The following is a 120,454-nucleotide window of genomic DNA, read 5'->3' as shown; positions in this document are numbered from 1 at the left end:
TTGCAAGCAGGCAGTCGTGAGTTCGATCCCCGGTACCGCTAAAAATGAAAAAAAAAGACAAAAAAAAAAAAAAAAGAATTAAGTATGACCAGGCACGGTGGCACACACTTGTGAGGCTGAGGGAGGAGGATGAGGCTGAGGAAGGAGGATCCCTGTGAATTGAAGGGCACCCTAGGCTACAAAGCAAGCCCTCTTCTCAAAAAAAAAAGAAAAGATTAATTACATTTGTATGTTGGGTGCCAACATCATGGAGAAAACAGAACAAAGTAAAGAAGTTGAAGAATTGAAGAGGGGTGGTCCAGGTTTCAGTGTAATACTCAAGAACAACCTCATTTGGTTTTGGTGTTTTGTTTGACAGGGAATTGAACTCAGGACTTTGCACATGCCAGGAAGGAGTTTATAGTGCTGAGCTACATCCCAGCCCTGACAATCTCATTTGAACAGAGACCTAAAGGAGGGAACGAACCATAGGGACATCAGAGGACTGTTTCAGGCAGAGGGAAAGCCAGTGAAAAGGCTCTGTCGCTGAAGCAAGCCAGATATATTGGTGCAGGACCTACAAAGCCAGTGTGACTTGAGCAGAGTGAGCATGGGAAGAGGAGGACACGGGAGCCAGGCTGTGTGGCCGGGACTTACCCGTACGACTTTGATCTGTGATCAGACTCTGGTGTCCTAACCAGACTTCCCTTGGTAGCCTTTTGGGGAGCGGGAAAAGTGGGAAAAAAGTGAGAAAAGGAGCCCTTGTAGAAACTAGGGAGAGGCTGCCTTGAAGGGTCAGTTGGGAAATGACATGCGTGGGTCCTCAGTGGGGGGTCATGGCGCAGTTGGAAAGTGGGTCGTAGAAATACATGTGTGTAGCTCTGTTTTAAAGGTGATCAGACAGGACAGCTCTTGTGCTGGGCTGTGGGCTTGAGGGAGGAAAAAAAGGCCTCCCAGGTCTTACATGTCAGCCCTGAACCCTAGCAGCTGGTGGCAGGTGTCATTTTCTTAGATAAGGTGGTTTTTGTTTTGTTTTGATGCTGGGGATGGAACCTAGCATTTTGCACACACTAAACTGTGCTTTCCCACGGAGCTACACCTCCAGCCAGTGTTTTTGTTGATGTTTTATTCTTGGGTCAAGAGAATCTGTTCTCGCTAAAGAAACCCCTGGCAATGTCTACTTCTGTTTATTTCAGAGTCCCGATCTGTTTCTGTAGATGTCTGGGCACTGCTTGCTCTCTGCCTTTGAGTCTCTAGGTTTGGTTCCCTCTTTTTCTCCTAACGCTCTTCTGTGTACCGGGACCTGAGCCTTTTCCCAAAGAAAGGCAGCTTCCGGGAAGAGGAGGCCGAAGGTCAGAGTGGGCCACGAAGAGGAATCAGGAAGGCCAGAGGAGAGGGGAGAGAAGAGGGGAGAAGGGGCAGGAGGCTCACAGGGGGCTGCAGCTCGGGGCGACCCATCGGAGGAGGGGGATGGGTTGGCAGGGAAGGTAAAGAGAAAAGGAGAAGGGGAGGGGAGGGGATAAAGGACACGAGGGTGGGGAGGCTGGCAGAGAAGCGGGTGCGGCGTAATGGGGAAGGGAAAGGCGGGGAGCGAGGGACAGGGTGAAGAAGGAAGTGAGGGCGGGAGGAGGAGACACGGAGGCGGGAGGGGAAGTGGGAGGAGGAGGGACGCGAGGGTCGAGGGCGGGGCGGGGCGCGAGGCTGACGCGGGCGGCTTCCGGCCGGCCCCTCTGCCCGCGGCCCCGCTCCGCTTGCCTTCTATGGTCCGAGCGCTCGGCGCTGCCCCGCCCCGAGGCGCGGCCCGACCTACGTACGTGCGGGGTCCCAAACTCCCCGGCCCGGGAAAAGCCCGGCTCCCGTCATTGCAGCTCCCTGATCCCGACCGGCTGCGGGGCTCAGGGTGACACCGCGAGCGTCCAGATTCGAAGTCACCACGGGCACAGCCCGAGTTCAGACAACTCAGGTTCTAGACTCTTTGAAACTTTAAAAACTTCTACCCCACAATCCCAGAACTCTGGGAGGCTGAAACAGGAAAACCTGAAATTCAAACCGTGGCAGTTTAGTGACTGAGACTGCGTATAAAAAAATGTGCTGGCAGCGTCGCTCAGTGCGAAGGCCCTGGGGTCAGTCCTCAGTACCGGAAAATAAAAGCTCCTCTTCTTCTGAAAGCCTGTCCCCCTAACTCGGAAGTCGGAAGATTCAGGGTGCTCACACACACACCCCGCCTCATCCCTGCAGCCTGGCCGCCTCCGCCCGCACTGGGCTCGCGTTCCGGCACATTCCGTCCTCCCCACGCCGTCCAGCCCGCCTGCTAGCCTTGGCCTCGGCCTCGGGGAGACGGAAACATCCTGTCCCCGCTCGCCCGAGCTGGCTCAAGGAGCCGCGGGGCCGCGGAAGGAACCGCCCCGGGAACTGGCTTTCCCGGTTCCTACCGGGTGACCCTACCTGGCCCCGCCCTCTCAGGTGAATGGGCCGGACCGGTGACGTCACTTCCTGCCAGGTAAGCTCAGCTGGAGACAGCTTCAGCTCTGTAAAGGTTTGGCGGTCGGGCCTCTCCCTGGCTTCTAAAAATGTCAGTTTTTCGCTTTTTTCACTGCCCATAGGCCTTGGAAAAACTCAGAAAGCCATTTTTACATGCGTATTGTTTATTTAAAAATTTTAAAAACAAAAATAATTTTCGAGGTAACAATATATATTAATATATTATAGTAACTTACAATAATTATACCATTGTTTCTAATATTACAAAAAAGAAGAAGAAAAATTACAAGGGAAGCAGACGACCTAATATAAATACTATAAAATCTTATTAGAATAAATAAAGTCGTCATAAATAAAGGGCCCACTGTTTGCGGGTTGGGACTTGGCAATGGCTTTGGCTACTTGCTTGTGGAGGGAAATTTGAGCACCAGGATTCTCCCTCAGGGGAGGCTCCAATCACCAGACACTGGAAATGCAGGTCTAGGAAAAAGTGGGATGGGGTCTACTATTCACAGCACATAAGATTCCAGGAGACAGAATTGGACAGGGGAGAGAGCTCACTGGCCCCTCAAACATGCTACATCTTAAAATATTGGCAAACACTCCACCCCAACACCAACGTGAACACTGACTGGACATGCACACTGGGGGCCTGCCCCGGTGTGACATCAGGCAAGTGGGTTAATGCATTTTGGAATGTGGGGAGGTAGGGCTACCTAATTACACTGGGAGTCTCCCAGTTCTCCACAAGTGCCTCCCTCTGGAGATCCAGCTGATCTGCACTGGGGTCACCTGTCACTCTGAAACAGAGATGCGGTTGAAGATGGGGAGCCGCCGTGGGGCTGAAGGGGGCTGGGGTGTAAACACCCCAGCTTCAAAGACAGGTGAGTCAGAGCCCCCCAGGCTGCTGCCACTGCTGGCATATTCATCAGGATCAGATCCAAGGGAATGTGCAGAAGGGCTCCGAGCCAGACCCCAGATGTTCCCAGGGGTGGCCCTTCGGCAAGAAGGGCAGCAGTTTGGGGTGGGTTCTTTCCGGGCCACAGGGGTTCCAGGGGCAGCTGAGAAGGCAGAGGGTGAAAGTAGAAAGTCAGGTGGGGGTGGGGAGCTGGAGGGCGAAAAGGAACAAGAGGACAGGGAAGGGCCCGTCAGACCCGGTGGTGGTGGCGAGGTGCGGCGGCCTGAGGGCAGGCCTGAGAAGCTGATGCTCTGGCGTAGCACGTGTGGAGAGTGACCAGGGACAGCCAGGTCCTCACTGGGGTTGTGGATGAAGTGACAGCGTGAGCCATAGGGGCAGCGGCCCTGGAGGTAGAACTTGTGGCAGAGTTCAGTCTTGTACTTGGGGTGGCGATTGGCTTGGCGCAGCTCACCCAAGCCATGGGCAAACTGGCACTTCGCCCCGTAGCGGCAGCGCCCACTCTCCGAGAAGGTTCGACAGAGCTCAGTCTTGTATCGAGAAGAGGTGGTGGAGGTCGTAGTTGGTGAGGTGGGTGAGGGCGACAGCTCAGGGCCAGGGCGGGGAACCAGGGGCGCAAAACCAGGGGGTGGGGGTACCCAGCCACAGCTTCGGCCCTCCACCAGGCTGGTGGAGCGGCCAGGCAGGCGGGAGGTGACCCCAGAAGAGCCAGAGTCAGGTGAGTTCAGGCTCCAGATTCCCGAAGACTCAGTTCCTCCGTGGTCGGATGACAAGTCGGGACTCAGCGACAGCAGGCTCTGTGGGAAAAGGTTTGGTAAGGACACCAGAAACGCCCTACCCCAGCTGCAGGGCACTTCAGGAGCCTGCCAGTCCGGTTTGTGGGCTCCAGACCTGAGCCCCACCCGCTCCCTGAAACCTGTGGGTTCTCCAGGGATCCGGATATGAAAGTCTCAGTTTTCCACAATTGAAGTCAATCCACAGGAACCCTGAAATCCTAGCTTGCACGGATTAACGCCAGAGCCCCAACTCTTTCCCAATTCTGACCTTCCGGGCCTTCCCGGACACAACTGGGAACCAGGTTGGACAGTTTCACAACTGACCCGAGCGCTCGGATCGCCTCCGTTTTCGACTTCCCACAGAACTGGGGCCAGGGAGTGGGGGCAAAAACTCGCCTGCCCAAACTCAGACTTCAACCCCAGAAACGCCTCCGCGCAAAACCGCGGCCTCAGCAACTTGGGGTGAGGCAGGTGTGGGGCCATTTCCGGCTCCCAAAAACCCTACTTTGAGCAAAGTGCGCCAGCTTTCCCCTCTCCAGGGACCGCCCCACCCGTGTTCAGGCCGAGACCCAGAAGTTGCAGGCTCCATTTTCACCCTGAGAAAAATAAATATGACCTGAGGAGGAAGGTGGGCGTCTCAGGCTAAAGAATCTCGGAGCTAAGCATAGTTGGTGGAGACCTACCTCGTAAATGGCAGTGAGATCCATGGCGGCGCGACTGGCCAAGAACAGTAGACCGAAAGTGGGAGCGCTAAAGTCGGCTGCGGCCGGTCCGGGGAGTCTGCCTCTTATAAGGCCACGGGGGGGCGGGGCAGGGCCCACGGGGGCGGGGCCAAGGGGCGGGGCCAGGGCGCTTCCCGGACGCGCCGGCGGCAGAGCCCGGCCACTCTCCAGCCAGTCCCCTTCCGCCCGCCCCCGGCGAGGATGCGGCTGGGCGGGTATGGAGTAGGATAAGGGGCATTTGCCCAGTTTTCAAGGTTAGACGTTGAGTGGCTGAGGGAACTGGGGCAGAGGTGGGGGCAGGTTGCAGGGGCAATTAACTAGGGCAGAGGCTGAGAGGGCACGCTGCGAAATGGATGAGGGCGGGAGAGATGAACTGGAAGAACTCTAGATATGGGCGAGAGGCAGAGAGAAAACTACAGACATAGCCAAGAGACAGACAGAGAGGAAGGGTCAAAGTGAGAAGAGGAGGGGGTGGGGAGACAGGTAACAGTCCAAGAGAGAGACAAATTTCCGGGGTACGGAGCTAGAAGATTACAGTGGAGGAAACACTTGTGGACAAACACCTGTAGACACGGAAATTCGCAAGAACAGAAGGCTAGAGGAGACCACTAGGCCCAGAAGGGAATTCTCTTCGGAGACCTCACCTGGACCTGGTCAAGATGTCCTCCCTGTCCCCATTTTAGGGGTTTATGTGGGGTTAAGTATCTGGCAAGGCTTTCCCAAAGTGGGCCACCATAGCTCTGTGCACTTCTAATTTCTTTGGGGTGGGCACTGTTCTCAATACCCAATATCAAATTACCCAGATACTCTCCTAGTTTCAGAGAGTGAATGGCAGCAGTATTATACCATGGCCTTTTTTAGAGGAGGGAGTGATTAAGAGAGTTTCTCTGTGTAGTGTAAGCTGGCCTGGAATTTTGAGATCCTCCTGCCTCAGCCTCCTGAAAGCTAGTATTACAGTTGTGTGCCACCCCCAGCTATATCAGGATTTTAAGAGGTTTAATCTCAAAAAAAAAAAAAAAAAAAAAAAAAAAAACCTTCAAGATTTGAAAGGTAGAGGTCTTCTGGGGAACTGTCTGGATCAAAAAGTATTTTGAGGTAAAATTAGTCCATCTTTATCTGTTGGATGGTTTCTTACAATGGGAATGTGCCTTGCCCAAGCTCAATTTTAGAGGGTCATTCCCCACATTGGCAGGTCGTTTAGGTGCTTTGAGCAAAAGCTCTTAATATCTTGGTAGAAGGTGGGTGTGGTAATGCATCCCTATAATTCCAGCATTTCTCTGTAATCACAACATTTGAGAGGCTGAGACAGGACTATCACTCGAGTTTGAGGCCATCCTGGAATATTTAGCGAGACCCTATCTCAAAAAGCCAAGAATGCTGGGCATGGTGGTGCACGCCTGTGATCCCAGTATTGGGCAGGCTGAGGCTGGAGGATCACTGTGAGCTCAATGCCAGCATGAACTACATAGCAAAATGATTTTCTTAGGGTTTTGGTGGGCTGGCTGCCATCACTGAAAGGATGAGTTAGAAACCATTGCCACGAAGCGGTTACAATGATGGGAAGTTCATTCTTGCACGCTGCGCTGCGGGCTTGTATTGAAGTGGGGCGATCCTGCCAGGCTCAAAGGCCAACCTGCCTTGTTCCAGCACCAGGAGTGAGGGGAATCCCTGGTGTGGCGCTCTCTGGGCCAAGGGGCCTTCCTGGGCAGTCCCGTGAGCTGGGCGGGCCGCGGCGGCTTGGCACGGTTGTGGCCTCCCGCTTGCCCGTGACTCACTCGCAAGGGGCGGGGGAAGGGGGCTTCCTGGAAGCCGTGACGAGGAGACTCAGCCCGGACGCCCGGGTTCCTCTCCTGTAACCCGGGGCTCCTGTCTACTGTAAACAAAGCCCCGACGACAGCAGGGAAAGCGGGGAGGGGCCCTGGGATCCGCCTCCCGCCGGACACCCCGAGTCTTTCTTAGGACTGAGCGGGAGAGGGGGGCAGCGGGGAGCTGGGTAGGCTCCCGGAGGAGAGTCCAGTTTCGATTCCCTGGGGACGCAGCCTTTCCCACCCCTGAGTCAGCCCGGCCCGCCCCCCTCTCCCATCTGCTGACTCATCGGGACGTGAGTGCCTGGACGCCCGGGGCCGGCTCACTCCCGAGGGGCGGACGAGCCCCTCTCCGGCACCCCGCAGCCGGAGGGGTGGCACTCGGGGATGGCCTCGGCCCGGCCCCCTGGGACACCGGAGCCTGCCCGGACTCTGGGCTTGGACCCCCGCCCCTCTTCCCTACCCCAGACCACGGCCCCTCCCCCGCCTCAGGCACCCCGCGGAGGAAGTTCGCGGCGGGACTCCTCCCCGTCCTCCACGTTGCCAGCGGGAAAATCCGCGGCTCCAGTGGGCCGGGAATCCCCTCTGGAATGACGGTGGGGAGAGTCTGGCCGGGGTCCCCAGCAGGGCGCGCACCAGCCGGGTCCCCCGCGGGCGGGGTGGGGTGGGGGAGGGAAAGGGGCGGAAACCAGAGAAGCTAAAAATACCGCCGGTGCTTCCGGCCTGGGGGGGAGGACGGAGAGCAGAGTTTCCAGAAAAACAAGCGGGGACGGGAAACGGGGGTGTGAGAGCCGGTGCTGCGTGGGCGAGCGGGGGCCGTGCGCTCGCTGCACGTGTGCCTGGCGTGTGCGCACCTAGCGCGATCGCCTGGGCGGCCGCGGGTGTGACTAAGGGACAGGCTGGGCGCCCAGCGTAGGCGACTCTACTTGTGTGAAGTGTGCCCCCGCATTTGGGGTGGCAGCCTCGGGGTCCTGGGTGTGCAGCTGGGGAAGTAAGCGTGGAACACGAGTGTACCTGCACCTCTTTCCTGTATGAGGGCACGCGCCTGCCATCCCACGGGACAGGGCCGTGCCGTGTGAATACATACGTGAAGCCATACGTGTGGCTCTGTCACCTGCACTTGATGTGGGGGGACCCTCAACTCGGCCGCAGCTGTCCCTGAGGGAGCATCCGTGGATCCTGTGACATACCCGCTGCCTACCCCGGGCATAGTCCTGACCCACAGTGGCATCAGGGTTGACCCAGAGAGTGTGACTGCACACAACTACCCGGGCAGGGGATTGACTGCCCGTGTGACTGAGAATGGCACACACAAGACCTGGTGCCTGAGTGTCAGAACCCAGGCGACTGCGGCTGTGGCTCCCTTTATCTTGGTCATGGGTGACTCCGACACTGCATGTGCATGAGAAACAGCGGTGTCTGGATGCGGTTCCTCTGTGCCCCAGCTACAAGGCAGTGAAACTGGTGAACTTTGGTGCCTGACGTCGGCAGCGCTTGTGACATGGTGTCGGGAGGGCCGCTGGCGTACTCCTTGCTCCATGTCAAGATCAAATGTCTGCCTCTGCGGGCAGCGAGGGTGTATGCACACTGCACCTGAGGGGCCCAGCCAGCATCTAAGCCATTCGTATCTGTTCCCAGCCCATAATTCTGCACTGAGGGCAGGGCTGAGTCAGCCCCTGATGGGCAAAGTGCAATGGGGTGAGAGATAGTGGGGTTACGTGCTAGTTGGAGGGCTGTTTTCGAAAGGTTTGGTTGCTCCCTTTGGTGGTCCACAGAATGGGGTCCTTGGGGACCCATGTAGTAGGACAGTCCCTGCAGGGGTGGGAGTGGTGTGGTCCCTTGGTCTGTTTGTCTACAGGGGTGGCAGCAGGGCATCTCATACATAACCCTTCCCTAGAGTGTTTGCATACAACCTCCCCTGAGACTAACAGTCCGGTGGAAGCCAAGATCCTTACCAAGTCCCTCTGTGACCTGTCTGGGATTCCTTTCCTATTCCTGCACCCTCTGTGGTCTAAGCCTCCTGTTAGAGCAGCTCACCAGTACACCTGCCTCAGGGCCTTTGCACTGTAGTTCCCTTTCTCCAGAAAGCTCTTGCTTTGGCTGTCTATAGATTTATGCCTCATCTTTTTGAAGTCTGCTCTGTCACCTCAGTGTCACCTTCCCTGACCTGTCCACTATTTTTTTTTTTTTTTGCAACAGTTTCAGCAGGTTGGCCAGGCTGGTCTCAAGTTCTTGGGCTCAAACCATCCTTCCTCCTCCAGGTTGGCTAGACCTTCAGGTGGGCAACTGCACCCAGATCTTAATTGTTCTGTATGTGCTGTAACTCAATCTCATGCTAAGTGCACACTTCACCGCTGAATTATATCCTAGCCTCTGACATTTTTAAAATCACCGCATCATCAGTTTAACAAATAACACAAGTAACATCTACAGTATGTAACATGTAATATTTAGTTACAGGCCATAAGGAATGCTCATGAAACCACTATCCAATGAAAGTTCTTTTTTTGTGTGTGTATGTGTGTTTTCTTATTTATCGGTATTGGGGATCAAACTCACGACCACACACTTGCAAGGCAAGCGCCTATGCCACTGAGCTAAATCCCCAGCCCCAAGTTCTCTAACTTTTAATGTTGTTCAATGAACAATTCTCGGCATGCTCATCTTTGTGTATTTGTGTTTTGGTAGTGCTAGGAATTGAACACAGGGCCTCACACATGCCAGCCTGTGCTCTACTGCTAAACCACCTGAATGTCTCCTGTTAGATTTATTCCCAGATACCATCGTGTGTATTATAAATCTCTCCCACTTCTGATTTCACTTCTCTGCTGCTTCTGGGAACTTCTGTCTTGTCTACTGGGTGTTACTTTTTTTATACTGTGATGGGGTACAGTTTCAAGAGTGCAGGGCCTGCCGGTGTTGAATGAATATAGCTTCCTGGTGCCCATCTTTTACTTTTTTTATTTAGTTAGTACCAGGGATCGAACTCACAAACTCATGCTTGCCAGGCAGGCACTTATGCCACTGAGCTAACTCCCCGGCCCCATCTTTTACCATGTCGCCGCTGGATGCATATTCATCATTCTGCTGCTCACTGTGTCTCCCTGGGTGTGGTTTTAAGGGGTTAGGCCTTGTGCCCTGAGTGCTTGCACTTGTGTACGACGTCATCAGACTGACCCCACCCCACAGGGCCAGCTGTAGGTCTTCTTGCATATGTGCCCATGGACTGACAGGTCTGTCAGTACATGTGATATGTCCCTGCCCTGGAAGCTGGTGGGCTTTGCTGGTGAGAGCATTTTCAGTCATATACAAATCCTGTATCTTGCTAGGCACTACTGTGACTCTGTTATTGGAGACATATCTTATTAAGGAGATGTGTGCAGAAGCCCGGGTGGCAAAGTTATATGTATCAATTTGGCAGGGTCACAATCTTTTTTTTTTTTAAATCTTTTTATCGATACCAGGGATTGAACTCATGACCGCCTGCTTGCAAGGCAGGCACTTATGCAGCTGAGCTAAATCCCCAGCCCCAGGGTCACAATCTTAGTTATTCAATCAAACACTAATCTAGGTGTTGCTGCAAAGGCATTTTTAGATGTGATCAAAGTCCGTAATTAGTTAACTTTAGGTTAAGAAAGGTTGTCCTAGGTAATCTGGGGGCTGGGTAGGGAACTGACTCACCCAGAGAAAGTGAACAGACTACAGTGCCCCTTAAGACATCCCACCAGGGGCCAGTGTGCCTGCAGCACTTCCCTATGCCCTGGTGCTTCAAGGGTGGGGATTTCTGGGATGGACACAGACACACACAAAGACATGCACACAGCTAGCTGTTTCCCAGTTTCCCAAGGAAGAGACTTGGGCTCCAGATGAATCACACAAATCTCCATGGTTCAAGGGTTTCCTTGCAGATATGGGGACCAGGACAGAAGCCCCCTGAGTGGTTAACATGGAAACCAGGGCACTGAAGGTGTTGGGTGGGGCAGCTCCCCCGACCAGGCTGAGTCATTCGGGTTGTTCACACCCTAACCAACAGCTGGGCCTGGGCTGGTCCCTCTGTTCCGGCCAGCACTTGCCCAGGCCTGAAGGCTACGCTGAGCTGCTCAGGCTCTTAGGGAAGCATTGGGGAGCTTGGGGGGCACCCCATCCCTGAAGCCCCCTGCCCAGGGCCTGCTTCCCGGAGCTGCGTCCTTCCCCAGGACTGATGATTCACCTCTGCCTGGGCCTTTTCACTTCTCCTTTGGGGCTAAAAATATAGGGACCCAGGCGTCCAGCTGGGCCAGGCTGCCCACAGATTGCACAATGCCCTGCACTGGAGTTCCGCTGACGCAGGGCCTGGGGATGGGTGGGGGCTGGTTGCTCCCCAGTCAGGGAGGCTGAGGTCAGGACCAAGACCCCTTGACTTCTTTCTACACCCAGGACCCTGGAGGCTGGGCTGACATGGAGTTGCTGGGGGATTCTGGGCTTAGCTATGACCTCTGAAAATGAAACCCCTGACTCTAGCCCCTGTAACTCAGGGGTTGGGGCTCTTTTCATAGGCAGAGTCCCATTTAGAGTGGGGAGACAGAAGACAACAGATGACAGACAGGGAGCCACAGGACCAGAAAGGGAGCAGAGACAGGGACAAAAGAGCCAACACCAAGAGCCCTGTACAGTAGTGCATGCCTGTAATCCCAGCACTTGGGGAGGAGGAGGAGGAATGGGAAATTCAAGACCAGCCTGAGTGCCTTAGCAAGATTATCTTAAAATGAAAAAAAAAAAGTTAATGAAAGTGCTGTAACTCAACATGAAGGCTCTGGGTTTAATTACCAATAACACACACATTTGAGGCTGTCTAGGTTATATATCACAGGGTTTTTTTTTTGGTTTTGTTTTGTTTTCTGGTACCAGCAATCAAACTCAGGCTATCCTCCTTGTGTTGCTGAGCTACATCCCAGGCCAGGCCCCTTTTTGTCTTTTTTTTTTTTCTTTTTGAGACAGAGTTTCACTATGAAGTTCAGGTTGGCCTTGAACTCATGGCTATCCTCTTGCCTCAGCTTCCCAAGTGCTGGGATTACAGATGTGTGCCACCACACGTGGCAATATGTCACTGTTCAAAACACAACAACAAAAAAAGAGAAAGAAGAGATAGAAGAGCTAGGAAAAGCAGACTATCCCCCCTGGGACAGTGCAAAAGGACTGGGGAGAAGTGGCAGGCAGGCTGCTGCACCGAGACCAGGGAGGGGTAGGGCCCCTAGAACAAAGGTTGTCAGGGGGCAAAGTTCGAAAGTCTACCTTAGGCTAGAGAAGCAAGGCGGGGGCGGAGAGAAGCCCAGAGGGGCAGTGGCACAGAAGGTCCCACCCAACAGGCTCCCCGCCGCCTCTGCTGCCCCCTGCTGGCGGCAGATGCATTCAGTGTTCACATGAGAATATAAATGAGATCACAGTGCTTTGGTTTAAATCACTCTTCATTCCCTCTAACCCCACCCACATTGTCAGGCTCCCAAGGCACCCAGCCTTGCCACCTCAGAGGGTGCCCCCAGGGCCAGTAGGTGGCGTGGGCGTCTTGCCTGTGACTTTGTTGGCACACTCCAGCAGGGCGGTGTGAATGTCCTTGGCACAAGCTATCTGGGCTTTGATGACGGCCAGGTACTGTGGGTATGGCAGGCTGTCAGGCTGCACAGCGTCGGGCTTGGTGGCTGTGGGCACTAACGTCGGAGAATGCTTGGCACTGTCACAGCTCTGTGACAGGCACTCATGTGCCAGGCGCTGTAGACAGACAGGCAAGGGTGCGGCATCAGCATCACTCCAGGGGCATACAGTGCCCCCATAACCTCCCTGGGAGAGCCTGTATGGCCTGGTGACCCCCAAAGTCTTGGGGTTAGTGCCCAGCTCTGCTAGTCCTGGGTTGGGTGACCTGGGGCATGTGGCTGTTCCTAAGCATCAGTTTCCTTGTTTGGAAAATGGGTTTAGTAACTTCCTCTCCCTGCCTAAAAGGTATAAGATACAGGTCAGGTCCTGGCAATGTGATTTTTTTTTTTTCCTGGTACTGAGGATGGAACTCACAACCTCTCTTGCCAGGCAGGTGCTAAGCTATATTCCCAGCCCCTGATGAATGTTAGCTGCTATGAACTCGCCTCACCTGAGGCTTGGCAGTGGCCTCCCTGGTGGCATCTATCTCACGTTTCTTTCTACTCCTTCTCATGGGCCTTCTTCTCAGGAAGATCCTACCATTTTAATTACAGTCCTAGGTCTCAACCTGGAAACTCCTCCCTAAATAGCCCATCAGTCCCGAAGCCCTTAGAGGGCTCCAAAGTCCCATCTGTTCTTCCCCTCTTCTACATAGCCCTTCCCTGGCTACCTCTTGGGTTCCCACCTGCAGTTTCAACCCTTCTTATACATTCCTCCTCTGCCAATGAGAGGTGTATTATGAGAAGCAAACAGATTCATTATTTCTCTTGCTTAAAATTCTCTGTGGCTCCCTAGTGTCTTCAGAATTATATTCAAAATCTAACAAAAAAGGGGCTGGGGAGATAGCTCAGCAGCACAGTGCCTGCCTAGCAAGCATGAGTTCCTGAGTTTGATCTTCGCTACCAAAAAAAAAAAAAAAAAAAATTCCAACAAGCCCCACATAGTGAGTTCCAGGCCAGCCTGGAAAACACAGTAAGACTCTTTCTCAAAGCAAAACAAGCCAGGCAAGGTGGTGCATGCCTGTAATCCCAGCACTTGGAAGGCCGAGGCAGGAGTGTTGCTGGAAGTTCAAGGCCAGGCTGAACTACACAAGCAGACCCTGTCTCAAAACAAAACAAAATCCAACATATCCCATTTTTACCACATCTCGGTCAGACTGAATTTCCTGATACTGCTTTTTTTTTTTTGAGACAGGGTCTTGCTATGTAGCTCAGGCTGGCTTCAAACTCAAGGCAATCCTCCCAGAGGCCTCAGCCTCCCAAGTGCTACAATTAGAGATGTGTACCACCACACTGGGCAATCTGCTGATATTCCTATAGAGATTTTAAAGCAGAAGCTGTTCCCTATGGAGAAACACTTTTCTCACACTAACAGCTTCTCAAACTGGTTTTTTTCAACACCCAGTCCAGAAACACTTCTTTTGTGCCTTAGATGATCGTATGTGTTTTCCATACAGTTTTTCCCTGAAACTCCATTTTCCAAAGGAGGAATTCAAGGTAGTCTGTCTGATTTGAGGCTCTGAGTCATTCTTACACCTGCCTCTCTACTCTTGCCTCTCTTTGTTCTTTTTTTGGTACCTGGCTCAAACTCACAACCTCATCCTTGCTAAGCAGGCGCTTATGCCACTGAGCTTAACTCCTGGCCCTTCTCTTCTGTTCTTTGTTCTAGTCTTCCTCAATGTGCTCTCTCCCGACCTGGGCTCCCCTCACCCACACTCTGAACTTCCCCCATCCTAGCTCTAATCCCCTGCCTGTGTTCAACCTTTACAGTCCTCTTCTGACCTGAACTTCTCCCGGCAGCCTTGACCCACTCTGAACTGCCCCTGTTTGGGGTTATATTTGAAATGGAAGCTCTGTGAGAGAAACCATCAAATAACACTGTGTGCCTGACATTAGTTGCATAGATCTGGCTCAGAAGAGGATCAGTGAGTGTACCAAGTGAGAGTTCTTGAAGATCTTGGTGACTAAGGCAGGGGCTGTGGTCACCCAAAGTCCAGAATACTCCTTACCAGGCAGAGCTCCAGCTGATCACAGAGTGCGTAGAACTCCTCCAGGCATTTGTCAAAGCGCTGTATGGGTCCATCACTGCTCTTTCTACAACCCAGGAGAAAAGGGTAATAGAGAAATGGATTCCTAAACTCTGGGTCACCATTGTCTACTCAACTAACTGTTCATCAGGAAACCACGCCCAAGGGTCCAGATCAGAGGCAGGGCTTGAAAACAGGAGGGATGGGGTGCCAAGGGAGGAGTTTCTTTTTTTTTTTTTTTTTTTTTTTTTGTCTTTTTCCTTTTTATCGGTACCAGGGATCGAACTCACGACTGCCTGCTTGCAAGGCAGGCACTTATGCCGCTGAGCTAAATCCCCAGCCCCAAGGGAGGAGTTTCTAAGGCTGGATGTTAGGATATCCTGGGAAAAGGGGGCTGTACTTACTGTCCGTTATCAATGTTAGTGTTCTGAATCAAGTTCTGGGCTGCAACCTTCATCAAGGTCTAGTTAAAAAAAAAAAAGAATGAATAGAAGGAAATAGAGTACCTTTGGTGGATCTTGAAATCCACCTCAGAACACCTCTTCGCTTAGCACCTCTCGTGACAGCCCATAGTGACACTCACTTTGATGGCCTTCCTTCATTTATTTATTTTTGACACAGGATCTCGATGTGCAGTTCAAACTGACCTCAAACTTACGGTGATCTTCGTCTCCGTCTTCCGAGTGCTGGGATTATGGGAGTGCACCACTATGCCCGGCTCATTTCTATTTCTACAGAAATCTCTCCTTTATTTTCCCAGAGACCTGCCCTCACCCGGGGTTCCCACCACTAATTTCCTAGACACAACCCCCATCTCTAATTGCGCGCAGAATCTTCCTACAGGCCAGTCCTTTCTCCAGGTTTTGACGACCGAAGCCTGGTTTCCCCCTTAAACTGCCTTCCATTAGTCCCATCTCAAAGAGCTTCACTTTAGCCTCACAAAAAAGAACACCTTTTACTCTTCCGTCCTTGCTTACGATCTCTCCTTAACTAAATAGTCCCACAGCAGGCCACCTTGGAGTCAGACCACTAAATCGCGCTTGCTTCTTGAAGCTCCGGGCCAATCACCTGCAGACTCTCTTTCAGCTGCGGGATGAGCATCTTATAGCGTTGTACAGGGTCGAAGTCCTGTTGCTGCTGTTGCAGGAGACCGCTCTGGGCAGGTCCCACCAACTGTGTTGGCGGTTGCTGCTGCTGTTGGGGACCCGGGCCACCAGCTGAACCCGGACCTGATACACCAGCAGCTGAGGAAGCCGCAGAAGCCTGCTGCTGGGGCGCAGCCATTTTCCTCTCTTACAGGACCGGAAGTGCGTCACAAGTGCGTCTTTCTGCGCTTCTTTGCTTCTTCAGCCGTAGGGTCTGTTTGTTAGCTCGGCCTCCCAGACGATTCAATCAGCTTTACCTTCCATCAGTCTCAAATGCGATGTCCAGACCGCAACATCTTCCCACCAATCATGAGGTCTTTTCTCTCTCGCCCCGCCTTTTACTAAACAGCTGACCAATCCGTGTGTAATTTTGCTCCGGACTCTATTTCCCAGAAAGCGTCGCGTTGCGAAACCACAGGTCCAGGTCCTCAACCGGGTCCTCAGCTTCTGGGCGGCAGTTGGTAGAGGTGGAATTGAGAGTCCGTCCTCGGCGTTGCCTGCACGTTTACGTGAGTCGTTCCCGGAGCTCTTCCAGCCACCTCATCTTGTCCCAGCCCCCACTAAGAGCAGCACCGACCCGCACCCTGCCCCAGAGGCGGTGTCCATCGAGGTAGGCACGCCCTTCGGCGTCTGTCCGCGGCGCAGCCAGGACTCCGTCCGCGCCGCGGTGGCCTCATCGCTATGGCGCCAACCATCCAGACCCAGGCCCAGCGAGAGGATGGCCACAGGTAGGTACCATGCCACCTGGCTTTACTGCTTTCCCTGGTGTCTGTCTGGGTTTCAGCAGGTGGGCAGGGTAGAGGATGAGGGTTCTGCTTACAGAGCTACGGGGCCCCCCAGGTGTGCTGGTGACGTCACGGAGCGCTAACCTTTGACAGAGGAGGCGTGTTTTTCTGGGATGGGGTGTTGCCCCTTCCTCCCTTGCTATCGAGTTCAAGTATGGCACAGTTGGAAACTTCAAAAATGATCTTGCACTTAGGTTTTCCCAGGCAAGCTTTTGGAGCGCCCTGTCCCCCAAACATTTGAATACGTGGTTCTTTATTAAAGCGCTAGACAACATTCCTTCCCAGAAGGCTTGAGCGCTTGGACTCGTTCATTAAAGCATTTGGGCACTCTTCCTCCAAAAGGAATAGAATATTAGGTCCCTCCGTCCAGCTTTTAGCAATGTGGAAGCCTCTCTCACTTTGTCAGTCCTATTCTTCCCATCAAGCTATAAGTTATCTCTCTTCCCCTCCAGGCCCAATTCCCACCGGACGCTGCCTGAAAGGTGAGCTCCATTGTTTGCGCTGGGACGGGGAATGGGGTCCGGGAGTAGAGGTGGGGGCAGGAAGGGCCATTTTGACCTATTTTACTAGGTCTGGAGTGGTCTGCCGTGTCAAGTACTGCAATAGTCTGCCTGACATCCCCTTCGACCCTAAGTTCATCACCTACCCCTTCGATCAGAACAGGTAAGACCAAGATTAGGGGAGGGGAAATGACTTAGAAATAAGAGTTTCTTGGAGCCTAGACAGTACCTTCCCAGGACATAACAGGAAGTGCTCAATAAATACTAATGAATGAGGACAGTGGTGCACACTTGCAATCCCACTACTCAAAAGGTGGAGGCACAAGGATTGCAAGTTCTAGGTCAGTATGTGCAATTTAGCTATCCTGTCTCCAGAATAAAACACGAAAGCAGTGAGCATGTAGTTCAGTGGTGGGGTGTTTGCCAAACACATGTGAGGCCAGTACCACAAAAACAAATTAAAAAACTCGTGATCTGAATGTAGTGTCACATACTTGTAATCCTAACACTCTGGGAGGCTGAAACAGGAGGATCAAAAGCTGAAGCCCAGCCTGGGTAACTTAGTGAGTTAGCAAGACCTTGTCTCAAAATAAAATGGGTAGGGTGGGAGGTGGGGATGTAGCTCAGTGCAAAGTCCCTAGGCTTAATCTCCTATACCTCAGCATCCTCGCCCCTAAACTTAAATGAGTACAGCAGGCAGTACCCACATGCCCTCCCTCTGAAGAGCCAGCCTGACTTCAACATGGGAACACTCCACACTCAAGTTCCTCCCCAGAGAAGCATATCTTCTGGGAAGCAGGGATATGAGAGATGAAGCTGGAATCTAGAAACCAAAACTGGCTTATTTCCTCACCCAGGTTTGTCCAGTACAAAGCAACTTCCTTGGAGAAACAGCACAAACATGACCTCCTGACTGAGCCAGACCTGGGAGTCACTATCGACCTCATCAACCCTGACACCTACCGCATTGACCCTAATGGTGTGTGGAGAGACAGGGAGGAGAAGGAGGGGGAGGCTCTGTGCTAGGGCAGCAAAGGCCAGGCCTGGGTCTTACTTATGGTCCTCCTGCCCCCTTGCTCTCTAGTTCTCCTGGATCCAGCTGATGAGAAGCTTTTGGAAGAGGAGATTCAGGCCCCCACCAGCTCTAAAAGGTGAGAAGGTGCCAAGTGGGTAAAAGACTCTGCAAGAGGGAGGGGATCTTTTGTGGAATCTTGAGGTGCCTGATCTCCTACCTTAGGTCCCAGCAGCATGCAAAGGTGGTGCCATGGATGCGTAAGACTGAGTACATCTCCACTGAGTTCAATCGTTACGGCATCTCTAATGAGAAGCCTGAGGTCAAGTAAGTTGCAAATGGGAAAGGAGGGAAGGTGATTTCAGGTTCTGTCCAGTGGCCCCTAAAAAAAAGCCTTTCTTTTCATCTCCAGGATTGGAGTTTCTGTGAAGCAGCAATTCACTGAGGAGGAAATATATAAAGATAGAGACAGCCAGATCACAGCCATTGAGAAGACTTTTGAAGATGCCCAGAAATCGGTAATTGACAGCCTGGGATAGACAGAAGCAAACGCAAAGGGGTAGGTCCAGCTCTTCCTCCCTCTTCCCTCATCTTGTATCTTCCCCACTCCCCAGATCTCCCAGCACTACAGCAAACCCCGTGTGACACCAGTGGAGGTCATGCCTGTCTTCCCAGACTTTAAGGTCAGGCCTAGGGTGGGAGGTAGAGGGCCAGCCTCCCATGGCTGCCTGTTGCAGACTAACCCCAGTGCCCTCTGTCTTGCCAGATGTGGATCAACCCCTGCGCTCAGGTCATCTTTGACTCAGACCCAGCACCCAAGGACACAAGTGGTGCGGCTGCCCTGGAGATGATGTCTCAGGCCATGATCAGGTCAGGGGCCCTGCTGCCTATGCTGGTCTGTTCTTTGTTGTCTCTTTGCCTTCACTCATTAGTCTCTCTTCACCTAACCAGGGGCATGATGGATGAGGAAGGGAACCAGTTTGTGGCCTATTTCCTGCCTGTGGAAGAGACACTGAAAAAACGAAAGCGAGACCAAGAGGAGGAGATGGACTATGCACCAGATGATGTGTTCGTGGGTTGGGTTAGATTTGAGGGATTGAGAAGTGTTCCCCCGCTTCTCCTCAGGGATAAAATGGGGTGACCCCATGTCCTTATCCTCAGGTATGACTACAAGATTGCTCGGGAATACAACTGGAATGTGAAGAACAAGGCCAGCAAGGGCTATGAGGAGAACTACTTCTTCATTTTCCGAGAGGGTGATGGGGTGTACTACAATGAGTTGGAGACCAGGTACTCAGCACGCCTGATTAGCCTGCCTCTCTGCTTTAGACCCTGGGGCAAGGCAGGTAGATCGAGGACTGTGAGTTCAAGGCTAGCCTATGCAACTTCAGTGGGACCCTGTCTCAAAAAGGTGGAGGTAGTGGTGTTTGGGATGTATAGTAGTAGTGTAAGGCTCTGAGTTTAATCCCTGGCACTATAAAAAAAAGGTCATCAGATAATGCTGGAGGCAGTAGGAGCTCTTATGTAGGATGTAGGACAGCCAACTTTTTCAGATATTTGCATATATGTCTATTTATGTGTACATACACACACAATTGCAGTGTGGGGGGCAATACTGGAGACTGAACCAACCACCTCACTAAGCAACATCCTCAGCCCTTTTTTTGTTTTTTGTCTTTTTCCTTTTTTCGGTACTGGGGATCGAACTCACGAATGCCTGCTTGCAAGGCAGGCGCTTATGCCGCTGAGCTAAATCTCCAGCCCCAGTTCAGCCCTTTTGAGAGAGGATCGACTTAAAACTTTTCTGTCCTGCCTCACCTTCCTAGTGCTTACTACAGGTGTGAGCCACCATGCATAATTTAAAAACATCTGGCATCTAAGTTTAAAAACATGGCCCTGAGATGGGCATGGTGATATATACCTGTAGTGCTGCACCTTGGGGGGGTTGAGGCAGGAGGATTCCCTTGAGTTTAAGGCCAGCCTGAACTACATAGTGAGACCATGATTCAAAAACCAAAACCAAAAACATGACCCTAAAATTCTGTGCAGCCTGAAAGTTAACTGCTTAACTATCTGGGGGTAAGAGTTAGCACAGAGATCCGAAATTCTCATCCCATAGCCAGACAGGAAATGTGAGAGGCAGCAGAGAACTGGTTGACTCTGGGTGACCTGGAGCTCTTGGTGAACTTCCAAGGAGCACCACACCCCTATTTTAGCCCTCTGTTATGTTAGGGCCAGAAAGGTTCTGTTTCCACAGGGATGTAAGTTCCTATTTCTCAAAAGCAAGAAACCACATTTGGTGTCTCCTAAGTGCTGGTTAATAATTAATTCATATACACATCTCTTAACACATTTATGTACATGGTACACATGTAATGTTTCCTCTTGTGTGCCCTGAACCAAGCATTGATGGCGAATCAAGTCAGACCAGAACTTTCTCTGGAGTTAGATTGCATCTTCCACCCTTCTTTTGCAACTTGTCCTCTACAGGGTCCGTCTTAGTAAGCGCCGGGCCAAGGCTGGGGTTCAGTCAGGTACCAATGCTCTCCTTGTGGTCAAACACCGAGACATGAATGAGAAGGAATTAGAAGCCCAGGTAACAAGCGGCATTCCTGGCCCAGGGCCCCAACAGGAGGGTGGAGGTGGATGAGGACAGAGACCTGCCATCATACCCTCCTGCTTCCAATCCTACTTCTGCTTCTAGGAGGCACGGAAGGCTCAGTTGGAAAACCACGAACCCGAAGAGGAAGAGGAGGAGGAGATGGAGGCAGAAGAGAAAGAAACTGGGGGCTCAGGTAAAGGGAGAGAGGCCAGACCCTGGGAGCCCCAGGAGGGTGAGAAACTGACTCTGACCTCTCTCTCCCTGCTCCCTCACAGATGAGGAACATGAGAAGGGCAGCAGCAGTGAGAAGGAGGGCAGTGAGGATGAGCGCTCTGGCAGTGAGAGTGAACAGGAGGAGGGCGACAGGGATGAGGCGAGTGACAAGAGCGGCAGTGGTGAAGATGAGAGCAGTGAGGATGAGGCCCGAGCTGCCCGAGACAAAGAGGAGATCTTTGGTAGTGATGCTGACTCGGAGGATGATGCTGACTCTGATGATGAGGACAGAGGACAGGCCCGTGGTGGCAGTGACAATGATTCGGACAGTGGCAGTGATAGGGGTGGCCAGCGGAGCCGCAGCCAGAGCCGAAGTCGCAGCCGCAGTGCCAGCCCCTTCCCCAGTGGCAGTGAGCACTCAGCCCAAGAGGATGGCAGTGAAGCCGCAGCTTCTGAGTCCAGTGAGGCTGACAGCGACAGCGACTGAGCCCTGGGGCTTCAGAAGAGGGCCGGAGTGACAAGGTCTTTAGAGCAGAGAGGTACTCTTCTAGTGGTCTCTTTGTGAGCCCTCCACTTTGTTGATTCCCCCACCCTTTAACCTTTGCTGTTAATAAAGCCAACTCTTGACTTCCCTTCCCAGTGCCTCTAGTCTTATTCACCCAGCACCCCAACTCCCAGCCCCCAACCCAGGCGCTTGAGCACCCCAGCCTGAGGTATAGAAGCAAAGTTAGTTTCCCAAAAAGTAGAACATAACAAAGGTCAGAATCTTTTTTTTTTTTTTTTTCTCCAAAATAAGCCCAGACCATTAAACAAGTGAAACTCCAACAAGTCAGTCTTCTCCAACAGCGAGAAAAACTGTACAGTTACTCAAAGCTGATTCTGCCAGTGGGGCTGGGGACAGAAGTAGGTGGGGAGGGTAAAATCATGGAAAAGGGCCTGGGGGCACAGTGGGAGGGTTGGGTCCTGCTCATCAGAGTGCGGCGGCCTGCGTCCTGCACACTCTGCTGTCAGGAGGGGGCAAAACTCTTGCCTCCCTTTGTGTAGGGGGAGGATGTCCCCCACTACCTCCCAGTGCCAGGTAGGGTCAGCCCACCCTGATGGGGAGTGACAAAGGGACCAATCGGCTGAGGAGAGGTGAGGGTTCCATGAAGACACCCTGCTGATTCCAAAGGAGGTGGCCCCTCCATCCCACTTCCTGTAGTTAGTGGGAGGGGGCTAGAGAAGTCCTGGGAGGTTGAGGGGAATGAGCAAAGGCACAGAAACATGGAGGGGCCGGGGTGGGGACTTGCATAGGTTGATGAGTGTGCAAGAGGTACATAAATAAACCTGACACCCCACCCAGCCCGGCACTGGGAGAGGAGGTGGGGATCCAATGGCAGGTCCCCAGGGCCACTCTCCCCCCTGGCTCCCTCCTTCCCCTGGGCTCAGAGTGGAGGGAGGTCCACAGACCAGGAGGGCAAGGGCAAGAAGGTCCAGGGAATGGGCTGATAGTGCAGGGAGGGTGGTGGTTTTCAATTTTTTTTGTTTTTGTTTGTTTGTTTTTTTCCAACATTTTGTATTTATAATAACATACACAATGGTTACCAGCCATATTCATAACAAAAGTTATTCATAAAATGTATCTAAAAATAACATTTTTTTTTTCTTTTCGATGTGAAAAGCTTGAGAATGTCCCAGTGAAGCGGGTGGGTTGAGGGGGAAGAGGAGGTTGGAATAGGGGGACCCTGGCTTCCCCAGTCTGAACCCCAAAATCCCCTCCTCCCTTCACCTAGACCCCAGCACAGACCCTCATCAGGAACAGGGACCAAAGGGTCTGTGTGGCTGGGGCTAGGATGCGCCTCTGGGTTATGAATGATATAGTGTTCCACTTACATGAGGTCATGACATAATGGGGGCGGGGTGTGTATGGGAAAGGCTGAAAGAAAAAAGGGGCAAGGATAAAATCAAAACCAAACAATCCCCTTCCCCATGTTCCTAACTCCCAAGTCTTCAGCTGCCAGACCTGGAAGTGGAGAAGGATGTGTTGGTGAGGGAAGGGGATGTTAAGGCAACAGACTTCCTGACCACACCACTGCCCCAGCTGCCTACCTTTGACCTCTGTGCCTGGCAGCCAGGGCTTGGGGAGGGGAAGGGGAAAAGGGTCTGGGGAGGAGGCTCTGCCCTCTCCCCACATAAAGTCCAGGCTCCTTCAGCCACTGTCTTGGCTCAGAGAGAAGCCTGGAGATTCTAAAAATGACAGGGAATGATCAGAGAGAAAAACCGTTAAGAACTATATAAATATGTATCTTAAATAGGCCTAAGAAATTAATTGTAGAGAACCTCTGAGAAACAGGGTGAGCAGGTGAGCAAGGTGGCTCCTGTCCTTGGGAATGGCGGGAAAGGGGAAGGGCAGGGGAGAACAGAGGGAGAACCATCCCTCTCCTCGTTCTCCTCCTCTCCAGTATCACCCTGGGCAAACCAGCTGCCTGCCCTGCTCCTTCCTCCCACAGTGTCAAAGGGTTCTGAGCAGGCTCCACGGGCAGCAGGCAGTGTGGCTCTGGGGAAGTCTGCTCCCTTGGGGAGTAACAGGCTGTCAGTGGTCTGGAGGAGGCAGGGATGGGACAAGGCCAGGTGGTGGGATGGGGAGGAGGCAATCCCGCCAGTCCTTGCCCCTTGCCTGGCTGTCCCCTCTGTGCCCTGGCCTCAGCAGAGATCTCTCAATGGGCCGGGAGTGAGCAAGGCGTGTACCAATGTTAAACAAAAGTTAAAGGGTGAGAGAATAGAAAAATATCAGAATGTATAGCTGAGCCAGCCCACCCTCTCGATGCTGCAGAGAAGCCCGTTGGGGGCTGGCCCCCGCCCGCCGCCCGGGGAGCCTATGGGTGCGCTGGGCTGTGAGTCCTGTCAGATGGTGGAGGTTTTGTCAGTCCCATCTGTGATAAGAAAGGGAGGAAGGGAGGAAGATCAGGAGCTGGTGGTAGGCCCAAGGAAAGGCACTCATGTGGCCTGTTATCCCAGGCGGGCCCTCCCTGAAGTCTGGCCTCCCCTCAGGACCCTCAGGATGACTCTGAGTTGCTCAGTTCAGAGGTGGAGACGCTGGGTAGGTGGGAGCTGGGTCAGGGAAAGAGGAAATGCTCACCACCCAAGGCGTGTTCTGTCATGCTCAGACACAGAGACTCCAGGGTGGGATTGATCTCCAGGTCAGGCCCAGGGACTGGGCAGTCTGGGTGGGAGAAAGGAGAATGGAGGTGGTGAGGTAAGGACTGACTGAACTGGGTGGAGAGTGAGCTGGGGTGATAAAGGGTCTTGTTAGGAGGGCAGATACGAGAGCTTGTGAGGCATGCGCCCAACTGGAAGGAGGACACAACAGGCAGGCAGGAAGGACAGGGTAATAGGCCTGGGGGGTCACAAAGCAGTTAGGGGAGACAGCAGCAAGGACACAGGCTAGGTAATGCAAAAAGAGCTGGACTTGCACACAGAGGAAGTGATACGAAGCAAGGGACCTTTCCTGGAGGTCACGGGCTATGATTATTTCAGATACAGAAAACAAGTTGCACTGGGTGGTCTGGGCATCTGCCCCACAACTCCTGATGAGCTGCTCTCTGTACTTGGTACAAAAGCTAAATTAAAACCTTTCCTGTCCCCACTTGGATTTGTTCCTCTAGGCAGGATGAAACCCATGCAGGCAGAACAGGTGGAGCAAAGTAGGCAACAGCCATGGGGCTTGTCTTCAACCTTCTTAAATGGGCCTTCTTCCTATTCCAGCACCTGGGAAGCAGTCTACATCCCGAGGCAGACCTAGCTTCACCCCAAACTACTCCCTCAGCTCTTCACTCAAATAGAAAGCGGTCTGGAGCCCTGAAGGCCTGGTCCCTGATTCAGGAGCCTCAGCTTACATCTCCAGTCTCACCTCTCATCACCATCTACCCAAACCCTGAGCTCAGGTCGTATTAGATTTCTCTCTCCCTTAAAAACATCTCTTTTTGGAGCCAGGAACTCACTATGCATTTCAGGTTGGCCTAAAACTCACTATGTAGCCGAGGCTGGCCTTGAACTCAAAGCAGTTCTCCTGTCCCAGTCTCCCAAGTGCTGGAATTACTGGCATGGGGAAGAGTGCAGTCTGGCATGCTCAACTCTAAAAACATCTTTGGAACTTGGACAAATCACTTCTTTGTCTTTGCCTGCCTGGTGACTGTTAAGACTGGACTAATATTACGGTTCTCCCATGTATAGCTGGGAGGATTCAATTTACGGTGCCTGACAGAGCTGGGCACACAGCACACTGCAAAGAATTGTTTTTATGTTTTGCTCCTATGGTCCAACCCTCCCCTCCATTCATTCAGCATCATTTACACAAGCCATGGTCTATGCTAGAATGAATGAGATAGATAAAGGCTCCTTGACTGCACAGGCATTGGTCCACATCATCCCATAAATTAAGGGATGTGGCAGTCTGTAACGTAAAGAACTTAGGGTCACCTGAAAACCTAAGATCTCTCTAGGACTGCCCATTAATGACCATCCACTGCCCAGCAGTTGGCCCAGGAGAGGAGTCAATTCCTTCTTGACCAGCAAGGCAGGGACCCATGGCGAGTGCTCTCTCATCTCCTCTTGCTACCTGTTCTCCTGATTTTTGTGAGCAGGAGGCAAAGAGTCCTCTCATTTCCAACACCATGGAGAGCAGAGCCTTGTCTAAGAGCTGGTAATCACTGGCTTCTGAAAGAATACAGGTGGACACTCCTCCATGGATACCTCTCATTCCCTCTACCTCTTCCAAATTGAGTATTTAATGAGTCTGAGAGTAACAGAGAGTAACAAGGGTCCTAAAATCACTGCATAGGGAGGGAAAGATGTGGAGATGGGCCAGGGGTAAGAGGTGACAGAAAGTGGTGCAGAGTGAAAGCAGGATCTGAGACAAAACTGAAACAGGAAAAAAAAATCCTCTCCCAGGGTAGGGGCAGAGGAATGCAGAGCAGTGGGAAGTACAGGGAAAGTTGCTTTTACACTTCAGAGGGGACAGTGACCATGAGACCCAAAAAAGAGGGAGGCCAGCTGAGGAGTTTGGCAAGGCAGGGTACCTCACCTGGAGGGAACATGAGAATGGCCTGGGGTGACGAGTGAACCGGAAGTGAGTGGGTGCGTTGCACAGAGCTGCGACTCTGGCTGGGCATGCTGTTGCTGCCGCCGGGATTGGCAAACCACAGGTTCTGCACAGGACACAGCAAGAGGTGGAGGGGTGAGTAGAAAACAGGCCAGGGCCTAAGAGTGGGGGGTTGGCAAAGGAGTGCCCTTCCCTCTCAGCGAGGCCCAGGTGCAGATGCATGGATGCATATACCTCAGGCACTGCCCCTGTCCCTAGAAGCCCCAAGGATTCTGCTTCCAGTTGGCTCACCTGTCGGCCCTGGCCCCCAAGGCTGGGGCTGGTGAGGGCATGTCGAGGGGAGACACCCCCAATGCCTGAGGGGCTCAGGAGGCCCATCCTGCCAGGTGGGAGGGCCCGGGGAGGCATTGGGAACTGCCGCTGGGTCCGCCGGGCCACCCCCATCCCCACAGAGCCAGCTATGGGGAGTGAGTTGGAGCCAAATGCCCAGCTGTGAGAGAGCAAAAGGCAGGACGTTAGCTTAGATGGATAAGAGCCACTTGTGCTCTTCTCCCTTCACCTTCCCCACAACTCCAGTGAGTGTGACCGATCAGGAATCTGCTCTGAGTAAGATTCCCTAAGCACATGCCTGCATCACGTATTCCTGTCTCTTCCTGACCCAAAAGTATCCCCCAGGATGGAGACACAGTTTCTTCACTTCCATTTGAAACAGTTCTCTGAACTTCACTGGTCAAGAGACAGATTCCTGTCATTTGTTCGGTGTAAGAGATGACAGAGGCCCTGCATAGAGCTGAGGAGAAAGGTAAAGGGAAGGAGCTTGTTTTCTAGACATGTGTTGTCTTTTGCCAGCTCAGCATCCTATTTATTTTTTTGCAGTGCTAGAGATGGAACCAAGGGTCTCATCCATGCTAGGCAAGTGCTCTACCACTGAGCTACACCTCCTAGCCCTTGCATCCTATTCTACTGGTTAATATCCCTATTTTCCTTAGAGTTTCAGCCTAGTCCAGGTCACAAACACCTCTGTAAGCATGGATCTGCCAATCACAAGAGCCTGTGAGGCACTCGCCTACCCCTTCTGCTGTCGGTAGCTCTGCATATCCAGAGCGGCTTTGCGTGGGAACGTCCGGAGGAGCTTCAGCACCTGCTGTTTCCAGGACAGCAGCCGCTTCTTCTGCGTCTCAGTGAAAGCCTAGGATTGGGAAGGGAGGGGGCTGCTTTCACACTTGCCTCCCATCAACTGCTTAGATGTTCATGTTCAACTGCCCTGTGCCAGGCAATGATGGGCACAGAGGTGGATGTGTTCGTGGAGTGCACAGCTTATGTGGGAGAGACACACATACAATGTCATCCCTCTGCATCAGGGCAAAAAGCATGAGAGGTGAACCATTTTGGTGAGGGTATTGAGAACTGGGAGCGAATGGGAGTCAGGTAACTAATCCTGACAGGAGTATGTATGTCCAGATCTTCTAAGAAGCCACCCTTGAAGCCAAGGCTGGTGAGATGAGGGCCTAGGGGCAGGTACCAGGTAGGTCCCACTGCAGTGCTGGTTCTGGGAGGGACAGGGCAGCCTTTCTTTTCTTAGAGCCCTGGAGAAGATCTTACCTCATGAGTTAGGCACTTTTCGATGAGCTGGAGGTAACTGGTGATGTTCTCCTCATCTGGTCGGGACACCAGAAGCTGGGTACACACTGAGGGATACAAAGAAGAGCAGTTTATCCCCAGCATGCCTCCCACCACCCTGAAGCCCTCTCAGCCCTAGCTGGCTAGTGCAGGACAGACAGGAGACTCCAGCTGGTTAAGCCTCAACTAAGTGACAGGCACAGCACCTGGGGTGACATGAGTTAGATATATAAATCACCCACCAATGCCTTACATGACAAACATGCAGTCAATAAATACATTTTAATTCTTGCAACAGCAATAATCTTGTCAATGTAGACATTTTTAACTTAAGAACTTCAGGCCCACAATAGCCAGGTCACCTGTCCCAGGTCATACAGCCAAAAAGGTAAGGATCTAACTGTAAAGTCTTTTATGCCATGTTCCTTCTGGAAAAGCTAAACTACCATAAGCTTCACCATGCCCACCCAGCAGATCTGTGTTGCTGCAGAATCTCTGGCTTCCCCATGTCTATTCCCCCTGTATTGTAGGCAGACCCTTCTGACACTGTCCAATCTTCTGCTCAGGCTGCAGATGCTTTGAGTGCAAGGGTATCACTTCAGTCTTAGATCATCTCTGCAATGTTCCAGTGTCCAGGGGGCTTCAAGAAGCACTGCTCCCACCATATAACTGATGCCTGTGTTCACCCAGCTCTCTGCCTCAGGATTTTGGGGGCAGGCCCTAGCTGCTCTTACCTTTGCCCATCACCCGTGTAAACTGGCTGGGGATGTCTCCATCAGCAACAGGAGCCGGGGCTGGCTCACTGCCATCAGTGGGAGCTGGAGCTGGTGGAGGGGGGTAGTTCTCTGCAGCTGGAGGGTCCTTGGCCTCAGTGCCCTTGTCTGTGCTGGACTGGGCCAGGGGAGGCTCAGCACCTGGCAGCTCTCTTCGACCCCCATCTTTGGCAGTAGGGTTGGCAGCAGCAGCAGCCACAGTGGCCTGAAGGACACTGTAGGCCTTGATGGGAGTGATGATGATCTGCTGCAGCTCCTGCAGAGCATTCCGCAGATTCCCACCTTCCAGCACATCCTGTATTGGGAGGACACGGCTGGGATCACAAGCACCCACACAGTGAGGCACAGACAATGCCTATACGAATGGGATCCAACATGGTTTGGAGGAGACAGGTGGGTACCCTGGGTTCAGGCCCAGAGAGAAGACAGATAAGGACACTGCCAGCCCACATAAAGACACACACACACTTATGTACACACATTCCCTCTTCCCCTTGAAGGTGGAGGTGCACAAAACTCAGAAGAGAAGGTATTCTCATATTAGGGCCTCAGGCTCACACCAAGAAATCTAAGATTCAGCCCAAGACACTGAGAAGGAAAGAAACACCCAAAGATAACAATCAGGGAGAAGGCAAGAGGAATACAAATAGAGGCAGACAGAAGACAGTGAATGGATAAGAAACTAGCAAATGGGAAGAGATCACCCATAGACAAACAGAAACGCTGAAAGGGAGAGAAGAGGTCACATTAAAAGATTCTAGGATCACAGCCAGGACAGACATGGAAGGAAGCCTCTTAGCTACCAGGAAATGAGCTCTTTGATGCTGACTTGTACACTATTTCTCAAGTCTGACTCCCCAGGGTGGAGGCCTGGAAGTTAGATCTGAGGAGTAGGGAGGCCCAAAGAGAAGATGGCCCAGGTAGCTAGCTGGTAACAAGGATGACCCAAAGCCCTTGGTTCAATGGTAGACTCAGCAACCATTTGTCTTGGAGATGAGACACGAGGTCCTCACCTTCTCTAGGGACTTGAGGACGCTTTGTCTCTCACGCAGCTTCTGGATACTCAGAGCTATCTTGTGGCGGGCCCCTTTGGTGACATTCTGTGATAAGGACAAGAGACAAGAAGCTGGAAATGGGAGAACGAGGTACTTGGGGATGCCCCAACAAGAGACTCAAGAGCCAAGGATTGGGTTCCAGGGATAATGTCAAATGGTGCTGCCCCCAACACCTCCTCGATGGCCCTGTTGGCATCACCTGGGACTCCAGGTGCTGCTCAGTCAGTGTCATCATCTCCTCATAGCTCATCTGCGAGAAGAGGGCAGCATACTTATGCAAGCGTAGGCTCTTGAGCCAAGAGGGCACGTCTGTGGAAAAGGATGGAGAGTGAAAGGTCAGGAGTTTGACTCCAGGAACAGGGCAGAGGATGGACTGTGGGGAGAACAGGCATGAACCACAAGCAGCCTTCACCCTGCAGAAAAGTGGTGGTGCCATAAACTACTTCATTTGCTCTGTAGTTTTTTTCAGGTGGACTCCCCTTGGTAGGGGAACTGTTAAGATACCATATTGACTTCTCTAAACATTATCAATCAGTTACTTGTGTGACAGTTCCTCTATTAGACAGAGCCTGTGTGAGTGGATGTGGGGGTCCCTATGCTCTGCCTTGAGCCCAAAAGGCAGGGACTATCTTATCCTCTTGGACCCGTCCTCTTCTCACAGTGGTAGGCAAGTGGTAGCTACAACCAATTTTCTGTCATATAAGCTCTGCAGAGAGCTAGGGTTAGAGAAGGGTCCTAGTGCTGCACTCTGCTCATACCTTTCATACCACTGCCATCCTCCTGGAAAGTGTTCCGGCTGGAGCCCTGCTCCTCCGTCTGCTCACTGCCAGAGGAGGCCACGCTGCTCTGGGGTGAGAGGGGTGCGTGGTCCGGTGTGGTGAAAGGAGCCCGGGCACCAAGCTCCTCTGAACTTGGCCACTCACCAGGAGCCTGGGGGCTTGTTGGGATGAGTGACATGGAGCGCTTTAGTGGGCTAGGGTGGATTTGGCAGGGGAGACCTGGTTAGAGAAGGAGAAGGAAGAGATCAGGCTTGGGGATCTGACCGCAAAAGACCATACCCTGCAGACAATGCTGATGGGGAGGGACCCTGGGATCCAAAACTGTCTATCATAGACATGTCCAACCTGTGGGTCACCTTTTCTTTCATTCTTTTTTATTTTGGTGGAGGGAGGGCAGGTACTAGGGATTGAACCTGTGACTTTTGCACTAATCTACATCACAAGTCTTTTCTAATTTCTAATTCTTTTTGGTGGTGTGGAGGATTGAACCCATGACCTCATGAAGGCTAGGCAGGCACTGTATCACTGAACTGTATTCCCAGGCTTGTAATTTCTAATTTTGAGACACCATTTGCCAAAACTGCCCAGAATGGGCTCCCTAGACTGCTAGGACTACAAGTGTGTACCACCATGCCTGGCTTTTAAAAAATGTTTGAACTACATTTGGTGGCAAATGCCTATGATCCCAGCACTTTGGGAGACTGAGGCATGAGAATCAGTGCAAATTTTGGGCCAGCTTACGATACTGAGTTCAGTGGCAGCCCAAACTATACAATGAGGCAATGTGTCCAAAAAAAAAATTCCCCAAATTTTAAAGAAGTTTTGTTATTTTTATATGTACATGTTCTATATACGGCCCAAGATAATTCCTCAAAAAAGAGGAAAGTGGGGGGAAATAATGGTGGACCATAGGTTGTGCATGCCTGGCATACTAGATCTGCTCAATTCCTCACCCAATGCCCAATTCCTCAAACAAGCCATTAACCACTTCTCTGAACCTCCTTGCTTCCTATGGTAGCTCCCTGATCCAAACCTCCATATCCCTGGCTGGAATTACTGCTGTAGCCTTCATTCTTGCTTCCTATAGTCCCTTTCCTTCAGAACAACCACACTGGTCCTTATGAAAATGCAAATCTTAGTTTGTATCCTGCTTAAATTCCCAATGGCTTCTTTCACAGAACAAAATCCAAACTCTTCCACACACCTAAAGGGCCATGGAAGTCTTGACCTCTGCTTATCCCTGAGCTCTCATCTCCTCCAACCTAGGCCTTGTTCATGCTTTTCTAATTTTCACCCCTCCTGAAATCCCATACCTTCTTGGAACACTCAAACTTGTCCAAGGAGTTCTCACATGTACTTTCTTTCTTAAACTGGAGATGCCCAGGGCCTTGTGCATGGCAGGCAGATGCTCTACCACTGAGCTCCCACACTTGACTTTTTTTAGCCCTTATATTTTCGAGACAGGGTCTCATCTCACTGTCATTAAGTTGCCCAAGCTGTGTCTGAATTTGCATTCTTGCTGCCTCAATCTCCCAAAGTGCTGAGATTATAGGAATGTGCCAGTGCGCCTAATTTTGTGTGCCTACTCTTAGCAGTTGGTTTCTTCATATATCTTCTCAAGTGTCACCTCTTCTGAGGCCTGCACTGAACTTTCAATCTTATTTTATTTCTTTAATTGTCTTTTTGAGACAGGATCTTGCTATGCAGTTCAGTTCAGTTAACTTGGTAGACCAGGCTGGTCTTGAACTTGCAATGATTCTCTTGCCTCAGCCTCCTGAGTGTGGAGATTACAGGCATGCATCACCATGCCTGGCTTGAACTTTGAATTTTAAACTGTTGCCTCTTAAACTATTAGTCCAAATAGTTTTGTTATATTTCTCACAGCACTTACCCTGAATTTACTTTTTCTAGTTGCTTCTTTACTTAATTGTATTGCTCTGCTAGAATAGAAGATCTGTGATAGCAGGTATCTGCCCTAAATAAACATCATTTTATCTTTAGCAAATACAGTGGGCCTGGCCAGAGGAATTACTTCATTAGAACTTGCGGAAGTTCGTGAACTGCTTCTTCATCATTCCCTGTTATTGAGCTTTCTATCTCCATTTTTTCCTGTACTGAACCCAAGCTGGTCTACTTACCTCCTACCTGTTTCACTATGCAACCTAGGCTGGCCTCAAACACAATTGTCCTACCTTAGGCTCCCACATGCTGGGATTACAGGCATGTGCCACCATACCAGGCTGTTCATCCCATTTCTGGGATAAGCCAGAAATAGTCAATCTTTCTTCCCAGTGATGGAGACTAAACTCATGACACTGTGCATGATAGAGAAATGCTCTACCACAAGGCTATGTCCCAATGTCTCCAACCTGATTTTCATCTGAGACAGGGCAGGTTTCCATGAATACCCAGACCTTTACATGTGCCTTTGCTCTCTTCCCAGTCACCACTGCTCTTCCATCCTTCTCCACCAGCTGTTTTTGCTTTCATGCCTCATTCAAGTGTTCCCTCTGGCCAGCCTCTTGCACTCAACTGTGGGGTGTGGAGGATGGGAATCCAGTCCAATCATTTCTGCATCCCACAGACTGGGTGCAGGGCAAACACACAGAAGCCTTCCAACCAAGTTTCATAAAGGACAACTAGTTGCTAAGGGACCTGTGAGTTTAATACAGGGAACGCAGTAGTAACCCAAGTCAGCCTAGAGCAGTGGTGGTGAACCTGTGGCATACAAGCTGCAGCAGACTATTATCATTGGAAGCTCTTAAAAAGTTAACCACCAAGCGCCTAGAAGAAAAAGACTAAAGCCAAAAAAGCCTGGGTAGGTTAGGATATCAAGGCCCAGGAAGCTGAAGTCCTCTGCCCCAGTTCCCACAGGGAGTTCTTTTTCTGATGGAAAGTCTGGGGTTCCTGCCAGTGCTTCACTGACACCCAGTCCAAGGAGGAGGGCCAGTCTGGTGCAGGTCCATGGCACCTTCTGTCACCATGTGTGACAATACTGATGCTCCTAGCCAAGAAGTTACCTGGCAGAGAGCAGTACCCATGCAGTAAGGCCAGTCGTAGCCTTTAACCAGGACTACTGGAATTTGCTACTCAGGCTCCTTCATGTCTCTGGACTCCCCCAGCCTTGGTTTCTGCCCCAGTTGGGAATCCTACAAGATGGCACACTAGGTCCTGGAGGGTTTGGGCGGGGGTGGTGCTACAAAATCCTCAATACAGGCCTTTGTGCCTGTCCTGGTGCTTCTGGCCTTCTCCTTCCTTCTTTCTCAGCCAAGAAGGAGGTAAGCAAGTCTGGGAGGGCAGGAAATTACCCTGACTGGAATGACTGTAGTTCCTGAGAAGCCCTGCTTGGCCCTGCACTGGGGTGGAGCCTGGCCATAGCCTAAGAATTATAAAAACAGGAACGCCAGCCAGAGATCTAGGACCTCGCACTCTCCAAGAAACCCTGGTCTGTCCTTGGCAGCACCTCAAACCTACCCTCCTTTCCAAGCCAATCCTTGCTTCCCACTTAAAAAGTATTTTAATGGTTTCCTGTTTCCTGTTACTGCCTGAAATCCAAAAGCTTCATCCTATTACAAGCCCCATATCCCTTGCCTGTAGCCCTAAAACCTGAGTTCAAATTTTCACTCTGCCACCTCTGAACTGAGTGTTCTTGGCCAGATTACTTCATTCACCTGTCTGCATCCATTTCCACATGAAGTCTTTAGAATATTGAGAGGCATGTGGAAAGCATAAGTGTCTGCTACTTCTATTATCCATGTAAATACATCTCAGCCAGACTTGCACACTATTTCCTCCAATCTGCCAGATTCATGACCTTGATTTGTACTGGGTCTTCAGCACAGAATGCCAGATTCCTTTCTGTTTTGGTCCAAGCCCCTATCCATCCATCATGGTTCAATCTGGCAATCGAACTCTGGGCCTTGTGTTTGCCAGGCAGGTGTTACGCCACTGGGCTATGTCCTGGGCCTACGTTGTTCTTTAAATTGGCTGGGGGTCCTGGAAGTGTAACTCAGTGGTAGCCCAGACAAGGACCTGGGGTTGATCTCCAGTGCAGCCAAAAGGAAAAACAACAAAAAAACCTGTTGTAGTCCCCAGCCTGGAAGCCCAGAAAGTATGGTGGAGCTTATCCTGCAAGGGTGACCCCTGCCTTGAGGTCTGAGCAGGTCTAGGATAGACACCTCCAGGTAGAAGAATTACAATACACTGGTTTAGAGTATGAGCTCTAGAGACAAAATGCTTGGATTTAAATTCCAGCTAAACCATTTTGAACACTTTGATTTTTCTGAGACTTAGCCAAGGTTCTGGGTTTACAAGCACAAAGTACCTCTGAGAAACCAGCTATTTCCTCAACATGTGACATTTCACTGTCACTGTCCTATTCTGGGTTTTTTTTCCTAACAGGCATTGAACTAATGACCTTGTGTTTTCCAGGCAGGTGTTTATGCCACTGAGCTAAATCCCAGGCTGCCCCATTCTGTTTTAACAGTGCTTGCCAAAGTGGGCTGACCACCCTTGAGGTTAAACTGTAGCTCTTCACCTTGCCTTAGATGGCGCTGCCTCCCTAATGCATTCATTTCAACCAACATTTTAAAAAGATACTGTGACACCAACTCTGTTTGCTCACCCAGTCTCTGGGGGCACTTACTCAGAGAGCCCTTTCAAGCTCACTTTGTTGGTAGGCCAGCACAGTGGTCAGAGGCAGGCTCTGGCATCACAAGGCTTGGGTCTGAACCGTGGAAAGTTCTATCATTTGTTCTATGTGGGAATACAAGACGTCATCTCTTTGGGCCCTGATGTCCTTATCTGTCAAATAGGACTAACAAAATGACCATGATAAGGATTAAATAAGATCATATCTGAAAGGGTGTTTATAAAAGTGTATCTAGCATAACTAATACTCAAAAAATGTTACCTATTATTGCCTTGCAGCATGAATCACATCTTATATAGAGGAACAAGGCTGTAAGCTTAAGAGGCCAGATACAAAGAGCTAGGTGAGCTGCAAGGAATGTCACATGATGATGTCTTCTATCAGAGGTCACAAATGCAAGGCTCTCAGAGGCTAGGCAAGTATCACAAATTCTCAAAGGGGGTTTGGTGAGGCACATATACAGTTTCTGTTGTTATTTTTGTGTGTGTGTTGTGAGACAGGCTGTCTTTCAACTAATGGCAATCTTTCTGTCTTAGCCTCCCAAGTTTGGGGAGTACACATGTGCACCATTATGCTTGGCTTGTGCAGAGTTTAAAGGGGTGGCTGATATTCAATTCTCTCTTATTGCTGCTATTAGGAATACATATCTTGAGTCACCAGAACTCTGTGGTCTTCACAAGAAGCTGGCAATCTGATTTTACAGGAAAACCCTTGTAGCACTAAACTTATACATTTTTATTTTATTTTTTTTTCATTTTTGGTACCAGGGATCGAACTCATGATCTTAAGCTTGCCAGGCAGGCATTGTGCTGCTGAGCTATATCCCCAGCCTCCTTCCTCCTTTTGAGGGATAGGGTCTTGCTATGTTGCTTAGGCTGGCCTTGAACGTGTGATCGTCCCATCTCAGCCTCCCAAGCAGCTGAGATCACAGCTAGGTGCTACCACATTCATTACCAAACTTATGTTAAAACACATCATAATGAAACCAATGTGTGAGTTCAGTAAGCTATTTTTGTAGGGGCTGGGGATTTAGCTCAGCGGCATAACTGCCTGCCTTGCAATCAGGCAGTCGTGAGTTCGATCCCCAGTACCGATAAAAACGAAAAAGACCAAAAAAAAAAAGGCATTTTGTAGGTCAGATTTGGCTCTGGGAACACTAATTCACAGTCTCTGCACTGCCTCATTCAGTTGAGGTCTGGTGAGGTTGTGAATTTGTCCAAGGCCACAGAATGAGAGAAGACAGTACAGACCGACCATTTTCAAGTAGGCATGATCTCTTAGAATACCCTCACCTGTGTTTGCGTTGCTCCCAATACTGTTGATAGCTGGCGGCACCGAGCTGGATGGGTGAAAGGGCACGTGTCCATTTTCCCGGGGTGGTTTGTCCTGCCAGCCTGGCCCTGCCTCTCCAGGGCCTAGCTCTGCAGGGCCTCCCCACTCATCGGAGCCTTGGCGTGAGTGGTAGGAGGGCTCTGCCCGGGTACAGAAGCCACTAGCCAGTCGCTCTTCAAGGTGGCTTAGCCAGAGGGCCAGTGCATTGCGGTCCTCCAGAGTGGTGGCTGGGTGGATGAGAGCATAAGAGAGCAGCTGGCGGCTTTCCTCAATGAAGGCATTGCTCTCAATTGAGTAGGCCAGTACTTTCTGCAACAGCCTCATGTACTCAGATTTGGCCTCTGTGTTGCCTGGTTGAAGCAGAGGCAGGTGGGATAGCAGGAGGGACACCACCTTCTCTTTGGACTCTTGTTGCCACTGGCTGACGATGGCTATGAAGGATAAGAAGGGATGTCAGTAGTCTGGCTGGGAGTTACTATAAACCCAAGAGAACTGCCCTGGTCTATTCTTTCAGCTTCAAGCTCCTCTCCTTTCTCTGTTCATGACTCTCAACCTGGATCAAACTTTTTCTTTTGCTGTTGTTTCTTTGAGAGAGGGTCTCACTATGTAGCCCAGCCTGGCCCCAAACTCAGTGATCTTCCTGCCTCAGCCTCCCAAGTGCTGGGATTACAGGCGTGTCCCACCATGCCTGGCTGAAATACATTATCCTTCAAGAGCAATTTTTCTTGGTTCTATCAGGCCCATTCTCAAAAATTCGAAGTAATTTTCAATCAGTGAAACCTGCTATTCTAGAATCCAAGGTCCTCTTGCTGCTCCCAGGCCTATTCTTTTGCTGCACCTGACCCCTACCCCTATTATCATCATGCCCTCTCCTTTCTTTCCCTCATCAAAGCAGCCTTCTTCCTGATTAGAGAAAGTAACAGAATAAAATAGTTAAAAGCTTGGGCTCTGGAAGCAGGTGGTCTAGACTCTTCAATTTACTAGCCAGATCTCCACAGAACAGTGTTTTTTTTTTTTAATGGAATTGAACTCAGCACCTTCATAGTAAGCTACATCCCCAGTCTTTTTAAAATTTTGAGACAAGGTCTAAACCGCTCCAGTTGGGCTTAAATTTGTAACCTTCCTGCTTCAGCTTCTCAGAGCACTGGGATTATGGGACTATACCACCACACCTGGCTAAGCAATTTTACCTGTAACATTTGAGAGTTAACTACAGCACCCAGCTCAGCACCGCTTTGAGAGTCAAGGAGCTAATAAAGAGGAAAGAGGTCTAGTATTTAGAACATGCATAATAAACGCTGGCTGCTGTTTAACTGGCTTTGGCTTCTAGTTCCCCTACCCACAATCTGGCCCCTACAAAGAGACGGTTTCATGCCTAAATCATACCAGGATATTGTGTTCCTGATCGGGAGATTACAGTGGGATATAGCAAGACTAGACCCCCGCCCAGGAACTTACAGCTCAATATAACCTTCATTTCTAGGTCATGCCCTATCTCCTAGTTCTGCAGATAGAGTCAGCTCAGAATATTCCCACCTTCTAAGGGTTCTCTACGCTATAGTCATTCAAATTCCCATACTAGGGCTGAGATTCAAAGTTTCAACCTATGACAATCTTTCTACTCAAACTGTCTTTTAAAAAAAAGTGATAATCGCTGGGGATTTAGCACCATAAGCACCTGCCTGGCAAGCATGAGGTCACGAGTTCAATCCCTGACCCCCCCCCCAAAAAAAAAGTGACAGAAATTTTACAAAAATATAAAGTACTTCATAAATTTGGGTGTCACCCTTGTGTAGAACCCATGCTGATCTTCTCTATACTGCTCCAAATGTAGCTAAAGTTACAGCTCACTTTTTCTTCCCTTTGTTTCTCCTCTGTTAGCACGAGGGATCCAACCTCATGCATGTCAGACAGGTGCTGTAACTCTGAGCTACAATATACATCCTGTTTAAAACTTAATTATTACTGGGGATTAAACTCATTAATTACTGGGGATTTAACCCTGGGCCTTGCACATGCTAGGCAAGCACTCACCACCCAACTATGTCCTCAGCACTTTTTGAGACCTATTGCTCAGGCTGGCCTTAAATGTGGGATTCTCCTGCCTTAGACTCCAGAGTAGCTGGGATTATAGACTTCCACCTCCATGTTAGCTTTGATGTCTTTTGTTTTTGTACTGGGGATTTAATCAAGTGCCTGAGCTCATACTGAGCTACATGCCCAGACCACCTGTTCCCCCCTTTTCTACTTTTTGTTTTACTATTATTATTATTATTTTTTTTTTTTTTTTTTTTTGGTATCGGGGATTGAACTTAGGACCTCATGCTTACAGGGCAAACACTTATGCCACTGAGCTAAATCCCCAGCCCTACTTTTTATTTTTGAATAAGGTTTCTCAAAGTCACTCAGTTGTTCAGGCTGCACTTAATTTGTAATCCTCCTGTCTGCTTTCCAGAGTGCTGGGATTGCAGACAAGCACCATCACTGCCAGCTCCAGTGTCTTTTATATAGACTGTCTAATGTTGCCCTCTTCTAAGACACATCACTCCGTGCATGTGTGACCTTGACCTCTTCCTCCCAGCCCAATGTCTGAAAACCTATGGGAAAACCAACTTTTTCCCTCATCAGCAAGGCAGCTTCCTAACAGTAAGATCCCAGGCTAGATGCATGAAGGAGACCTTAGGAAGGGACTGTTACAGTCTAACTGTCCCATTCAAAAACCTTATCATCACTTTTGTGACTAGTCAAACAGAGAATGGAGATGATGCTGACAAAGCAAAGGAGAGCAGCAAACACCACCAATACTTGAGAAAGAGACAATGCTCAATGGCTAAGGCCAACCCCGTCCTCACTCTTGGGGAACAAGATTTGTAAGCCTAGGTGATGGTTTAGACACCTCAAAAGTGAGTTTGAGTGATGTGCTAACGCTAAGGTCCTAGAAAGAAATAAAGGAGCTGGTTCTAACTGGACAAAGCTAAGACCACACAGTAGATAATGAAAAAGAACAGGCAAAGATATGGCTAATGTTTCCTCTACACTACTTAGTGGCAAGCATGATCACTTCACTGAGCTCTTTCTCTGCTATAAAAGGGAAATCAGATTAAGTCCTACATGGAATGGCTGCTGGAGTTAAATGTAAAGTTAGTTTTCAGCAAATACTGGCTGCTATTACCAGTGTATCTTTTTGACTCCTTTTAAATACAGATTTTTTTTTTCCTTCCCCAAATACATAGATTCTAAAGGCATCAGCCAGCCTAAGAAACAGGCTGAGTATAGGCACATATAAGGGAAGCTTCAAAAACCTAGGTATCCAAATCTTTCAATATGTCTAATCCCAACACTTAGAGGGCTGAGGCAGGAGGATTGCTGTGAGTTCAATGTCAATCTGGGTTACATAAGCAAGTTCAAGGCTGGCCTGCTCTACAAGTGAGACCTTGTCTCAATGAAACAAAACAAGTCTTTCAACTCTAGGGCCTCTGGTATCCTTCCTTTATCCACACTGCAGGACAGACACCTGACAAGCTGCACTGACATTTGAAAACTGCCCCTTTTGTATCCCTCTCTTAATCACCTGTTCAAAAGACTCTGGCCTAGAAGTCACATTAATTTTCTTTTTTTTTTCATCTTTTTCATTTTTACCGGTACCGGGAATCGAACTCACAACTGCCTGCTTGCAAGGCAGGCGCTTATGCCACTGAGCTAAACCCCCAGCCCCCAATTTTCAACTACTTAAATCTGTACCACTAGGGAAATAAAATCATGTAACTCCCAACTCCTAGTTATATAATTTTCTTGGCCAGGTCCTCTCTGCTCCAAGCTTTCTAGAGATTCACTGGTAAAGTGCCCACGGTTCATGTATTTATTCAAGATCATCAACTAATGCCATGGCCACAGTATTGGGCAGAATAACAGAATGAACGGTACTGCTGGCACCAAAAGACAGTAATATTGGACAATTATTTATTAAGCAAATGCTATGTGCCAGGCACTAGTGTTAAGAACAGGACTGGCTTTTGTTTTTGAGACAGGGTCTTGCTTTGTGGTTCTGGCTTGAATTCACTATGTAGCCTAGGCTGGACTCAAACTTGTGGCAATCCTCCTGCTTCAGCCTTCCAAATGCTTGGATTGCAAGTGTGTGCCATGCTGGCCAGCATGATTATTTTTTCCTTTTTTTTTTTTTTTTTTTTTTAAAGACTGGATCTTATGTAGTTGAGGGTGGCTTCAAGCTCATGGTGATCTTCCTGCCTCAGCCTTCCTAGTGCTGGAATTACAGACGTGTCACCACGCCCAGTAGCTTGACTGGTTTTTATTCCCACCCCAACCTTTATACTTTAGCATTCCTTCTTCCCAGATAAGATTTGGGAAGTGCAATCACTTTCCCAAGGTGACAGAGCTAGTGAGCAACTGTGAATCTAGATTTGAACCTAAGTCTGCCTCTAGAACCTGGAGACTTTTACTATACTCTTCTGTCTCTCCAATGCCAGTGTTCTTTCCTCTTCCTAGGCTGGCTTTCCAGACCTCCAGCATCTGCAACTCAAATGCAGTCTTTTGAAACAACTCCCTATGACCACAAAGCTGTCCCTCATGCCATCTCCATATCTAAGGATATTTCCAAGGTGGAACAGGCCTTCCCAATGTTAGAAAACCTTTCCTGCCCTCTCACCTCTCGGTGGCACTAAGTCACGTGGTAGGGAACTAAATCCCCACACCCCTTTTCCTAACTTAGCCCCTGAGGTTTCAGTTCTTCATGACAAGAAGAAATGCAGTAAATAGTATTAAGGACAAGAAATAGACTCGTATTCCAGCAGTGTTGTGCAGATGCTTCCTCCTCTGTAAAACGGATTATAGGGCTGCTGGAAAGATTTGCAGAGGCAATGTATGTTAAACATTAGACAGTGTGCCAATAGTGGGCACTTGGAATATAGCTCAGTGATGGGTATTTGTCACCCTTCTCTTCCAGCAGTCAGCCTGGCCCTCTATTCCTAGCCAGATACTGTCAATTGGTGTTGTTCAGGCCTTGCAGGATAGCCAGAGGCATCTCAGACAGAAAAGAAGCCTTGTCTAGCCCCTCCCCCACCCTAGAATACTGCCAGGACCCCAGAACTAAGGGACACAGCTTCTCCTCTGGTACTGCCAGGGGACGTGACCAGAACAGCCTCATGGACTAGGCTCAATAAAGGACCTTGTTTTACTGACCAAAAACAGGAGTGTAGTTTTGGACAAATAGAGAGTGACCATGGGCAAATCTGTGTTCATATGCCTGAGTGTTGGTGGCGGTGGTGCGAAGGGCGGGCCTCCTATTACTGGGAAGCATCAATGAGTCCTGGAACTAGTCCAAGGAATTTGTGCAACCTCAGGGCCCTTGGGATGAGGCCAGCTGGGGCCTCAGATGATGGGTGGGGATGAAACTTCTAGTTTCCTGCCCAGATCAGAAAAGCCTGGCCAGAGCTGAGGCACAGCAGGAACTCAATGAACCTGCACAATTAAACCCAGATGGTTCCTGGAAGACAGTAGCATCTATGTATGTATAATGTGCCCTTTCTAGGATTCTCCCAACCTTGGGTCACCCTGTTCCCTGGTCTCAGGATAGCATACTAAGAGCAAAAACTCAATAGGCAAAGTTTCTGGGTTTGAAATCTAGTGTGGCTCCCACAACCTAGGCCAGTAAAATGTGTGCCAATCTTTTAATCTGTCTGAGCCTTGGTCTCTTCTTTTGTCAAATGGAGGCTATAAAAGTCCTTATGTCACAAGAGTTGTAGAGACAGTAAGATAATCTGCAAAGTACCCAACATGTGCCAAGTGCTCAGTGTATTTAACTATTATTGTTGTCACTGCTAGTTGGACACCAAATACCATGCTGTTTCAGAGCTGGGGCAGTTTATTTAGAAAAGCACATCTGGGACTCCCCCTTATAATTCCCAACAGGGGTGGGGAATTTCATGCAGCTATTTACCAAAACCAGACAAGTCTTTGGCTCCTTGAAGCTAAAGGCACAGTAAGAGTGATGAAATTCTGGTTTTGTTTGGTACCTAGAACTGAACTCACGACCTTGTATTTGCCAGGCAGGCGTTTATGCCACTGAGCTAAATCCTCAGCCCTTAAGAGTGATGAAACTCTGGAGGTGGGCAGATGGGGGAGGGGGCTGGAGAATGCTGTAATGCCACTGACTGCCTTCTTACCAAGCTACAAACCTAGACTCTGTATGCATGGAGAGGGTAGAGGGTGAGGAAGACTACTGCATGAGTGCCCTCCTTGGCACAGTGGCTATAGGGCAGGGCTGGCCAGGTCACTAGAGCTAGGTAGGTCATGACCCTGGGCCCTGGAAAATCATAAAAACCAAATATATCTTCAAAACTGTTATAAAAGCAAACCCATTTTTATGTGCTGGGCTATTGCAACAGTTGTGGCAACCTCAGGCAGCAGCCAGAGGGCTGGGGTTTGGCTCTAAACATGCCCTTTTCTGCTTCAAGCCAGCTCACACACATATGGGGCAGGGCCAGGGGGCTCACATTTTTGTTTGATGATCTGTGTCAACAGAGCTGTAAGGGGAGGGTGGAGGCATAAGGACTGAACTCTGGTGACTCACTTGCAGAGTCCCTCCTCAGTTTCCCCACCCAGACTCAACGAGCCAGAAAGGAAGGGGCTTACACCTTTTGGATACAAAGACTGATTCAAAGACAGGAGGAGGGAAGAAACAGGAAGTGTGGCTCAGGGAAGTAATAGGAGCAGAGAAGGGGCAATCAGCTCTTCTTGGCTCCGATCTCTTCCTCCTGTCCATGGGAAGAGAGTGCTCGTCCAAGCCTGCATCACAGGGGAAGGAGGAGGCCAGTACTGTTACAGCTCCTAACAGAAGGCAGGACTGTACTGGGAGAAGGAACAGGGAGGATGACAAGGGGACACTTGAGGCCTCTCCCTTCCTGTTCTGGAGATCTCGAGTACTGCTTTTCTTTCTCTGTTCCTGGATACTGCCTCAGATTTTGCACCTATGAAACGAACACTAGCTGTTTGGACTGCAGGGCTGCTCTGCATCCTGTTAGCACAGACCAGAGCTCCCTTCAACAGCTTTAGGCTCCCACTCTTCCACTCTCCATTTCTAGGTCATGTGACAGAATCCTTACCATCTTGCAGGACCCACCCATAATCAGCATCAGCATCTAGTGGTTCTTCATTGAATACACACATGAGGAGGGCTCTAACTCTCTGAGGATAGGACCTAGGCCTCACATTATTTTTTAGAAAGTCCCTGATGACACAAAGCCAGAATTCGGATACTTTTCTGTAGGGTAATTTCTGTGTTCCGTGTCTTTTCTGTGGAGAAGATAGGTAGGCAAACACTCACCCAAACCCAGTCTCTCCTTGGAGAACTAGAATGAAAAACAGAGTTATTTGGGTAGGACAAGGAAATAAAACCCAAGAAAAAAACAGAAGATCTGCCTTACTGTTTAGGTCTCCAGCTTTGAACTGAAAAGCCATGGAAGGGCTTAGGTCTCTGCAATGGGCAGCTCTTAACTGGGGACTCATGGGTCAACTGACCAGAAGATATGGTTGGTAGGATAACTATGCATCTTTGTGGAGAAGGCAGAAAACAAAAGCAAATTTCCAGGAGGAAGGGGTCCATTTATCTTTTGGGGGGAGCATGTTGGTAGTGGTACTCAGGACCTCACATATGGTAGGCAAGCACTCTACCACGAGCTACAGCCTCAGCCTGCATTAACTATTAAGAACCACTGTTCATGGAGAATGTGCTAGGGCCCCAAACAAAGAAAGTAATATGGCTGTGGCTCTGCCTAATTTGGCACATTTTTTCAGAGCGCAAGAGGCTTTTAAAAGTACTTACAACAACTCTCGCACATCCAGATAGGATGCCTCAGGCCCAAGTGAGGGGGGACTGATCCAGAACCTAGAGCTATTAGTGGCAGAGGTGGATCTGTATGTCCAGTGTGTCCCTGATCTTCCATCCCATGACAAGTGAATCACCCAGCACCACATCATCTCTTACAATGCCTGGTCATCAGAAGAATCTGGCTACTCTTTCCCAGGCCTATTGATCTCCTCTAGATTCCCACTTACTGGGTCTAGGGTTAAGGGCCAGGAATCTGGATTTTGTGTCACTCTGCTTCCTCAGGTGATTCATCAGAATGATGCAAGTGTAGGAAACGCAAGGGAATGGGCAGGTCACACTGAACAGAAGAAAGAGAAAGTCAGATGGTTGGCACCTCCCAAGAGACAGACTCCAGGTCCAAAAACAAATAAAGAGGAGGGCTGGGGGATTCTTCCTGAGGGTGGGAGTACAACAGGAGACCGGATCTTATTCTTAGTCTTAGAACCCAGCATTCCAAGCCTTTATACAATTTATCTGTGATCATTTCTTTCTCAAGTCATGCTCATTCCAATCCTGGCAGGCTTCTTTCCTGTCAACTCTGAAATACACCATAACCCTCCCTCTCTTCCCCAATTCTAAATTTTCCTTATCACGCCACCCATTTAAGTACCAGCCTGGTTTAAAATTCTTACCACCTGACATAAGGATGTGGGTAAGAACCTTAATTCATGAGTTTACTCATCATTCATTTCATTCCACAGCAATGTTCCACCTTTGTGGGGTATTGCCCCCCAAATCCCAATGCGAATCATGAAGGGTGGGCCTTTGCTGCTTTGTGTAGAGTGTAACATTTTTCATGGGCAATGTGGTGAGAACAACTATTTTAAATGCACATAATCTCCCAACTAACAACGTTCCTAGAACCTTAGGAATGTTTCTTAAACATGCTGAAAAGAGTATTCAACAGCACTGTAGGAAGAAGACCAGACACACTCTGTGGCCAGCTACTAATCAAGTGCTCTGAGGTCAAAACTGAGTTCTATCTCTGACCAAACGTGTGACCCAGAGCAAATCACTTAGCCTCCCCAGATGTCAGCTTCCTCATTTATAAAGTGGATCTTTCTACAGAGTTACTGGGATTACATGACTAATGGAGGTAAAACATCATTTGGTACATAAGGAGGGCTGCATAAATACAACTTATTCTTACTATGCAACCATTAATAATGAGGTATGTGATGAATACAGAATGACATTCAAATTATTTTGGTTAATGAAAAAAGCAAATTAGCTGATGTGCATGATACTCAACTATTTGTTTAATTAAAACATGGCAAAGCTGGAAGGAGAATATGTATGTGGTCACATATGCACTGAATTCACCTCTAAAAACATAAACAAGAAGTCTGGAACATGGGAGTCTAGGAAACTTCACTTTTCACCTTTTGTATGTTTTATGTATGTTTTTGACTGTGTGGGGGGGTACTGGGAATCAAAATCATAACCTCACACTTGACTGGCAGGCGACTATGCCACTGACCTAAATCCGTGGCCCTATTTTTGTTTTTTTGAGACAAGGTCTCACCATATAGCTCAGGTTGGCTTTGAACTCACAGTGATTGTCCTGCCTTAGCTTCTGAAGTACTAGGATTACAGCTGTGCACCACCGTGCTAGGCTTGCATGGTTTAATTTTACTACAAGGTTTATTTTTTTTTTTGTATCAAGGAATCAAACTCAGGAGGACCTTGTGCCTGCCAGGATGGCTATGTTGTGCCACTAAGCTCTATCCCTGGCCCTACAACTTCTGAAAACAAAAGCAAAAATTAAAAAACGCTCTAACAAGCAATAAGCCCTACTGGTGATCCTGCTAACAGCCATGACTGGCAGCAAGAGGTAATGTGGCTGTCTGCTTGGGGTGGGGTGGTGTTGGGAGTGTATGACAAAGCAGTGTAGGACACTGGTCTGCCTCACAGGACCAAGAAACCACTTTTTTTTTTTTTTGCTGCCAGGGACTGAACTCATGACCTCATGCTTGCCGGGCAGACACTTACGCCACTGAGATAAATACCTGGCCCAGAGACCTCTTTTTGATGAGGAGGTTACAGGCTGAGAAATGGCTGAGCTGCTGCCCGAGCTGGGTTTTTACTACTTCACCTGCCAGACTGGGAATGAGGCCAGTTTGATGCCTGGTCTGAGTAACTGTCTTACTCTAGAACCCATAATGCCTAAGTGAGTTGTATATAAAGACTCAAAAACACCAAAATGACTGTTGCTAAGGAGGATGGACCCGACAAGATGTGAAACGCCGGGCAGCTCTGTGGCTCCATAATGTAGGAAGTCCACGCTAGTTTCCTCACCTCTAAAATAGGGATACTAATAGTACCTATCTCACAGGGTGGTTAAGAGGACAAGTTACTGACAATAAAAACTACTGTATTACTGAGTGTTTACTACATACCATAAACTGTTCTAAGAGCTCCAAAAATGATAATTCACTGACGCCTCACAAGTACCCTAGACGTAGATATAATTATCAAATTGACTTTAAGATGAAGAAATCAAAGCACAGAGAAGTTAAATTACTTCATTTCCCGGCAAATGACAACTGTGATTTAAATCTAAATATTTTAAGAGTGACCAAAATATACTGTTTTCAAAGCTAATAAATACAAGTGAAGAGTACGTGACTGGTAAGGGCTCAGTGTGAACCATGATTATGAAGAAGAGGGAAGAGTGAGAGTGACTAACTTGGACTCTTGGTAAAGCTCCTCAGTCTCCTTTCCAGCTAGCTTTTGGGTATCTACTATCCACCCTCTGGTCTTCATCTAAGCTATTACCAGAGTCAGCAGGTCTCTATCCAGTCTTGTAGAGGCTCAGAAGGCCAGAAAAGATTAGTGGTGGCCCTTGAGACAGTTTTTTGGTCTGATTCCTGGTTATGACTGGTGCTCAAGGACAGTTTCTAGAGAAGCATGGCATACTAGCCTAACAGCAGACTCATGGGACAGAGTACCTCTTTTCAGGCTGCTTAGGAAGCTGATATGAAGGACTGTAAGTTCAAAACCCTTCTTTATTTCTAGACAGGGTTTTGCTATGTAGTTCAGGCTGGATTTGAACTATGTAGACCAGGCTGGCATCAAACTCATAGTGATCCAACCTCCTGAGTGGTGAGATGATAAACGTGTGCCACCATGATTGGCTTCACTCTCAAAGCTATTTGTGCCTTGAACCCAATGTACTTTCAAGGGTAAAGACTAGTATAGGACAGTGATGGCAAACTTTACATCTTTCAATGAGATGAACAGCCCACTGTGGCCTGTGTGCTCTATGTTTGCCACCACTGGTATAAGATGACTTGTGAAGTTCAGAACAGTCCTAGAATTTTTTCTTCATTCTAATATCCTGAAGCTTGAAAATTACTGCTCACCTTTTATTCTTTTTTCATAGGTAATGACTTTAGTTTTATAACTGCCTACTTAAGCCCCCCTGTATTAATTCTCCTCTGTTGTAGGCAGTATCCAACTTGTGCTGCCCTCCCTTGGGACTCTTCCATTCCATGCCTGAGGATAATCTGGCAACATAGCCCCAAGAAACCTAGGATTGGGAGTTCAGTGACTCCCCAATGAGCAAAGAACCCTTATTTCTTGGCACTACTGTTGGCTGGCCTTCACCAGCCTCTGTCAGCTGTTTCCGATCTCCCTCCTGCTGCACTTCCATGTCTAACAGCAAAGACTCACCAGCACTGTTGGCCTCTGACTCCAGCAGGTGGATGTCATTGCAGTCCGCTAACGAGTGCTCCAGGCAGAGCTGCAGGAAGCGAGCTTGGGTACGAGTGACCCGCTTCAGAAGTGACAGCAGGGCCACTGTCTGTTCACACTCATTCCAGCCCTTGAACCAGCCAGCAAGGATGCCCACCTGGTCTCGGAACATCATGGTGCCAGGCCTGGGGCCAGGGTGGGGGGGACGGCGGTGGCAAGGGCCAGCGCCGTCACATGGTCTCGGTTCTGGACTCCTGCTATCTCTCCCCTGAGGGCCAGGGCTTGAGGATGTTCCCTGGCGTGATGGCAACAGGTGGTGAGGGGAGGAGGGAGCCTGCTCACATTGGGGGAGGTCTTGGTCCAGCCACGCCTCTCCAGACTCCTGCAAAAGGAAGCAAAGAGATCAGAGAGAATGAAGCTGATTCTGTCCTGGTGAGGATGGGCTGAGGGTGGCATGAAAGCCTCATGCCTTCCTCGTTATGAGGAGCTCCTGAGAGAAGGATGAAGCCAGTTCCGGATACTAACCCAACTTCCCCCCCAGTCTCTAGATCTAGAAAAAAGGTTTAAATGGCACCCTAGAGACCAAGAAGATGGTGCCCTCATACTTGACTGTCATAAATTTAAAGGAGGCATATTTAAAACACAGAGTAAACTGGAAAATTTTTTACAGAAATGGGAAATCCAGTGTGGTGGTGCACACCTATAATCCTGGCACTTGGGAGGCTGAGGCAAGAAGATCGCTGAAAGTTCAAGGCCAGTCTGGGTAATAAGGTAAGCCTGAACTGCATAGTGAAACCCTGTATCAAATAAATAAATAAAAGGAAAGGGAAGAATAAGCTGTGCATTATGGGAAAGACCTGAATTAATGGAGCTCTGGCTTAAGGTGACATGACTAAGCAAATAATGTCACTTTTTTTTTTTTTTTTGGTCTTTTTGAGACAGGGTCTTGCTGTGCAGGTCACATTGGCCCTGGGCTCACTCTGCAGCCCAGGCTGGTCTCGAACTTGCAATGATCCTCCTACCTCAGTCTCCTGAGTGCTGGGGTTACAGGAGTGTGCCACCATGCCTGGCTTTTTTTTCTTTTTTAATAAACATGTCTTTTTACTTTTCTGGTCTCTGGTTCTCTCCTCTGACACCTAGACATAGTGAATGCTCATCTGACAAAAGGACCCTAAAGCACTTTTATTATTTCAAATGAAAAACCACAATGCTTGGTCAGTGATGGATGGCAGGGTGGTGACCCAGGAGAAGAGCCTGATACTATACAAACAGCTATATGGTCAATTACTGGCTGGGCACCAGTCAGTCCTTGGGTGACAGAGGTCTTTTCGCTGACAAGCTGATGAGGTTTCACCCTCTCTAACCCAGCTCTTCCACTCTGGAAATGGCATACCTTTTTCTTTTTGTCTTTTTCATTTTTATCGGTACTGGGGATCGAACTCACAACTGCCTGCTTGCAAGGTAGGCGCTTATGCCACTGAGCTAAATCTCCAGCCCTGCATACCTCTTTTTTTTCCTTGACAGGGTCTCACTATATAGTTCAGGCCCGTCTTGAACTCACTATGGAGTCCAGGCTGGCCTAAACTTGTGACAGTCCTCTTGCCTCAGCCTCCTGAGTGCTAGGATTATAGGCGTGTGTTACCATACTCAGCTCACCTCTGATCTCTTAAGATTGTACCCGTCTCTACTATGAGATGAATCCCTCTCAGCCCTCTTCTTCATTCCCCAGAAGTCTGCTTCAGACTCAAGCTCTCTGGACTGGGAAGTTCCCCTGGCTCCTAGACACCAGCCTATCATCCAAGCCAAAGAGTCAAGAGGGCGTCAACCTGAGGGGAAGGGGACAATTCAAATCTGAAAAATTCCCAACCAAGAAAGTGTCCAAATTCCTCTAAGGCAGAGAAATAACACAGAAAATGTTTTAACTATGAAAACAACAGGCCTGTTCTTCAGGGGACTGCTTTCTGGATATTACTCTGAAGTCTTTTTCTAAGTGCCTTGAGCTCCAGGTTTTTACTGAAAACCAAGAGGTTGTCTCTCTTGCAAAATTAGTACCCCTGGCTCCCCTTCCCAAACCACTTTTAGCTGTATCCTTGTCTGGTTGCTAAAGAGCTAAAGTTCCCTAGACTGAGAATTCTACAAGAAACCACTGAACCTGTAGGCTCAGCTACTCCCATCTCACTAAACTTCCACATTTCTCAGGAAGGCAGTGAGATGCCATCTGACAATGGTTATGACTTGCCTTGCAAATTCCCAATTGGATCCCTAAACAGAGCAAACTGGCCTAGCTGTCAATTCCTTTGGGTATAAGAAGCAGGGAAAGGAGTGAGGGCAAACACAACCTTGTTTCAAGAGAAACAGGCCTCTCAGTAATCTTTTAAAAGGAGAAATCAGATGTCTTCCCTTGGCTTAAAACCTTGCACTTTAAATACAATCTTGGCCAAAAAGGTCCCATAGGGTTCTTGTGGCATATTTAACCTCTTTATGTACCAAGTTCCTCTTGGATTTCTCTTCCCCTAGAGGCTGGCTCCCATGTGTTAACTGTCAGCTCGATGTCACTTCCTGAGTTTCCCCGATAGTCAAACCTAATAGAGACTTTTCCCCCCAAAATCCATTTTATTTCAAGGATAAAAAGAAAAAAAAAAAAGAAGAAAAATCTAGGCTAGTCTCAAACTTGCAATGATCCTCTTGACTCAGCCTCCTGAGTGCTAGGTAATTTGGCATTCTCAAAACTATCTTACTTATGTTGTTTATTTCTTCTCATCTAGATGCAGTCGGCCAGACCTTAGAACAGTGCTTGGCATACAGAAGGAGCTCAGTATCTTCTAAATCAAAAGCTAAAGAAGGTGAATGCAGAAGACACTTATGATTTCTAGAGCCCTGGGAGAAAAGATGTTAGACAAAGTAGTCCATGGTACGGTAAGAGGGATATGGAAGACCAGTCTTGAAAATCTGAAGATACTAAGGAAATTTCCGTGGGAGAAAAAGGACTCAGATGGAATGACATAATGGACTGAATACTTGAAGACACAGCATACAAAAGAGGAATTGGATATTAGGCATGTTCTTTTACTCTGGAAGAGATCCAAGATAGATAGCTTTAAGTAACAGGCTACATGGGACATGGCAAATGTTTAAAATCTAGAGGACTCAGTTGTAGTCCTACTCCAGCCACAGATTCACTTGACCTTTAAGTTAGCCTGCCTTTTTTCTCTAGAATGCAGGAGATAAGGAACTGGCCTGTTTCATACATGACAAATATATTCTAACTTACAGGGCAAATTTTATTGGCTGGTAGAAGAAGCCTGGAGTACTATGATGAAAAGGATCCTAAAGAAACAAAACAATGGAGACATCTATCAGTGGAAAATGATTAATAAACTGGGCAGACCCCACATTACACAATATCATGTACTATTAAAACATGTACTAGATATGATGGTTTATGTGCCTGTAATCCTAGAACTGGGAGATTGAGGCAGGAGGAGCCTGATCTGGACAACTTAGTGAGACCTTGTCTAAAAAGAAAAAAGAAAAAAAAAAAAAAAAAAAAAAAAAACAGCAAGCTTGGTCCAATTTCTTGTTTGTTTTCCTGGTACTGAGAACTAAACTTAAACCTTGCCATTTGTCAGGAAGGTACTAATGTCACTGAGCTATATCCCTGCTCCTTGTGTCCGATTTCTATCTACAGGCTTGGAGGAATAGCACAAGTCTATAAGATGAATATCAATATACTTAAGATGCCATTTTTATTTAGAAAAAAAGCTATATGAGCCCCTTCCATAGTTTACATACGAATACGTATGCATGTGTATGAAGAAATGTGTAAACCAGTTGCAGCCATAGTACATACCTGTTCTCCCTCAGAACAGGTTTCAAAGTAGAAACGAAAAGTGGGGTGGGCATGGAATGAAGGTAAGTAGCACAGTGTCTTCTGGATTTGATCACTAACGCCACATACTACAAAAAGAGGAAGGTAGTTTGGCTGGTTTGTTTGTTTATGTATGTATGTATTGTGACAGGGTCTCATTACATATTCAGGCTATGCTTGAATTCACTATGTAGCCCAGGCTGGCTTCAGGCTGGCTTGCAGTGATCCTCCTGTCTCAGGTGGGATTATGAGGAATTATTAACACTTTTTTTTCTTTTTGAAGTGTTTGGGATTGATTCATATACACTAGGCAAGCATTCTACCACTGAGCCACATCCTCAGCCTTTTGATAATTTTTGACTTTGAGACAGGGTCTCACTAAATTGCCTAGGTGGGGCTCAAACTTGTGATTTTCCTGCCTAAACATCCTGAGTAGCTAGGATTATAGGCATATGCCACCACACCAAAGCCTTCACACACGATAAAATTTTGTACTATTTTACTAAGTTGCAAGTGATTACATCATTTTTGCAATAAAAAGAAATTAATTTTAAAAAATTAAGCCTGCACTGTACTCCCTAGCTTAGTGAGAAAGAGTATTGGGATTGTTTGTTTGCCCAAGATTCAGGATGGCTGAGTAGTAGCTCGTAGGCCTGAAAAAAAAATTAGTTTTCCTTCCCAGCTCCAGCATTTTGTGGCTTTCAGTCCCAAGGAGGCAACAGCTGCCTCAACATAAGGAAGAGTTTTAAAATAATGTATCTGTCCAAGAATGGAACTGGCTACCATGTTAGGAAGTAATAAGCTCCCCGGCTGCTGGAGTGGTCAAGCGGAGTTTGGATGAACATCTGCTCGGAGTGGGAGGGATTCCTTCACTGGGTGGCAACTTGTCAGATAGGAGGACATGTTACCATTGCAGAAGGAACATTTGTGATGAGAGGTCTGACATGGCAGCATTTACAGCAAAATGATGAACAAATTCACAAATAGACCGACGCTGTGTACACTCCTTCCCATGAAGTTTTTTATTGGGTTATTTTTCTTAAACGAAGAGTATTGTGTCCCCCCAAATAAACTGTTGACTAAATGTTAATCTGGCTTCTTCCAGCAAAGCTTTGGGACAGAACTGGGTCTCAAATATGATGCTTACAAGCCAGGCTCTGAACAAAGCAGGCCAGTGGGGACTATGTTGAGTTAGAGTCCACACCCTGTCTAAAAGGAAAGTCATTATTTAGCTCTCCTCAACTAGCACTATGGGAGAATGTGGGTTCAGCATTTAGATCTTAAGATATTTTTTTAAAAAAGGAGCTAGAAATCTGGCTTTTAAAATAAAATTCCTGTATTTTTAAATGTTGGAAACCCATTCATATTAAAATAGCTAAAATAAACAACTACACAGAACAAACAATACCTGTGACATGTGGCCCTTGAACAGATGGACATAAGCTGAGAAAATACCAGAAACCTCAGAACTAGTCCTCCCGAAGCCCTCTCTGGCTCTAAGGTCCCACAGTTAGGGAACATTATGGGTAGAGAGGATCTAGTGATGGAGGAGGCCTCTGGGAATACACAATAAGCACTGGGGAGTTTTCAAGACTGTATTGTTTAAAAAAAAAACAAAGCCAAAAAAAAAAAAAAAATTGTCCTCAGAGGAAGCACCCTGTTATGTCTTCAGGACAGAATGCCAACTGAAAGTTGGTTGGTTCCCTCCCATCAAAGGACCAGAGGTCCTTAGCCACCTCTATCCCTGCTGCTTGGCAACAGCCAGAGATGATGACTTAGATAAAGCATGAATAATTATTCCAAAACATCTCCCTTGGGTAGCACCTTACTGCAAAGGATTTGCCTGCCAAATATCCATTCCTATATTCTTGTACCAGCACCCTGAGTTTCCCCTGGAGAATTAACTGCCTTTCTTGGCTTCAGAAGTAGACACAGCATAAGGCCTGGCCAAGGAGAGTCTGCCCTGAGCTTTTTGTAGAATTACTAGAGAAGTTCTCAGTTATTGAGTGCTACCTCTGCTGTATTGTGATGGAAGCCTGCTTCCAAACAAAGCCAAAATAAATGAAAGCAGATTCAAGAGATGCAGGGAGAAAAAGGGAGAGCTGTTCATATCATTTGAAGACCTGGATCTAATATATTCCATTTTGGCCTAAGACAGTTGGAACCGTGTTTCTATTACTTAAAATGGAGAGCCTAGCCCAATTCCAGACAAAACAATTCACTACTACTTTGGTCTCTTTGTCCTCACATGATCAAAAATAACTCCATGCCTTTGAAGAAAGATGTGAGAAGGGAATCCCTATGGCAAACAAATCAAATGGCTCAGCAATATTGCCATTTCATCATAAATGGACTACGCGAACTTTTTAGGAAGCACCTACCAACTCCAGAGGTTGAAGCGACAAAATGGTTTAGAGGTTCTAGGAATAGTTGCCCTCTGAGCTTCTTCCTTGGCCCCAAACATTGAGAAAGGGGCCACAGACAGAGGGCAACTCTGGAGCTCAGCTCTTTCCTCATTCAAATACAAGACTGGCTCAAACACTGGCTCTCCTGTTGATACTTAATTGCAGTGTTGACCTTTGGGATAAGTAACTCAGTTTCTTCCACAGTACTGCTCCTTAGCAAAATTATCTGAAACAATGTATAAAAATATATCTACCAGCCTGAGTAGTGACCATGTCTATAATTCCAGCATCCTGGGAGGCTCCAGCAGGAAGACTGGAAGCCTGAGCCCAGTCTGGGATCCCAAGCAACTAAGCAAAAAAGGGATGTGGATGTAGGTGAGTGAGAAGACTCTGGGTTCAATCCTCAGTATCAGACACACACATCCCAACCTACTGATTAGCATGTCTTTACATATCTTAGATTAAGTGCCATGTTCCAGGCCCTGTGCTAAAAGTTCTCCGTGAGTGAGCTCATTTGCTTTTAAAACCATATGTAGGTCTGGGAGTATACTTATTGGTAGAGTTTGCACTGTATGTAGAAAGCCCTGAATTTATTTAATCCTTAGTATCCCAACAGAAGTACAATAAATACATTATATATCTATATATCAGTATCTTCATTTTACAGATGGAAAAACTTAAGAGGGAAAGTAAATCACTTGCCTATAGCTACAAAATCTGGCTTCAAAGCTTGCTCTTAAACAAAATGTTGCAACTTCCTACAAGTTTCCTTCCATTCCTAGAAAGTTAGGCCTCAGAGCACACCCCTGAATGTCAACATCTCTGTAAACAAAGGGGTACTATCAGTCTTCCTGCCCATTCCTAGGGCTTGCTCTTGTGCAAGATACATCTAGGTCTTTGAGGAACCCACATTAAATGAACAAGATAATGGGTTAGTTATCTAAAAGTAACTTACTATCATAACCTGGGGACAGAATGTCAGAAACCAAAAAAATTTAACATCTCTTTCATAAAAATCGTATTTTCAGAAACTCCTGAAATATATACACAAATGTAGTATTACATATACTACATTTATAATAGTATGTATACAACTGCCTCAGGAGAGAAAGACCTTTTGTTTGAAAAGTCCTAGGGAAGGGAAGGAGAGTATGAGAAAGTGAGGCAGAGTCTCCAAAGATAAGTGCAACTTGGGAAGTTCTGGGAAACCCTGGAATAGAGAGGCTGGTATTCCTGTTAGCATTCTTAAGTTCCCTTTTCTATGCCTGTATTTGCTCACTGATGAATGCAAAATGCTCCTGTAAATTCAAATGTCTAAATGTAGACAACTTAAGACTTTTAGTCACTTTTTGTTCTTTCCTCTTCCTAAGATTCAGTAATCAGTCCCATACCCTCACCCCTGCACTGGGGATTGAACCCAAGAACCTTCTATAGTGAGCTACATCCCCAGTCCATTGTTTTTTTATTTTGAGAAAGGCTAAGTTGCCCAGGCTGGCCTGGAACTTGTGATCCTCTTGCCTCAGCCCCCCACAGTGTCTATGCCACCACACCCAACTTAGTCATCAGATCTTTTTTTTTTTTTTCCAAGCGTAGGACAGAAGAGGGGCTGAGTGGGTGGCCCCAGTCATCACATCTTGATAGTTCTTTTCCTAAAGTGCTAGGGATTAAACCCAGAACCTACTACATGTTAGGGAAGTGCTCCATCACTGAGAAATACCCCAACCCTTCTTTTTACTTAGCAAAACATGCCCTCATCTGTCCCACAACTCCAGTGGCTCAAACCAGACCGTTGGGTTGAAAATACATTCATAAATGTACTCTTTTTTGAGACAGGATCTCTTTATATGGTTCAGGTTTGCTTTAAAATGACGGTACTCCAGGCTGGCCTCAAGTTCAAGATGATCTTTCTGCCTCAGCCTCTTAAGCACTCGATTACAGATGTGCAGCACTACATCTGGCATAACCTTCCTACTTGTCACTGGTATAATTTTGGGCAAGTGATTCCACCTTGCTACATCTATTTTCTCATCTGTAAAATGGACCTTATTACTTTCAAGAGCTGTAAGGCATAAAGATTCTTCTTTCTCTAATGCCATCAAGTCCTTTTTTCTCCATACCCAAAATACATTCCCTTCTTCCACCTTTACTACCACCATATTCAAATGGCCATTCTCTTATGTGGACAAAAGGATTGCTTCCTGACTTGCATCTCTGCTGCTACTCTCACCAAAAATTTGTGTCACTGTTTAGCTTAAAAACAAAACAAAAACACATCTAGTAGTTTCCCACTTCTCTTAAACAGATCTGGGCTCACATGGGCCCCTATCTTCACCATTTCTACAGCAGGAAGGAGTCTTCCAAGCAATGCTGTCTTCTTCCTAAACTGTCCAGACTACCACAGCCCACAAGGGGAGAGGAGACTGCGTATACTGCTCCACCTCCATTTCTTAGGACAACACCTGGCACAAAGCAGGCCCTCAGGAGATATCTAGGATAATATTCTCTAAAGTTAGTTTAGATGGTCCCACTCTGAGATCTTCTCCCAAGTGTCTCTCATTTTTCTAATATATTAGGCTCAACTGTCATCTTTGAAAGGGACCATTTTCAATCCCTCTGTCCACAGTAGCCAGCATCATCCCCATCCTCCTTTTTGCTTAGTTTTATTTCCTTCATAGTACACATCACATTCAAATTTCTTTTATTGTCTATACACCTGCCCTCATAGTATAAGCTCCATAGTTTCAGAACTGTTTTATTTTCTGCTTTATCTTTAGTACCTAGAATACCTCCATTAAAAAAATTACTCAATTTCCCTACCCTTAACCCTATCAGTAATGAGGACTGAACCCAACAAGCACTGTGTTATATACGCCGAGCCTTTTACTTTTTGTTTTTTCAGACAGGTCCTCACTATGGAGTCCACACTGGCCTCGAATTCAAGGCAATCCTCCTACCTCAGCCTCTCAAATGTAAGGCATGTGCCACAATGCCTAGCCCCCTTACATTTTTTTGAGACAGGATCTAGCTCAGCTGCTCAGCCTGGCCTTAAAACTTGCGATCTTTCTTTCTTTCTTTCTTTCTTTTTTTTTTTTTTTTTTTGTCTTTTTCCTTTTTATTGGTACTGGGGATCGAACTCACGACTGCCTGCTTGCAAGGCAGGCGCTTATGCTGCTGAGCTAAATCCCCAGCCCCAAACTTGCAATCTTTCTACCTCAGGCTCTCTAGCACATAAACTGTTTAAATGAGTGCAGGCTGGGGACATTTAACACTTGCACACCACTATTCTGTAACTTGTCCTCAACCAGACTTTATTCAACAAATTTAGACTAAAACAAACAAAACTCCATTCACAGCAACCTACTTAGCTCTCTTCCAAAATTCTGAACACTGAAAAGTTCAAAGTCAAGGTGAAGGGACTAAATGCCAAGGCTCTTGGATTGCACACTCAGAAGCTAATACCAACACAAATGACCACATCATTCCTGCCTATCCTAGTGCAATTCCAAAGGAAAGCCTAGTTGGGTCAGATCAGCCATAGGATCTCTCTGGATCCAATCACAGAGGAGAGAACAACTGGGACTGGGGGACAGTAAGAACTACCATTACTGCTTCAGAAAGACCACGGAATAGAATCACAGTTCTGTGTGGCTAGAAAGCAAGACACCAAGTTCCAGAATACAGAACCCAAAATAGGTCTTTAAGGATCCTATTTTCATTCTGCACTTACTCAGGGAAGAAACTGTTTCCAAACTGGATTTCTCACAAAAGAGTTTTTTTCAGGAAAGAGTGAATGAGAGAATTTCAACCGAGGGCTGTTGAAGATCATCTCTAACCATTAAGTAGAAGCCTGCTGAAGATAAAGCTAACTTAACAGAGAAAGGAGAACACTGAGAAAATTACTCAAACTCATGGATGTAACTGAGTCTAAGTCACTCTAGTTCTAGACATTAAAATGAGCCAATTAATATCTCCCTCATGCCCCTTGCCCCTTGTGGTGCTAGAGATCAAAGCCCCTCCCCTCCCTTTTTTGGGTACCAAGGATTGAACTCACAACCTTGTGCTTGCCAGGCAGGCGCATATGCCACTGAGCTAAATCCCTGGCCCCAAAGTCCCCTTTTTAAGCCACTATGTACAGATGTACTATCACTTATGTGTTAAGAATCTTAGTTGATAAGAACTATCTTTTGGGCCGGGGATTTAGCTCAGCAGCATAAGCACCTGCCTGGCAAGCGTGAGGTCATGAGGGCAATCCCTGGTACCACAAAACAAAAACAAAAACAAAAACAAAACAAAAAACTATCTTTTGCTAAAACTTAACACTTCGTTCCAAGTACATTTTATGTCTTATTTAATCCTCATAACAGTTCATAACAGAAATAGGATGTTATCATCACCATTTTTTGGGTATGTGTCGTGGCTGAACCTAGGCTTTTGCACTGAACTATGTATGTCTTGATCCTCTTCATATATTTAAACAAGGTCAGGGGCTGGGGATTTAGCTCAGCGGCATAAGCACCTGCCTTGCAAGCAGGCGGTCGTGAGTTCGATCCCCGGTACCGATAAAAATGAAAAAGACAAAAAAAATAAAAAAATAAAAAAATAAACAAGGTCAAAGTTGTCTAGGTTGGGCTCAAACTTGTGACTCACCTGCCTCAGCCTCCTGAGCCCCTGAAATTATAGGGGTGCACTACCATGTCTGGTTTTAGTTTCATTAGCTTTGGAAACTTAGAGTAACTTACTTGTCTTAGGTCACAAACTTGGTAAGAGAATGATGCAGGATGCAAATCCCCTCTTGCATCAGAGCCTACATACCCAATCACACTATAATGCCTCATTGCTCCCAATGCTGAAGAGAAAAGCACTATGATCTTAGAAGGGAGAGGGTACACAGACCTTCTATTAATTCCACTGGTCCTTTGCTTCATATGTAAAATGAGGATAATAGTAGAATTCTTATGATGTGAGATGAGACCACACAGGTAAAACACTTAAACAGTGCCTGGTAGATAAACACTCAAAAAACAGTAGTTAATATTATTATTTTTTCGGTGCAGGGATTGAACTCAGGACCTCGCACTTGCCAGGCAAGTGCTTACATCATTGAGCTAAACCTCCAGCCCACTAGTCATTATTATTATTACACTGTGGGCTACTAATGTGAGCTGGGAAATACCATGCAAATAGAAGAGATGTACTCTTCCACCTTTACCCACGAGTGAACAGATGAAATACTACTGTTAAGAGATGAGGTGGCTTTTTTGTCTCTGAACTCCTGCTTGTTTTCCTGTACCAGGGAGGCACTGCATCATTCTCTCAATTCCTATGGAATGCTACCAACCAAAACACCACCTTTTCTGTTAAGTCTTTCCAAGTAAAGGGCTCCTGTCATTGCTGAATTCCCACAGCATACACTCTATACCTCATATTATGCCTGGCGTACTTGCCCAAGTCCTCTACTGACTGGACTGTGAACTCCCTAAAGGCAGACTCTAGTGCTTACCAGGGGGTCTGTGTTTCCTCTTCTGAGCCCTAGAGAGGAAAAGAATCTTTTAAAAAATGTTGGGAGCCTCCTAGAGGCACCAGACTTTTTTTTTTTTTTTTTTTTGTCTTTTTCGTTTTTATCGGTACCAGGGATCGAACTCACGACTGCCTGCTTGCAAGGCAGGCGCTTATTCCGCTGAGCTAAATCCCCAGCCCCGAGGCACCAGACTTACCAAGAAGGGTGAAGCAGGTCAACAGGAACAGAATTTGGGGCAGCTTAGGATCAGGAAAGAGCACCAAAAACAAAAAACAAAACCTATACAGGAAAGCAAGTATTGCAAGAGAAATAAGGGAACTGAGAAGAAAAGTAGAAGAGAGAGAGGAGGGAGCAATGGAGGTGTGCTGAACTTGAAATGAGAAGATCTGAAAAACTTGGAGTCATCCTCCAATGATTTCCACGAGGATAGATTCCACTACTTATACTCAAAGAGGAACCCAGGGAGGGTGAGTGGACAAATACATAAAAAAACCTGCAAGACAGCTGAGTACAGTACACCTGTAATCTCAGCTACTTGGAGATGGAGGCAGGAGGATTTCATATTCAATGTCAGTCTGGGCAATTTAGTGTCTCAAAAGAGCTGGGGATGTAGCTCAGTAAGCATGCCCTTGGGTTCATTCCCCAGGTACAACAAACAAACAACAGGTGAGAAAGTGAGTGATACCCTAAGAAACACAATGGAGAGCACTTAGCAGTTAGAAGAATGAAGACTCTAAAGATGCCTCAAGGGGGAGGATTCTTAGGTAGAGAGGGATGGATAAGGAGGTAAGAGTGTGTTCAAGGAGGTACCAGTTCAAAGCAGAAGCACCAAAGACCTAGGGGGCAGCCTGAAACGGTCAAGGAGAAACCAGAAGGGGAAAGTGCTAAGGGAGATCTGAAAGGGAACCATTCAAAGGCAGACTGCTGAGGTAATTACTCAGAGAGTGTAGTAGCCTTGTAGAAAAGTCAAGATCCTTTCAAGAATAATATAGTTTTCTATATTATTCTTATAGTTTAGTTTATATTATGGAATAATATAGTTTTCTGAAAAATGGGCACTTCATAAAGGGGGTTCCCAGGAATAAGAGGCTGGATAGGACCATTCAAAGGCATACCTGAAGGCATTTTCAGGGAATTTTTTGTGAAGAAAGGGAAATCTTCCCAGAAGGCAGTGACTCTCAAAATTGAGCACGCATCAGAATTATCAAGAGGGTTTGTTAAAGACTCGGGGGGTTGGGAGGCCCTGCTTCCAGGTTTTCTGATTCAGTAAGTTTAGCAAAGAATTTGGATTTCTAGCAAATGCTACTGCTATTGTGACCCAAGGAACACACTGAAAATTGCTATTGTAAAAGAGGGGTTCTATTGTAAAAGAGCCCTCAAAGTGAAAGGCTTCTCAAAGAAAAAATGGAGGCAACCCTCAAGTCTTTAAAAAGGATAGTTGAGCTGGGGATGCAGCTCAGCAGCATAGCACCTGCCTAGCAGGTGTGAGGTCACAAGTTCAATTCCCGTTACCAAAAATGAATAAATAAATGGATAATGATGTCTCACTATTTAAAGGCTAGAGTCTGTGAGGGTAGGACCTCAGAGAAAAGTCTGAGTATTGGGATTTTCAGGAGGTAGGGTTATGAAGGATTTTTAAAAAGAGACAGATGGTCCAGGGATATACCGCAGCGGCACAACTGCCTGCCTGGCAAGTGCAAGGTCCTGAGTTCAATTTCTGGGAAGAAGAAAAAGAAGGGGGGGGGGGAGCCCAACAAGTCAGACATAGAAACCAGATAGTACATACCTGTAATCCCAGCTACTAGCTACCTAAGAGGCTGAGGGAAAAGGATAGCAGGTTTAAGTCTCACACCAGCAAACGGAACGAGACTATCTCAAAAACATAGAAAGGGCTGGGGATGTAGCTCTGTGATAGATTACCTTTGAGTGTGATCACTAATACTGCAAGTAAATATATAAATAATAGAAACACACAGAGGCTATGTTCTCAGGAAATAGTTCTTAGGAAATCTCAAGAAGTGCTATGTGTTGCTGATGTAGGCCAATTTGGGAGAAAATTCTCTAAAAGGTGTCTGGACAAGGTGCGATCTTCTGAAAAAGGTCTTGGTATACTGGAGTAGGATGACACAAGGGTCTTTTCCCAAAAAACTCCTTAGAGATCTATGATGAGGAGAAACCTCTGAGTCTCCAAAAAAGCACATAGGCAGAAGAGGGAAAGGCATATCTGAGGAGGTTCTGAGAGTGTCAGACTAGGTTTTTCAGAAAGAATTCTGGGATTCTAACAGAAGCTTAGAGTTGAGGGACGATTAGGTATGTGTTGGTGTAATATTCTACAGGGGATTCTTGAGGAACTGGGGGATCTATGAAGGAGAAGTATCTCTAAGTAAGGCAAAGGTTCTCTGTAATGATTCAAGGGGCACAAGGGGAGTCAGCCTGGTTTCTGAGAGGGATTTCAGGGGCCACTTCTGGAGAGTTCCAGGTGATGATCCCTGATATGAGATCTGGAAAACTGCATATCAGAGGGGTCATTAGGAGGATATAGGGGTTGTGAGGAGGATCTTTACAAAAATTCACCTAAAATAGATTTACAAGGGGGAATTTTCAAGTTATCTAATGAGTTATAGAGAATATGACACTACAAGGGAACTTCTTGGGCTTCTTATCCAATTTTTTGAGATGTGGTGTGGGTTACTGGGAGAAAGGGACTCACAAAAGGAGTTTTGGAAAAATCTTTTGGACTACAGGGAGAAGAGTTTTCTGGTGACTTCAGGCAATTTCTGAAGATTTTTTTAATCTGTGAGAGTAATTTCTAGAGTATTTTAGGGCAAGGAGTTTGGGGGAAAATGAGGTCTCTGGGAGAGATTTTTGGAATCTGTGCAAAGGTCCAAAGAGGTTATTTAAAAGGGGTATATACGGGCGATGGGTAGTGGGTTCCTCTAGGTGAGTTTTTGTAATCTGAGGCCACTTCAAGAGTCTCTGAATAAGGGTATCCTCTTCTGGGGAATGTAGAAAGGAGATCTTCAAGGAAGATGGTTAGGGTTCGTCATAAGCATGCTAAAGGATTTGGGGGGTGGTTAGGAGTGAAATTTCTAAGAGATTTCTGGCACGGGGGTAGGTGGGAAGGAAAATACTTGGCATATGTGAGAGGAAAGTCTCGGGAGATTGCTGGGATATATGAAGCCCTTCCTAGAGATTTCTGAGGTGCCCAGGGGTCTGGGGGCGATTTCACAGGGAGTTTCGCAGGGAGCTTTTGCGGGCTTAGGAGGGAGGCTCCTGGGCGAGAGATGAGCTACAAGACGAGCGACCTCTGTGGAATCTTTCCATACTGGAGAAGGATGGGAGTCTGGGGGGTCCAAAGGGCGGGGGTCTACGGGGAAAAACTGTAGGGACACATGAAGGTCTCTAGAGAAAGCAGCTGAGGAGGAGAGTAGTCTCAGGGGGGTTTTCAGGCGTACATGGGGCCCAGGAGTGTTTCGGGGCAAGCGGAGCAGACGGATGCGGGGTCAAGAGGGAGGTCCCCGGCCCGGCCCCTCGGCGATCCCGAGGGTGTGATGAGGGTTTCGGAGGGAAGTTCCCAAAGGGGCCCGCCAGCGCGGAGTGGGTCGGGTGGGGGGCTCTCTCGCGGCTCTGGCGGGCGAGATCCGCGCTCTGCACCCGCCGCCGCCCGCGGCTCGGGGTCCCTGAGGGGGCGGGGCCGCCCGCGAGGCCTGGGTCGCCCTGAGGGGAGCCCCGCGCGTCCCGACCCGCCGCCGCCCTGCGCCCGCCCTGCCCGCCCCGGCCCCAGCTCACCGCCTCGGCCTCCTCTGCCGCCGCCGCAGCCGCCGCCCGGACCTCGTTAGGCCGCTGCCGCCCCCGTCGCCCCCTCTCTGGCCCGAGAGCTCCCCTCCCTCCTCCCGCACCGACCACCGCCGCCGCCGCCGCCGCCGTCGCGCTGCGTCACGGCGCCGTGCGTCACCGCCCCGGCCCCTCCCCGACGGGGGTGCCTCTATGCGTCTGTATTAGCTTACACCCAGATGACGAACGGCATACCAGCCAATGGGCGGCGAGGGCAGCCCGAAGGGCGGGAGGTGTGCGCCGAGAAAGGCGGGGTCCTGGCCGGGAAGGGAGCGACAGGGCTGGGCAACTAGGCCCAAGAGGCCCGCCCCCTCCTCAGTGGGATTGGTCGGGAGTGGGGGTGACGGGCAGTTGGCCAGACCCCGGGCTCAGGCAGAGGGCGGGGGAAAAGGGAGGGGCGCGCGCGGCGTAGCCAAGGGCAACAGGCGCTGTAGAGGTTGCGATTGGGCCTCCAGGCCCGCAGGAGGCAGTCTCGCGCCCGTCTGCCTCAGAAGCCGCAAGCCGAGTCACAATTCCTCATTCTGGCGTTCTAAGCCTGATCCTCCCCGCCCTCCTGCCACGCCCCACCCAGGGCCTCTGCGGGGTAGGGTCCTAGACCATCCTGGGACAGACTGTCTGCTCTCAGCTGCTGGCATTCAGGGTTTTGCCGCTCGCTGTCCGATGAGACGCTCATATCGAGGCGAGATCGAATTTTAGGATGGGAGAGGGAAGAGGCATACATAGCGCTCCGCACAAAGGAGGCTGTCAATAAATGGGAGTTGTTGCCCTTTGTAATCTAGTCCATAAACTGTCCTGGATCAGGGTCAGTTAATCGGAAGGGGTCCCGCTCTCAGAAGACTCGAGGGTGACAGAGACAAGACTTGGTACAGGAATTCAGACCACGGCAGTCGGGGTGGAGTGTCGAGTTCAAGACAGGGTGTGGTGAGAAATGAGCTGCGGCCAGATGTTTGGCCTGCGGAGGGAATTTGGACTTGTGCTGAAAGCATGAGGGACCCATGGGAGGGAGTCGAGACAGGGAGAGTCCTGGGGAGTTGAGGGTTTTGGAGAGATGTCTCTGGCTTATCTACGGAGGGTAGAATGGAAGGAATCCAGGGGGGCTGCTGGAAGGGAGAAGTGGGTGAGAGGAGGCTTTGCCCCGGGTGGGGGGGGGGGGACTGTGGGAAAGGAAGGAAGAGTAGGTGGGAAGGATGCCTAAACGAGCCTGAGCAAGACAGAAAAAGACCAGAAAGAAACCTCTTGTCTAGGAGACTGGGCCTTAGGGAGATCCGGAATGGGACACCAAGCATCAAGGTGCAAGGCTACACAACCAAAGGCCTGACAAGAGAGAATTTGGGGCTGGAGACCATCAAGATGTAAAGATCATTGAAGATGGTAGTTGTGGGCACTAGTGACCTAGCCCAGGAGTGTAGGAAGAATGAAGGGAGACAAGACTGACAGAACCCTTATAAGTGGGGCCACCTGCGTTGGACAAAAAGAAGTAACAGTCTCAAAGAAGCCTGAAAAGGGGCAGCCAGAGGGAGAGGAGAAAAGCAAGTAGAGCCTGGCATCACCAACACAGGGTGGAAGAGATGACAAGTTCCATCAACTGCTGACATGGTTGTGCTCCACCAATGCGGGTTCAGTCATTTGTGTGAATGACTTCTTGGGTGTGTAATATGTACAGGCTCTGCTTGAAGTGCTAGAAATACAGCAACAAAGGAGACAAACTTCCTGCCTTTGTGAGGCTTCTATTCTACTTGGGAGTCACACACAATAAATAAGGAAATACAGTGTAATTTGCTGATCAGGACCCTGGGTGGGGGAAGCAAGCTAACAAGATGTAATGGTGAGGTCAGAATTATTTCAGATGAAAAAGGCCTCTTTCATCACATAAGGTTTGAACAGATAGCTGAAAAAAGGAGGACATAAATCAGGAGAGAAAGAGGCTTCCAGAAAGAACAACCAACACATGCCAAGGCCCTGAGGCAGGATCATCCACAAATCACAAGCAAGTTAACAAAACTGGAGTGGAGTGAGCTCAGGAGGGTAGGGAGACCAGGTCTTAAGAGATAACGGGGTGAGGGTGACTGTAGAAAAATGTAGGATGTGGGAACCATGGGAGGTTTTTGAGGGGAGAGGGAGAAGAGGAATGTTACCTTTCTGTCTGTCTGTCTGTCTCTTTCCTACTTTCATATGTGCTCTAGAGTTGGAACTCAGGGCCTCACTTATGATTGGCAAGTACTCTGCTACTGAGCTACATCCCCCCTAACTGGTTTTATGAGGATCTCTCTGGCAGTTGTGTGAAAAATAGCTGGAGGAGTGGATGTAGGGCGGAGCCAGGGTGAAAACCTCGTTGGAGACGGGTTAAGGGGAAACCAGGAGGACAAACTGGAGGAAGCGAGTGTGGACAATTCTTTTGAGAAATTTTACTGAAAAGGGAAGGAAATGAATGAGCAGTAGCTGGGCAGGAGTTAGAGTATTTAATTTTTAAGATGGAAGAAATAACATGGTGCTAGGTTTCAGGGCTGTTGGTGGAGAGAGGGAGGAGAGCCATGGACATGCTCTGTAGTGGGCACAGGGTCAAGGGCAGCACAGGGTCCAGCTCTTACAGAGGATGCTAGCTGGGACCCTGGGAATTTTAGTTTGCTTGCATTCTCTTATTAACACACACATGGTTTTCTCCTAAGTGACTTTCCCTTTAGAAAATGACAGGGTTATGATACTGATTTTTTTAATTTATGTGTGTACGTAGGCCACATTACCTAGGAATTGTACTTCGAGGTGGGGAAGAGGCAATGCACAACACTCTTTTCTTTCTGGTGCTGGAGATGGAACCCAGGGCCTTGTATATGCTAAGCATATACTCTGCCCCTGATCTGCACTCTCAGCCTTCATCACTTTTTTTTTCTTTGCGCCAAAGTCTCACTATGTAGGCCAGGCTGGCTTCAAACTCCTAGTGACCCTCCTGCCTCAGCCTCCTGAGTGCTGGGATTACAGGTGTGCGCCACCATTCCTGGCCCACATTCATTATTTTAAAAAGGAGATACAAGACTGACAGGATTGAACTCCATTGTTGTAGGCTTCAGAGGCCATTATAAGGCCCATGGGGTTGAATAATCACAGGAAAAACACTTTCCGTCAGCCAGGTAGCAGGGAGGCGCTTCTCTGGTGTCCCTTTAGCCACTAACATAATGGATGAGAGTATAACGAGTGAAAGTCTCTGCACTCCTCTTTCTCAGTGCTGTGATTCAACTATTACAGAGGGGATGAATCCTAGAAGGCTTCCTAAAGAGGAGAGGAGCCGTAGAGCTCCTTACTATTCTTTATTCTTTATTGAGCAAGTCTACCATGCTGGGAGGTATGTGAAGCTATTTTATCTTCACAACAATGCTGACCCGGTGAAGTTACTTAGCCAGGGTCACACAGCGAGGCGGTGTTTGAACCCTTGTCTGAGGATTGCAAAGCCGACAGGTCTTCAGAGATGAGGGGAAGGAAGAAGAGGGAGGAGCCATCTGTGACAGTTGTCCCAGAATGAGCATAAACAGGATGTGGTGTTGGATGAAAACTTCCCCCTACCCCACAGCCTCCCCCCAACCCCATCCTGTTCTCCACCCCTGCAAGACAGCGGAACTGAGAAAAGAAGAGGGCTTGTGGACAGAAAACATCATGGTCAGGGGGCCAGGGGTTGAATGGAAGGGTGAGGGGCTGGGACTTTTGGGGGAGCTGGGCTGGGAGGGTGCTGGGGTGAAGGTCAGTCATGGGGTGGAGGTCACAGTAGGGAAGGGAACCCGAAGGTAGCACAAGGCCTGGTGGGGGAGAGATGGTGATTTGGGGTTAGCCCCAGGCAAGCAGATCCCTGAGGGCGCCAGCCCTGGAGAGCGCTGGGGTTGGCCTCTGCCCCTGTGCCCACCAGCTGTTTGTTCTGGAGGAGTGGCGTGGGGCAGCATCTGCCTCCTGGTCTCAAAGGCCTCTGGAGGGCTAAAGGGACTTTTGCACCTTCATTCGTGGCTGCAGAACCCAAGGCTTGGAGAGGGGGCAGGTGGAGGTGGCAAAGACCAGAGCCGGCCGCTCAGCTCGGCTCTCCTTTGCCCCTCTGACAGTCTGACTCCCTGGTTGTGTGTGAAGTGGACCCAGCACTGAAGGAAAAGCTGAGGAAATTCCGCTTCCGAAAAGAAACGGACAATGCAGCCATCATAAGTGAGTGACCTCTTCTTCCATGAGCAGGGACAAGCAGGCAGGGCTGGGCTGGTGTCCCTGTGGGATGGGAGGGACATCTAACCCCTGTGTGCCATCCCTCCCCAGTGAAGGTGGACAGAGACCGGCAGATGGTGGTGCTGGAGGAGGAATTTCAGGTGAGGGGTAGGGTGGGATTAGGAGACTATAGGCACTGGGACTGCAACTGAGAGCCTGCATAGAGACCAGAAACACCTGAATGTCAAATTTCAGCAATGGCTGGGCATGTAGCTCTGTGATATAGTGCTTGCCTGGAAAGTGCAAGGTTATAAGCAGGGGTTTTGCCTAGATGGCCTGGACATCTAGAAAACAGCTCTAAGTCTTAGGATCATTTGTAGGTCCAATGATTTGATGTTTGTCATGGGTTTAAAAGGCCTGGCACATAGTATTTGCTCAATAAAGTGATAATGCTAATGATAATACTTCATTAGCACCTAGGTAGATGAAGGAGTTTGTTTCTAGGTAACAAAAAGCCAGCAGAAATCCTTTATGATCAGGGAGAACCCCTCGAAGCCTTGCTGTCTTTATCAGTAGCATGGAGCCAATAATGCACTTCTTTCATAGTGTTGGGGTGAGGATTAATGATGGGGTCACAGATGATGGGGACTGAGCTGGTTGACAGCGGATGAGGACTGGCTAGGAGCTGGGCTCCCTTGGGCCCTCTGAAAGGAAGTAGTGAAATGGTTACCATGGGAACAAGGATTCAAATCTGAACTCTACTGCTTACTGCCTGTGCCGTTTGGAGTAAGGCCTTTGACTCCTCTGGGCCTCAGTTTCCTCAGCTGTGAAGTAGGTATAATAGGAACAACACTGTAGGACTATGGTAAATAAAATCGTGTTTCTGAGAACAGTACCTTGGCACACAGTAAGTGCTCATTTTGCGGTGATCTTTTGTTGTCTTCTCTCCTACATATATTTTTGGTCTCAGAACATTTCCCCAGAGGAACTTAAATCAGAGTTGCCAGAGCGACAGCCAAGGTATGCTGGAGGAAGGGAAGTGAAGGGAAGGGAGGACTGGGCTGTGGGGAGGGAGTAACGATGAAGACACACACCAAGGACCTGCCTGGATCTTAGCCCTGGCCAGGTGTTTGGATCCAGAAGCTCATATTGTAAAACACAGTTTTATTGTATGGTATTACCTTATTGCAGAAGTTTAATCTCATAGCCTATGCATAATATTGGTGTAGAGTTAATTTTTTTTGCACATAGTTTGTCAATGTTTAGTCGTGATGTAACATTGGTGGCATTAGCTTCTCTTCCTCTTCCCTCTGTGTGGTACTGGAGATCGAACCCAGGGAGTGCTGAGTTAAATCCCCAGCCTTACTATATCTGTCTGTCTATCTATCTATCTATCTATCTATCTATCTATCTATCTATCTATATTTAATTTTGAGACAGGGTCATGCTACATTGCACAGACTGGGCTCAAATTTGCAATTCTGTTGTTTTAGCCTCCTGAGTGTCTGTGCACTACTGTGCCTGACTCTATACTTTTTTTTTTTTTTTGGTACTGGGAATCAAACTCAGGACCTTACATTTTCAAGGCAGGTGCTTGTGCTGCTGAGCTATATCCCTAGCCCCTCTGGTTTTGTTTTTAAAAAAGGAAATTTCCCTTCATTTTTAATGCTTTTGGGGAAATGCTTTGGGGTAGCAAAGGGAATTTTTTTTCCCTTTTTCTTTGGGGGTGGCGGTGGTGGTGCTGTTGTTGGGATTGAACAGGGCCTTACAGGTAAAACTAAGTAGAATCTGTGGGAGGCTGCATGAGCCTGGTATTTTGTTGTTGTTTTTGGAAAAGCTCTTTACCGTGTCTACAAAACTGGTCTGTTCATGTTTTTCATTTTATCTAAGTTCATTTTTTCTTTTGGGGTCTCTAGGGTTTCTAGCCTCAATCTCAAGCTTTAGGTCTCAGTTAGGACTGGTTTCAAGGGCGTTTGATGGCTGTACAGGGTCCTGCACCCAGAAGGGGCCTCGAATCTGGGGGCTAATGCTGACACTGGGCTTTTGGTTTTTTCCCTTTTGCTGTGATGGGGCTGGAACCCAGAACCTGACACATGCTAGGCCACACTGAGCTCAATTCCCAGCCCTTAAAATTTTTTTAATTTGAGGTGGTCTTGTGCCCAAGACAAACTTGCAATCCTCCTCCCATCCCCGAAACACCTGAGATCAGAGGTGTGCACCTCCACACCAGGTTCATGCTGGCACTCTTTGTGGTTTTTTTTGGACTTGTGTTTTATATGTCGCCTGATGGAGGCGGGGGTCCTGCCTCCTCTTGCTGCTTCCAGCAAGTTCTCAGGTGTTGCTCTGCACCTGACCTCAGGCCCCTGCTGGTGTGGGGAGGTCAGGGCCAGCACCCATCTGGCATCACAAGTTCAAGGTCGCCCAAGTTCTCATGCATGTTAGGCAAATGTTTTCCCACTGAGCCGCACCTCTGCCCTCTGTGACAATTATTATTTGTAATTACCTGTTGAGTTTGAAGTGAGTTCCCTGGAACCCAGTCATTAACCCTAGGTTAGCTCTCAGTCTCAGTCTAGATTCAACATCATGGATTGGGCTGCAGGTAGTGATGCGCCCCTAGTGCTCTAGGAGACTGAGTCAGGGGATTTGAAAGTCTGAGCCCGGCTCAAGTGATTTAGTGACCACTAAAAATAAAAACAGGCTAGAGACTTAGCTCGGGGTGTAGGCCCTGAATGCAGTCCTCAGTACCACAAAACAGACAGACAGACAAACTCGCAGACTAGGGGAGTGGCTATGGGGCCAAGGCTCCAGGCCACGTCCTGAGCTTGAATCCCTTCTCCTGGGTGTAGGTTCGTGGTCTACAGCTACAAGTACGTGCACGAGGACGGCCGGGTTTCCTACCCTTTGTGTTTCATCTTCTCCAGCCCTGTGGGTGAGATATAGCCTAGCCTGCTCCAAGGAGTGGGTCTTAAATCCTGACTGGGGAATACTGGGGATCCTGACTTGGGCATACAATTGGGATTGTGTGTAGGCACTTGGGTTAGTTAGTGTCCGGGTGTGAGACTGTGTGTGCAAATGGGTACAGGTACCTGTGTTAGGAGTGCTTAGTCTAGAGCCAGGTGTGGTGGAGCATGCCTCTAATCCCACCCCTCAGGGCTGAGGCAGGAGGACTGCTGAATCTGAGGCCCAACTAGGATATATCCTGAGTCCAAGGCCAGCCTGAAATACATAGATTGAGAAAAATCAAAACTGCTTAGTATGCACAAGACCCCAGGTTCCATCCTCAGCACAACAACAAGAATGACAAGAGAGAGAGAGAGAGAGAACAGTGAACATGGTGAACATATGGGAGGCTGCATATGAGGGGACAAGCAGGCGGGTGTGTGGGGTGAGGGCAGTGAGATGGATGTGGCGGTCTGCATTCATTAAGAGCTCACCTGTCCTCATCCTGAGGCAAGAAGACAGCTTCCCTCTACCCTTTACCTAGAAATCCCCACCTGCCCCTAAATCTTTTCCAGAGACCCTCACAGTAACTTGAAGGCTCCAAATAAACTTAAAATCCTGAACAAAGTGTTCAGAGACCTCTTAGAACACCTCCCGAGACCCTCCCAAACTGCCCCGTCTGCAGGACATTGCTAAAGCTTTACAGAACATGCCTGGCTCCCCAGTGATGGGCTCTTCTGTCTTCCATGCAGGCTGCAAGCCTGAGCAGCAGATGATGTACGCGGGAAGTAAAAACAGGCTCGTGCAGACAGCGGAGCTCACAAAGGTCCTGGACAGCCCAACTCTGGAATATTATGGGGTGATGGGGTGGGGCCCTGGACCCTGGGTCTGAGGGAGAAGGCTGGGGCCTGAACCTCTGAGTCTAAGGGAGGAAGCTGGGGCTTGGACTCCTGTGTCTTCGGGGTCTGGAGTCCTCACTAGGTCATAATTCTAAGATCTCTGTCTGCCCAGGTGTTTGAAATCCGCACCACTGACGACCTCACTGAGGCCTGGCTTCAAGAGAAATTGTCTTTTTTTCGTTGAACTCAGTCAGGGACTTGAATTCCTGATGTTTGAGCCCCAAAGGGAACTGAAGACTCGGACTCTTAAAATGAGAACATCGAAGACCATAAAGAAATTAAAAAAAAAAAAAAAAAAAAAGCAAGTACTCAGATCTTGCCTCAATTTCTGCCCCTCATCATGGGCTGTAGCCGCCAGTCCCTGCAGTACCTCCATAGTGCCGGCAGGGGGCGGGCAGACCTCGTGGACCAGAGCTGAGTTCCTGGAGGAAAAGACACCTGTTTCTCCGAAAGGGATGGGCCTGGAGAATTCCTGGGTGGAAGGGTCCGGGGACAAGGGAGACCTAGGTCTCCTGGAGGACTTGGTGAGGAATATCTGAGTCTATGGAGGGGTGTCTCCTAAGGGAACAAGGACCAGAGAGTAAAGGTGCAGATGGCTGGCTCCCCTCGTGTCTCCTTATCCGCTGGACTCTGGGTGCCTAGTAGATATCAGCTGGTGCGGAATGCCATTTTTCTCAGCTAAGCCCGCAGCCAGAAAGAATTTAAAGGTAAAAAGGTTGTCAAAGAATCAAATATGATTGCTTCAGGAGCTTGGAGTCGCTGGGGGTGGACCGTTTAGGTGATTGGATGGGCCTAAGGGCCCCGGGTTGTGGGAGGTGGGAGGGTCTGGGTCCTCAGTGCACCACAGAGTGGAGGGAGACCCCGCCTATCGGATTCTTCCCTTTCTTGCATCGCTCAGCACTGAACTGCCTCATGCCTCAGTCTCTGTCTTTAGGACCTTTATTGAGCACCTTTGGTATACCAGGCTCAGAATCCTGAGATAGGCAGTCTTCACCAAGACAAATCACACCCTTCTATCTCTCTTCCCCTCTCTCTATTTCCAGATTCAGGGACTTGGAAAGTCTGCCTCCCACTTCTGTCTAGGTTCCCTGCAGAGAGGTAGCTGTTGCTATGGTAACAGTGACACAGTGACCTTGGGCCTGGGCCATCCCCCCTCCCCAACCCTGGCACTCCTGGGGGAGAACCCAAAAGCCCAGTTCTAACCCTCCTTCTTCCCTCTCAGCCATAAGACCACATCTTGTCAGATTAGCCCGCCCTGCCCTGGCCCTTGCCACCATATCTCTGGTCAGGCCAACTCTTGTATGACGAACTCGGAGCCATTCTATACTGGGATATAAGGAAGTGGCCCTAGTCGTCATTTGGGGGTGGATGGATTGAGCTCTTCTCCGCACCCCCCCTGCCCTCATTTCCCCATCTACCCTACGATCACAGTGATGGCTGGAAATGGAAAAGGAGGGCAGGTAGGGTTAAGATATTCAATTAAGAGGGCAAGAAGTGACCTACAGAGGTCAGCAAGGCAAAGGGATTTGTCCAAGGTCCTGCCTTTTCACAAGCAGATGAATGGCAATAGCTAATTTCTATTGAGGGCTTGCTATGTACCAGGTACTTCCACAAGCACCTTACGGGTATTAACTCACTTAGAAGTCACCATTATTATCCCCAGTTACAGATGAGGAAACTGAGGCACAGAAGCCAAGATTAGCTACTTGAAACCACATGGCCAGTGGTCTGACACTACAATTAGATCTCAAGCCTCAGGCTACACCTTGTGATCAACTGGCCATACTCTCTCCTAGGCAAGTGATTCAGGGAACCATCATCTCTTTCTCCTCTTCTCCTTCCTCTCTGAGGTTCCCATCCCTGCACAGTTGCATGTCTGTCTGCAGGGAGGCTCTGATTGTAAATAATCCAATCAGAGAGGGGTTTGTGCGAGGCTCTGTCCAATAGAAGCAAAGGGTTTGGAAAGCAAGATCAATTAAAGTGTGTGATTCAGGAGAATGGGTATGGCTAGGATTGTGGAAGGACCAATCAGAGAGGCCAGAACACAGTACGTTATCCAATGAGGAGTGAGCACATGGGGTGTGGCTTTGAGTTTGGTTTGGAGGGGTGCACACTCTGGATGCCACTTCTTTTAGTTTTCCCAGCCTACCTTTTCTGTTCTCACAGATCTGAGCTCTGGAGAACACATTCCTCTTAACTGTGGATGTGTGCAGGGGTTATGTTTGAGAGGCTGAGTTTGTAATTTAGAGAGTGGTTGGTTGTAGGAGGCCTAGCCCACGGATAAGGGGCCATGGCTAGGCTCAAGATTAAGAGAAAGAGTGGCACTGGGGTGAGGGCTTTGACTTCGGGGCAGGGCCTTGCTTGAGGAAGTGATCTGAATCTTGTATAGTTTGAGGTGGCCTCTAAGACGGAAGTACAATATGGGCCGCATTTGAATGACTGTCCCATAGGTAAGATAGGACATGAGTTTTTGTCTTGGGGACAGGGCCTAAATTGTGGAGAAATAGGATGGGATAGGGCCTAAATTGTGGAGAAATAGGATGGGATGTGGCTCTGTATCAGAAGGTCTGGCACAGAAATGAGGGCCCCACAGAAATGCCCACACTGTTTATCTCCACGTGTTGCTCAATTCTTGAGGCCAGCTTAGGGTCCCTGGCCTTCCAGGACATTTCACAGCCTCTCGGCCATACCTCTCCCTTTTAGTGACTCCAGGTTGGGAGGTTGTTTATTCCTTACTGTGGTGCTGGAAAGAGGGAGCTGTGCCCCCACATCACTGACCCCAGAGGTGTTGACGAACACACAAACGTTTGCTGAACACCTACTGTGTGTCAGTCTCCACTCAGGGCCCAGAAGGAAATGGGTGCCTATACCATTGGAGAGCTTAGATTTCAAGGACTAGACAATAATCATGATGAACTACTAAATAAACAGGCAAACCAGGAACCAAATGAGACCCTTCTGGAGCATGAAATGTGCCATGAATGGAGGAGGCCAATGTGACAGAAGGACTGGTGGGGCCACTTAGGGTTCCTTCCTGCCACTTAGTCTCTAGAAGAATCCTCTTCCCTCTCCCCCTCCACTTTATTATGAAAAATTGCAAACATGCAGCAAAGGAGAAATCAGTTTATAATGAACATCCATCTCCCCTGCACCAAGTCTACTGTGAACAGCTCACTGTCCCTGCTTTGTTACATAGCCGGTCATCTCTCCATCAGTCCGCCTTGTTTTTGTATGTATTTCAAGTAATTTGCAGATCCCAGTGGGAGCCAAGGTGTGTGTGTGTGTGTGTGTGTGTGTGTGTGTGTGTGTGTGAGAATTCAGGATGGAAAAGACAAGTCTCTCTGGAGAGATTACATCTAAGATGTGAGTAAACATAGGGCATGGGTCACAGAGAAAGAAGACAGCAAAGGTCCAGGGGCTGCTGTGAGCGGGTGTGCTAGAGAGATAAAGTCGTCATTGAAGCTGGATGATAAGTGTCAGGAAAAAGGCTGAGAGGGGCGCAGCGGTCAGAGCTTACAAGGCCAGAGAGGCTCTGTGAGTGAGCTCACCTCTACCTTACTCTGGTTTCTTCATCTTTGTGTGTAGCTGTCTCATTTTCCTCACCCACTTCCTCCTCCTGTCAGACCTGCCTTCACACCTCTTTCTGCTTCATATGCATTCTGTTCCACCCCTTACTACTTGTGTGACCTTGTACAAATGATTAGTCCTTTCTATGCCTCAATTTTCCTAATCTGTAAATTGGGGATTTCCCCCCCCCCCAGCTGGTTGATTGCAAAGACTGGATGAAGTAACATATGTAAAATCCTTGGGGCTGGGCTGGGAATATAACTCAGTGGCATAGCACCTGCCTGGCAAATGTGAGGTCCTGCGTTTGATCCCCCCCCAAACCAAACCAAACCAAACCAAAAAACTATGTTGGCACATAGTGATGCTACATCCATGTTCACTGTTGTTATTCCTTCCCCCACTTCTGTGCTGCCAGCCCTGGAATCCCAAGCTCTAGCAGGAGCACTAGGAACTGTGAAAGGGGTGAGAATAGTGTGTGGGGGTGACAGGAGGACTCTGGAGGCTGGGAGTGTTCCCCGGGCATTTCATAGTTGTGAGTGGGGTCAGGGTGCACAGTGGGGGGACCTTCCAAGGCTTTTCTCTGGGAGCTGCCTGCACAGCGTATAGAGGGAGGATGTCTGGGAGGGGTTTGGGCCTCCATCCAGTGGGATCTAAAGGAGGGATTGAGGCTCCAGGGGTCTGGGACTATGATAAAACTTTTCTTTTCCAGTACCTGGGTTTGAACCTATGGCTTTTGCACTGAGCTATATCCTCAGCTCTTTTAAATTTTTAAGAATAAAAACAATTATTTTTCTTTTGAGACAGGTTCTCACTATGTAGTTCAGGCTGGCCTTGAACTCACTGGGTAGCCCAGGCTAGCCTCAAACTATTGGTGATCCACCTGCCTCATCCTCCCAAGTGCTGGGACTATAGGAGTGTGTCATCACACCCAGTAGCCTTTTGTGTTTTACTTTTTGAGAAAGGGTATTGGTAAGTTGCTAAATTGCCCAGCCTGGGCTTGAACCTGTGATCTTCCTGCCTCAGCCTCCCGAGTGCTCGCATTATAGTTATGCATTACCATGTCCAGGTAAGACAGATTTTGAGGTGAGGCCTTACTGGGATGGGGGCCTTGTGAGTAGCTCAGAAAGAGATGACGGTGCTTGGTCTGAGACACTCAGTGGCATTTGAGGGAGGGCCAGAGATTGGCAGAGGGGTCTGACAGGACGCATAATGAGGGAGAAGAGTTCAAGGGAAAAAGAGTTGGGGTTCCCATGGGAGCAGGGCAGGTTGGGGGGGGGAGAATCTAGGGCAAATCAAGGGTTCTGAAAATTAAGGAGTGCCCTGAAGGCAGGGAGAGTTGGAAAGATCTAAGGCTCCCAAGAGGGTTGGAACATGGTCTGGGGTCTAACGGGGGTAATGGGGAATATTTAAGCATCTTCCATAAGGAGATCTATTGGGGGGGTCCCTGGAAGTTAGGAGTGATCCAGTCCCTATTGGGGACCTGGAGATGGCTTAGGGTCCTGGAAGGTAAAAAGACATGGCTGGGGCAGAGGGAAAGGGAGAGCCCCCCCAAAAAGTGGGATCCAGTTTGTGGATGTGATTGACTATAAAATATGGTCTGGGTCTCCTGAGAAAGTAAGGCACGATCTGGGGGGGTCTTGGATGTTGACAGATGGTCTGAGGTCTCCCTGGATGTTAGGGTGTGGTCTGAGCCCGCCCGAATGTTGGGGTATGATTTAGGATCGCTGAGGGTTGGTCTGGATCCCTTTGGATGTTGAGCTATAATCTGGGGTCCCTCTGCATTTGGGGACACGGTCTGGGGTCCCTGCCAGAGTGTGGAACATAGTCTGAGATCACCAAGGAGAGTAGGACATGGTTTGTGGTCCTGGATGGATTTGCAACATGGTCGGGGTTCTCCAAGGAGGTGAGGCCTGCTCTGAGGTGCCCCTGGGTGTCGGCACCTGGTCCGAGGTCTCTGCTGGCCGAGCCTGGGTCCCCTTGCCAGTCGAGGCGTGGCCTGGGGGTGTCTCTCCGGAGGCCGGCAGGGCCGAGGGTGGGGCCGCGGAGGGGTCGGGGGCGGGCCCGCGGCGGCTCCGCAGTGGAGACGGGTCTGCGGCCGTCCACGCCGGGGGTCCGGGCGTGCGGCCGCCCCGCCCGGCCGCTCCTCTGCGCGGCGCCCCCTCCCCCCTTGCGGCGGCGCGGCTCGGGCTGCGCGGAGGGCGGAGCTCGGCGGCCGCTCGGAGGAGGGCGGGAGGCGGGAGGGAGGCGGCCCCGCGGCACCGCGCCCCCTCCCCCGGCCCTCCCCCCACCATGGCGCGGAGCGAGGCGGCGGCGGCGGCGGGGCCGGGCCCGGGGCCTCCCAGGGCCGGGTGAGCGCGGCCCGCCGCGGCGGTGACGGGGGGCGGGCGGGGGCGCCGGTGTGGGCGCGGGCGTGCGAGTGTGAGTGTGTCCGCGGCGCTGCGGCGGGCCCGGTGCGCTCGCGCGGCCCAGTGTGCCCGGCGCCGGCGTGCGCGGCGCCCGCAAGTGTGGCCATCCGGGTGTGTGCGGGCTGCCGAGCCACCCCGGTGTGTCCGGCCGCGCGCGTCTGCGCCCCAGAGCGGCTGCCCCTCTGGCGGTGTGTCTGGGGGCTGTCGCGCGCCCCTCGGAGGGGCTGTGTGCAAGTGTGTGTGCGTGGGTTGTGTGCCCAGGTGCGGGCCCCCCAGCCGGCGTGTGCGCGCCGCTAGCTGCGTTGGATGTTTGTGTCCGGGTTGGATGTCCATCCGAGGGTCCATGTAGCCGGGTGTGTTCGCTCCGGTGTCCATTTGTGTGTGTGTGTGTGTGTGTCTGCGGGTTGTATGTCTCCGAGGGTGTGTGTCTTAGTCCACATCAGGTTTCCTGCTGGGAGCAGAGGCTCAGCACCTCGTGGGTCCAGGCCTTGGTGTGGGTTTGGGGGAGGGGAGTTCGCCGCTCCCTCAGTCCATGTCAGCTGGGGGGGTCTTAAGCGGTCCTTGGGGGAGACGGCCATGTCTTCCCCTTTCCAGTGACTGGGGGGATGGGCAGCCGGGAGGTGGACAGATGGAGGGATGAGAGGCCGAGGGATGGACAGATGGGCCCTGGGATGGGGGTGGGGGTGGGGGTGGGGAGTAGACCTGGCCTTTTCTCACCCACCCCACCCTTACTCCTTACCGGCCAGATACTGGCAGGTGGGGCCAGAGTTGCCTGTGTCCTGATGGCCAGACTAGGGGACCTCTGTGGTTGCTGGTGGGAGGATCGCCTTGGAACCCTGCCTTGGAACCCAAACCCCTCTCGACCCTGTGAGATTCCACCTGATGAACCCTGACCTCTGGCTCTGGCTCCAGCCCTGATTTGGGGGCAGGGGGTGTGGATGGTAATGTGCTGGGAAGGCTGGAAGGATTTGTGTGGCCTGGCAAGTAGGTGGGGCAAGGTGCCTCAGTGCCGGAGGAATGTGTGTCCATGACTGTGAGTGAATGTGACACTGGGCCTGTCTGTTGACTGTGCTACTGTGGTTCAGTATTATGTGTGCATTTATAAGTGTGTAAATCCCTCACGGGACCGTTCTGTGAGTATGTGGCGCTTACTAGTGAACATCTTGTGTCTGCAAAGGTAGATCTTTATGTGTGCTTGTCCCAGAGTTCTCAGCTTTGTGAATGTCTCTGTGTACGTGTGTGTAGCAACTAGTGTATGCACGCGTGTGTTATCTTAGTGTGGGAATGTAACATCGTTATGACTGCATAAGGGAAACTCACAAAGTTGCATGAGTGTGTTTAGGCATGTAAGAATGTGCACCTGTGTATTGTTGATTGTGCAGGTGTGTATCCATTATATGTGTGCATTCCAGCATGTTGGTGAGTGTGCAAGGTATATCTGTTCTAAGTGCAGGAACCTGATTGTTAGGGGGCACCTGGGGTTTCTCTGTTGTGTCTGTGCATCTGTGAGTGTGCATGTGTAAGAGAAAGTCAGTATTGTATGTTGTACATAGGTGTGTCAAACTGGAGGTCTGCGTATTTATGTTGTGAGTCCATTTTTGCTTCAGCGTTGGTCTTTGGGAGTAAGGTTACATGTTTTCAAACATGTGCAGGCCACATGTGCCTGTGCCCCTGGTACAAGGCTGACCCCACTCCTGGGCCAGTGGGATTGAGGCTCTGGTATGCCAGGATTCAGGGACCCAGACACTAGGTCATGTGCCCACGGAAGGCGGGAGCACTAGGATCTTGCTGGCATGTCCCTGGGAGTCTTGATGCAGAGCCTCGAGTTGTGGCCGTGTGGGTTGGACATGTCCACATATGTTAAGAGTGGGCCAGATGGGAACCTCTGGCTCTCCCCTACCTCTTGGTGCCACTCAGCCTTTGAAGTTGGGGACCAAAATGTAGATTCTGAGGTTCTAAAGGAGGAGGTGTCTGGTCCAAACTCCTAGGTCTAAGAAGGAGCCTGGGAATTTAGAATCCTGAGTTTGAAGGAGATGAGGACCCATCCCAGACTCCAGGATCTTGAGGCAGGAGGGAAGAGGGGGCTGTGGGCTATGGCTCCTGAGACTCCTGACTACAAGAGGCAAATCCCAGATTCTCTGGATTTTTTTTTTTTTTTTAATTCTTATGGGTACTGGGGATCGAACTCATGACCGCCTGCTTGCAAGGCAGGTGCGTATGCTGCTGAGCTAAATCCCCAGCCCCTGGATTCCTGGATTTTTGATGGTGAACTGAGTGAGGTTTCTGGAGATGACTTCTGGTCCCTCTGAGATTATGCAGGGCCCCCAGTAGGAGGACTGAGAGACTGATCACTTCCTAGGTTCAGGCGGTCTCCCAGGCAGGCCTTGAGGCTCAGAAAGGAGCCAAAGGATGCTAACGGGGTGGTTTTGTTCCTTTGCAGGTGCTGACCCAGGCCCTGACTCCCTGAAGAGAGGTGAGTGATGCCCTCAGACTAGGGAGAGAGATGTGGAGTGATGGGGCCAGTTCTGAGCCAGCTGGAACCTAGACCTTTCCTAACAGGGACCCCTGTGCTGGGTACAGTGGTGTCCAGAGGGGCAGGTGCCCCTCCACTTCCACATCAGGTGAGGAAGTGGTGACCAACCCAGGGGCATCCTAGGTGGGTGAGGGCTTAAGGTGCCCAGAAGGCTCTGAGGCACAGGTAGGGGTCTCAGGCTAGGCTATAGCATCCTTTCTCAGAAAGGATAAAGGGGTTGGGAAAGAGGGGTTCCCTCATGATGTCAGTGAAAGGTGCAAGAAAGTTTCAGGATCTGAGTGAGAAAGTTGAATGGTTATGGGATGTGACTGTGCTTGTATGAGGGAAGACCCAACAGTCTGACCTGCTGGGGCTGAGAAAGAGCCTTAGTCATGATAGGCCGGGCATGGGGGCTCGTGTGGGAAGAATACAAGTTTGAACCTGGACTGAACAACTTAGCAAGACCTTGTCTAAAAATTAAAAAATAGAAAGGACTGGGATATAGCTCAGTGCAAAGGTGCTGGGTTTAGTCCCCAATACAGCAAAATGATGATGATGGTGATGATGATGATGGTGATCGTGATAGCAGTAGCTAACATTTAGGTAGGTTTCCTCTGTCAGGAACTATGCTAAACATGTTACAAAATAATAATAAATCCTATGGCAACCCTATGATAGGTCCTATCACTATCCCCCTTTCATAGATGAACGCACTGAGGTCAGAGGAGTCACTTACATCACATCTCAAAGACTTGGCATGTGAATCCAGATTCACATGGGTTTGCATTCTGGCCTGTAGGATACAGTGGATCTCAATAAATGTTAGCTGTTTTCCTTGCTGTTATTTTTCCTTTAATTTGAGTCTTACTATGGCTGTAGGAGGTGAGCTCTGTACTTGTTTCACAGATTGGGGTTCTGAGCCCCAAAGATCCCGTAATCAGGCAGGGGCTGAGCTGAAGCTGTCAGCCATGGTGTCCCTCCCTGGGCGAGGGCGAGGATTTCGGTCCATACAGAGCAGTATTCTAGGGGGAGGAAAAGCGCATTAGGGGAGTGGTGCCAGAAACGGCAGGACATCCTGAGCCTGCCTAATTTTCTCTCTCTGAGTTGCTGTCTTCCTTCCTCTGTTTCCCCCGTTTGTGTCTCTTTAACATTCTCTCTTTTGCACTGTGTCTCTATCTCCATCCCTATCCCCGTCCTTCTCTCTCTCTCCATCTCTTTTCAGTAGGTCTCCTCCATTCTCAATTGTTCTGTCTTCTTTCCTCCCTGTTTCTTTAGTTGTAAAATTTGTATTTTATTGTAGCACTGGGATGAGACCCAGGGCCTCACTCATTCTAGGCAGCTGGTCTGCCATGGGAGCTCACCCCTAGCCATCCTTTCCTTCTTTGAGACTCTGTCCCTTTCTCAGTCTCTTTCTGTCAGTCTGTCCCCTTCCTCTTTACCTCCCCCTGACTTTCTTAGCCCCACTCCCCCTTCCAAGGGCAGAAGGATCAAGGTCACACATGGTCCCTGCTTCACACACAGATTCCTGGGACATGCCAGCAGAGGTTGGGGTCCAGGGCAGGGTGGGGTGGAAACCCTTTCAGGGTCACCCCCTTCTCATCTGTCCCTCTTCACCACCCGCCCCGCCCACACAGTGTTGTGATGGGAGCTGACAGGTCGTGGGCTGCAGATGCTGCAGGGGGAGTCCCCACTGGAAGGTTTTGCCTGGAGCAGAGGCATAGTGTGAGTGTGTGTACGTGTGTAGGCACAGATGGGGCCTTGTGTCCCCACTGATGTGAGCACCAAGGTAGCCCTGCTACAGAGCTTAGCTGAGCCTAAGACAAAGCCACATCCCGAGGGGGACTCTGATGCCTTTTTCTCAGCCCCTCCCACTTCCACATTCTCTGCTCTGCCAGAAGTGGAAGGGGCCACCTTAACTTTTACTGTGTGCCAGCAGCCGCTGTGTTCAGGGGTCCCCATGTGTGAGTTTAGTGAAGATGGTATAATCATCATTCCAATTTACAAATTGGGGGCTGAGGATTTAGCTCCGCAGCATAAGCGCCTGCCTTGTAAGCAGGCAGTCGTGAGTTCAATCCCCGGTACCGATAAAAAGCAAAAAGACAAAAAAAAAAAAAAAAAAAAAAAAAAAAAAAGGACCAATTTACAAATCAAGGAGTGACAGCCTCACTGGGGGAAATCATTGGCATGGGGTCACAGGCTAACAAATGGGGAGCCAGGGTTTCAGCCTGAACCTGTCTTGAGTGCAAAGCACTTGCTCTGTGTAAGAGTGCACAGTTCTGGCCTGGCACCTGCTAGGCACTTGAAGAAGATGACAACAATGATCACTTGGCTGTATTAAGCCCATTTTACATGGTAGGCAGTGTTCTGAGTCGACCATGTTCATTAATCTACCCAGTCCTCATAGAAGTAAGACTTCTATCTCCTTTTTACAGATGAAGAAACCGAGATTCAGAGAGTTTCAGACACTTGCCCAAGGTCACACAGCTAGTAAGTGTCACAGCTGGGATTGGAATTAGGAGTATGCCTTTGGCATCTCTAGCCTTAAATCATAATCACCTGTGATCTCTAACTGTTTGGTGGATAGTGAATGGCCCAGGCTGGACCAAGTGTCACCTTTTTTGTTTTGAGATCATGAGAGCTCCTAGAAAAGGGGCAGAGGTGGGGGTAAAGCACTCAAGGGAGGGGTGGTGGCACTTCAGCAACCAGCATGGAAATATAATCATCTGTTAATATGGACTGCATGCTGCCTTCTGTCCTGTCACTGTCCCATAGGGCCTAGGGATTTAGGGGAAGGGGTGCAGCTCTGATCTCAGTAGGGCTGCTGGGTATCGACTGAGCCATGTGCTCGGGTAACTGTCTGTGTCCCTGCAGGTCTCACTGCCCACTCCTGCCTTCCCACTGCGCCATGGCTCCAGGCCCCTTTGCCTCGGCGCTCCTCTCGCCGCCACCTGCTGCCCTGCCCTTCTTGCTGCTGCTCTGGGCCGGGGCATCTCATGGCCAGCCGTGTCCCGGCCGCTGCATCTGCCAGAACGTGGCGCCCACGCTGACCATGCTGTGCGCCAAGACCGGCTTGCTCTTCGTGCCACCCGCCATCGATAGGCGCGTGGTGGAGCTGCGGCTCACCGACAACTTCATCGCAGCTGTGCGCCGCCGCGATTTTGCCAACATGACCAGCCTGGTGCATCTCACCCTCTCCCGGAACACCATTGGCCAGGTGGCGGCCGGCGCCTTTGCAGACCTCCGCGCCCTCCGTGCCCTGCACCTCGACAGCAATCGCCTGGCTGAGGTACGCGGTGACCAGCTCCGAGGACTGGGCAACCTCCGCCACTTGATCCTCGGCAACAATCAGATCCGCAAGGTGGAACCGGCTGCCTTTGATGCCTTCCTGTCCACTGTGGAGGACCTGGATCTGTCCTACAACAACCTAGAGGCCCTGCCGTGGGAGGCTGTGGGCCAGATGGTGAACCTCAACACACTTACGCTGGACCACAATCTCATCGACCACATCGCGGAGGGGACCTTTGTGCAACTGCACAAGCTGGTGCGCCTGGACATGACCTCCAACCGCTTGCACAAACTCCCACCTGATGGGCTCTTCCTGAGGTCCCAGGGCGGGGGACCCAAACCACCCACGCCGCTAACTGTCAGTTTTGGTGGAAACCCACTGCACTGCAACTGCGAGCTGCTTTGGCTACGGCGGCTGACCCGGGAGGATGACCTGGAGACCTGCGCCACCCCTGAGCACCTCACTGACCGATACTTCTGGTCCATCCCTGAGGAGGAATTCCTGTGTGAACCCCCGCTAATCACACGGCAGGCTGGGGGCCGGGCCCTGGTGGTAGAGGGTCAGGCGGTCAGCTTGCGCTGCCGGGCGGTGGGGGACCCTGAGCCTGTGGTGCATTGGGTAGCGCCTGATGGGAGACTGCTGGGGAACTCCAGCCGGACCCAGGTCCGGGGAGATGGGACGCTGGATGTGACCATCACCACTTTGCGGGACAGTGGCACGTTCACTTGCATTGCCTCCAATGCAGCAGGGGAAGCCACAGCGCCCGTGGAGGTGTGTGTGGTACCTTTGCCGCTCATGGCACCCCCGCCAGCTGCCCCACCACCTCTCACTGAGCCCGGCTCCTCTGACATCGCCACACCAGGCAGACCTGGTGCCAACGATTCTTCTGCTGAGCGCAGGCTGGTGGCGGCGGAGCTTACCTCTAGCTCGGTGCTTATCCGCTGGCCTGCCCAGAGGCCAGTGCCTGGCATCCGCATGTACCAGGTCCAGTATAACAGCTCAGCGGATGACTCCCTCGTCTACAGGTGCGTGCATGTGTGTGTGTGTGTGTGTGTGTGTGTGTGCGCGCGCGCGCGCGCGCGGCTGCCCCAGGACCTCCTCCCAAATTCAGCCTCCCCCACCCTGGTCTTGGCCTTCTTACTCAGCTGGGGTTCTAGAAGGTTTTGTCAGTTGTCCCGGGCTCTCACTGGCCCTTTCTCCTCTCTCCTCTGTTTCTGTCTCACTGTCTCTTTTTCCTTGCACTTAGCAAATATTTGTGAGCACCTACATGAGCAGACCAGGATTGAGCACTGGAATTATTGCAGTGAAGCAGCACAGGGTGATTGGCTGCTTAGAGCGAGATCTAAAGGACATCATGGTCAGTATCACTGCTGGCCACAGGGGTCTGATCATGGACTTCATAAGTGAAGTGTGTAAATATACACACTTATATTTACAGTTACAATTCTGTTTACTAATTATATACCAGTACTACTATACCAACACATTGGGTACATTAGAAGACCAGGAAACAATAAAGTATGAGAAAAACACAAGTTATTTCTACCCTCTACTGGGTTAGAAGCCACTGCCCTGATGGGAACAGACCTGTATGGTATGGACAGACATGCAGTTTCCATCTCCCTTCATCGCTGGGATTCTCTCTTCCTTTTCTCCCTCTTATTCCTGTTGGGCACTTCCCCCACTCTGTACTAGGTCCTGAGCTGGATGCTGGGAGACCAGGGCATCAGGTCCCTGCCTTCAGCTCATACAACATAGAGAACCTCCACCTTGGCCCTGCGGTATCTCCAGCTCAGTGGTATCCATGCAGCTCTTGGCGCCAGAGCTGGCACACAGTGGGTATGGCACACAGTGGGCACCTGATAGATGGCTGTTGTCTTATGGTTCTATCCTTGTCTCTGCCTCCCTCAGGCACCGAATACCTGGCCTTGTGTTTGAGTTCACTTGGGGATCCCTAGCTCTTGGGGGCAGACTTTCACAGAAACCTGCTTCTTGGTCTCCATCTCTACCTTTCCCAGTGTTCTCATGGCTGCAGGTCTGGAGGCATCTTTCTGTAGTTGGTTTAATAAATAAATGCCTCTCTGTCCCTGGGTTCTGTTTTCCTCTTTTTCTTTTCAGACAGAATCTTGCTATGTGGTTCAGGTTGGCCTTGAACTCATTATGTAGCTCAGGCTGGTCCCAGACTCACAGCAGTCAACCTATGGCAGCCTTCTGAGTGCTAAGATTACAGAGTATACCACCACATCCCCCTGTTGTCTTCCTTGTTTTAATTTGGGTCACAAAACACAGAGTAAATACTTACTGTGTATCAGATCTTGTGTTGGGCCTTAGGCCTACTAAGATAAGAGCAGCCAAGTCTAAACTTACAAATAGCAGACAAACAAGTGAACCAATCAGGAAGTTTCATGAGATGCTCTAAAGGTGGCTTCTTTATTCCCCCAGCTCTTTCCCATTTTACATATGGAGAAATTGAGGTCTCACAGAAAGTAGCAGAGCTGTTCTTTTCAGGCAGAAGATACTTTTATTGAATGCCTATTGTTTATCAGGCAGGAGTGGAGGCAGATGATAATACATGTTTGTATATAGCTCAGTTTCAGTGACTCTCCACCTGTCTGTTTCTCTCTTTGCTTCTTTCTGACCCATGGCCACCACAAGATGGGATGGGGACAGTTATCAGGGTGTGTGCAGCTGTCAATGGCCCCTGTCCCCAGCTGAGCAACAGATTCTGGGATTCTTCCTTTCTTCTTAGGGCCACAGATCTAGTCCTCCATCACCCATCGCAGTGCTATGGCACTGCCGGGGTTAACTTCCTCACCGCTACCATGGGCTGAGGTGACATCCAACCAGAAAGCTGCTCAGCTGCTTGCTCTGGTCTTGCAGCCAATTAGAGACACATGGCTCCAGCTTTCTTAAGGAGCCAGTCTCTGTCCTTGAAAAAGGGGAGCCCCTAGCAACTAGTTATTTTGAGGGAAGGAGCAAGAGAATCCAAGGCTCTCATAGAGATGAGGGGAAGAGGAAGCCAGGGAGGGGCCCAGGTTGGGTAGAACAGAGTGGCAGTGGTCTGAGAAAAGTCAGAATGAGGTACAAGGGGGAGTGGGTGAGCCTTTGCAGGGGCTGTGCTGAATCCTTTGGGTGGAGGATACCCTTGGTAATGGGGCACCCTCCTGGGGGCAGGATACCCAAGGTGGGGCTTGAGAACCTGAAGGTGGCCCAGCTGGAGGGAAAGGTGAGCTTCTGCAAGAGGTAAGAGGGCCGTGGAGACGGTGCATGGCCTTTCCGAGGGGTGGAGATTGTTCTGCAAGGTCCCAGGCAGACAAAGGGGCAGTCCTTGTCCCAGGTGAGACTTATAGGAGGGGAGGGCTTCTGAGGATGGGTGCTGGTGGGCAAGTCCACGTGCACTGGGTGGACCTGGACTCACAGAGGTTGTACTGGGCCAACAGGTGGAGGGGATGTGCTCAAGAGCAGAAGGCAGAGGCCTGAAGGTGTGGCCCTGGGGGGGGGGGTTGGAGAAGGGCGGCTCTCACGCGTGACAGAGAGTGTGGTTGGCAGGAGTGGGAGCCACAGCAGGGGTTCCTGGTCAACATTCATGGGACGGAAACTGACGGTAATATTAAATGCGAAGCTTTGGGTATGTTAACTCTCTCTTTCCTGGTACCGTCTATGCTAGGGGAGTTACTGTCATTTGGGGAAAAATGTTACACAGAGAGGTTAAGAAAATTAGCTAAGCTTGCAGAGCTTGCAAGGGCCAGAGAAGAGATTCAAACCCAGGCAGTCTGGCTCCCAGACTTGGGTGGCTTCACTGAATCTCCACATTGCTCTTCATTTGAGGGCAGTGGCCCAGAGTAAGGAAAGAGCAGCAAGGGAAGAGTAGCCTGGCTACCCTTGGCTCAGCTATGGATGGAACTCTGGGGGTGTGATTGGGTGACTTCAGGTGGTACAGGTCTAGGCACCCGAAGGGTGTATATGGGCTGAAGCACAGTGGTGGAGCCATCCTTATTTGGCCTTTGTGTGGTATGACTTGGGAGCCAGGATTCTATATGAAGGGGAGTAGCTTGTAGCAGTGGCCCCAAAAATGGGTAGCTGAGAGGCTCAGAATTTGTGCCAGAAGCATCATGTTTTACCCAAAGGCGGAGCAGATACAAGGGAGGGGCCTGTGATGTGGTTTCCCACCAATGGCCCCTTCACCTGAGTGGGGCGGGGTGTGCAGATAAGGGGGTTGGCCAGTAGCATCAGTTCTCATACATGGTGAATTGTAGATGAGGGAGCTTGAATGGCAGTTGTCCCAACAGGAGTGAGACACACTAAGAAAGGGTGTCCCTTGAGGCCAAGGGTGAATGCTCTCTATATGGCACTCCTCCCAGGCAGGCACCAGGGCGTGTCCATGGGGGAAGATGGGTGATGAGCCAGCCAGGTGGGGCTGAGGGGGTCTGAAGGCAGGGCCTGCAGACAAGAGGTGTGGTCTGAATCAGTTCTTAAAGGTCAGGACTGTGCCCGCCACAGCTGCTGTTCAGCTAGCGGGTGGAGAGGGGTGGGATACTGCCAGTACTTGTCCACCCCCTCTGTTCACTATGGTGGGCCTAACATGAACGGAGTGTTCAGAGTGGGCCTGACTGCTCCGATCCTTGTCTCTTCCTGCAGGATGATCCCGTCAACCAGCCAGACCTTCCTGGTGAATGATCTGGCAGCAGGCCGTGCCTATGACTTGTGTGTTTTGGCAGTCTACGACGACGGGGCCACGACCCTGCCGGCAACGAGAGTGGTGGGCTGCGTGCAGTTCACCACTGCTGGGGATCCTGCACCTTGCCGTCCGCTGAGGGCCCATTTTTTGGGTGGCACCATGATCATCGCCATCGGGGGCGTCATTGTCGCCTCAGTCCTTGTTTTCATCGTTCTGCTCATGATTCGCTACAAGGTGTATGGCGATGGGGACAGTCGCCGAGGCAAGGGCACCTCTAGGTCGCCCCCGCGGGTCAGCCACGTATGCTCGCAGACCAATGGTGCAAGTGCCCAGCTGGCCGCCCCGCCAACGCAGGACCGCTATGAGACGCTGCGCGAGGTGGCACCCGGGCGCGAGGTGACCGCTCCAGCTGCCGTGGAGGCCAAGACCACCGCGGTCGAGGCGACTTCCGTGGAACCAGAAGTGGTACTGGGACGCTCGCTGGGTGGCTCAGCCACCTCGCTGTGCCTGCTGCCCTCGGAGGAAACTTCTGGGGAGGAGTCTCGAGCCGGGACAGGGCCTCGGAGGAGCCGTTCTGGGGCCCTGGGGCCGCCAGTTTCAGCGCCTCCGACTCTAGCTCTGGTTCCAGGGGCAGCCTCGGCCCGGCCGAGGCCGCAGCAGCGCTACTCCTTCGACGGGGACTACGGGGCACTCTTCCAGAGCCACAGTTACCCGCGCCGCGCCCGGCGGACAAAGCGCCACCGGTCCACGCCACACCTGGACGGGGCTGGAGGGGGCGCGGCCGGGGAGGATGGAGACCTAGGGCTGGGCTCTGCCAGGGCGCGCCTGGCCTTTACCAGCACCGAGTGGATGCTGGAGAGTACCGTGTGAGTGAGCAGCGGGTGGGCAACGGGATGCCTGGGGGCCGCGGACCAACGCCCCCGCCGCCCGGACGCAGGGGTGGACAAGAGAGCGCGCGCAGAGCCTGGAGGCCAGCACCGCGCACTGGAGCCGGACTCGCCCAGCTCCTCCGGAGGGGCGGGGCCTCCTGGCCACCAGGGCTCCAGGCCCCGCCCCCCAAGGGGCTGGGGTGGGGCCGCCCCCTCGCCCGCCCCTCCCCCCGCGCGCTCGCGTACCTCGCTGGAGCCGGTGCCTTACAAGCGAAGCGCGGGGAGGGGCAGGGCCTCCCGACACTGCAGCACTGAGACACGAGCCCCTCCCCCAGCCCGGGACCCGGGCCAGGGACGAGGGGCCCATTTCTTGTATCTGGCTGGACTAGATCCTATTCTGTCCCGCGGCGGCTTCCAAAGCCCCACCTCACCCCACTCACCTCCCGGTCCCGGGTCCGGTCCATCGGGTCTGGCTTGGGATCCTCTCTTTCCCCATCTGTCTCAGTCTCGCCCTCTGTCGTCTGTCCTACGTGTCTGTCTCTGTCTCCGTCCTGCCCTACTTGTCTCTCCTTTTTGTGCCCCAGTATGTGCTGTCCTCTTCGGTTCGGTTCAGCCCAGTCTTCCTGTCTCTCCGGATCTCCACTCCCTGCTCCCCGCTCTCCCGGGCAGGTCCCACAGGAAGGACCAGACTCTCTCCTATGCCTTCCTCGTTCCCCCAGTGAATCCCACATGAACAAAATCCAAAACCAAATCCCCCTCCCTGTCGGAGCTGGGACCCTCCGCCGCAGCAGAATTAAACTTTTTTCTGTGTCCGAGGCCGCTCTGCTGACCTGTGTGCGTGTCTGTGTCTTGGGGGAGGGAGCCCTAGACTGCAGCACAAGGGACCCACCAGACTGAAGAAGGAATGGCTTAACACCCCCCCCCCCAAGAGACTGGCAGACAGGCTGCTCCTGTGTTCCCACAGATGTGGAGTGGGGCATAATAAAAATAAACCAATAACTGTATCTCTCACAGGTGCCTACTATGTGCTAAGCACGTACGTCATCTAGGCCTTGTAAGAACTCTAGGACATGGGTAGTGTTACCCCATTTTACAAGGTGAGAAAAATGTGGCCTGGGAAAGTTAAATAATTTGCCCATGATAAGGTAGCCAGAAAGTAGAAAAATTTGTATTTAAAAAGGCAGGCCGAGCTGGACGAAGTGGTCACACCTGTAGCCCTGGCAATTTGGGTGGCCCAGGTGGGAAGATCCCTTGAATCCAGAAGTTTGACACCAGCCTGGGCAACATAGACCCCCCATCACAAGAATGAATAAGTAAATAAAATGAAAAGAATGCAGGTGGCCTGACTTCTGTCCTCAAGCTCAGCTCAGCTCTGCGGAACAGTCACTGAGGGGTCACCCCACTCAGACACCCACTGCTTTGAGGGTGATATGATATCCTTGGTCCCCAATTATAGACAAACATTTGAACCAGGGAAAAGGGAAGTCATTTGTCTGAGGTCTCTTCCTTGGTTCCTAACTAAATGCTGGGGCTATGTCTGAGGCCGGGGGTGGCCCTGTGACCTTGGCTGAGTGTACCCAAGGGCAGGCTTATGGGGGACAGGGAGGGAGAGCCATGGTCACTGCATGTGGAGGGTGAGGGAGCCTTGGTGAGGTGGGCTCTGCTGGGGCAGGGAGAAGGCTGTGGGGAGAGGGCCGTGGCTCGGGAGGGGAAGCTGGTACGTGTGGGGGGCTTGCATTGGCCCTGCAGTGAAAACTCCTTCCTCATCCTGGGGAGGAAGGAAGAAGGCTTCCAGCCAGCCAGGGGCCCCCTGAGGCCTGGGGCAGAGGAGAGAAAGACAGAAATAGAAACAGAGCAGGAGGGAGGAGGATGGATTTGGGCAGACAGGGTGGGAGGCAGCAAGGACAGCAGCTCCGGCCGGAGAATCACAGGCCAGGAGGTGCCTCACCCTGTGGTCCAGCCACACTCATTCGTGTCACTCGTGATGACGCGTAGGCCGTGTGAGGCTCCCACCAGCCAGACACTGCGCTCAGGAACCCTCCCTGAAGGTGAGTAAGAAGCCTGCCACCCAGTGCTCGTGCAATGGAGCGACTCCCACAGTAAGCACCGTCGCGTTTAAAGCCTGCAGCAGGCATATAGTGTGTGCCCCCACCTTTCTAGGTGAGGAAACGCGCTCTGACAGGTTGAGGAACTCGCCGGGCATCAGACAAGTGAGTAAACAGCAGTCATGGTTGGGTAGCTGACCGCTGCCAAGTCCCGCGCACCTATTGTCTCTGAGAGGCTCGAAGAAGCTTTACTTGTTTGTTTTTAAGACAGGGTCTTGCTATGTAGTTCATCAGGATTTGAACTCACTGTACAGCCCAGGCTGGCCTCAGTCTCATGGTGACCCTCCTGCCTCAGCCTCCCAAGTGCTGGGATTACAGGTGTGCCCCACTACACCTGCCTTCAGTGAAGCTTTCCTGGACATGTTCCATGTGCCTGGCCTCTTGCAGGGGGCATAGCAGTGAGAAACTAAACATAAGAAAGCCCTGCCCCTTGGAGCTTTTATCCCAGAGGGGAGAGGAAGCAAAGCAAGTCAATAATGAATGGTCGAGGCCTGTAGCACACACCTCTCATCTCAGCACTCTGTGAGGCAGAGGCAGGAGGACTGAAAATGTGAACCTAGCACAGGTAATGTAAGTGATTTAGTGGCACCCTGTCTCAAAATAAAAAAGGGCTGGGATGTAGCTTAGTGCAAAGGTCCTGATTCATTCCCCAGTACTAGAAGAAAAAAAAAAGTGATGGTAAATAAATATCAAATGAGGAATGAAAAGAAAACCACCGAGTTACTGGGTGGCCTACTTCAGTTTGGGGAGGGACCAGGGAGTGTGAAATTGGACTTAAAGATACAAATTCTGGAAAGAGAAAAGAAAAAGGAATGTTATCTGTTAAGATAACAGCACCTGCAAAGGCCCTGAGGCAGAGGAGTGCTAGAGGTTGTATGGCTGCAGTGGAGTGGGGAGAGAGTGGGAGGACCAAAGATGAAAGGAGAAGCAGGCAGCAGTCTCTGAAGAACCTGGTGGCCTGTCGTCAAGAGTTAGTGCATCATTCTTCACAGCTAGGGGAGGCTGGTGGAGAGTTTTCAGCGGGGTGAGTATGGGGTCTGATGCCCACAGAGACTCCGGCTTGGGGATAGGGTGTGCTTATTTTCAAAACACATTAGGCTGTGTGCAGTGGTACATCCCTGTAATCCCAGCTGCCTGGACGGCTGAGGCAGGAGGACTTCGAGCTGGAGCCCCGGTTTTCAAAATATAAAGTGGTGAGGATGTAGCTCAGCAGTAGTGCACTTGCCTAGCATGGACCAGAGGGGAGAATTAGGGACTGCGTCCCAGATCTCACTATCCATCACGCACTTGGGGCTCACGCGGTCCTTAGCCCAACCCCTCATGTGACCCCTCTTCTCTCTTCTGTACCCCGAGCCCTTCATTTCATAGGGAAGGCTCTGTCAGTGCCAGTGACACACTTGTCTTTCAGAAGCGAGGGCTTCGAGCCCGAGCAATAGGCACCCCAGGTGAGAACGGCCAAGCAGCATCCAAGCATTGGGCATTGTGCTGGCTGTGTGTTGGGCACTGGGGACACAGCGCTGACCAGGGCAGACCCAGTCCCTGCTCTCCTGGAGCTCAGACAGACAATGGGGCCATGAGGGGGTTGCTGAGGAGGCTGTGGGAGCCCAGAGGAGCTGCCCAGCCCACCCTGGAAGGTCAGGGAGTGTTTGAGTCTCTTGGTGACAAGTGATAGAAACTAAGCCCAGTAGAAGGACGATGCTCCCACCCCACAGTACAGCTGAAAAAGAGACAGAATGAAGAGTAAATGTCCATGAGGCAGGGCCTCGGGGCCAGGAGGAGCACAGACTCAGCCCCTCCAAGACGCTCTTCCCACCTGCTTCTCTTCTCTGCTCCTCTCCTCACTTTAGATTCTTCTCTTTCAGCTATACATGGTGGGGGAAAGGGTCATTTATTAGAGACTCAGACTTTCCATAGCCCAGAAGTCAAATGGTGGGATCTCTCTAGTCCTAAGAGAAAAAGCCCAGGAAAGCGCTCTGATTGGCGGAGGTGAGGTGGCCAGGCCATCCCGGCTGATTTCAGCATTGAGGGAATGGAACACTTTCATTGGCTGCAGGCCGTGTGGCCTGTGAAACAGGGTTGCCAAACATTAGGTTGAATCGTGTAAACTTGCCATTTTATTTTTGTGAAGCTGAAGCATGAACCCAGAAGCTCATAGTTACAAAATGGCTGCCATAGCTTCACATTTCAGGTCTTTGTACCAATGGATTGCATGGCAAGGAAGGAAACACATGGAAAAGGGCCTTGTACCAGGGAAAAAGTTAATATTGAAAGGGTTTTGGCCCAGACAGGAGAGCCAGGAAAGCCTCAACTGGAAGCAGGAAGCTCCTATCTCCCCCTCCCCTAGGAATTTACCTGTGACGCCATCTTCCTGCCCCTGGAAATTTACATATGGCACCAAACCTAGGACCAATGGGCTACCTGTGCATCCCTAATGCCTACCTTAGGTACCACCCCAAACCGAAGCTATTTACAGGCCCCCACGCCACGTGTCCCGCCCGCCCGGAGAGATCGCCAGACGCCAGCAGTGGGGGGTGCTGGCCATCTCTCTTCGTGTTCTCAGAATAAAGGCCGCTTTTTGTTTTATACTTCTCATCTTTTGGAAATATTTTTCATCTTTTGGAAATAATCCCATCAAATATAATAAGAGTAACAAAAACAAACACCTACATGGGGTTTACTCAGTGTCAAGCTCTATTTAAATTCATTTTTGTTTTTGTTTTGAAACGGTCTCATTATGTAGTCCAGGCTGGCCTTGAACTCATTATGTGACCCAGGCTGGTCTTGAACTCATGTAGTCCTCCTGCCCAGCTTCCTGAGTGCTGAGGTTATTTAAATTCTTTGTATCAGTTAATTCATTTAAGAATCCCCTATTTGCATAGCCACTTTAAGTTATAAGAAAACAGGTGTTAAAAGAAGTGAAAGGGGGCTGGGGATTTAGCTTAGTTGCATAAGCGCCTGCCTTGCAAGCATGCAGTCGTGAGTTTAGTCCCCAGTACCAAAACAAAAACAAAGTGAAAGAAAATTGTGTCCTCGAAAAATAATGAACAGAGTGCTCTCCTCTCTTTCTCTCTCCTTCCCTCTCACTATTTTTGCCATGCTGCAGAGTGAGCCCAGGCCCTCGTGCATACTAGGCAACCACTGTGCTACTGTGTGACACATCCAGCTCCAGAGCTCAGAAGACCAGAGGCTGATGGAAATCCTGCCAGTAAAGACCAGGCTGGGAAATTCCTGTTGGAAAGAAGGACATCGTTGGCTGTTGGACTCCAGATGATGTGTTACAGTTTGACAGAAAGTTTGTTTGTATTTTGCTCATGTCCAGAGACTACCCGAGACCGTGATTAAGAGTGGTGGACTAACTGACCTGGCAGAAGAAACTTCCAGGCAATCTAATGTTGAGGTGGTAGTGTGGCTACTATTGAGGGCTTTAAGTCAGATTTTTGTTGAGAATAGAGAGCAAGGAAGCCAGAAGAATGATTTAAGATGTTTTGAGTTTGGCCAGGAAGGAAGCTCTAGTAAAATTGTGGACTGCAAAGACAGAACAGAGCAGATCTTGATTGCTGAAGGTGAGCAGGAAAATAGAAAAGGTAGCCTGAGGGCATCACAAGAAGCAGCAGGACTACACCTTGCAGCCTTGTAATTGCAAAGTGAAAGATGATGTTTTGAGAAAAGAGTCCCAGAGCACCATGTTCCAGAATGGTGGTGGCCTAAGGAAATTATTCCTTGGGATTTGGTTCTACAGCCAAGAGAGAAGGAAACCTGGCTACTGTGCCATCTGCTGGCAGACCTTGGCATTATTTATGTGGTGCTGGTTTCAGGTGCATACAGAATGCAAGAGCTGTGGCGTCAGGAAGACTTCCACCCAGATTTCAGAAGAAGGCCTGGGAGGTCAGACAGTGTGCCCTGAGAGGGCAGTGTGTGCATCTGTGAGTGTGAAGCTGAAGGTGCAGTGGAGATCCCCAGAGGCTGGGGAATCCAGGAGCATGGATCAGCCAAGGAAAGATGCAAAGAGGGAGTGAAGCCAGCCATAGAAAGAAACCATGAGAGCTACAACCACTAGAAGCCACAGGAGTGGAGCTGCCTGTGCCCTTTGGAGTTCACATCTTGCCACAGACTTCTGGGAATACTGGAAGTGGAAATGTGGGATATAATGTTTTCCCTGCTGAGTTTTTGACTTGCTTTGTTCCCATTCCTTGCCATCCCCCTGTTTGAACTTTTGAATGGCAATGTCAGTTTTGTGCCACTGAATGTTGGAAGAGTTTAACTTTCTTGCGGCTAACAATTTGCCTTAAATCTCAGAGGAGACTCTGGACTAGGACCTTTTAGCAGTGCTGAAACTGTTAGGACTTTGGTAACTCTTAGAGATGGCTAAATCCCTTTTGCATTAAGGAACGTGCATGAGTCCATAGAGGGCCAAGGCAGAATGTTATGGCTTGGTGTTTAGCTGTCTGCCCAAAGCCTCGTGCAGTCATAGGTGGGGCTTTTTTGGGAGTGGCTAGGTCCAGAGTGTGTGATGCTGGAACTGATTCACGGGATAATGCTAGGACTGAGGGCTCTAGGACTGAAGGTGTGAGTGTTACCCCCCTTAAGCCTGGGTAAGGTATAAGGGATAGAAAGAGCTGTGGTCATGCCTTGTGGTCCTGCTACCTTCTGCCCATAGAACTGGTATTTTTCTGCCATGCCACCCTGCCTTGGAGCCAGATGATTATAGAGTGAAACCTCTACAAACTGTGAGATAAATAAATTTGTGGGTGTTGGGTGTTTTGCCTTAGCAGTGAGAAAAGTAACTAAGACAATATGCATTTGCAGTACATAATGATGACATGCATTTATACACATAAATGTCATCGTGATGACATTTTAATTTTTTTCATTCCCATTGCTGCCATCCCTCCCTGCCTCCTCCAGTTTATTTATTTATTTAGTCTTTTTTGAGACAGTGTTTCATTATGCTACTCAGGCTGGGTTTGGACTCAGTTGCCCAGGCTGGTCTTGAACTCACAGCAATCCTTCTGCCTCATCCTCCCAAGTGCTGGAATTACAGGCATGTGTCACCACTTCCAGCTCCCTCCAACTCTTCATCCCCTTCCCATTTAATTTTTTGAGACAGGGTCTCATCTGGCCTTGAACTCTCAGTGATCTTCCTGCCTCAGCTTTCCAAGTGGTGGGACTACAGACACAGGCCACCACACCGGCCTCCTTTCCCATTTGAAAAAGCTCTATTTCCTCTTTTTTTTTTTTTTTTTTTTTTTTTTTTTTTGTACCAGGGATTGAACTCACGACCTTGCACTTGCCAGGCAGGCGCTTATGCCACTGAGCTAAATCCCCATCCCTCTATTTCCACATTTTCTGATTCTCTTTTTTTAAAGCCTTTTCCCATTTCTTCCATTTCCCCCCTCCATCTTTTATGTCCCTTCCACTTGAAAAAGACCTTTCTACTTCCTATTATCTATACTATATTTTGCTCTTTGTTTATATATAAGAGAAGCCATGTGATATTTAAACCAGTGTGTCCAATTTACTGAGCATTGTGGTCTCAGGGGCATCCACTTATCTACAAATACCTCAGGGCTTTTTTTCAAAAATAAGAGTAGGAAAGGCATCCTGGGGACTGGGGATCCACTGAGGCTTTTTGTCAGGGACAATGTGGCTTTTAGACACAATGTGGCTAAATCATGGGTCAAACTGCAGCCAACCTGTAGGATTATAAATATAGCTTCTTGGCTAATACCGACGCAGTAGGGCAGTGGGTCACCCAGCAAGGTTACATGGCTAGTCGTTTAACTCTGGGGTACCTGTGACTTCTAAACCAAAAGCATTTTGGGGAAAGGACGGCCTCACGTGTTCTGGTCACCCACCCTGCTGTCTGAAGGGCATCTGTACTTAGTGGACTGGGTGGTGCTAACTACTGTACACTCCTTAGGAAGAGTGCATGTCGGGCCACGTGCCTTTCCGGAGTCCTGGCCTTCTTCAGATACAACACCAGCCACAGTCGTGATGTGTTCACTTTTCACTCCCTTCCCTGACAGCCAGTCCCCCTCAGACTGTATATTAACATCTATCTGACCTAGCTCCCTATAGTCCCCCCCCCACTGAAGGCACACCCCTAACTGTAGTAAGGGGAGCAGCTTTGATACAGTTGCTTCGAGCTGAGAAGGGTCAGTGTAGGGTACACCACTGTCAGGGGGCTTCTCCTCAGAGATAGTTTAGTGGGTCTTGGAAAGAAGTTGTGCTAGAGTTTAGCAGTTATGACCTCCCTTTAGAAGGTCGATCTGGTTGTTGGTTCCATCTGCATGACCGCTTGGAGTCTGGCACCTCCAGTTCCGATAATCTTGGTGGAATCTCCAAAACGATGTAGGAGAAATAGAATTTCCAAGCTGCTACATGTCAGAGGTGCTGAGTCTGTGTCCTCTGAAATCAAAGGATGAATTCCAAAGGATAAAGGAGGTTAAGAGTAGGAACAGCTTATTGAGCACTGAGAATAGCTCCTGAGGGACAGGAGTGGTACCAAGTAGGTTGGCCAAATCTCTCAAGTTTATCCTCCTTTACGACAGAGTAGTACTCCATTGTGTATAAATACCACATCTTCTGTATCCATCCATCTGTTGATGGGCATATGGGCCATTCCAAGTTTTAGCTATTGTAAATTGTGTTTCTACAAACACAGGTATGAATGTATCCTTGTAATATGATGCCTCTAACTCTTTGGGGAAATTATCCAGAAGGGGAACAGCTGGATCAAACAGAATTTCTAGTTTTACTTTTTTGAGGAATCCCCACACTCATCACCATAGTTGTTTTACTGGTTTACATTCTCACCAACAATATAGAAGGGTTTCTTTTTCCTTACAGTCTTATCAGCATTTGTTATTTGATTTCTTGATAATAGCCATTCTTTCTGGAATAAGATGGACTCTCAGTGTTGTCTTAATTTGTGTTTTTTGTTTGTTTGTTTTGTTTTTGACAAGGGTCCCCCATATAGGTCAGGCTGGCCTTGAACTTGCAGTGATCTTCCTGCCTCAGCCATGTGAGTGAATTCAGGGGTGTTCTACCATAACTGGCCAATTTGCATTTCTTTAATAGCCAGCAATGTTGCACATTTCTTCTTGTATTTATTGGTCATCTGTATTGCTTCTTTTTTTTTTTTTTTTGTCTTTTTCCTTTTTATCGGTACCAGGGATCGAACTCATGACTGCCTGCTTGCAAGGCAGGCGCTTATGCCACTAAGCTAAATCCCCAGCCCCTGTATTGCTTCTTCTGAGAAATTTATGTTCATTTTACTTGCCCATTTTTTGATTGAGTCTTTCATTTTGAGAGTCTAACTTTTTTTCTCTCTGTCTTTTTGAGAGAAAAAAAGACGGCTGGATGTGAACTCAGCAAGTCTCTTGCTTCAGCCTCCCGAGTGCTGGGATTATAGGCATGTGCCACCACACCTAATTTGAGTTCTTTATATATCTAGATGTTAGTCCCCTGCCTAAGAATAGCTGGTAAGCTGTCTGTTCACTTTGTTGCTTGTTTTCTTTCTTGGGTTGAAGCTTTTTAATGTGATGTGAGCCCATTCGTTGACGCTCAGTATTATTTCTTGTGTCATTGAGTTCTATTTGGAAAGTTACTGTCTATGCCTATTTTATGCTCCAGCAGATTAAGTATTTTTGCTTTAATATTTAGATTTTAACCCATTTGATTCTGGTTTAATACATGGTGAGATATATGGATCTAGATGCAATTTTCTGCATGTGGATAGCCAATTTTCCCAGTGCCACTTCTTAAAGAGCGTATGTTTCCTGCAGTGTGTTTTTTTGCCTCTTTGTCAAAGATCAAATAATTGAATGTGCCTGTCTCCTTCTTCTAATTAGTGTGAGAGTGGGGCTGGGATGTAGGTCAATGGTAGAGCTCTTGTCCATCCCCAAATACCACCTAAAAAACAATTGAAGAAGATGTGAGGCTCTGAGTGTTGCAGAGCTGAGGCAAGTTAATGATGCTGGGTCTTATGAGCATAATAAGATGCTTGTTATTTTACTCCACTAAGTTTGGAGTGGTTTGTTATGATTTGGAAGCTGTATGGGAGAGCTGGAGCTATGGCTGCCATGTTGGGACCATGAAGTAGCCACAGCATGAAATCAGCCAAGCAAAAGGGAGAGGACTTGGTTTCCCAAGCACATTACTGAATGGATAAATTAACCAGTCCTAGACCTGCTTTGCCAGCTGATTTTTTCTTTCTTTTATTTTTTATTTTATTCTTAAAGCCATCTGATTTTTTCTTATTTGGAATCATAAGTTCATTTTTACTTTGACCATTTTCATTTTCTGATTACTTATTGTAGAATAAAGCATCCTGCGTAATATAGATCTCATCTGTCCTAGGTATACATGAAACAGAGAAGTATACAAGTCTAACAGAGAGGGAGAGACAGACACATATAAACATGTGCATACATGCACACTTGCATGAACATGGGTATAAGTATGCACAGTTATACATCTTTGGTTGGACTTGGGTTTGGGGAGACACTCAGCTAGATATTGGCTTAGTTTCTTAGCACTGTGGCAAAATACCTGAGAAAATCAACTTAAAAGAGGAAAGATTTATTTTGACTCATGGCTTCAGAGATTTCAGTCTGTGGTGTTTGGCCTGGGGCAGAGACAAATGTCGGGGTATCGAACAGGTAGGGATGCAGAACTGCTCACCCCACGGCAACCAGGAAGCAGAGAGAGAGACAGAAGGGGCCACAGACGAGGTAGAGCCCCTGAAAGGACACCCTGAGCCCCTCCCTTGAACTTGCCCCACCTCCTAAGTCCTTAGCACCTCTCAATAGCCCATCAGAGTATGGACCCTTCAGAGCCCTGTCAGAGCCCAATTGCCTCCCCAAGACCCCAGCTCTGAGCGCTGCTGCCTTGAGGACCAGCCCTCGGGGGACCACTCCAGATCATAGCAAGTGCACAGCCATGCATGCCAGGCAAACATGTGAATCCTGCCTGTGAACATGGACATCCACCCTCAGTCACCAACACACACCTACTGAAGGGTTCCTCAGTCACAGAAGGGTTCGATTCTGTTTGTTTTTTTTTTTTTTTATGCATTGTATACAAGTAAAAAAGTATATAAATAAATTCAGCTCTGTGTCAGGGTTGTAGGCCCATAAATAAGGAGGGAGAATAAATAACTTGAACTGGGGCAGTGTGTAAATAGGGCCTGGGGTCCCAGACCGCTGGGGTAGCCCACATTCTCAGGCACACGGGTCTGGCCTGGAGACATATCTCAGGTCCTGGCTGAGCAGGCGGAAGAGGTGGAACTAGGTGAGGAATATGGGGAGGAAGGCAAGTGACATGGGGCAGGTGATGGACACAAGAGGAAGGGTGTGGACAGAGAAGGTGCAGGTGAGGCAGAAAGACCAACACACAAGGGGGGAGACAGGTGAGGGTGACAGAAGTCTGGTGGGACATGCATGGCACGGAGCAGGCAAGAAGACAACAGGCTAGGGCACCAAGGGAAGACAGCTGATGCATGGTGAGGACAGGTGGCTATGGCTGGGAGCAGGTCCTGCAAAGAGGCCAGGAGCCGGGGATGCAGCTCAGGGGCTCAGCACCTGCCTGGCAAGTGCAAGGCCCCGAGTTCAATTCCTGGTATGGGGTGGGAGGTGAGCCAGAGAGAGCGAGGCCAAGGGACGGAAGTGAGAGGTGGGGAGGGGATGGGCAGGCAGAGGGGGACAGTGTGGAGCAGGACAGGGGCAGGTTGGGACAGACGGGCCATGGGGAGAGGGCAGAAGAGCAAGACGCAAGGTCCTGGGCAGTGTGGAAGTGAGAGGAGCTGGTGAGGAACACATGTCCTAAGTGGGGCGAGCAGGAGATGGGGAAGGGCCACCCGAGGGGGCACGCCGAGGGGGCACGGGACAGGGGCAAGGCTGGCTTCCAGTGTACCTGCAGCTGCCGCAGGTCCCAGGTCCTGGGCGAGAGGCTCAAGTGGCAGCTGAAGTCTTTCCGGAGGAGCTGCTTTTCCTAGACAGCAAGGGTGCACTTAGCTCATCCTAGGGGGTTATGGAATTGGGTTGCTCATAGCAGCAAGCAAGAAGGCTGCCGTGACAGGAGGGTTCAGGGTGACCCAGTAGTGGGGAGGATGGAGGTTAGTCGCAGTGGAAGGCTGGAGGCCCCTCCATGGCAGAAAGGGCAGAGATTAGCCCACAGCCAGCAGCTTGGCCCGGTGGGCTGGGTGGCGTTTCACTCACAGCCACGACACTCACCAAGGCATCCTTCGCCTTCTCGAAGGCCTCCATCTCCCGTGGTGGCATAGGTAGAAACCTCTCAAGGCGGCAGACTTTCCCGGCTGTGGTGGGCTTGGTGGTGGGGACAGGACCTGCTGTGGCCACGCCCAGCGCCACAGGTACCAGGAGCCAGAGCGGGGGGGGGGGGGGGGGGTCGTGGTGCCCATGACCGGATGGCAAGTGCTTCCCCAGCCGCATGGCTGTGCTTTATATCCAGGCTGGGTGTGCAATTGCACGTGAAGTATTTAAAGCAAAATTAGCAACGTGAGAAGTAAATCTTCATGTTAGCCTTAAAAGGCAGGGCAGGTGGAGCTGGGGTTAGTGAGCAATTAGGTGTGGGCGCCCGATGAGCCTGAAGCTACACCAAGAAGGAAAGAGAAACTGAAATTCAGTGCAGAGAGCCTCTAAAATTTCTCACAGGGTTTCCCGGCAGCCTGAGGGTGAAGTGTGGCACAGGAATGTGACTAGGAGACTCTCACGGTGTGTGTTGAGTAACTCGGGGTGTTTGGATGAGGCTGCCTGCCTGACAGTGGGGGAGCTTCTGCGATTCATTTAAGAATGTTCTGGCACTTGGGCAGGCTGAGGCAGGAGGATCAGAAGTTTGAGTCCAGCATGGGCAATTCAGTGTCTTAGTGAGACTCTGTTTCAAAATAAAAACAAAACTCAAAATGGGGCAGGGATGTGGCTCAGCACAAAAACTCTGGGTTCAATTCCTACTGGGAGATCGAGGAGCAGAAGATAGGGAAATTCACCCTCTCTCTGCTAAGCAGGGGCACCCTTTTCTCCTGTCCTTAAACACTGGAGCTCCATTTTTTATGACCTTTGGATCCTGGGACATGAACCATAACTCTCCCCACCCCCAGGTTCCCAAGCCCCTCCACCCTCCTAGGGAAGCCTGTACCATTGCTTCCTTGATTCCGAGGCCAGTGTTTCTGGAATTCTATTCTATTCTCTCCAGGTCTAGGGCTGGGAAGAGACGTCATCCCATTTTTTCTGATGGTGCACTGAGGCCCCGAGGGCAGTGCCACGGCTGGGGTGTGTGCTCACCTTGCTGTACGTGCCATCGTGGTGCTGGAGCAGGTGCACGGGTGGGGCCTGGAGGAGCTCCCCGGGAGCAGGAGCAAGGAGGCCCCACCAGGCAGGCGGGGAAGAGTCTGCTTGCTTGGCTTATCGTCAGCCTGAGATATTAACAATTGTGTAGCGGGGAAGAAATTGCTCTGATGTGCAGGTGCCCTCGTATTTTTCATTCTTTCTTTCTACTTTTTAGGTCCTTAGCTGCAGAGGGTTATTAATCATACTCTTCGGTTCATAACACAGCATCACAATTGGTCCATAAAAGACCCGCTGAGGTTTAGACCCCAGTTCCCACTCCCACCCCTCCCCCTCGCCGATACCCAGTTTAAGGCACTTGATACATAGCTGCAAAGATGTACCTTTATACTTCGTGACTTTGCGTGTACACGTGTTTCCAATTTACATAAGTGAGATTGTGCCATAAATCTTCTACTTCTTCCTTAAAAAAATGCGATATTTCTGAGCTCTCTCTGTATAGCTGTGGACACTGAGTTCCCTGTTCCTAACTGCTGCTTTCTGGTCCAGAGTGTGCCCACAGGGCCTCTACTTACCCACTCCCCCGGAGATGGACACTTAGGTTGCTCGCAGCTGTCCTTCACCATAAGGCTCACACCTGTCCAGGGTGGGAGGATTTCTAGAATATACTGTAGCACACCAGCTGGTGCCTTCCTACCACACCACGTCCCCCTAGCTCACACTGGCACTCACTTGGAGATGCAGTGGGCAGTTCCTCCTCACTGACAGCTTCCCACCTTGTGTGCCTGGATCTTTCTGGTTCTCCAGTTAAGTCTGAGGTCTTTCTACTGTCCGCATGCAAAGAGACTACAAGCAGCTGGGTGTGGTGGTGCATGCCTACAATCCCAGCGTTTGGGAGGCTGAGGCAGGAAGATTGCCATGAGCCTGAGCTACATGGTAAGACCCTGTCTCAAGACAAAACAAAACAAAGCAAAACAAAAGGCTGAGAAGTACCAGAACTGATTCCTTCAGGAGCGCTGCCCAGCCAGGGAGAGTTGCGAGCCAGGAAATAAATACCATGGCTTCCCTGGTCCTCAGTGGGTCCATTTTTTTTTTAATTACTGGAGGCTGAACCCAAAACCTCACACATACTAGGTAAGTGTTCTACCACTGAGACATATCCTCAGCCCTTCTTATTTGATTGTGATACAGGATCTTGCTAAGTTGCCCAGGCTGGCCTTGAACTTGGATCCTCCTGTCTCAGCCTCCTGAGTAACTAAGATTACAAGCATGTGCCATCACTCCTGGATTTCATGGGTCAATACTGAAGTGCATTCTAAGTGATTCCTATATCTTCTGGGGACTCCTGGTGCAGTGGGGTCCAGTTGCCCAGTACTGACCCTCTGAGGGCTGAGACTACAGTGAGGCCAACGACAGCTGTGGCATTCAGAATTTAAAGCCCGCTCCCTCACGCGTTGGGCAAGGACCCCAAGTTCTTCCCTCCTTTCCAGATTGCATTGCTTGTTGGATTTTCACTGTCCCAGCCTCAGTTTCCCCATTCAGTTGTGCTGCCAAGGGGGCCTTTACCCAAGCAGCCACCTGTACCTTGAGTCAGTGCGGGCTCTGGGAACAACTCAAGCTGAGTAGGACTGGGGCACGGTGGGACATTGCTAAATATCTGCTGTTAATCAGCACACTTCCTAGACTTCCTGCAGCGATGGGGCCAGCCTGCCTCTGCTTCATCTCTGTCTCTTGGACCCTTTTTCTACATCCATGGACTTAACCAACTGTGGATTGCAAAAGAATTCCATCTGTACTAAACACGCACAGACTCTTTTTGTTTTTGGATTGTTAACCCCCAGTAACACAGAACAAATATTTACATAGTATTTACATTGTCTTAGGTATTATAAGTAAATAAAGCAGAGGTGATTTAAGGTGGACAGAAAGATGTGCACGGGTTCCACGTGACCATTGAATCATTTTTATACACAGGACTTGAATGCCTGTGGCCTTTGGGGCCTATGGACAGTTTCGGAACAAATGTCCTGCAGGTACCCAGGGATGCCGTAGCTGCTACCCACACGTAGCAGTCTAGTACATAAGATTCGACTGCTGCAATGGCCGACCCCAGTTCTCATTTTATTTATTGAGAGTACTGGTGATTGAAGCCAGGGCCTTTGCACTGGGTTACAGCCCCAGCCTCTTTCTTTGTTTATAGTTCTAGCCTGAGTCTCACCAAGTCCTAACGTGCTCAGGCTCAGCCTGGTGCTTCAGCCTCCTGCGCAGGGATTGCAGTGGCGGCCTCCACACCTGGCTCCTTCTGTTCCAGTTCTGTGCGCCGTGTGGCTAGTGGCTTCCACTATAGGCAGCTCAGTTCTGAGCTCTCATCCTTGTGTCTGTTTCCTGCCATCCTGGGGATCCTACATCCTGGCATTCGTGTGCCTCTCCAACACTAGGAAAGACTTAAGGATGATATCCTGGACTCTGAGTTTGAGCCTGGTACAAAAAATGAGACTTGGAAGTATGGAAAGAGATGAGCATATTTTGCACGTGGAAGAAATATAAATGACTTCTGTCCAGAGGACAGACTGTGGTAGTCTACAAACATTTTAAGCTGTACATGGTAGTATATGCCTATGATCCCAGCAACTGAGGAGGCTGAGGCAGAAGGATCACAAGTTCAAAGGTTGCCTGAGAAGCTTAGTGAGACCTTGTCTCAAAATGAAAAATAAAAAGGATGTAACTCAGTGGCAGAGTACTCAGCTTTAGTCCCCAGTACCATAAAGGAAAACCAAATCTTTGAAGTCTTTGACTGTTTTCCTTCTGAGAAGTCTGTCCTGTCCCTTGAATCTGAGCTGGGCTTAGTGGTTCATGTTTAATTACAGTTGCCACTTGACCCTGGAGGCTGTGTCAGGAAAAGTAACTTCTGTTTAGTTCTCTTAAGACTCTCATTCTGAGCCAGGTGTGGTGGTCCATTCCTGCACTCGGGAGGCTGAGGCAAAAGGACTGTGGCAAGCGTGAGACCAACCTTTAAAAACAAAGCTTTAAAAAAAAGACTTTCATTCTGGGAAAGGCTGGGTGCCGTGTGGATCACCATGCTCCTGACATCACATGACATCAGCTGCCCGTCACGTGCATGAGCCAGCCTCAGTGCACAGTCCAGCTCTCAGGTCCCCTAAACTATGATGGGGCTCTGTCACCTCTAATTCCTACTCGACTACGGGCCTTATAGAGTCACTTAGCAAGAGAATTATGTACATATACCTATATATATATATATATACACCCTCTTCTTTTAAATGCAAATTGACTCACTGTGTGTAATGTACATGGTTGTAATTACTATGTAATGAACTGCTATGTGGTGAACTCTAAACCTGTACTTCAGCCACTGTGCAAGGTGACTGTCACTGGAAAAGTGTGCACAGAGCTCTGTGGATTGCCTGGGCAGTGACCAAATTTAAAACAGAATCAATCTTTATAATGATATATCTAATTTTCAAAAGTAACTCATTACATCCGTGGAGTGAAATAAATCAGACACATGGGCTTGAATACTGTACGGTAGCCCTCTTTTGAGTGAGGCAAAGTATAAATAAAGAAAAGAGTAAGAGATGGACAGAAAGGGACAAGGGGCAGGTCTCGTTTAACAGGGAAAGGGTCCAAGGGAACAAGGAGCGGGGAAGGGGAGCGGAAGGGGCGGTGAGAGGAGTCAAGGTGTGCCAAGCCCAGGACCAATACCCAGGCTGATGTGAGCATGACAGGCCATAGCTTGTGCTAAAACAAATAGTATCAATAAGGATGAAAACGACGATCACAGACACAGGTGGGGAGGGGGAGGGAGGACGGAGAAGAGGTTTAAAAAGAATCCCCAAGCTGTAATATGTACATGTAATACCCCCAAGATGATTGTAAACTGTGCGAATTACAAACACATACTGATAAAATAACTTTAAAAAACAGCAAAAACAGAAAAAGAAAAAAAAATTATTTATTTATTTATTTATTTGAGACAGGGTCTCTCCATGTAGTTCAGGCTGCCCTTGAACTCAGGGCCATTCTTCCTGCCTCAGCCTCCTGAGTGCTGATATTATAGACCTCACCACCATGCCTGGCAAAAAGAACTTTAAAGTAACTATGGTAAGCATGTTTGCAAAAGCAGTTGCAAATACTCTTGAAACAAATGAAAAACTAGAAAGTCTCAATAAAGAAATAGATGCTACAAAACACTGGATAGAGAGCTGCTGCCTGGCTTTGCACAAACCATGATGTTGGAGCCCCCTGGACCTTGGAATGGTCATTCAGGGGAGGGGCATTGGCCCCTGGATGAGGGGGAGCTGCTATCAACTGTCGGGAGGACACAGAGGAACAGAGAAGAATGCAGTCCATAACGAGAAGGAACACCTATGCCCGATTTCCATGGGGAGTAAAATCCATTTGTTTGTTTATTTGTTTGTTTGTGGTACTGGGGATTGAACCCAAGGCCTTCACATGGAGCTACATGCCTAGCTTCTTAAAACTTTTAAAAATTTTGACACAGCGTCTTGCTAAATTGCCTAGGCTGAGCTTAGATTTGCTCTCTGCCTACTTCAGCCTCCCAAAGTGCTGAGGTTGTGGGTATGTACCTTACACCCCGCTTGAATTCCTTCTTCTTCTTCTTCTTCTTCTTCTTTTTTTTTTTTTTTTTTTTTTTTGTCTTTTTTTTGGAGACAGGGTCTCACTATGCAGTTCAGGCTGGACTTGAGCTCACTTTGTAGCCCAGGCTGGTCTCGAACTTGAAACAATCCTCCCTCCTCAGCCTCCCGAGTACTGGGATTACAGCCACTACGCCTGGCTTGAATTCCTTCTTGATGTGACTGTGGCCTGTCTTTCTGAGGAGGCAGCAGAAAAACCATGAGCCGCCTAAAGCCTCATCCAAACTAGGGAGCTTTATCCTCTTTGAATAGGTTTTTAATGAAGGAAGAAACAAAATATGGCTTTGATCACAAAAAAATAAAAAGGAGAGAGAGTACTAAATGAAAATTTTAGATCTAGAAAATACATGAACTGAAGTAAAACTCACTGGATGAGCCCTATAGCAGTCTGATGATAATACACACCAGAATCAGTGAACTTGAAGACAGATCAATAGAAGTATCCATTCTGATCAATGGAGTAAGTACCAAGTAGATTAAAGACTGTAGTAAGGAAAGTACATTTTAAAATATGAAAAAGTCTCAGGGACCATTGGACAAGAACAAAAAATCTAGTATGCACTTCACTGCAGTTTCAGAAGAGCAGAAAGAAGATGGGTCTGGAAGAAATGTTATTTCTTTCCTTCTGTTTGATTTGGATTTATTTGATTGGAGTCACTACTGTCCAGGATGGCCTAGAATTTCTGAGTTCAAGTGATCCTCCTGCCTCAGCTTCTTGAGTATCAGGGACTACAGGTGCATGCCACCATCCCTGGCTAAAAGAAGCACAATCTTTCAAGCAACAAAAAGGATCAATTGGATTTTTTTTGTAATTGGATTTCATCAAGATAAAAGCTTTTACTGCATTTTAGACCTTCTAAAGAGAATGAGAAAAGCCACTATCTGAGAAAAATAAGCTAACAATTACATCCATCTATAGACTAGTATAATTACCTGTATATTTAGATTTTAAATATATTTTACATATATCTCTCAAAACTCATCCAGTAAAAACAAACAATCCATGCTGGACCCGGTGGCACATGCCTGTAATGCCAGAATTGGGAGGCTGGGGCAGGAGAATCACTGTGAGTTTGAGATGAGCCTGGGCTATATAGTGAGTTTCTGTCTCAAACCAGACCAGACCAGACCAGACCAGACCAGATCAGACCAGATCAAACCAAATCAAACCAATAAACAATCCAGTAAAAACAAAAAAAACAAAAAAAAAAAACTAAAGACATGAACAAATAAATCACCTTAGAAGATAAAACATAGGGTAAATAAAAACATGGAAAAATATTGCCAGCTGTTAACAAAGTGCAAATTAAAACCACATCGAGCTACCACCATACATCTGTTAGAATGATTTGTTATAATCCGGATAGGAACAAAGGTTGGTTAGGATGTGAAAAGACCAATCTCTCATACACTGCTGGTGGTGACAGAGAATGGCACAGACACTCTGGAAAACATTTATCAGTTTCTTAAACATTAAATATGCATTTACCACATGACTCAGCAATTACACTCCTGGGCATTTATCCTAGAGAAATAAAAACGTATGTTTGTGCAAAAACACAATATAAACATTCACAGCAGTTTATTTGTAACAGCCTTGAACTGGAAACAACTCGGATGAGTGTTTCAACAGGCGAAAGGTGAAAGTCTGGCTCATCCGCAGAAGGAAATACTACCAGGCGGCAGGAAAGATCGCACCACTGTCAGGTGCCCTTGGCTGGAGCTCAGGGCCGGTCTACTGAGCAGCGACAGAAGACACACTATCTGACTCCATGTATCTAATATGCTTCCCAACACAGAATTATGGAGATAGAGGAAAGATCAGAAGTTTCAGGGGTAAGGGAAAGAGAGGCGGGTGTGACTAAAGATAAAATGAGGCTGAATTGTACACATACACACACACACACACACACACACACACACACACACACCCCACGAGGGCATACGCAAACTGGTGAAATGCTAGGAAGACCTATAGTTTAATTCACTGTGTTGTGGCAATGTTAGTTTCCCAGTCTTGAGAATGTGAAGAGGTTGTCAATAAGAAAAACATGGTGACAGAGAGCCCCTCTCTAGTATTGTTACAACTTCTTGTAAATCTAGAATTTTACATTTTTGAGAGGGGGTTATGGAGATTGAACCTGGGGCCTATGTACTGAATGCACTGAACTGTATCTTTGGCCCTTTTAATTTATTGTTTATTTTGAGACAGAATTTCACTAAATTGCTAAATTGCTTAGACTGAGCTTAAGTTTGTGATCCTCCTAGAGTCATGAGATTATAGGAGTATGCTACATACCCAGTAAAAATACAGGTTTTTGTTTTGTTTTGTTTTTTGTTTTTGTTTTCCAACAGGTTCTTGCTATGTGGTTCAGGATGGTCTTGAACTCACTATGCAGCCCAAGCTGGTCTCAAACTCAAGATGATCCTCCTGCCTCGGCTTCCTGAGTGCTGAGATTACAGATGTGCACCACCATGGTAGCTAAAATATAGTTCTTAAAGATCAAAATATAATAGCTGGGCACAGTGACTCAGGCCTGTAATTTCGACTACTTGGAGGCTGAGGCATAAGCACTGTGAGTTGGGGGCAGCCTGAGCAATTCAGGGAGAGGCTGTCTCAACAAATAAAAAGGATGTAGCTGGGGATGTAGCTCAGTATGAAGGCCCCTAGGTTCAGTTCCCAGTGCCAAAAATAAAAGAAAATAATCAAAGAATACTAGAAAAAATATTCTGCTTTTTCTGGGCCTTTTGAGACAAGATCTCACTATGTTGGTTTGGGCTGACTTTGAACTCACTGCATAGCCCAGGCTGGCCTCAAACTCACACTGATTGTCCTGCCTCAGCCTCCTGAGTGCTAGAATTACAGGCATGCAACACCAGGTCCTGCTTCCACACATATTTTTTATTCAAGGCTTTTCCCGCTTTTTCCTGCTGTGCTTTCTCTTCACCCTTCCTTCCCTGCTGAGTCCCTTAGAGAGCACTCGCACTGGTAGCTTCCTTTATGCACTTCTGCCAAAGGCAGATTCATGCACAAGTCCTTGTTCTTTTTGCTTTTCAGATGTGTTACGGACACGGTGTCATGCATTTTTCCAGTTTGCTTTTTCTCGCTCAGGCAACCCTCCTGGAAACAGCGGATCCTGGGTGGTCCAGGTGGGTCTAGCGGGCGGAGCAGGCGGGCCAGGGCTCAGGGAGCAGCCTGGCCTTTGCGGTCCTCCTCGTCCCCAGGACCGCGCGGGGGCGCTGTCCTCGGCGTGTTCGCGTCCCCTGGAAACTCACATGGTGGGGAGGGACGAGGACAGATGTACCTATAATTAGATAGGAGTAAGAGGTTCGCACCAGCAGGCGACTACAAGCGACGATTATGTTCTGAGCGTTTCAGAAGGTGGGAGGAAAGGGTTTGGGACGAGGTCTTTGCGTCTGCGCATACATTGTATCCACCCCTCAGGTGGAAACTCAGGAATATGCACACCTTTTAGGTTTTTGTGTATCTGTTAAAATAAATCTAGCAATAATTACAAAATTCACACGATGAGGATTTGGCCTGTCCCCCAAGATGGGGTCTTGGGAGGCGAGGTGGGGGAGGGGCGCGTTGGGGGTGGCGGGGTCCGTGGGAGCCAGGTGTGTGGGGCGGGTGCCAGGGAGGCCAGGGAGGGCCCAGGGCCGGGAGGCCGGAGCGCAGCCAGGTGGAAGGGCCGGGGTGGGTGCGTGCCGGAGGCGCAGACAGCAGGAGGGGTGCGAGGACGCTGGCCAGGGGAGGGAGGGGGCCAGCCTCCTCCAGCTTTGCCCCCGCCTCCTGCAGGGAGAGAGCTGGAGCGTCTCGGTGGGAGGGTTCCAACCAGCTTTTGATTTCTTGGGTCTCAGTCCGAGGCAGTTTGCCGAGGTCTTTTTGCAGCACTGGTCTCGACCCTGGGGTCTGTTTCTCCGTGGTTATTTGGACCCCTTTAAGGATTTGTCCATGGCTCCCAGGGTCCCAAGGGACAGCTTTTGGCCCTGCTTGTACTTTTTACACTTGCTTACACTTCATTGGAAACATGTGATGATGCAGATATTTACTTGGTGCATTCTTTTATGCCAGACACTGTTACCTTTATGGTTTTTTTGTTTGTTTGTTTTGAGACAGGGTCTCACTGTGTAACCCAGGCTGGCCTGGGAATTGTGATCCTCCTGTCTCAGCCTCCTGAGTCCTGGGATTCTAAGTGTGGACTACCACCACTAACTTGATCATATCATGTTTAATTCGCCTAATCCTTATTATGGTCTTATGATGTGGGTATTTCTATTGTTCTCATTTTATAAATGAGGCAACTAAGACTTTAGCAAGAGACTGTTCTCTCCCAAAGCTCCAAATCTCGGCTAACATCAGGCAATGCTGGGACTGGAGCCAGGCTCTGTGCAACTTTCATTTGTATGAATCACCTGAGCATAGTGTTAAAATGTAGATTTCTGAGTCAGTAGGTCTGGAATAGGGCCTGAGACTCCGCCTGCCTTCTCTCTCTCCTTTCCTTCTTTCTTACTCTTCAGGCAGAATCTTGCTTTGTTGCTGGGACTGGCCTCAGGCTTCTGGGCTCAAGTGGTCCTTTTGCCTCAGCCTCCTGCTTGGCTAGGGATGTAGACATGTGTCTACCAAGAGAGTGTATAATTCCTTTCTTTCTTTTTTCTTTTTTGGGACAGGGTCTTGCTATACAATTCAGACTGGCCTCAAACTCATAGCATTCCTCTTGCCTCAGCCTCCCAAGTGTTGAGATTATGGGTGTGTGACACTAGTTTCAGGATATCTCTGCCACTTGAGTGACTTAAGATTTCTTGGTCTGGTCAACACCTGTAAGGCATTGGTTTAGAGCTGGAACGAGACCAAAGTAACCACACCTGTGGAGACTCAATCTCTCTCTCTCTCTCTGTCCTTCTTTTTTTCTGAGGCAGGGTTTTGCTGTGTAGTTCAGCTAGGCTTTGGACTTACTTTGTAGCCCAGGTGGGCCTCAAACTCATGGCAATCCTCCTGCTGCAGCTTCCCGAGTGCTGAGATTACAGGCACACAGCACCACGCCAGGGAGACTCAGTAGGACTACACTTTCTCAAGGAGACGCTGTTGGTCTGTGAACCGTGCTGAGGAACAAGAATTTTAACCATTGCATGCTCAGAGCACTGATTCTCTAAGTGTGGTCTCTGGACCGATAGCATCAGTGTTACTTGGGAACTTGTTAGAAATGCAAATTCTCTGAGCTACTGAATCAACATTTCTGGGGTGGAGTCCAGAAATCTAAGTTCTATCAAAACACAACTGATTCAAATATACCTCGAAGTTGGCAACCACTGATAGAGTATATGATTAGGCCAGTCATGTCTGGGCCCGCAGCCCAGACCTTACGTGAACCCCAATGTGGCCAAGGGGCCCTCCCTGGCTGATTAGGAATTGGTACAACACTAGAATTTGGAATGTGCCTCCAGGGCCAGGTGGAGAAGCCCAGGTGGGTGATGGTTGTGGTGGTAGGGTGTGTGTGGAAGGAGTGGGGGTGACAGGAAGGGATTTGACAGAGAAACGGAAAGCAGGCTAGAGCAGGAAGTCTGGAAATCTGCTGAAATGAGAGCCTTTACTGGAAAATCCTCAGATCCCACAGTGTGTGGTGGGGGGCGGGGGAGGAAGTTGCCCTGAGTCACCCCTATTTTCTAGAGATGGTAAAGGTTCGAAGAGGTAGATGTTTCTAAAGAAATCGGGGCACGGAGGAGGCCTTCCTTGGAATAATCTTAGGGGACACATGTAGGAGTTTGGGGAGGGTGCCAGAAGAAAGATGATGGGTTTGGATGACTTGCCTCACACGCCCCCCACAATAATGATGACAGTGACTGTGTTTCATAAAATGTGCTGAGTGCATTATACCCGTGATTATGGAGATTCCCCACGACAGCCCCGTGCAGGATCCTCCTCTCACTGATGATAAGATTGAGGCTTCATTGTAACCACTGGGATGCCCCATCTCTCTGCCCCCCCCTTGATCGAGTGCTCCCCCATACCATTTTCAATAATCCTGCTGGCTGTACTTTTTAAAAACATGCTTATGAATTTTCTATCCAGTCACATTAAAGTGGCTTTTTTCTTCTTTTAAACCATTGAGTTGGATACTTCATTATTTATTTCTATTATTTTTGAGAGCTTGTGGCTACAAGCTACAAGCTCAGGGAGGTCTTGAACCCCTGAGCTCAAGTGATCATCCTGCCTTAGCCTCCTGAGTGGCTGGGGATATGCAGGTACATCATGCCTTGTTTAAAGGTGATTTTTTGGAGGGGTGCTAGGATTGAACCTAGGCCCTTCTCCATGTGGGTGAGAGCTCTACCACCAAGCCACACTTCCAGCCCTGTAGTTTCTAAGTGCTTCTACATTCACCCACCTCTCCCCTCTTTGCCATCCCCACTCTGATCCTGTCATCTGCTCCTATCTGGCCAGTTGCAACCCCCTCCTCCTGACCACCCCAGGATCCCACACCCCCTTTCTCACCTGCCAGAGTCAGAGATTCTACCCCCCCCCCCCATTCCCGTGTTGCATAGTCAGGGATTAGACCACCTAGCATGTCCTATTCCACCTGGAATAAATCCAATGCCTGCCATCCCTTCAAAGCCCTTAGGGAGGCCCGGGACCTCCCAGCATTTTACCTCATCCCTTCCCTGACTCCTCCTCCATAGGTGGCCTCCCTGCTGCTTCTGGAATGACAAGCCCATTGCTCCTGTCTCTATCAGGGCTCCTTGCAGACCTCAGTTGCTGGAATTATAAGCTTGCTTTTATTTTTTTAAATAAAATCCAGGCTGGATATAACAGTGCAAACTGGTAATCCCAGTACTTGGGAGGCTGAGGTAGGAGTATTGTCTTGAGTTCAAAGCCAGCCTTGGGTGCATAGTGAGTCTACATAGTGAGAACTGTATAATGAGACTTTGTTTCAAAAAACCCAACCAACCAAACCAAGAACCAACCAATCAAACCAAACCAACAAAACACCCCCAACATTTGTTGAGCACATATTATGTTCCAGGTCACTTGCCCCATTTCATTCTCCCCGGAAGAGGGTATTAGTACCCCAGGTTTATAGATGAGGATCTAAAAGTTAGAAATGTAAAGCAAGTAATCCAAGATCAGACAATTTGTAAGTGGCAGAGCCAGACATTATACTCAAGTCTGCCGTACATATTTCATATTCTTCTCCCTTCTTAATGTTATATATTTTTTCATAACAGCTTTATTGAGGTATAACTCACATACTATATAGTTTTCCCACTTAAAGTGTATAATTCAATGAATTTTAGTAGAATTCAAAATGGCAAAACTATTGCCGCAATCAATTTTAGGAAATTTTTATCATTCCAAGAAGAAATTTAATTCTCTGCAGCAGCCCCCCTCCCATTTCTCCTTAAACCCAATCCTAGATAACCACTAATCCATTCTTCATGGAGTGGTCTATTCTGGATGTTTCACATAAACTGCATCGTGCAATATGCGCTCTTTCGGGTCTGGTTCATCCACTTGGCATCCTGTTTTCTGGCTTATCCATCCTGAAGCATACCTCAGTACTTCATTTCCTCTTATGGCTGACTAGCGCCCCACTGTATGGGCATTTTGTTTGTCTTGCTGATGGACCTTGAGATTGCTTCCACTTGGAAGCAATTATGAACAATGCTGAGAACACTTATGTACAGGAATTTGTGTGGATGCGTGTTTGACTTTCCTATGGGGTAACGGGGGCTCACATGGAACCTAAGCTTCCGGAGATGCACCTGATTGGTGGAGCCCAGGTCACGTGTCTGTGGGAGTATTTCCCTGGTGGTCTAGGGGTGCATGTGCATGTGTGAGTGCCTGCATGAGTGTGTGTGTGTGGTTGTTTCTATGTGAGGAAGGATAGATGTTATCATAATGTGGGAAATTACCACAGCGTGGGAGGGTGTCTGGAGGGATTCACTTTATTGTTTCTTGGTTCCAAATCCATTCTTTTTGCCTGTTCTTTGATAACAGAGCGAAGCCTTCTAGATACACCATCACCCAGTGTCCAAAGGGCTTTGACTCCAGGATCTCAAAATCCAAGGATGTTCAAACACCTTGTATGGAATGGCTTGGCCTTTGCACACAACCTGTGCGCATCTCCCCACAGACTTCAAATCATGGTGGATTATACACCATTCCTAATACAATGTAAATGCTATCCGAATAGTGTTAGACTATTGTTTAGGGAACAACAACAAGAAAAAACATCTGTGCGTGTTCAGTATAGATTCAGACATTATTGCTGTAACTGCATAGCACAGGAGACACCTAGGGTGCCATGCTGGAGCAGCAGGTGCAGGAGAGTGACTGACCCAGGCTCTGTGAAAGGGTGGTGGCTGCTGCGAGTGCACCCACACACCTCACTGCATCCGAGTGGGCCCGTGCACCTGAAAACACTCCAGTCTGCTTTTGGAACTGTCTGGTATGTATGTATGTATGTACAGTTCAGTGCTAGGGACTGAAGCCAGAGCCTTTGCACTGAGATATATCCCAGGTCCTTTAAATGCTTTGTTTTCAGACAGGTTCTCACTAAGTTGCTAAGTTACCAAGACTGGGCTTGAATTTGTGATCTTCCTGCCTCAGCTTCCCATGGTGCTGGAATTTCCATGTATTTTCAGTCCTTGGTTGGAAGCACCAGTGGATAGAGATCCCCACTGTATTTCTCTTTCAGCAGCCGGAACTTGATCATCCTGTCCAGTAGAGGGTGCTAGAGAGACACGGGCCAAAGAGGGCTGGGTTGCTTTCTGGACTATTCTCTAGCCTACTTTTCTCTCCACTGCTTGGTCCCCGGAGTTCTCCTGAGGCCCACGTTAAGACAGCAGCACATCCAGCAGTCTGCAGTGGTGCCAGCCTGGTCACTGGCTCCACATCATCCCGGAGCCCAAGCACATGCATACGGGGGTGAGGAACACGAGGCTGGCTGTTCGGGACCCATTTTCTTGACACGTGCAGAGGTGGCTGCGGCTCCTGCACAGGGTGTCTTTTTCAACTCCCAGTTTGGCCAGCGTCCCCAGCAGTGCTCCTCTCTGGGCACTCACTCCCAAACTTTGGCTCCCTGGCCCCAGAGGTGTTCCTGCCTATCTGGAGACCCAGAGCATGACCCCTCATCCCGTGGCAGAGGTCTGAGCCCCTTTCTGAGTTTGTCCTTCCTTGGATACTCTCCCTCACCCTTGGGTGGCCTTTGGAGTTCTCTTTCCACCTTTAGAACTGCTCTTCTATGGCTCCTTAACGTGCTACTATGTTACCTTCCCTACTTAGCTCACTGTGTGGACTCAGACTGACCCAGAAATGAGTACTGTTGTGCAGACACACATGACATGCACAGCCATACCATCTGTGACAGTCCATCTTCTGTCACTGTAACAAAATGTCTGGATATGGGTACTTTATAAAGGAAAGAGGTTTATTTATTTCAACCTTAAGGAGGCTGAAAGTCCAAGATTGGGCAGCCCCATCTGTTTGACCTCTGGTGAGGGCCCCTTTGGCTGTATCACAACATAGTGGAGAAGAGGGAAGGGAAGCCACTTAGCAAGGAGGGGCCGAGGCCCTGGTTTGGCCTCACTTTGTAACAACCTGCTCTCCAGGGAATTAACTTACTTCAGGAGACCAGCATTAGCCCCTTTGAGGGCAGTGTCCCCAGGACCTAATTACCTTCCACCAGGTTCCACCTCCTAAAGATTCCTCCACCTCAACAGTGCCATTCTGGAGACCAAGCTTCCAAGACATGAACCTTTGGGTACAAACTTGAACCTCATCTAAAGCATGGTGCCCCCTCAGGCCTATGTCCCCCCCCCCATGCAAAATACTCTTTCTCCAGTGCTGCATTGTGTGCTGCCTTCTCCGCTACATCAGTGCTTACGTTGACCGTGCTTTATGTGTTCTATGTAGCACCATTGCCCGTTTAATTTTATGTAGTTACTTGTATGTCTGTTTGTGCTCCCTGCCCTGTACTAGAAACACGAGCTATATGAGGGACTCTCAGTCTTGGTCTATGTAGCACCCCTTGAATATATATGCCTAGTGGGTAGTAATTGCTTTATATAAGCATTTTAATTTATAAATTAAGCTTTATTTTTAAATGACAACTTATGGCTCTTTTCTACTTTCACATCAGTTTTAAAAGTCTTTTTTGCTACAACTGTATTAAATATATTAGAATTTGTCTTAGCCATTTTCTCATTTCTGGGACACAGTACCTGACACCAACAATTTAAAGAAGAAAGGTTTGCTTAGGCTTACAGTTTGTAGACACCTCAGTTCATAGTCAGCTGGCTCCAAGGCAGGGTGGCATAGCAAATGGGGTGACAGAGGAGAAACAGCTCTTGGCACGGTAGTACAGAGAATAATGAGGGGGAGAAGGAGGGAGGGAGATACCCACTTCCCGAGCCACTTCCTCAGGCCAGGCTTTACCTCCCAAAAGCTACAAGCTCATCAGTGGGTCACACCACCGATGAGAATCACACTCCCATGATCCTGTCACCTCCCAAAAGGCCCACCTGTGAGTATATGAGGCTTTGTTGGGGACATCTAGATGTAAACCATGACGGAGTGCTACCAGAGAACAGGGATCATGTTAAAGAAAAAAATCTGACATACAGAGAGAGAGAGAGAGAGAGACAGACAGACAGACAGACAGACAGACAGACAGAAAGAAAGAGACAGAGAGACAGAGAGAGAGAGATTCTTTTGAGATCTACCTCCTTTTGGAGGAAGTCCATCCGGATCCCGGAGAACAATCTTCTCAGCTCAACTTAGCTGATTCTAGATTTAACCACATCTGCAGAAACACCTGGGTTAGTCTTTAATGGGATAACTGGGTCTTGTAGTCTATCCAAGTTGCCACACAAAAGTAACCATCACATCAAGAGTGCAATTATATACAGTGAGCTGCGCACACTTAAAATGTATCATTGATGAGTCTCGACATCTGTATACACCTGCGTCTCTCTCTCCCTGGGAAGCGAGTGATCTACTTTCTGTCATTATAGATGAGTTTGCATTTTTCCAGGATTTTATAACAGACACTTGAGACTGAGTGAATAATGTACGGTGGAGTGAAATAACTTGCCAAAGGTCACACATCTGGGAAGTGCTGATCTCAAGCTCTAAAGCCACATAGCTGCAGCTCCTGACTCCAGTTCCCAATCTCTTTGATGGAATCTTCAGGGAGTGGAGAATGTCAGCACCTTGATCACTGGTAATTTAGATCTTCTGATTTCATTCTGCCCCTCCCTGCTTTCCTTGGGTCCTACAGTGCATGGGCCTGCAGTGAACAGTGGCCATGGTTTGAGTGTGTGCTCTTTAAAATTCAGCTATTGTCATTGTGATAATATTAACACGAGGGGTTTTTCTCCCTAGTACTGGGGATTAAAACTGGGGGATTTGAACTGAACTATGTCTCCATCTCCCTTTTAGAACTGTATTTCTTATTTTGAGACAGGATTTTGCTGAGTAGTTAAATTTCCCAGGCTGGGCTTGGACTGGAGATCCTCCTGCCGCAGCCTGCTAGAGCCGTGGGATTACTGGGGTGTGGCTGAGAGATGGGGTCTCTAAGAGGTGACTGAACACTGAGGCTTCACTTGCTGACCTTGATGAAAGGCTGTAAGAGCCACTTTGTGTAGCATGCATTGGCTTGGGGTCTTGCCTTTCTTCCTTCTGGGAGAAAGATACAAAAGGGCCTTGCTAGATTCCAATCTCAGACCTCTCAGCTTCCCGGAGAAGTCAGTTCCCATTCCTTACGAATTACCAGCACTCAGATATTCTGTAGCAGCAGCAGGAAACGGTGGTTAAGGAGTTTGTCTCTTCTCTGAGTCTCTCCTCAGGTCACTTCCTGTGTCTCCACTTCCTATTTTGATTATCTAATTGCGAGGCCTTGGGTTCCATCTCCAGCACTGCAATTAGGAATTGGAGTCAGTCAGGAGGTTTTTTTGCTGGTCTGTCCTGTGCTCACTCCTGAGGCTGGTGAGCAGCCAGGTCCCGGGCTCAGCTGGTGCGGCTGCCCTTTCCTGGTGGTCCTTTGTCATTTGGTGTCTACCCCGGGCTTCCTGACATGGTGGGGAGACTGTTTCCAAGAGCTTAGCACATAGCAAGTCTGTGTGTCAGTGGCTCTATTGGCCAAAGCCAGTGACACGGCCGGGCCACACCCAGTGCGGGAGAGGACCACATGGTACTTCCAAGAGGTATGGTTCTTCAGAGCCACCTGAACAGGTCTTCTTCACACCCTAGGAGCATTCTCTTCCTTTCCAAGGCAGTGTGGTTTGTTATAAGACAGTGACATGTGGTGCCAGATGAATGGGTTCCTAGGCTGGCTGCAAGCTGTGTGACAGTGGCCAAGTGACTCAGTGGCTCTGTTCCTCAATGTACTCACCTGTGAAATGGATTTGTAAATCAATGTCTGGGATGTAGATAGCACCCAATAAACAATTGCCCCCATATTACCTTCCCCATCACCCTTTTTCAGAGTACCTTGCTTCAATTGTGAATTACATTTGCTAGAACAGCGAACCACCACTGTAGGATAGATTTATTTCTCTTTCATGTAAAGCAAGTCCAGAGGCAGGCCTAGAATTAGCTATACAGTATCATCAGGAATCCAGCTCTTCTAGTCTTCTGCTCCGCCAATCTCTCTAAATTTTGTTTCTTGGTTCACTGTGGCTTTTGGAGCTCCAGCCATCACATTCATATTCGTAGCAGAAAGTATGAGAAAGAGATAAAAGACATTTGTCAACCACCCTTTAAGAAACTTTTCTGGGTACTTTACAAAAGATTTGAGGGTTTTTTTAGTTTAATTTTTTTTTGCATGTCTTAGTACTTGCTCATCACCATGACACAAAAGCTGACATCCAAAACTTAAAGGAGGAGAGATTTGTTCTGACGCACGTTTTCAGCCCATGGCTGGCTGGTCCAAGGCAGAAATGTGTGGTGGAAAGGTCATGGCAGCCAGGAAGCAGAGAGAGTAGGGAGGAGCTGGGGAGGAAGATATATCCCTGGATGTCACTCTCTCAACAATACACCTCTTCAGTAGGTCACCCTGTCCCAGCTGAACTGAACTCTCAACTAGATGAGTTCACCAATGAGGACAGTCCTGACCCCTGACATGATCCAACCACCCTCCCAAAGCCCCTCTCTGACCACATGCGAATTTGGAGGGTCATTTTTGATCCAAACCATTACATTGCCCTAGCTTTCCAGCTGGCAGGGAGTCTGGTAACTATCTTTTAGTCAAACACATTACCACCTGTTATTAAAGCAGGCCCCGTTACTAAGGAACAGGTGCAGGATGGATATAGCCTTGGCAACCACCATTCTCTGCCACACATCTGTAGCCAGGTGGGGAGAGAGAAGGTGCGGAGGACAGAGATGCCAGGTTGAGGAGCCTTTCCCACTAGAATGCCGGCCCTGTGAGAACGAGGAGTTTTGTGTGTTTGGTTTCCCCAGCTCCCACAATAATGCCTCGCTCACAATCGACATTCAATAGACATTGAATGGACATGGCCCTGGCTAACCCTCCAAGGAGCGGGAGCACTCTTGTCATTGTTCTAAGCATGGTGGAAATTTTAATGAGAAATATGCGTTGTTTCTTCTCCAATTATGTAGTTTTAAAATTGTTGTCATTTGCAGAAAAGTGATAGCAACACTAAGAGCACCTGTGTAGGCATCCCTGCGTTTTGCCAGCGGTTCTGCCTCCCTCTCAGTCTCTCCCATCAAAAGTGAGTTGTAAGCACCACAATGTTTCAGACCTAAGCACTTCATGTTTCTCCTGAAAGCAAGAACATTCTTCTATTTACATCACAGTGCTTTGTGTTGTTAACATCTTTATAATGGCACCAGCACTATACTGTCTACCTCGTACTCCACATTCGAGTTTTCCCACTTACACCAATAATAGCTTTGTTCT

General features: G+C 49.1%; 6 protein-coding genes, 1 long non-coding RNA gene and 1 pseudogene across 15 annotated transcripts; 4 read left to right on the top strand and 4 right to left on the bottom strand.

Moving 5' to 3' along the window:
• Nucleotides 1-2,606: 2,606 nt before the first annotated feature.
• Zfp36 (ZFP36 ring finger protein) lies at nucleotides 2,607-4,956 on the bottom strand. The gene is made up of 2 exons (XM_003467166.5): nucleotides 4,836-4,956; nucleotides 2,607-4,173 (listed from the first exon to the last, which is right to left on the bottom strand). The coding sequence occupies exons 1-2, from the start codon at nucleotides 4,857-4,859 to the stop codon at nucleotides 3,256-3,258; spliced, it is 942 nt and encodes a 313-aa protein (XP_003467214.2). The 5' UTR covers nucleotides 4,860-4,956; the 3' UTR covers nucleotides 2,607-3,255.
• A 7,149-nt stretch (nucleotides 4,957-12,105) lies between these two features.
• Med29 (mediator complex subunit 29) lies at nucleotides 12,106-15,826 on the bottom strand. The gene is made up of 4 exons (XM_005002568.4): nucleotides 15,441-15,826; nucleotides 14,777-14,835; nucleotides 14,355-14,439; nucleotides 12,106-12,424 (listed from the first exon to the last, which is right to left on the bottom strand). The coding sequence occupies exons 1-4, from the start codon at nucleotides 15,654-15,656 to the stop codon at nucleotides 12,182-12,184; spliced, it is 603 nt and encodes a 200-aa protein (XP_005002625.1). The 5' UTR covers nucleotides 15,657-15,826; the 3' UTR covers nucleotides 12,106-12,181.
• Nucleotides 15,827-15,978: 152 nt separating this feature from the next.
• Paf1 (PAF1 homolog, Paf1/RNA polymerase II complex component) lies at nucleotides 15,979-21,261 on the top strand. Its single transcript, XM_003467259.5, has 14 exons — nucleotides 15,979-16,245; nucleotides 16,755-16,784; nucleotides 16,873-16,965; nucleotides 17,660-17,781; nucleotides 17,887-17,953; nucleotides 18,040-18,141; nucleotides 18,227-18,332; nucleotides 18,429-18,497; nucleotides 18,581-18,684; nucleotides 18,766-18,882; nucleotides 18,976-19,104; nucleotides 20,305-20,410; nucleotides 20,519-20,609; nucleotides 20,692-21,261. Exons 1-14 carry the CDS (start codon nucleotides 16,199-16,201, stop codon nucleotides 21,114-21,116), a joined length of 1,608 nt encoding a protein of 535 aa, XP_003467307.1. The 5' UTR covers nucleotides 15,979-16,198; the 3' UTR covers nucleotides 21,117-21,261.
• A 127-nt stretch (nucleotides 21,262-21,388) lies between these two features.
• Samd4b (sterile alpha motif domain containing 4B) lies at nucleotides 21,389-63,234 on the bottom strand. 4 transcript variants are annotated; one of them, XM_063252732.1, is made up of 13 exons: nucleotides 63,078-63,233; nucleotides 47,477-47,879; nucleotides 35,880-36,350; nucleotides 29,916-30,155; nucleotides 29,357-29,466; nucleotides 29,116-29,202; nucleotides 28,064-28,397; nucleotides 27,312-27,397; nucleotides 26,780-26,898; nucleotides 26,001-26,199; nucleotides 25,692-25,815; nucleotides 23,748-23,831; nucleotides 21,389-23,541 (listed from the first exon to the last, which is right to left on the bottom strand). In XM_063252732.1, exons 2-13 carry the CDS (start codon nucleotides 47,670-47,672, stop codon nucleotides 23,513-23,515), a joined length of 2,079 nt encoding a protein of 692 aa, XP_063108802.1. In that variant the 5' UTR covers nucleotides 47,673-47,879; nucleotides 63,078-63,233; the 3' UTR covers nucleotides 21,389-23,512. The 4 variants fall into 4 exon arrangements, with proteins under 4 accessions (XP_063108802.1, XP_063108805.1, XP_063108803.1 ...); XM_063252735.1 differs by having other exon boundaries at nucleotides 47,655-47,879; XM_063252733.1 differs by lacking the exon at nucleotides 63,078-63,233 and adding an exon at nucleotides 43,990-44,099 and having other exon boundaries at nucleotides 47,477-47,626.
• LOC111756015 (U6 spliceosomal RNA) lies at nucleotides 37,671-37,770 on the bottom strand (annotated as a pseudogene).
• A 3,340-nt stretch (nucleotides 63,235-66,574) lies between the features above and the next one.
• Nucleotides 66,575-71,432, top strand: Gmfg (glia maturation factor gamma). 2 transcript variants are annotated; one of them, XM_003467164.5, is made up of 7 exons: nucleotides 66,575-66,770; nucleotides 67,202-67,298; nucleotides 67,404-67,453; nucleotides 68,263-68,312; nucleotides 70,139-70,221; nucleotides 70,985-71,058; nucleotides 71,244-71,432. In XM_003467164.5, the coding sequence occupies exons 1-7, from the start codon at nucleotides 66,633-66,635 to the stop codon at nucleotides 71,313-71,315; spliced, it is 564 nt and encodes a 187-aa protein (XP_003467212.3). In that variant the 5' UTR covers nucleotides 66,575-66,632; the 3' UTR covers nucleotides 71,316-71,432. The 2 variants fall into 2 exon arrangements, with proteins under 2 accessions (XP_003467212.3, XP_013005367.1); XM_013149913.3 differs by having other exon boundaries at nucleotides 66,665-66,798.
• Nucleotides 71,433-76,914: 5,482 nt separating this feature from the next.
• Lrfn1 (leucine rich repeat and fibronectin type III domain containing 1) lies at nucleotides 76,915-89,263 on the top strand. Of its 5 annotated transcripts, none has more exons than XM_063252729.1 (5): nucleotides 76,915-77,046; nucleotides 79,544-79,576; nucleotides 82,048-82,102; nucleotides 82,487-83,926; nucleotides 87,540-89,263. In XM_063252729.1, exons 4-5 carry the CDS (start codon nucleotides 82,521-82,523, stop codon nucleotides 88,447-88,449), a joined length of 2,316 nt encoding a protein of 771 aa, XP_063108799.1. In that variant the 5' UTR covers nucleotides 76,915-77,046; nucleotides 79,544-79,576; nucleotides 82,048-82,102; nucleotides 82,487-82,520; the 3' UTR covers nucleotides 88,450-89,263. The 5 variants fall into 5 exon arrangements, with proteins under 5 accessions (XP_063108799.1, XP_063108801.1, XP_063108800.1 ...); XM_063252730.1 differs by lacking the exon at nucleotides 76,915-77,046 and adding an exon at nucleotides 77,185-77,291; XM_005002565.4 differs by lacking the exon at nucleotides 76,915-77,046 and adding an exon at nucleotides 77,810-78,822.
• Nucleotides 89,264-90,174: 911 nt separating this feature from the next.
• On the top strand, nucleotides 90,175-95,758 carry LOC134476851 (uncharacterized). Its single transcript, XR_010048630.1, has 2 exons — nucleotides 90,175-90,496; nucleotides 93,657-95,758. It is a non-coding gene; the product is annotated as an uncharacterized LOC134476851 (long non-coding RNA).
• The last annotated feature ends 24,696 nt before the right edge of the window (nucleotides 95,759-120,454 follow it).

Source organism: Cavia porcellus, unplaced genomic scaffold (genome assembly GCF_034190915.1).
Source record: "Cavia porcellus strain 051 isolate PalLab524CR breed Dunkin Hartley unplaced genomic scaffold, mCavPor4.1 scaffold_7, whole genome shotgun sequence".
Taxonomy (NCBI): domain Eukaryota; kingdom Metazoa; phylum Chordata; class Mammalia; order Rodentia; family Caviidae; genus Cavia; species Cavia porcellus.
The sequence above is the reverse complement of the archived record's forward strand: the minus strand, read 5'-3'. Positions and strand labels throughout refer to the sequence as shown.

Excerpts from the sequence above, each read along its gene's own strand:
- Zfp36 (XM_003467166.5), bottom strand. The coding sequence starts at position 4,859 with ATGGATCTCACTGCCATTTACGAG. Across the intron at positions 4,174-4,835 it reads ATCTCACTGCCATTTACGAG|AGCCTGCTGTCGCTGAGTCC; the intron begins GTAGGTCTCCAC and ends CTTTTCCCACAG.
- Med29 (XM_005002568.4), bottom strand. The coding sequence starts at position 15,656 with ATGGCTGCGCCCCAGCAGCAGGCTTCTGCGGCTTCCTCAGCTGCTGGT. Across the intron at positions 14,440-14,776 it reads ACTAACATTGATAACGGACA|AAAGAGCAGTGATGGACCCA; the intron begins GTAAGTACAGCC and ends CCTGGGTTGTAG. Across the intron at positions 12,425-14,354 it reads ATCAGCTGGAGCTCTGCCTG|CGCCTGGCACATGAGTGCCT; the intron begins GTAAGGAGTATT and ends GTCTGTCTACAG.
- Paf1 (XM_003467259.5), top strand. The coding sequence starts at position 16,199 with ATGGCGCCAACCATCCAGACCCAGGCCCAGCGAGAGGATGGCCACAG. Across the intron at positions 16,966-17,659 it reads TACCCCTTCGATCAGAACAG|GTTTGTCCAGTACAAAGCAA; the intron begins GTAAGACCAAGA and ends TTCCTCACCCAG. Across the intron at positions 20,411-20,518 it reads AGAAGGAATTAGAAGCCCAG|GAGGCACGGAAGGCTCAGTT; the intron begins GTAACAAGCGGC and ends TTCTGCTTCTAG.
- Samd4b (XM_063252732.1), bottom strand. The coding sequence starts at position 47,672 with ATGATGTTCCGAGACCAGGTGGGCATCCTTGCTGGCTGGTTCAAGGGC. Across the intron at positions 29,467-29,915 it reads GGATGGCAGTGGTATGAAAG|ACGTGCCCTCTTGGCTCAAG; the intron begins GTATGAGCAGAG and ends CCTTTTCCACAG. Across the intron at positions 29,203-29,356 it reads AGCAGCACCTGGAGTCCCAG|AATGTCACCAAAGGGGCCCG; the intron begins GTGATGCCAACA and ends TCCTTATCACAG.
- Gmfg (XM_003467164.5), top strand. The coding sequence starts at position 66,633 with ATGAGCATAAACAGGATGTGGTGTTGGATGAAAACTTCCCCCTACCCC. Across the intron at positions 67,299-67,403 it reads GGACAATGCAGCCATCATAA|TGAAGGTGGACAGAGACCGG; the intron begins GTGAGTGACCTC and ends ATCCCTCCCCAG. Across the intron at positions 68,313-70,138 it reads TTGCCAGAGCGACAGCCAAG|GTTCGTGGTCTACAGCTACA; the intron begins GTATGCTGGAGG and ends TCCTGGGTGTAG.
- Lrfn1 (XM_063252731.1), top strand. The coding sequence starts at position 82,521 with ATGGCTCCAGGCCCCTTTGCCTCGGCGCTCCTCTCGCCGCCACCTGCT. Across the intron at positions 83,927-87,539 it reads GATGACTCCCTCGTCTACAG|GATGATCCCGTCAACCAGCC; the intron begins GTGCGTGCATGT and ends CTCTTCCTGCAG.